The sequence below is a fragment of the Nycticebus coucang genome, chromosome 18 (genome assembly GCF_027406575.1).
Source record: "Nycticebus coucang isolate mNycCou1 chromosome 18, mNycCou1.pri, whole genome shotgun sequence".
In the NCBI taxonomy this organism is placed as follows: domain Eukaryota; kingdom Metazoa; phylum Chordata; class Mammalia; order Primates; family Lorisidae; genus Nycticebus; species Nycticebus coucang.
Window position 1 is genome coordinate 72,957,653 of NC_069797.1, and position 137,656 is coordinate 73,095,308.

Here is a 137,656-nt window from a genome sequence, read left to right on the forward strand (position 1 = left end):
ATCCCTCACTCCCTCCATTGTCCCATCATACAGCGAGTGATCTCAGATGTCACATTCAGCGTGAGAATGCCGTGATGGCAGCATTGAACACTTACCGTATACATGAGTATTGCATTCCAAAAGTTATCAACGGAATGCTCAACCCCGTGCTTGCCTTCAAAGAAAAACGGTACAAATGTATGAGAAATTTAACACACAGCCTAAGGAAAGGTGATTTTGAGTAACCACTGAATGATTGACAAGTGAGTCAGGGGTGACAGGTCCCACTGAGCTTCCAGGGACCAGTCTGACAGTATCAGAGTAACAAGGTGCCTGCAGCTCAGAAAGACGTGACTGAAAGGGCAGCTACTTGCCCAGGAGCACTAGGCTAGAAAAGACCAGAAAGGCATCTACCTGCCTTAGAAAGAGGGGGGCCAGCAAAGTCAAGCTGAGAAATGTGGGACGGTCCTTCACAGGTCAGGGCAGACGCACCCCTGATTTTCAGATTAGACCTCCAGCTTCAGACATCTAAAACTGAGCTTCAAACCCATTAACTTTTTCCCCTGCGGAGACCCAGACAATTTTTTATTTTTTTCATTTTATCGCCCTGGGTAGAGTGCCATGACGTCACGTCACAGCTCACGTCAAACTCCAGCTCTTGGGCTTAAGCGATTCTCTTGCCTCAGCCTCCCCAGTATCTGGGACTACAGGCGCCCGCCACAACGCCCGGCTATTTTTTTGTTGTTGCAGTTTGGCCGGCGCACTACCCACTGAGCCACAGGTGCCGCCCAAATTTATAGTTGCAGAAACACAGTTTGACTTCTTCAAAAGACTCTCCAGCACTATTAAGAGTATTTTGTTGGTTTATCCTTCCCAGCATCACCAGCACCCCTGGGAAGGGGTCAACCTGGGCTTGTCCTTGTGGGCGGAAGGAAGGCGGAAGAAAGGGAGGGGGGAGGGAGGGAGGGAAGAGAGTGAACTGGAAGGCTCGCGGCTAAGTGCTCGCTCTCTTGGGGAGGGCACTGCAGTTATCAGCATTTGGCAATTACATTCTGCTGTGTGGGTTATTAAATATGGGGGCAACAAATATAATAAAATGTAGACGCTTGTAGAGAGGTTGAAAATAAAATAAAAGTGGAGGATAAAAATAAAATCAATAACCACAGATTTCCCGGCACCTGTGGCTCAAGGAGTAGGGTGTCGGTCCCATATGCCAGAGGTGGTGGGTTCAAACCCAGCCCCGGCCAAAATAAATAAATAAATAAATAAATAAATAAATAAATAAATAAATAGAAGTTTATAAAAAAAAAAAAAAAAAGACCGTAAGGAAAAGCTTACATGTGCGCCCGGGCGGGATGGGGCCTGGGGGCGTCCGGGGCGCAGACAGCGCCGCCTTCCCAAAGCCGCCCGAACCTCCAAAGGGCTGGGGGTTTGCACGGGTTCCTGTCCCGACTCTGCCGCCCCCGGCTAGGCGGTAAGAGGAGCCAGAGCAGGAGCCGCCTGCTGCCACCTCTAGAGCACCAGCGGCCACGGGGAGTCGCGCGCGCTGCGCAAACGGCAGCGGCTGGAAGGAGCAGGTCTTGGTGAGCAGCAATTGAGAAATGAATTCGAAGCAGTTCGTGGGTAAGCCCCCTTAGATGGGGAGAGGAGGGCCGTGGCCCCTACAGATTCGGTGTCCCTCAAAAAGGTTGCAGGAGAGAAAGATGAGGGGGCCTCAGGGGGTAGTTCGACCAGGTACACACAGACCTTTGCGTTAAATGAAGAATTCCTAGGGAGACGCCCAGTGCACGGGTCTGATGGGAGGAGTACATAGTGTTAGAACCGAATCTGAAATAAAACCTCGCGCAGCCAAACCGGGATTGGGGGATTGCGGGATTGCGGGGCAAGAAAGGATGTAGGGTGGGCGAAGCGCGCGGAGGGAGGCGCAGGTGTAGCCTGAGGGCTGGTCTCGGTTGTGAAAGCTGCACTGTTAACTCAGACCAGAAGGGGACAGAGCTGCTCAAATTGGAAGGACGAACGCCTATATGATTTTTGATCCTTTGCAGACACCGTATCCAGTTTCCTCCATTGGGAGGGTTTAACTTCCCGGAAACGGAAGTCTTGCTTCTTTCCTTCTCTTGCTGCTTGTTGTGAGTGTTTCTTGGGGCGCGGGGGAGAGGGGTAATCCGGAGCAATCCACGGCCGGGCGAAATTTTGAGTACCCGGGTGGGCATCGAGGGTGTGAGGGAGGAGGAGGGAGTGCCAGCGGGCCGGTATTTCGGAGAGGGAGGGGAAGCGAGGTTTCTTGCCGGCCTCTGCGCCCTGCTTACGCTCAGGACTCTTTTCTCGCAGGTGAAGGTCCGTGCCTTCCCCGCACGCCTCGTCGCCATGGTGAGTACGACCCCTGCCTGACACCTTCCCCGGGGAGGCACCTGGGGGAGAGCGGGAGTGCTTTGCAAGGGGTCTCTGGAGGCAGAGGGGCTGGTGGACTTGACCATCGCCATAGTCTGCAGCTTATTTCCGTTTTTCTTTGCAGCCTCGGAAAATTGAGGAAATCAAGGACTTTCTGCTCACAGCCAGGCGAAAAGATGCCAAGTGTAAGTGATCCCTGTGAAGGTTTGGTAAAAAAGGATCATAGTTTGCGTGGGGCACTGGCTGCTACGCTGGTGCCGCTCCGGGACCCTCTGCCAACATGTCTGGAGGGAGACGGGCTAGGCGGGCAGGGAGCTCTGTCGTAGTCCCCCCCGTTAAGAAAGACCTGTTTGGGCAATATGAGGCGATGGAAAGACAGGGCTTCTTACTTAACTCATTGTGAGTGTCTCACAAACCATTCTGAGTTCACTTTTTCTTCTCTTGTACATATAGTAGGTTCACGCGTCTTTACCGCACCAAAGTCTGGAAACACAAGTCCCATCAACACTTAGGTTTAGAGCTGCATGTTCAGTTCTGGGCATACGGTGGGCTCAGTATGATCCCAGCTCGCAGTGAATTTCACTACTAAGTCTTTACCCCACCAAAGTCTAGTGGGAATAATGTCTGTACCTGTGTTTTGTGTACTGTCAGGAAGGAAATTATTGGGTCATTTTTAGTTGGGAACAAATCAGCACTTTTAACTTTCTTTTTACTTTCAGACGTGAAATAGGCATAGCATAAACTTTACTACCTTAACCATTTCTAGGGTTATACTTTATAATTACATTCATAATATGCACCAGCCACTACCACCCATCTCCTGAACTTTTCTTTTTTGAGACAGTCTCATTTAGTCACCCTATGTAGAGTGCTGTAGCATTATACCTCACTGCAACCTCAAACTCTTGGGCTCAAGCCATTCTCTTGCCTCAGCCTCCTGCGTAGCTGGGACTACAGGTGCCTGCCACAATGCCTGGCTAGTTTTTCTCTTTTTAGTAGAGATGGGATCTCACTCTTGCTCAGTCTAGTCTTGAACTCCTGAGCTCAGGCATTCTACCCACCTCTGCCTTCCCAAAGTGCTAGGATTACATAAGCCACCACTCCCAGCCACCTGAATCTTTACATCCTCCAAACTAAAATTGTTGCCATTAAACATCTCTCCGGCCCTGGCAACTCTTGTGCTGCTTTGTTTCTCTGTGAATTTGACTCTTGTAGGTACCTCTTATAAGTGAAATAATACAGCGTTTGATCTTTTGCACTGGCTTCTTTTACTTCAAATAATATCAGCAAGGTTCTTCCATGTAACGCGTCAGAATTTCCTTAAGGCTGAATAAACCATTGTATGGATAGATCACATTTTGTTAATCCATGTTCTACTGATGGACACTGGATTGCTTGCATGTTTCGTGAATTTTGGCTATTGTGGTTAGTGTCTCTGTGAGCATGAGTATGCATGTGTTTTGTCATTGCTTTCACTTTGAGGTATACACCTGGAAATGGAATTGTCACATGTATGGTAATGTTGAATAACATTTTTAAAAGTCCTTACAAATAGGGTTAAGCATGGTTTCTGGGAGTGGGACAGATGCGAGGGGCAGTGTCAGGATACCAAAATAAGTTGTTTTAGATGAATTTCCAGGTATCTGGATTTACTAAGAATGTGAGCCAAGGCAGCCAGTGCCTTGGCCCAGCTTTAAGCTGCAGCGTTTCTGCTTCCAGTGATATGCCCCTATCCTTTAGTGGTTATTGGAAGAAATGAAGTTGTGAGATTGTAAGTACAAGTTAATCTTGTGCTGCTGCTTTGAGATTAAGTGCTGTCCTTGTGTATCTGGTTAGGTACTTGGGTTCAAGCACTAGAGGCCATGTTCAGTCCTCAGCCTGATTCTCAGCTGGCACTTTAATGCTTTTAAAGCAGTGAGAGAGCTTGGGAGTGTCTGTGAGCAGTTTTTAAAGAAGTTGGAACAAGGGGTTTGGCAGGTAACGTGAAGTGGCTAACCTGGAAAGCGGAATGTCTTCAGCAGCCAGGTGGAAAAATGCATTGACATTTACATAAAACCACTGTTTTCAAAATTTCAAACCCTGTGCAGATAGCCCATCTCCTTACTTGATGAACTTCCATCCCTTGGAAAAAGTAAAGTTGTTATAGTTGTTGAGGTCATAGAAGGACAGGGACAGTCTTGTTTTCTTCTTCATCAGAGGGACAGTACAGGGAGGTGGGGTGCGCTCTGGCCATGGGTGCTGGATGACCCAACGACAGGTGTTTCTGTGCCCCTGCTGCTGAGTGTAAAGCACCTGAACTATGCAGCATCTATTTTCTGTGACAGAATTTAATTACTAACTCTGGTTTTTGATAGCTGTCAAGATCAAGAAAAATAAGGATAATGTGAAGTTTAAAGTTCGATGCAGCAGATACCTGTATACCTTGGTCATCACAGACAAAGAGAAGGCAGAGAAACTGAAGCAGTCTCTGCCCCCTGGTGAGTGAGCCTGAAACTCTTTGGGGGCAGGGATGATAGGCTAACCAAAAGTAGGGACGGTTATGTCACCATCTTGTTTCACTCATCCCCCAGATTTAGGAAAGCGCATTTCGTGGGGTTTCTAAGTGTCTCCTGTGCTGTTGTTGGTGCAAGAAGTGGTTGTAATTCCCAGGTTATATTCAAAAAGTTCTTGGCCGGAGGAAAGTTTATAGTTCATTTATTCCTCACTCTCACCCTGTGAGATAGTTACTGTACTGAGAGTGCCCATGTTTACAGGTAGGGGAGCCAAACACTCTTCATGTTTTAACCAGAACCTCCTTCATAAGCTCAATTTCTGAGCCTTGTGAGCTCTCTTTAGCTTAAGTACAGAAGTCAAGACAACCGTCAACAACTCAGTGTATCTTCTGGATGACTCATTTCTCTATCTCTTTCCCTCTAGGTTTGGCAGTGAAGGAGCTGAAATGAAGCAGACGTGCTGATTTGAATTGTATTAAACTTTAAAAATTCTTAAATGTCCTTTGTCTCTGAGCATGGGAAGGGAAATGCTGCTTGACGATGGCTTCTGGCAGGATTGGGACACAGGTCCTGGTTGCTGATCCCTGAGTTTGGATGTGATCTCAGGGGACAAATGAAACCATCTGTTTTTAACCTGAGTTTGAAAATAGACATAGTGAGGCTGTAGAGATAGGTGTGGGATGGGGATTGAGTCCACCTACACTCAAACAGGTCCACAAAGGCCCAAGTCCCAACATGGACATAGCAAGGGCCAGCTAGGCCTGGCTCAGGGGTAATTAGATACTGGTTCTGCCACTTGTTAACTTGTATGATTCTGAAGAATGATTTCATCTCTGCCCCTATTTCCTTTGTTGGAAACTAGCCATATTGATAGCTTTTCATAAGGGTTAAATAAGCAGGAGCTGTTCCTGTCACACTACCAGCAAGTTTCCTTGAGATGTGAGTATGGGGACAGACCACAAGGTGGCACCATGCTACAACAATCTTCACTAAATGTCTACAAATGGTTTGCATCATTAACTACACAGGTGTCTTTAAGTGCTAGACAGGGGCAGCTCCTGTGGCTCAAAGGAGTAGGGTGCCACCCCCATATACAGGAGGTGGCGAGTTCAAATCCAGACCCGGCCAAAAAGTGCTAGACAGTATCCTTGGTATTGCGTTAAGTGTTTAAACGTAAGCAGGTTGCAATGGGCAAGCACCAGTTTGAATATAAGAATTATAAAGATGAGAGGGATTTTTTTAATCTGCCTGTGAGTTCACTGGGAGAGGTGGGGGGCCGGTGATTTGTTGACAAACTCAGATGCACTGCCGCCTTTCAGTCTTCTCACTTAAACATTAAAGATTCCCAAGGAAGAGCAAGAATTTGCCTTGCCACTTTGGCTTTTTTGTCCCCAGCACATTGTCCAGAGACTCTTCCCAGCTCCTAGGAGACAGATCCTGCAGGGATTTGTCTGGCCGCCTTACCCAGAGAAGGCATCTTTCATGCAGTGCTCTCCAGCGCTGGCTTGTGCCATTGAGTCATTTGGGGCACTTGAAAACAATTTACTCTGGTGGTCTGGGTGGAGTGCAGAGATTCCGATGATTTTGGAGTATAGATTTGTCTTAACCCTCAGGTTGCAGGTGGTGTCGCAGGGCTGAGGCCTTAGTGAGCTAAGGGTGGCTGGTGAGGTGTTAGCCACAGTAGTTGGTTTGAAATGACTGGGTAGGGAACTCTCAGGAATGCTGTTCTGGAGGAGGGCTGCTATGGCTGCTACTGGTCTCCTTCATTGGCTTTAGCTCAGCCTCAGGGAAGTTGCTAGAATGGTCACTGATTACAAACTGGCTTTGCAAGTTTTGGTATTTCAGGTGGCCCTGAGGGAGAGCTTTTACAGTTAGTGTTTTCAAGTGTCACATGCAGGCTTTTACCCCTCCCTCCCTGGTAGCCAGTCCCAACTGCTGGGGCGCCCTGAGCCAGGTTACAATCAATTCTATAACTTGTGTCCATTGGACATCTGGTGATGTTTGGGGAACTTGGTAGCAAGGTAGCACCTTTCACCTTGTGTGCCATTGACCTACAGCAGGGGACCTGTGCAGGGCACCAGGCAGTGCCTATCTGGAGGAGTCCAGGGGTGCCGCAGGGTTATGTTGCGTTATCAGGCCTGTTATCAGTGACCTCTCAGGGCGTGGACTGTAAAGGGGCCCCTGTGAGATCCATTTCAGGGCTGTGGTCCTCAACAGCCCACAGTGGCTGGGTTGGTAATCAAAACACTTGGGGCTGCCAGGATCTGACTCCTAGTTTTTTCTCTCTCTCTCTCTCTCTTAAATAAAGGCAGTTATAGTAAAGTGAGGTTTGTGGGACTTTTTTTTTAGACACGAGAATTTCTGTTGTTCAGGCATATCTGGAACTCCTAGGCTTAAGCGATTCTCCCACCTCAGCGATTTACTGGTTTGGAGTTAGATTTTTTGAGGTATAATTTACATACCATGAAATTCACTGATGTTTTTTGACGGTTGTGTAACCACCACGGCAATGGAGAGAATATTTCCATCACCCCGAAAAGCTCCCTCTCCCGCGTCTGCTCAAGTGATCAGCAGCCGCTGGGCTGATCCCCACTGACCGCTGCGGGTCTCCAGGCTCCTGGGCCTCCTCAAAGTTCTGAACAGGGGCTTGTAATTAATAACTGTATATGTAGGGTAGAGCTTCACCTGGCCTGCAAGAGTACAGGTTATACCACGCAGACAGGAATAGGAACGTGCGCTTTATTCAACACAGAAGATGCTCAATGAAACGTGTTGAATTAGGGACAGAAAACACCTGTGAGAGAAGGCTGTCCTCCCGCGCTCTGTGAGGGCCTCAGCATGCGCACAGGAGATGACAGCCTTTGGGCTCTGGGAACCGTACGGATTGCTACCGCCTGAAGAGGCTCCGACAACTGAGCAGGGCTCGCCCTTCTAGCAGCCGTGCGCGTTTGCTGGAGTTTGCAAAGGCAGCATCCGCCCCCTCCCCCAAGCCGGAACGCTAGTAGCCCTCCCTCGCTCGCCCGCCCAACCCCAAACTTGTCGCGAACCCTTCACTCCACGGACCTGCGACGTTAGCTGCCCTCCACCTGTCTCCAGCTTCAGCCCCTTCGTCCTGGGCCCAGGTTACACCCAGCTGTTTGCGGTTGAGTGGGGGCCTCCGCACCTATGGCCGGTACCGGGGGTGCGAGGATGCCAGGCCCCCTAGGTGGGCGTCTGCCCTGCCCCCGCTCGGACTAGCGCGCACGGAGGGCTGTAGTCATCGCACTTGGACGTGCGGTGCGCGAGGGGCAAGGGCTGTCACCTGCAGTGCCGGGCAGACGTCTCTACTGGGCGCTCCCGCTGCTCTCCTACCCTCCCTACGCAGATCAAAGTTCCCTTCTACCAAGAAACCCGCCCTGTCCCTCCTGCTAGGAAGAAAGATTTTACTTTTTCAGTGTCCGCACTCTAGAAGCCTGGCAGGCCGCATCAGTTAGTTATGGGGTAAATGGGCTGGGTGCTCCTGAGGGCAGAGACCACTTATTTCTCTTCGAGTCCACGTGGTTTACACAATAGACGCTCAATAAGTGATGGACAGTGGACTTAGAATGAGTTGACTGAGCGGCTGAACATTGCTTCCTTCCTTCCCCAAGCAGTCGGTTTGCTCACCCTGTAACAAGCCCTTAAACTGCCAGCTCTGCTGCTCGGGCCATGACTGCTCGCTGTACTCATTGACACTTCATAGCTTTGATTTTTTTTTTTTTTTTTTGTAGAGACAGAGTTTCACTTTATGGCCCTCGGGTAGAGTGCCATGGCCTCACACAGCTCACAGCAACCTCCAACTCCTGGGCTTAAGCGATTCTTTTGCCTCAGCCTCCCGAGTAGCTGGGACTACAGGCGCCCGCCACAATGCCCGGCTATTTTTTGGTTGCAGTTTGGCCGGGGCTGGGTTTGAACCCGCCACCCTCGGTATATGGGGCCGGCGCCTTACCGACTGAGCCACAGGCGCCGCTTTGATTTTTTAAGTAATTAATAAGTCATTTAGAGCCTTAGAGACTAAAACACTTTGGGGAAGTCCTGGAAGCTTTTTCAATTTTCCTTTCTCCTCTTCCGCCGGTCAGGCCAGGACAAATTCCAACCCTGAAAGGGACAGCTGGCTCTTGGAGCTGGGTGCCCGGGACCCGGACCTGGCCAGAAGAGGGACGGCGTGGGCGCGCGCCCAGCGAGAGGCGGGGCGGGCGCGCGCCCAGGGAGAGGTGGACCGGGAGGGGCCTGCAGGGGCGGGGACAGGGCGGGAGGGGCGGGGCAGGCGCGCGGCCCGACCGAGTGGCGGCTGCAGCTGCAGAGGTATCCGGAGGGTCGCACTCGGACGAGCCATGCCGGCCGCGCGCGTGGAGTACATTGCGCCCTGGTGGGTCGTGTGGCTGCACAGCGTCCCGCATCTCGGCCTGCGCCTGCAGCTCGTGGACAGCAGTTTCAGCCCCAGAGACGAGAATTACCAAGAGGTGAGTCTGAGCCGCCCTGGACCCGGACCACGCGCGCCGGGAGTCCCTGCACAATCCCTTCTTTCCTCGGCAGTACGCACTCTCCCACGCGCCTCTCAGACCCCTTCTCTCTTCCGGGCCGCCCTTCCCCTTCTTTTCATCCCTTCCCGCCTCCACCCCCCAGGCTCTTGGCCAGAGGCCCCTCCTGTCTTGGAACCTCAGGGGCCCAGAAGACCGGAAAGATCGGAGTTAAGCCGGTGCTGGGCAGGGGAGGAATGGCTCAGAGACCGCCTTGCTGGAGGAGCGAGCCGAGTCGCTGAAAGGAGTGGGGGGCAGGGCATCGTGGGGTGCGCGGATGCCCAGGGGTGCCCTGACGTTTTAGGTTCCAAGGCCCGGCGCTATCTTTCCGAGGCTGCGTGGCCTGGGAGAAGTTTTGGCAGAAACTGACTTGAGTCTCCCCGTCTGGCTCCGAAGCACCCCCTCCTTGCAGGCTGGGAGCCGCTGCCATGACCTCTGCCTGGGCCCCTTCTGGAAGGCTGAGGGCTGGGGGAGGCGGTGAGGGTGACTGGGATCCCGCACGCAGAGTACCGCAGCCGCCGAGTTTGTTTCAGGCAGGGAGGCGGCCTTCAGTCAGCCCGTCTCACACTGGCGGCCTGAGAACTCTCTTGGGTTGTCAATCTCTTCTCTTTGTCCTCCGCCTGGCCCTGAGCTGCCCCATTCCTGTTCCCCCACTCTGCCCCTTCTAGGCCCTGAATTTCTGGGGTCTGGGCTTCTTGGCCAGCCACTCCCCTCATCCTGGCACTGCTGGCCCTCCCCTCTGCGGTTTCTGCACCCTACAACCAGGGCCAGGGCTCCCCAGACCTTCCTGCCCAGAGCTACAGAGCCTCCCAGCCTGTCTCAGGTCTGGTCAAGCCTGCCCTGGCTCCTGTCATCCCACTGAGTCAATTCTCATGTTGAGTGCAAGAGTCAGGGGCTGGGTGGCCCAGGATAGGGCACATTTTATTCAGAGCTATGCACCCATCTCAGGACTTTGACCCCAGGCCGCCTCTGCCTGCAGCGTCAAGTTTTCCTGGTATGGGGCTGGTCAGGTTGGGGCAAAGCAGTGCCTCTTTGAAGGCCTTTCTTCTGCAGGGCCCGGGAGATCCTGCTCTGGTAGGGTATGCACTGCCCAAGTGACAGTGACAGTGACAGGGAGCCTAATAACTTCTGGTACCCTTGCTGCCATCAGGCCCAGGCAAATGGTGCCTGCCCTTCCAGAAGGACCTAACCTGCTGTTAGGTGACTACACCAGGACAGGGCACACAGGGGCAGGCAGCGGTCAGCACCTGCACCCAGCTCCCTCCTGATCCGTCTCTCCTCTGCCCCTCCCTCTCCCAGATCCTTGCCTGTGGAAGTCTGAGTTCCCTGAGAATGTGGCTGCCTGGGGATAGCTCCAGGGAATCTTCCGTTCCCAAAGAATGCATGAAAAGAGGCGGATATGATTTCAGAGACAGCTGTGTTGTTAGGGGTGGGGGCAGGGTGTCCATATGTTTTTGTGTCCATCCCCACAACCCAATGCCCAGATCCTACATCCAGAGTGTCTAACCATATTTTCCTCCCCCACTGGAGGAGATCAAGAAGACCCCTAAATGAGGGTAGGGATATAAGGGCACTTCCCCACCCCCATGGCCCTAGAAACAGCTCCTGTCTGTCTAGCAGCTGTGGCTGGCACAGTCTGAGCCTACTCCCCCCAGTCCCATGGACAGGTGTCAGCTGAGCCAGAGGGACCCACTCACATCCTCTGCCTGTCTCCTCCCTAAGTTCTGACCCTGGCACACTCTGTGCTGGGCATCATATGGCCCCAGAGGGCATCCCCTTCCCTTTGGCCACTGCTCCTGGGTAGCCAGCACCTGGCCTGCCCACCCACCCCTGGTTCTGCTTACCCCACCCCACCCCCGCATCACTAAGTGGGAGATGAGTGTGGTGGGCTGGGAGGGGAAGTCTGACTCTGGGTGTTATTTAAAGGGCTCCTATTTTGGAGTTCCCCTGTCATGTGACCGTGGTCTCTCCTGGACGTCCCCTTTCCTACTGAGCACCACTCACTGCCAGAATCAAACAGTGGATCAGTCATTTCAGCCCTCAACAAACTTGATTGGGACCAAACAACATGCCAGGCATGTGGTCACTGTGATAACGTTGGCAGTGAGGACTCTGGGAGCAGCTGCTGGGGACAGCTCCTGGGTTTAGTGCTGTGGCAGTTTGGGGCAGGGGCTTTGCCATCCACCTGGAGGTTGGATTCCTAGTTCTTTCACTGTGTGACCAGGGGCAGGTGTCATCCCCTCTGAACAGGTATTAAATGAGACCAGTTCCACATAACATGCTCAGTAGACAGTTCCATGGCACATAAATAGGACCCAGTAATATAGGTCATTACACGGATTGGTCTTGAGGTTCAACAGCGTGTCTCAGTCAACACTCTGTAGTGATGGAAAAGAAGGAGACCTCGTCCACAGACACCAAAGGAGATGGAACAGAACACATACATTCAGCCCATGCCCCAAATGTCCAAAGAAGCAGTGCGGGCTGCGGGCTTCTAGTATAGAGTGTGTGTGTGTGTGTGTGTGTGCACCTAAGACCAAGTGAAGATGGAAACAGGCAGGTGTGGGCCTGAGGGAGCAGCTTAGAGGGGCATGGGATCCCAGAAACAAGGGCAGGTCTTGGAAGTACAGAGATGGTTGAAAAGCAAGCAGGTCACTTGAAGTGAGAGAGCCCAAGCACATTCAGTGTCACAGAGTCTGAGGAAGTAGGGGCTCCCGCTCACTTTCTGGGGCCTTTAGGAGCAGTAGAAGCCCCCAGCCCCCTGATGGGGCTCCTCCCCCTCCCAGCGGGCTTGAGCTTTTATTCCCCAACCTCTGGGGAGGCTGCCCTCAGCGCAGAAGAGGCCTTCCAGGTGCACAGTACAGCAGGGCTTGAAGGAGTGAGCCCGGCGTGGTGAGCATCCCAGAAGCCTGTGTGTCTGGAGGGGAGCGGCCTCCACCTGAAGCCTGAGTCTTCTCACTTTTGAGGAGGATTGGATATGGAGATGATTCCCTCTTCAAAAAGACAGTAAAAGTACTCATGCCAGTACAAAGCATGTGGCCAGGGCCTGGCAGTCATAAATTACCACAATCAATCATTGCTTGGGAAGGAGGAGGCCCCCACTGGCCATGTGTCCATGAATAGTATTGGGGACAACAGAAAGAGCACCTGGCAGGAAATCCAGCTGGGTCTCTGAAAAAGTGAAAAAGCCACTTGAGTTTCCTCCTTGCCTGGTGCCACCACCCCGGTCCACTCACCCGTCAAGGGAGCCCAGACAGGCTGAGCTGAGGCCCGGGCAGGTCTCAGCGAGCTGGGCGCAGCGCACGCCTCAGTAGTTGCTGCGGTCAGTGTACAGGAGCTGTGGGTGTGCTGCCCGCTCCAGCGCTGGATCTGCAGCCCACACCCTTGTGGGACACGTGTTGGGGTAGAGGAGATGTTTTTAGTATTTTATATTCGGGCGTGTGTTCCCTTTGGGGAGTTCAGGCCAGTTTCCCCAGAGAGTCCCAAGTGAGTGTCCTCAGGCCACAGGAGGGGACAGAGTAGGAGCTGGAGCAAGAGCTGCAGGACTCCCTGCAGGTCTGAGGAGGGAAGACCAGGCACCCACCCGAGGTCGAGGTCGGGATGAGGAAGCCCCATTCATCCAGCCTGACTGTTGAGTCACAGTCATCAGACAGTCACACTGAGCCTGGGGGGCGGGGGGGACTTGAGCCTTTCCAGCTGTCCTGGGGGGCCCTCCCCAACCTCCTCTGAGGCCTGCTCTCTTCTGTAGACTTCCCAGAGCTGAGGATGTTGCCCTCCCTGCCCAGTGCAGGAGCCCTGTGGGTCCAGGGTCAGCCATCACTGCTGCTCCCAGCTTGGGTCCTGGGCTGGTGCTCCCTGCTATGGATTTCCCATTACACAGTGACAAACCAGAGGCAATGGTAAGTCACTTTGATGAGGGCAGCGGCAAAGTCTGAGCACTGATGGTGGGACCCGTGGGCATGGTATTGGGGTGGACTGAGCAGTGGGGGTGACTACAGGGCACAGCAGGTGATGTGCAAAGTTGTCCTTGCAGAGCTCTGTGCATCAGAGCCCAAGTCCTGTGAATGGGACTCAGCTCCCTCTTCCTTACAGCCCTCCCCATGCACATGGGGATTTGCAGTGTTAATTAGGACCAGGAAAATAATTGCCCATTAGCAAGCAGCAGGTGATACCAAGCTGGCTGTGGGAGAAGATGCTGCTGGTTAGGCCTCCACTTGCTGCCTCCTTTCTTCTCCCCACCTGTACCCTTCTCCCTTCCTCTTCCCATCCCCCTTCCTTCTCCCCCCACCCCACCCCACCCCACCCACCACCGCCAGTGTCCTCCCAGCAACCAGAGAGGGTTCCAGGGAGGCTTCAGGAAGTGACCTGCTAACAAAAGCCCTCCAAGGGAGTTTGAGTTTGGGTTTCCCAGGCGTCGCTTTCACTGGGGCTGGACTGCATTGTCAGTGACCTAATTGAGGCCAGCTGCCCAGCTTGGAGAGGCCCCAGGCCACAGAGTCCCAGGCCTGCCTAGAGAGGCCCAGGCTTGCAGGAGATGGGAGGGGAGGAGGCTTGAGAAAGTGTGAAACAGGGGAGCCTGCCATACCACCCCCAGACTGACCAGTTCCTGGAGGAGCCTTTCTTGCTGGGTGGGGATGCCTGATCTATTCAGGAGTTTTTCCCATTTGGGGATAGAAGGAGAGTGGGACTGTTCAGGAGGCAAACTGGAAGTAGAGGGAGGCTGGACGTCGGCCATCTCATTCTGCACAGGAGGTTCATCTGGGGTTCAGCTATAGTCCTTTTCATTAGGAGGGACTACAGGAAAGTGCACAGTCATGAGTGTGCAGCTCAGTGAACTTAATGTGTGTGTGCGTGTGTTTGAGAGACATTGTCCCAATAAGTAGTCCTCTGGAGCCCCCAGGACCCGCCTCAAGCTCCCTTGCAAATGTATCTACTATTTACTCCTCCATCCCTATAGATGAGTTTCTCTGACTTTGAACTTCATGTAAATTAAAACCTGTGGTCTCTACTGTTTGGGGTCTGATTTGTTACGTCTGTGAGAGTCATCCCTACTGTGTGGAGCTGCAGTTTCCTTTTCCTGGCTGTGTTGTGTTCCACGTATGACTGTGACACGTTTTCTATATCTGTTCTCTTGTTGGTAGACACTCACTTTGAGTGTTACTGCTGTAAGTTGCTGGGAACATTTGTGTGTATGTGTTGCGGGGACACGAACCTTCCTTTCTGTAAAGTGGAACTGCCAGGTCATGGTAGGCATGTTGTGCAGTGATTTGCAAATTGTTATGGGGATCCCTGGGTTTTAGCAGAGGGGCCTCAGGGGTGGCCAAGACAAAGTGTGGCATTTCCACGCACTCCCTCAATCAGATACGGCTCTGTACTTCGGGGCTCTGCGAATTGAGTCAGTTTGAAGAAAAGCTAAGCTATTAGAAAAAAAATAGAGGAATTCTATTGACACTAATTCAGACATCCCAGACTTCGAGGATGTACCTGGCCGGGGATCACCTCTAGATTCAGGTCTGATTCACTAGATCTGGGGTAGGGCTTAAGATTCCACATCTCTGAGAAGTTCCCAGAACGTGTCAGTGCCATGGGTTGCGGGATGGTGATTTCACTTTGTAGAGTGACCCTTTACAGCCCCATCTATCTTGGCCTCCTTTACCTTGGCTTGGGACTGTAGAGCCCTACTGTGAGGGGGCATATGGACTGGGGGCTAGAAACGGGCCAGGAGTCACCTGGGGCCAGCCTAGGGGACAGGCTACTAATGAGTGGTCCAGGCAGGGGAAGCCACAGCCACAGCTCCCTGCCATGCCTTGAGGACTTTGGGGTAGTGGAGTGCCCAGATCACCAGGCCCGGCCTTCCCAACTGCCTGGAGCAGGGTTTACAGTGCATGAAGCTGAGGCGATCAGAGAGGCTGTAACTGTGACATGTTTATCCCAGGTGGAGGTAAAAATCCCTGCCCCCTCTCACATGAGGCATCACCTCTGCCCTTTTCTGGGCTGTCCCCACCACTGCAGCTGAGAAGCCTATCGGTCCTGGGTAACCAGTAGAGCAGCCCAAGCCAGGGGTCCAGAGGCCTGTCTGCATCTCACAGGGCAGTGTGGGCCGCAGCAGGTGTCCATACCATGTGCTCTGTCCCTCTGGAAGGCGACTGGAAGACCTCTGGCTATAGACCCCTGGCCTCCACTTGTCAAGACTGTCTCCATGTGTGCCCGTCTCTACGCAAGTCTATTACCATAGGGTCCTGGAGTGTCCCCCAGCCCGATGCCACCACTGGCATGCAGGCTCCCTGAGGCAGGCTTACCTGACATCCCATCCTGGGGCACTAGGGATTCTGGATCTGGAGGTTTTGGGGGCTTGTAGGAGGCAGGGGGTGGCTATCAGCTCAGAAGCCTGACTTCTATCCAGGTCCAGCCCTGGCTCATGGCCACCAATCTCGGTGCCATCTGGTGTCCATCTGGCAGAATCAAGAGATTGGAGGACAGAGGGGGTACCCCGGCCTCCTGACAGAAGCTCCCTTCTTGGGACCCCGAGACGCCAGGCCAGCCTAAGAAGGCACCTCCTGCCCCCTCAGAATTCTGGCTTGGCTACTACCCATGGCAGCTGGGGTTAGCTGTCCCTGTCAGGATATAGGGGAAGGGACTCTGGGTTGCAGAGCCTGACTCTCCCCAGCCCTGCCACCAGCACAGAGCCAGCCTCTTGTTTCTCTGGATGGACCCAATGCCAAGAGCAGACACTTTTCATTCCGAGCAGAGAATGATGACCGTGCGAGTGCGACCCTCTGCACAGAGGACGCAGCAGATGTTCTGCACTGTCCCTTCCTGGCTGGGTCTCAGGTCCCACTCGGTGTCCTGCCCAAGGCCTCCGGATGCTCTGGTCCTTGTGAGTGTCCCTCTCCTCTGTCTCCCTTTGACAGTTGGCAATTCCTGCCTTGTCTCTTGAGCAGCTCAGAGCTCTTCATCAGCAGAACCTGGTTCGTATCATCATCCTGGTGTTTGAGCTGCAAAGCAGGTACCTACCTTGGCAGCTCCTCCCCTCTGCTGGCCACCAAGCCCATCACTGGTCCTTCTGCCCTCTAAGCACCATCTCTTCCACCTTGGTGCCTCAGTGCCAGAGTAGGAGGAGAGGAGGAAGGGAGACAGAAAGGGTGGATGACAGACACCCAGCTCAGCCTTGTTCACACACTCACAGCTTCCAGAACCACCCACTGTCAGGCCAAAGAGCTGACAACAGGCCTGTCCTCTCTTGCAGTCACTGCTGTTCCTGGGGCTGGTGGCTGCCGTTTGCCTGGGCCTGAACCTTCTCTTCCTCGTGGCCTACCTGGTCTGCATGTGCTGCTGCAAGCGGGATGACGTTGTGCAGACCAAGCAGCGTCACTCCTGCTGTGTCACTTGGACAGCGGTGGTGGCCGGGCTCGTCTTCTGGTGAGTGTCCCTCTGCCAGGGAGCAGGGGTGGGGTCGCCTCTGCAGCACGACAGGATGAAGGGCCCACTGGCTTGGGCCTGAGCCACATGTGTCTTACTGATGGTTAGCCCTCGGCTTGATATCACCTCTGCTCCCCACCAATAAGCCCTAAGCAGCTCATCGGCTGTCTAGCCAAGTTCTCCTGATTGAGTTTTCACAATCTTGATGGAAAAGATGTCCCCAAAATGAATGCCATTTCACATCAGGAATCAGAGGCCTAGAGTGGTGATGGGGAGTCTCCAGAAGAGCCCCATGGTCCCCAGTCCCTGCCATCCATGTGGGTGTGTCCAGCCTAGCAGGGCTGGTGGCATGTGGGCTATTCCCTGACCAAACAGTGGGTAGCTCTACTCCCCACATCCCTGTCCCCTCCCAGCTGCTGCCCCAGATCTGTAAGGTCAGAAGAAAGTCTTACTCCAGCCCAGATCAATGCCATCTTTTTATGAGATCAACAGCTTTTAATGCCACCAGGTGTTTCTTCTCTGTTTTGGATGAGAAAGTGAAGATTCTCCTAGCTCCCGTGTGGGAGTCACCACTGCCCAGCCTATTCCACCAAGGGCAATGTCCACACGCATGCTGTTTTCAGGAGTTACGGTTTTCTTTTTCTGTTAGTTTTAATTCTTTTTTTTGCAGATCCAGGGTCTATGTTGCCCAGGCTGGTCTTGAACTCCTGGCCTCAAGCAATCCTCCTGCTTCAGCCTCCCAAGGTGCCGGGAGTGCAGGTGTAAACCACCTTGCCTGGCCTTTCTCTTGCTTTTGTATCTGTAGAGGCTTTTCTAAGAACCTAGTGTGCACCCTGAGGTGCCCCTGGGGTGTGGTCACCCCCTGGAACAGAATCCCCCACTACTTGGCAGCAGGACAGGAGCCAGACAGAGCCTGGTGAGCCTGGGTGCTCAGCCCTAGCAGCTCACTTTACTACCACCAACATGTTCTCCATTCTGTCCTGCCTGTAGCGTGAGGCTCACCTAGGCCATAAGGTAGGCAAGATCCTGAAGAGGACTTGCAGAGGTGACAAAGCTCTGGACCCTGGGAAGGGACCCAGCACTGCTGAGACATGCAGCTGGGCTGAAATAAGAGACGCCAAGGACAGAGTTCTGGCCCAGGTCTCCTGAGAAGTAAACATGGCATTGACTGAGAGCGTGCGGCAGTGCGGGGTTCGCGGGGAGAGGCGAGACCCTGGGGACCACTGAAGAAGCCAGCAGTGCTTGCTAGCCAGGGACCCCTGGCTCACGTGAACTCACACCCCAAACTTGTTTTTGAAGAATACTTTGAGGCTCGGCGCCTGTGGCTCAAGCGGCTAAGGCGCCAGCCACATACATCTGAGCTGGCAGGTTCGAATCCAGCCCAGGCCCGCCAAACAACGACGGCTGCAACCAAAAAATAGCTGGGCATTGTGGCGGGCGCCTGTGGTCCCAGCTACTTGAGAGGTGGAGACAGGAGAATCGCTTGAGCCCAGGAATTGGAGGTTGCTGTGAGCTGTGATGCCACAGCACTCTACCCAGGGCAACAGCTTGAGGCTCTGTCTCAAAAAAAAAGAATACTTTGAAACAGCAAAGAATGGCTTGGGGGGGGGGGTGCGGAATTCTAATAAGTAAGAATTACCTGCAATTTAGGGAAAACTCCAGGCAGGATTCGTTTCACAGCATTCTGCACGTTGCTTGTGCAGGTGAGAGGGAGCTGGCAGGGGGGTAAGAAAACAGGCACCAGCTCTGCCTTCCTGGTCTTGTAGCTCCGGGTCTAGAGCCAGAGAACCACACACGCTGGTGTGACTTGAATCATTGTAAACTAAGGGGAGTGCTCTGGAGGGAAGGAATAGGGAGAAAAGTGGGTGATCCAGTTGAGTTGGGCATCCCTGGGTACAAGGGAATCATGGGTGAGAAGCCTAACTAGGCAAAGGTGGGCGTGAGGAAGGAGGAATGACTTCTAGGCAGAGAAAGAGGACACGTACAAAGGCCCTGTGGCGGGAGGGGTGTGGAGCTAACAGTCTGTGCGCTACGGCAGGGAGAGCAGGTGCAGGGTCAGGGTGCTGCTGGGGGGAGGTGAGCAGCCATGGAAGGCACAGGGGAACAGAGGGGACCCAAACCATGCAGGAGCTTCTAGACTGTGCTAGGAATTTGGGTCTTTATCGAGACAGTGAGTGACCCCAAAATTACCAACAGCCACCTCTGCCTGCAGGCCGGGGGACAGAGGGAGAAGCCATGTCACCAGGGAAGTAGGATCTGCAGTGAGCCTGAAGCCACACAGCACACCAGGAGGGGCTGTAGAGAGAGGGTGGTGGGACCCCACCTTCCCTTCCTCCCACCCCCATGTCCTGCCAGCGGGCAGGGGAGCCCGAGAGGTTCAGTGTGAGGGGTCAGCCCCTGTGATGGAGAACAGAGGAGGGGACAGGGAGGGACAGATTGAAGGAGACTCAGGGCCAGGACTGGTCCAAGGATTATCAAAATGACTTCAGGGCAGGGGGTGTAGAAGGGGTGCGAGGGGACAGTGGTGGGCTCACTGCAGGGCAGGGACCCAGAGTTGGCTGGAGCAGTGCAGGAGGAGGAGCCGCTGCAGGTGGTCCCCAGGTTCCTGGCTTCCTGGCTGGGGGGATGTGATGCCATCCGCAGGGGCTCAGGATGCTGGCAGGGAGCCAGAAGAGAGGCAGACCATCATGGCTTGGCTTTACACAGGTTCCGTTTGTTTAAAACATCTGAGTGAGGACTCAGCGTCCAAGTTATAAACCTGGGAGTCTTGTGGCAGCCACATACACAGAGGACCTGCCTCAGGAAGAGAAAAGAGTGAAGAGGAGGCTGGGACAAAGCTGCCAGGGAGGGGGAGGAGAGTCACGAGGCCATAGGGCCATGGGGCAGCAGCATGCTCTGGGAGGGGGTATCCTGGGAAGGGTGGCCAATGCCCTAGGGCAGTGGTTCTCAACCTTCCTATTGCCTCAGCCCGGCCCTTTAATACAGTTCCTGTGGGTGAGAACTGCTGCCTCAGGGTGTAGTGGCAGGGAGGCCATTGTCACCTTGGCTAGGGCTGTGTCCCTCAGGATTGGTGTGAGCTGTGGGACAAAGAGGGTAAGGAGGAGAGGCAGAGGGGGGAAGGGGCCTCAGCAGGAGGAGGAGGGATGGCAGGCAGCGGTGGGGGGTCGAGGTGGGAGACAGGCTCTATGGGAAAGGGAAGATTGAATATGTGGAAGAAAAGACACAGGTGCCCGGAAAGGCAGGAGAGATAGAGGAGAGAGGTCCCGGGGAAGGCAGAGATTTTATATTCGGGGAAGGTAGTAGTGCTGACGGGCGGGGGAGAAGGCAGTACCACCAATTCATTTATTCTGTCTTTTCCCTCAAGCAAATGGTCCTCCACATAGTCCAGATAGGACCAATGACCCCAGGAGGGACTGAGCAACCTTCAATAAATAGCCAGGTCAATTTCTGGTCCCAGAAGACCGGGTGCAACTCTCAGCCCCTCTGGGCCGGCTCTGATAAGCCCTGGAGATGCTCCCATCTTCAAAAACAGAGAAGAGGGAATTAAAAGCATGGGGAGTGTTGGCTTGAGGCTGAATCCCTAGAAAATACCAGATGTAAAACACAGAGAGCAAACAAAAGGTGGTTTTCAGAGCATGATAAAATCATTTCACTTTCCTTTACATCAAGTTCTGAGCTGGTGGCTCAGGCCTGTAATCCTAGCACTCTGGGAGGCTGAGGCAGCTAGATTGCCTGAGCAAGAGCGAGACCCGGTCTCTCAAAAATAGCCAGGCATTGTGGTCGAGCACCTATAGTCCAAGCTACTCAGAGGCTGCGGCAGGAGGATTGCTTGAGCCCAAGAGTTTGAGGTTGCTGTGAGCCATGACACCACAGCACTCTACTGAAGGCAACAAAGTGAATCTCTGTCTCAAATAAATAAATAAATGAATAAAGTTCTCACTGGAGGATGTGGAAATAAGACCCATTTAATGCGTGAGTGGTCCACCTGTGCGTGGTGAAACCCCTCAGTCTCTCTGTGGTACTGCAGAGGGAGGTGGCCTGCATGGTGCGCGGTAGCACGGCCAGTAGATTCAAAGCTGGTGACACAACTCCAGTTGAATCCAAAGAATATGCATTGGCACGGCAGGTTGCCAAACTAGTGCGTATGTGTGACACCCACCAACCATGTAGGAACTGGGCTTTCCAATGCACATTCCCAGGCCACACTGATCCAGTGGGCCCAAGGTGGGAGCTTTTATCTGCACTTCAACAAGGGGTTCCTGCAAGCCACAGACCATATCCTGAAAAGTGCCGAATGAGGCCCAAGAGCACCCTGGAAGGCAGATTTCCAGGGGATTCCATCTTAGATCCTGTCTTGTTTGAAGAAAACAAGAGCGTGGCTGGGTGTGGTGGCTCCTGCCTGGAACCCCAGCACTTTGGGAGGCCAGGGTGGGAAGATGGCTTGAGCCCAGGAGTTTAAGATTGCAATGAACTACGATGACACCACTGGACTCCCGCCTGCGTAACAGAGTGAGACTCTGTCTCCAAAAAATAAAAAATAAAAATTTGAAAAGATTAGTTCAGGCTGGAATGTTGGGCTCAAACCAACTAGATGAGATTTCATAGATTTTCAAAGATTTAAATTTGGCTTTTGGTTAAAACAAAACAAAAATCAATATCACACTATAGGAAGGAGGAGCGACTGGGCTTATTAGCAATTCCAGGGGAGAAATTCAGGGGCTGCTTGTAGACACATCCTGGGGGGAGACAGGAAGAGGGGCGCCAGGACACAGGTCAGGTTGGTCGGGGACTGGGATCTAAAATAGGAGCCCCTGCACTCAGAGCTGTGAACAGCCTGGACTTGAGCAGCTCATTGTGAGGCCACATTTAAGAGGGACCAGTTAGAGTTGATTTTGGATGATGACAGGGACACGGGTCTGAAGACCTCAGTTCAGAGAAGGACACTTGTCCAATGTGGAGAGCAGGAAGTGGAAGGATGACCTGGAAGTCACATTCTGGTGTTTGACAGGGTGTCAGGGATAACCAAGGTTTGTACCAGGCTGCTCCAGAAGGCGAGCCAGGACCCAGCAAGTGTGAGGTTTAAAGAGGCAGGTTTTGCCTCCCTTTAAAAGGAACATTCTACAAGCTGGGACTTTACAGTAGAGGAATGGGCTGCCTCATGGGTGGCCTGGGGATGTGGTGAGGGGAAAGGTGGAGAATGGTGAGGGGTCCCCAGTTCAGGAGGCGTCAGGAGAGACCCAGGGTCAGCAATGGGTGTGTTTGCTCACAGACCTCAGCGGTTCCCAAGTCCATCTGTATGGGAATCACCTGGGAGCTGGAGAAGGTGCAGGTGCCCGGGCTCCACCCGGACCTTCTGAATCAGAATCACTAGGGCCAGCCCACAGTCTCCCCTCTTTCAGAGTCACAGGACCAGAGGACAGAATTTTCCTATTGCCTGAATGAAGTGTGCCATAGAGCCAGCCAGCCAGGGACAAGGGGCTCTGTGACTTTATATGACCTTCAACCTTTACCTCCCACCTCCACATGCCAGAACTTGAGGTATCATAGCCCTCTACCCACCTACCCCAACCCCCAGGAAAGAGTTTCTCAGATAAAGTAAAAGACCTGCCTCCACGGGTGTTTTATAGCAGCATTATTCATAATTACCGAAACTTGGAAGCAACCAAGATGCCCTTTAATAGGTAAGTGGGTAAATAAACTCTGGTCTATCCAGACAATGGGATGTTGTTCAGTGCTAAAAACAAGTGAGCTATGGAGCCATGGGGAGTAATGGAAGAAGCTTAAATGCATATTGCTAACTGAAAGAAGCCCGTTGGAAATGGCTTCGTGCTATATGGTTTCAACTGTATGTCATTCCAGAAAAGGCAAAATTATGGAGACAGTAAAAAGTCAGAAGTTGGGGCGGTGCCTGTGACTCAAAGGAGTAGGGCGCTGGCCCCATATGCTGGAGGTGGCGGGTTCAAACCCAGCCCCGGCCAAAAACTGCAAAAAAAAAAAAAAAGTCAGAGGTTGGAGGGGAAGGAAGGGTGAAGGGGTGGAGCAGAGATCTTTAGGGAGTGGGGCTACTCTATATGATCCCGTAATGGTGGACACGTGTCCTGTGCATTTGTCCAACCCATAGAATGCGCAGCTCCCAGAGTGAACCTTCGTGGTGTTGCTGGGTGATAATGTGGTATCCATCTAGACTCAGCTGTAACAATGTCCCACTGTGGGGCTGGGTTTTGATAGTAGGAGAGGCTGCACGTGTGAAGTTTACTTTTAAATAACAAGATGAACATTTTCCCCTGGATGTTACCTCTAACCTGTCTGGGGTCTTGCATGCAGTGCTGCTGTGGGTGTTGGTTTCTATGGAAACAGTGAGACCAACGACGGGGTATACCAGCTCATCTACTCCCTGGATGATGCAAACCACACCTTCTCTGGGATCGACACTCTGGTAAGGTCCCCGGGGAAGCAGGCTGGACACAGACCCAGCCATCAGGTCAGGGTGGTCATTTCCTGGGCAGATCTCAGCCAGCTCAGCTGCACACCAAGGGGCTGTGTGATGCTGGAGGGCTGGACCCCCGTTCTGGGCTGTAGTAGCCCCTGCCTGAGGCAAAGGGGCAACTTGTACTTCCCAAGCCAGGAGGGGCAGCAGGGATGGGGGTGAGGACCAAAGGAGGGGTGTGGGGTGGCTGTGAGATCAAACACCATTCGTTTTCCGGAAAATGAAACACTTCCCTGATTGTCAAAAGAGACCTTAAACATGGAAAAGCAGCTCCACCACATTTTTAATGTTCATTTTAAATGCTGCATACAGAGTATTGTGGAGTACAGGAAAAGTCAAGAGGAAAAAACTCCTCCCAAACAAGTGAAGAGCCCCATGGGGTGGTTAAGACTTTGCCGGAAACACAGCAGTGTGTCCCTGGGGCTCTGGATTGTGGGCCAGGACTCCAGCTGGGGCTCACAGTGAAGGATTGTGCTGGGCTGGCCAGAGGAGAAGTCTGACTTGTAGGGGAAGGAAAAAGCTGTTCTGCTGAGCCTCTGGCTGAGTGACAGAGACAAACGGCAAGGAACCAGAGTTTTCTCAAGTTTTGACCTTGGTTCCCGTGCCTCCCTCACCTTCTCTCGAAGCCCCAATCTCTTGGGCTGGTTTTCCAGGCAGCCCCACAGCCCTGGGAGCAGGGCTGCAGCAGAGAAGGGAAAGGGCAGCGCTCAGGGAAACCAGTCTTGGACATGCACTCTGTCCCCTGCAGAGGGTGAGTGACAGCCCCAGCAAAAGGCCCATTTTTGTCAAGCAGCCTCTGCCCCAAAATTCAGCCCCGCCAGAGAATTTGTACATTGCTCTGGCATCCTCTGGGAGAGGAGCCGACCTGGTTCGCCCACTCCTGCTCCCTAAGCTCTTCTAAGGCTTTAATCCCTCAGTATGCCCCTGGGGGGGTCACCTTAAAGGGACAGCTGTGCTGTTCCTCTGTGCCTAAGACAACTGGGGGAGGATTCTCCGGCCTCCAGACCCGGGGCCCAGCTCCCCTGCCAACCTCATCTGGCCATTGGTATCCGCCAGGACCCATCCCTGAGAACCTGAAAGCCAATGTCCCAGGTGTCTAGATGCTGGGACAGCCCTTTGTGGAGGAGGGTGGCTGGGATGGAGAAGCTGAGAAACAGCCTCGTGTAGTGGGGCCTGGCCTGGCTGGGGGAACTCACCTCTGGGCACCCTACCCTCACCCCAGGCCCTGGTGGGGCAGACCTGCAGTCACTGTCACAAGCAGTCCTGGTGCTGGTGGCGAAACTTGGCCTGGCCCTGCCCAGCCCAGGAAACCCCAGTGATCTGGCTTCACTGGCTGGGGGAAACTCCCAGAGCCACCCTGATGGGAAAACTTCTTCAAGTCCTTATCCCCAGGTGAGCGCTGTACAGCAGGGGTGTGGTAGGAACAAGCCTGCCAGGCCAGGGCCATCCACTCCCAGGCCCAACCAAGAGTACTCCAGAGCCAGGTTTGGACGTTTAGCGGCAGCTCCTGCTCTCCACAATCCCCTGTGTTCCCAAAGGGAAGGGGTTCTATGTCCCTGGAGATCAGCCCTCAGCCTCTCCACCATTACTTAATTGTAAGTACAGGAGTCTCAGAGCTTTCTGCTTCTGGGCTCTGGGGTAAGCCAGGCTGCCCTCCAGGGGAGGCCGCAGACCTCAGTAGGTTTCCCAGATCTGTGGGATGAAGGGCATCGGACAGATAATGGTGAAAGCACCTGGCAGATTACAAAGTGACTCCAGCTGGGGTGACACTGATCAGGAGTGCTACTGTAGTAATTACAGAGATCACCCTGCAGTGGAGGGGAGGCTAAGATGAGGAGGCCGTGGTCCTAGAGGCAGGATGGGGGAACTTGCAGACAGGTCAGGAGGCTTGGACCTGGGCCTTTTGGAGCCAAGATCAGACAGCTGGTAGCCATCAAGAGGCCACCTGGGGCAGCACCCAACAAAGAGCTGAGTGGGTCCTGCTTAAAGCCCCCCTTTCCTGGACCAGATGCCCCTATACCTGCGCCCTTTCCCCCAGAGGGAAGCCAGTGCCTGGGTAGGTAGGGGCCTGGCAGGGTTCTGGGTCAGTGCGGGGAAGATGAGCTAAATCAGGGTTTTGCGCCTGAAAGCCAGGAGGTGCACGATTATTTTGAATAACTGATTAAGCTGGCAGGTGCCATGTGTTCATAAGTCATCACCATTAGCGTTAATTTGTTCTGGCTACCATATGAGGCCCCAAGGCTTTCCACCGGGGGTGAGGCGAAGATGCTGCCCATGTTAGAATGAAGGCGGGTGTCCCCATGCCTGCTTGCTGGCTGCTACAAGTTGAATAAAGGGCATGTTGCAGCCACCTTTGGCTCCTTGGTTCTTTTCTGGTTTGTCCAAATCAAGTAGTTAGCACTACAGTCACCTGCATGCCCTGATTTAGGGGGTCAGAAAGGAGTCATTTGGGAGTGACAAGTAGAGGCCTTTCTGTGGATCAAGTAGCCTCATCTGGCCACCTCGTGAAAGGGCCTCATTCACCAGCGGCTTGTATTTGTGCCGTGTGTCCTGCCGGGCAGTGTGGCTACTCTGGGCCCTCTCGCTTCAGCCTGCAGCAGACCTGTGAGCCACCCTTATGTGAAGAAACTGGGGACAGGGAAGTTACACCACTGCCCCCAGGCTGAAAATGAGCAGAACCGGAACCTAGGCCTCCTGGTCTCAGCCCTTCACCTCCCCCACCCCCGTTCATCGGGCCTGACTATCCTTAAGAGTAAGTCGAGAAGCTTCCTGCCTCCCAGAAGTTTTCAAACCAGAGCCTCCATCAGAACTTTTGGAAGGACTTGTTAGACACAGAGGGCAGGGCCCCGCCCCTGGAGTTCACGATTAGGTAGGTTGGGGGCGGGGGCCCTGAGTGTGGGCGTTTGTGATGATTCCCACGTGATACTGAAGCTACTGGCCCAGAGACCACACTTTGAAAACCATTGCTATACCCTTCAGTAAAGTTCCCACCACCTCTAGCTCGTCCCTAAGACGAGCCTGGGGAGCTGCCCAGCCTGGGGAGCTGACCTATCCCTCCTGTTCTCCAGAGAGGGTGTCCACCCTGGGCAGAGCACTGTGCTAGACTTCTAAGGAATCAGGATAACTGGAGAAATGGGCTCTGAGAAGATCGGTGTTGTAATTCTTTTGTTTCCTATGGAAAAACATCAGGAAGAGAGAAATGTTTATTGTCTTTTTTCCCTTCAAAGAGAGATTAAAGAAATAAAAAATGCAAAAATAGGCCAGGTGTGGTGAGAGGCCAAGGAGGGAGTATCCCTTGAGCTTAGGAGTTTGAGACCAGTCTGAGCAAGAGTAAGACCCCATCTCTACTAAAAATAGAAAAAACTAGCTGGGCATTGGGCCAGGTGCCTATAGTCCCAGCTACTGGGGAGGATGAGGCAAGTGGATTCCTTGAACACAGGAGTTTGAGGTTGCTATGAGATAGGCTAATGCCCTGGCACTTTTGCCTGGGCAACAGAGTGAGACTCAAAGAAAAGATAAAAATGTGGAGTTATAGAAGAATAAAGTGGTCTTAGAAAAAGTTTACAGATAATTTTTTTCTTAGCCCATTCTTTTGCAGAATACAAGTAATTTTAACAGCCTTTGCTCTAAAGTTTGATGTAATATGGAAATATAAGTCTACCACATTTCTGGGTTTGCTCATAGTGTTATCTTTTGATACATAGCCGTAGGGTCATTTGTATCAGTGGTTCCAAAGCTCTTGTAGATTTTTCGTGTTAAATTGCACAGGGAAGTTTATTAGGGTGACATTTAGTGACTGAATGTACTTTTGCATGGTTTGGGGTTTTTCCCCTGTGCTGTTGACCCTGCACAGTGCAGAGTCTATACTCTGGTTCTTTTAGTCCTTAGCCCGTTCAAAAGAACCAAACATAAGCCAGAAAACGGAACAAGCCACTGACATTGAAAAAACAAAGCAAAATGAAACAAAGACAGCCATTCTCTTTTTCTGGAACCAGGAACTCCCAGTGTAGTGCAGATATAAAGGCCACGAAGTTGACATCCCCATAATGTATCTCGTTTGCCCCGAGGAGTGGTATCTATCTAATCGGCCTGGTTGCTGAGTCTCACAGGGAAGTTGCTGCCCCTTGCCCTGTGCTGTTTTTATCTCCCAGACCTGTGGGAGCTAAAGGCTGTGGGTGAGGATTAGCACACGCTGCCCTCTCCCAGCCAGCTGTGCTCTGTGGTTTAGCGCGATGGTTTCAGAACAACAAAGCCCTTCTTCCCCTGGCTGCTCAGCGTGCTTGGGGCTGCCAGGCTGCGCCCCTGGGTCCTGCGGGCATCCCAGGCCTGGGCCCCTTTCCAGATCAGGCGCCACCTGTGCCCTTTGAACGCCAGCAAGAGCAGCCACAGCTGTCATCCTTCCACCTCTCCCTTTGCACAGATAGATGCTTCCTTTGAGTCTGCTCAGCCTCAGATCCTTAAAGCCCAGCCAAGGGACAGGAGCCTGTCCACCCACCCAGCAGGACAAATGTCCAGGGAAGACACATGAATACACAGAAGACATTGGTTTCCTCCTCCTGCCTGTGTCAGGGCTCTTTGGAGACAGGACTGGGACTTTTGTTTTTGGGAAGTCTTATTGTTCTGACCTCTCACAGGTGCGGAGAGCAGTGCACTGTTGCCAGCTCCAGCAAAAATCCTTTCTCTTGTACAGAATTTAGAAATCCTATTAAAGGAATAAAAGGTCAAAGCCTAGGTAGCACCATAGGAACATTAAACATTTTCTTTCTCTAGAAGAGACTTTATAATCCAAACTATCTGAAGTTTTAAGAGAATCTTCAAGGAAAATGGATTATTTTGTTGGTTTTTCCCATCCGGGTCTGTCTTTATTATAAAGCACTGACCTTGAAGCCCAGCTCCTAGGTAAGGCCAGGTTAGGGCCTGCCCCGTAGTTTGAGGGACGCGAGGGCTGGATGAGTATCAGGGCTTTGCCTTTGGTCCTTCCTCTGGGGCTGCAGGCTTCACGGCTGGGACTGGTCTTCATGGTGTGTTTGTGCAAGCCCACAAGGACCGCCTTCTGCTGCCCCTGGGCAAATGAGCAGAGACCTTCTCCTACAGAATGAAAATCAGAAACTTTACCTCCCCAGCTTTCTCCCACTCTACGGCCAGGCTCACAAACCCCCCTCCTTAGGTTTTTGGAACCACCCAGAAGATGAAGGTGGACCTAGAACAGCACCTGGCCCGGCTCAGCGAGATCTTTGCTGCCCGAGGAGATTACATGCAGACCCTGAAGTTCATGCAGCAGATGGCAGGCAACATCATCGCGCAGCTCTCAGGACTGCCGGTGTGGAGGGACGCCACCACAGAGCTGGCCGAGCTGTCCAGCCAGACTGGCTACGTGGAGTACTACAGGTGAGGGGCCAGTGGGGGCAGAGGGAGGGCAGCGGGGCTGCCTGGCTTCCCTCATCTGAACCTGCATGCTGGAGCCAGGGCAGAGATGTGCCATCAGAAAGTCTTAATAAGCCATCAGCTGACATCAGGAAGACATAGGAACTTGCAGGACTGGAGTGGTGGGTGTGTAGAACAGCCACCTTGACAGGCAGGCATCCAGTGTGGACTTAGCCTCCAGCACATGCAGGATGGTCCTCCTGGACTTCCTCCATTCACATCCCTTCTGTGCCCATCCCAGGTGAAGGCACTGGGCACAGGGGCAGCTGCCCTCCCTCCAGGTACAAGATCTAGTGAAGGTTGCTGGGGAGAGTGAAGAAGGGATTTCAGCCTTTGGGCAACTCCCAGTTGAGAGAGGTCACTAGTGAAGTGTACTTACCGTGCTCCCGGGGCACAGTGCCCAGCATAGAGCAGGAGGGAGGGTAGTAGCGTGGATACTGGAGTCATGAGGAACAAGTGTCAGCTCTCTGGACACCTCCCCACCCCGATTTGTTGGCTTCTCTCCAAGCCATTGATGAAAGTCAGAGCCTTTAGCCCAACAGTGCACAACCTACTCTGATTTGCTGCATTTCTCCCCTCTGACTCTTAAAGCTCTAGCCCAAGAGGTCACTGCTGGACAGGGTCCAGGGGCCTCTCCCCTTCCTGAGAGTAGGAGATGGCAGGGCTTCAGGGAGAGGGTGCTCATGAAGTCCCCAAAGTTCTGGATAGCACTCCCCACCCCTGCATTTCCACAATGTCAAGGACACTCTGGATTGAAGGAGACCTTGGACTAACTCCCCAGCCACTGGATACTCATGAGCAAAAGAACCTTCCTCCAAGGGACAGAAAGAACCTGCCTGTGCCCTCCTCTAGCCCCAAATAGCAGACGCTGATGAGTCCCGTGACATGTGGGCCATTCCCTTCAAAAACTTTGTGTCAAGTTGAGACTAACAGGGCTCTCAATGCAGCCAGCCAAGGGCCTCCCATGGGCTTTTTGGTAAGGACACTGATGAAATAAGTCAGCATTTGCCTAGCAAAAGGGGCTTATTAATGATTTCATTAAAAAGTGGGAGAGGGTGGTGGCACCTGGGCAGCTGCTATTTCAGTGTGGGTTCTCAAGAAGTCCCCTGACCCCAGGCCCCACCCCTTATTTAGGTCAGGGCAGCAAAGGTTTAATCCAGGGTCAGCACCTGTCTACCCAGAACTGATGGTTCCTCCCACCGCTGGTCCCACTTCCCTTTGCCACAGCCTCCCCTCATCAGGGCTGCTCTGTCTTGGCACTAACCAGCCTTCGGGCCAGGGCTTCCCTGGGGAGTCCCCTGTCTGCGCTTTTGGAATGGTTCTTGAGCAGAGCCATCAGATGAGCAAATATTTCTGAGCACTTTTATACAAGATAAAAGCCAAGAGAGAGGCCTTGAATGGGGGAGGAGGGAATGGGGGAGGGGCGGGATGGTGGGGAGGCATGGGAATGGGAGGGCTCAGGGTTAGAAACAGCCATTAGCCCTCACCCAGCTCATTTGGGAAGAGGCCTCTGCCCCTATGAGCTGTTTCCAGGAACCCCCTACAACCCGAGGCATGGATGCTGAGAAAACATATTGGATCACACAGTGGATAGCGGGCTAGAAAAAAACCCTAAGTGGATTTCCTGCTGATGGGTGGAGCAGAGGTGGGTGGTGACCACAAATCTTTAGGTTTGAGGCACACAGCCAGTGTCTGGAGAGTTTCACCATGGCTGGCTCTGTCCCTTGCGGGAAAGGTTGATGTGGACAATCTGGAATTCTTGCACCAGGCTCTCCCCATGGTGGGCCTCAGTTTTCCAGTCTGTAGAATGGAATCCTAACACTGAATGGTTCCTGAGCTTCCTTCTAGCTCTGAGTCTAAGAAAACTGGCTCTGTAGTGGCTTCCAGAGAGAGTGCAGGGCAGGCTCTGCCCATTCCCCAAAGTGTCCCACCCCATTCCTGGGAACCCAGAGACATACTGTGAGCCGTCCCCTGCTCTGTGCAGGGGTCGAGGACTTTGACTAGGCCTCTTCTTTTTGGCCTTAAGCCTTGATTGATTCACAAAGTCAGAAAGAACCTCACTTAGCAAGGGGCCTCCAGCTCTCTCCCTTCGCCGCCCTTCCCCCCTCTCCCCTGGAGCCTCTTTGTCTCTCTCTGGCAGCCCCACCTCAGCTCCCTGCCGAACTCCAACCTCCTGCTTGCCCTCTGGTGTTAGTGAAGGAGAAAACCACTGCTGAGAAAGGGGGTCAGTGAATTCACTTGGCTCTTGCCTCAAGACAAAGCCACTAGCCACATGTGGCTATTTAAATTCAATTAAAATTAAAGTTGAAAACTCATTTCCTGAGTTGCACAAGCCACATTTCCAGTTCTCAGTAACCTCCTGTGCGTGGTGGCAGATAGAGTGGCCAGCACAGATTTAGAATGGTTCCACCACTGGTTCAAGACCAGCCTGAGCCAGAGCAAGACCCCATCTCTAAAAATAGCAGGGTATTGCAGTGGGTGCCTGTAATACCAGCTACTCAGGAGGCCGAGGCCAGAGAATTGCTTGAGCCCAAGAGTCTGAGGTTGCTGTGAACTATGATGCCACAGCACTCTACCAAGGGTGACAAAGCGAGACTGTCTCAAAAGCTCACAGCAACCTCCACTCCTGGGCTTAGGTGATTCTCTTGCCTCAGCCTCACAAGTAGCTGGGACTACAGGCACCCGCCACAACGCCTGGCTATTTTTTTGTTGCAGTTTGGCCGGGGCCGGGTTTGAACCCAACACCCTTGGTATATGGGGCCAGCGCCCTACCCATTGAGCCACAGGCATTAAGTTCTTTTCTATTGCTGCCGTTGAGGTTTTGTTTCTTTCTACCTTTTTTTTTTTTTAAAGAAAAAAGAGTGTTCTAGCACACAGTGCTGGTTCAGACACAGCCAGGAGGTTCAGGCAAGGGGTAGAAGGGGATAACTTTGTCCAAACAGAAATGGAGGTGCAGCCTAGGAGCCCCTGCAGAGCCCTTCTGGGTGCCTGCTGGCTCTGGGCAGCTGTGGCCATGAAGGGTGAGGCCAAGGCGGGCCTCAGGAAGGAGATAGGCAAGGAGCTCTGCCTGCAGCCCTGACCACCCCTGCTCCTGCCCAGGTGGTTCTCCTACCTCCTGCTCTTCATCCTGGACCTGGTCATCTGCCTCATTGCCTGCCTGGGACTGGCCAAGCGCTCCAAGTGTCTCCTGGCCTCGTGAGTAGCCCTGCCTATGGGCCTGGTACAGAGAGCTGGGCAAGGTGCCACCATCAGAGAGAAACGAGGGCCTGGCCAGGCACAGAGTTGGGGGTAACAGCCAAGCTGCCTGAAGCAGCTGCCGACTTACCATCTGGTCACCAGACAGGCACTGGGCTCTTGTGCTTCCCTGTTGAGCAGCTGAAGAAACCTAGGCCCCAGCATCAGAGCCTCTGGCTGTCCAGTGTGCCCTCAGCTCTAGGCAGCAGGGAGATATCAAGGCAGGGACTGAGCCCAGTGAGATGGGAGCCGAGGGCCCCGGGGGTAGGTGGGGTGGCAGCCATCATGGGGGGCCACTGCTGACCTCTGCCTGGGACTCCACTGTTGTCTGCCTCCCCCAGGATGCTGTGCTGCGGGGTGCTAAGCCTGTTCCTCAGCTGGGCCTCCCTGGCCATGGACGCTGCTGCAGCAGTGGTAAGTTGGGGGTGCTGTGGGTGGTGGGTGGTTTGGCCAGGACAGTCTGTCTGGTGATCTTGTGTCCTATCCAGGCCCCCAGGCAGGGCCAGCTTCCAGTCACAGCTCCTTACCTAGAAACCTGGAATCACAGAACCAAAGGGGATTTATGTCATCTGGACCAGCCATCTCGCCTCACAGATGAGAAAACAGGACCAGAGAAGGGAGGGCTCAGAGCCAGAGCAAGACACCATGGCTTACCAGGCATGCATAGGTGACCAGATGGCTTCTCTCTGGTTATGAAGAGCTAACTGGTCTGGTAGGGAGCTCAGAAGCACAACCCTTTGCCAGGGCCCCAGGTACCAGGAGGGTGGGCGTGGCCTGTGGATTCGCACACAGTGTATGTTTTTGGACCTGGTGCCTCAAAGGTTTAAAATCACGGGGGGCTTCCTCTGCAGGTTACTTCATCTTTAATAGACCTATTGCTGGTGTTAAGCCATGTAGATATGAGGATTTTTGACTCAGCTGACACTTTTGCTGTCTGGCACTCACTGGTGCCAGAGGCCATGGGGTACAAAAATCCAAACTTGATGTTTGCTGTTGGCTGAGTCCCCACCTTAGGAACAAAACTTATAGACAGGTCACTGAAACCCCATGGGACTCAATACAGTGGAAGTGTGTGCGTGTGTGTTCACATGCACTGTGATGGAGGTGGGTACGATTAATCAGAGGATTTCAAGGAAGCTCCCACTGATTCAAGGGCCGCACACTAACCCCCCATTGCATCTGTTCTGCCCTGGCAACCTGAGTGAGTATTAGGGGCTTCTGGTTGGAGTGCCCAGCCCCTAACTAAACTCATGCCATGCCCAGTGACTTGGGGGCTGGCCTGTAGCTGAGGACTGGGCAGATTGCCTCCAGATGCCCTCAGAATGAATGAATGGACCCTGGTGCTGCTTAGCACAGCAGCTTCTGGCAGAGGCTGTGCAGAGGGAGAGGAGGTGTGCTCTCCTGTCTCCCCCCATTCCCCACCCCCCACCTCCATGCACTGGTCACAGACCCAGGGCTGGTAGAGATAAGGGCAGGAGGGCTCAGATCACACTCAAGCATCCCAGTGGATCAGGAGCAGGGAGGGCTGTAAGCAGTGCCAGAGCTTCTGGCCAGAGCGACGTGCACAGCTGCCTGGCTAGTGGCCTCTCCTCCATGGCCAAGTGCAAGCACAGGGAAGCTCGGCCCTACTCCCTGGGCAGCCTGTGCCTTCTGGAGGCAGTGGTATCCTCAGCTTGCACCAGGAGCTGCCCTGTGGGAGTAGGCTTCCTCCCAGCCGGGCCTTCAGTATTTACAGAAACCAGAGTGATTGAATCTCCCAGCTGGGTACCCTGGAATGCAGGGAGCTGGGCAGAAAGACCATTTCCCCAATTCCCTTAGTCAGGCGCTTGTGGGAGAGGGCTGAATGGGCCTTTGACAGGGCTGGGAACGCTGCTGCATTTCAATAGGAAGCTGAGGAGGAGCTGGGAAGGGAGGGCAGGGGCAGGCTGTGGAGAGCTTTTGTGTGGCCTCCCAAGGCCACCCCTCCCTGCCCTTCACTGTCTCCAGAAAGGGCCTTCAAATGGACCAAGCCCTGACCCCTGAGATCCCCACAGGATGAAGAAAGAGGAAGTTAGGTGGGAATCTGGGGCTAAGCCCTGAGCCTCCAGGCCTTGTGGCCACCCCTTGTGGTTAGGTGTCTGAGTCACAGGGTGCCTGAGAGCCACAGAATCTTCTAGCACCCTTCATAGAAACTCTGACATGTATACAGACAGGGAAGGGGCAGGAAGGGAATCCTAGCTGGATGTCAGCATCTGGGGTGCAGGGACTCAGCCAGGCTCCCCCATGGTAATGGCACATAGCGGGGCCCACCCAGTGGTTAGCCAGGGGGACAGCAGAGGGGCACTGTCCTCCAGTGATTGGATCCAGGGCTTCCTCCAGGCCCTGACAGCTGGGGCCCTGCCCAGATGAGTAGGCTAGTGGGGGGTGTCAGGATCCAACTGTGGCCACAGGGAGGGGTTGAATCAACCACTCCCAGCAGTACAGCCCAGGCAGAAGGAGAAGACAAGCCCAGGAGGACGGGGGAAGAAATGGATTGATTGAACAGTTGCTTTGGCCACGAAGCACCTTGGACAGAGTATTCCAGGGGAATTCAGCCATCGTGGGACAACCAGGCCGGCCCCAGGTGGGTGGGTAGGAATGTGGCCTATGGAGCCCTCTGCCTGGACCCACATCTCCCCAAACCCCTTCTTAGAGGTGAAACCTCAGAAGAATTACTGAAGTCCTCCCTGCTTCAGTCTCCTCCTGTGTAAACAGGGAAAATAAAAGGACTTGCCTCAAAGGGCCATGATCAGAAGCGGTGAGTCGGTCGGTCTAATAAACAGTGGCCACCATTGGGCTCCTGCACATTTATTATCGTCATGTGGGGGTCATGGGGGCCCTGCAGACTTGCACCCCTGTTCTTGGAAACTGTCTGCAGGCTCTGCCATCACCTGGGCTGGGCACTGGGCAGCTTCTCCTACCTGCCCCATCTGGGCTTGGCGCCCCCTTCCCTTCCTCTCCCCTCATCATCGCATCAGTGCACACACACGTGCATATGTACACACACACGTGCACACACATCCAGGCACTTGGCTAATGGGAGATGACGCCTCACTACATCCTCTACCCCAGCCCATGCTCATGTACCTGTCCCAGGAGACGTAGGCTCAGAGGTAGCCAAGGGCCCTGAGGACTAGGTCTGGCAGGGAGGGGAGGAAGGAAGGCCACATCACTGGTGGAGCCTTAGACAGAGACTCCTGTCCCTCTCCCTCCTCAAGTCCAAACATTGTGGGGGGTGACCCAGACTAATAACAGGGGCCTCACGCTATGTTTCCCAAGGCTTCCCCAGCCCCCACTCAGGCCTGGCTGCCTATTCAGCTAATGGGTGGGAACACACCACCCAGCCTGCCGGTGCTGTGGCTCTGATGGATAATAAGCCTGGCTGATTTATTATGAATGTTAGTGGTTGGTGTATAAAGCAATTCTCCCAGGGTTCTCAGTGTGTTTGGGTCAGGGGGGTGGTATACACGCAGGGCTCTGGGAAATTCTGTATCTAGAGGGGCATGTTATTCCCTGGTACCCCCCCATGCACACATTTTCTAGACTGTAAGTGGCTGGGGTGAAGCTTGCCACTGTGTCAGTGCCTGGTGCCAGTAAGGACTGAATGAACACTGATTCAGGGAGTGAATGAGTGGTACTGAGTGTGGACCCCTGAGGCAGTGACTTCTGCAGGGGGACAGGGTCACTGGCAGAGCAGGGCTACCAGAGGGGTCCCCTGCCTAGGAACATGCACCAGAAGAGGGGCAGCCCAGGCATGGGGGAAAGATTGGCACTTACCCTGGCTACTCAGAAAGGCAGACGTCCTTTTACCCAGACCCAAAGGCACCCCAGCCAGATCTGGGGTGGGCCTAACTCAGAGGACACATCTTATTGCCAGCCCCTCCCAGGGCCTGTGTCTGCTCTTACTCAGGGGCATGGGCCTCAGTGGTCAGTTAGTCAGGCCCCCAAACTCATTGTCTGTGTCCTCTGACTCGCCAGCCCTGTGCCCTGCCCATGTCCTGTCTCAGCAGGTGAGGGCTTGTGGATGGATTCAGCTCTGACCTCAGTCTTTAGAAAGAGAGTCTGGGGCAGGCTTCATAGATTGGCCCATCAGGCGAGTAGGCTTTGGTACTAGCAAGTCAAAAGGGAAAACAGATGAGCAGATGAAGCCATACGCACAGCCCCGCACACACCCCACAGCTGGCGCAGGGTCCAGGCTCCCCACCCAAGGTCTGTCCCATAAGAGGCATTTAGGAATAAGAGTAATGGTAGACATGCTCTCTGTCCGTGTCACTTTTCTGAACACTCTGTACGTTAATTTATAAGGTAAATACTGTTATCTGCACGTGATGAAGAAACAAACACAGAAAGAGTAAGGATCACAGGTTCATGGTAAGAAGCCAAGATGGGGCAGGGTCAGGATTCGAGGCAGTCTCCTCCCAGGGGCCCGTGTCAGACTTGCCTCTGTCCTCTCCCATCTCTCCCTGCCACAGGGCACCAGTGATTTCTGTGCAGCTCCCGACACCTTCATCCTGAACATCACACAGGGCCGGGTCAGCACAGGTAACGCTCGGGGCCTTGGCTATCAGAGCCACTCTGCATGGTCAGCTGGACCCGTGTGGCCCGCCAGACTGTGCCTCTACTTACCTCTTTCAGTCCTGTAGTCACCCAACCCCTCCCCACCCTCAGATTTCAGATCCAGCTGATCCTCTGGGCTGTTTCCTGGAAACCAGCTCCTTTGGAAACTGGGAATGGGGAAGAAGGCTGGGCTTGTCTGTAAGAATGGTACAGGGGCTGGTCATTTGTGAGCTGTCTGACACCAATGCCCTTGCCTTGCAGAGGTGACCAGCTACTACCTGTACTGCAGTCAGAGTGGAAGCAGCCCCTTCCAGCAGGTATGGCCTACCCAGCCCCACCCTCCCTCAGCACTAGGTCAGCCCACTCCCTCCTGACCGAGCCCCACTGCTGGCCCGGAAGGTGAAGCAGCTGGGCCTTCCCTGTGCACTGAGGTCCTCCCCTCAGCCGCTTCCCTGCAGGGGCCACACCCTCAGTCAGTGTGTTGATCAGTGGGTTTCATGTGGCTCACACTCAGACACTGCTCGAGGTCCAGGGTAGGACCAAGAGTCTGGGTTTCTCACAAGCTCCCCGCAAGGCTGATGCTACTGGCCTGAGGGCCACACCTGAGTGGCAAGAAACAAGAGGACTATGTGGTGCTCAAGAGTCCCAGGGGACAGGGTGGAGGGTGGGGGTTCGTGCCTTGTCAGACTGCAGGCCCAGCCTTCCTGTCCCATGGTCAGAGATACACCTGTGCAGCTGCAGCCAGCTGGAGTCAGGGGGCAGTGTGGACAGGAGCACTGGCCCCTTGGTGGCAGTAGGGCTCCTGGGAGGTGGAGCCTCACAGCAGGACTGTGTCTCTCTGGCCCAGACGCTGACCGTCTTCCAGCGCGCACTGACCACTATGCAGATCCAGACCTCGGGGCTGCTGCAGTTCGCCGTGCCCCTCTTCCCCACCGCAGAGGTAAGGCGGCATCTGTGCAGAAAGGGGGTGGCCCACATGAGCCCTGGCAGCCCTCTCCCTGCTGTGGCCCCCTCCCCCAGGGCCAGACTGTGGAAAGCTGGCTGCTGGCCGAGGCTCTTTGTACCCCTGCCCCCACCCAGCACTGGACTCCCTCCTGGGTGTTAAAGGCCTCTTTGCACAGCTGTGGCTGTGGTTTTAGCTGTCTGCCCTCCCCCCATAGCTCAGGCACTGCCTGTTCCTCTCTCCCTGCTTCAGAAAGATCTGCTTGGAATCCAGCTTCTGTTGAACTCATCAGAGTCCAGCTTGCACCAGCTGACGGCCATGTTGGACTGCCGGGGGCTGCACAAGGTGTGGCCCTTGGAGTGTGGGTGGATGGGGAGGAGGATACAGACACAGGAGCAGGGCTAAAGCTGCACCGTGGGAGAGGGATAAGGTGCCTGGCTTCTGGGTTCTCTCCAATGGCTGCTGGAAGGACACTCAATAAAGGTGACCACTGGTCAGGGACAAGTGTTGGGGGACCCTGACCAGTGTGAGAGGCGGCTGTTCCCCACTGTCTGGACTGCCAGCCATCTGGCCAACCCATCTCACTACCAGGTTGCAAGTGGATGTCCCTAACCCTTGCCAGGGTCATCTTTTCGGGAGTGTCATATAGACATGATGATGTATTGGGAACATGTGAGCACCCCTGTCCCCAAGCAGATAGCCAGTGTACATCCTTAGCTTTCACATCCCTACGGCTTTGTAGCAAATAGTCATAGTAGCGATCAGGGCTATCCAGTATGTCATGTAGTCCTTGCGGTTACACTGTGTTATTTCATGGGAAGTTTTACACACGAGGTAAACTACACATAACCTATTTATGGATGGATGAACATACATGGGCATCTCTACAGAGGAGCCTACTGGAGAGTTCAGAGCTGCAAGTCAAAGGCTTGGGTTTGGACCTTGGTAGTGTGACTTCAGAGCTACGAACAGGGGGTCACCTGTGTCCTCTCCCTCTCGCTCTCCACTAATCCCTTAGCAGGTCCCAGCAACTGTCCTCTGAGACATCTCCTGAATCTATGCGTTTCTCTGCATCTTCCCAGCTGCCACCATGGGCCAGTCCTGCCCCTCCTCCCACCTTCCGCCCCCTTGCCACCTATGACCTTCCACACATCCTTTCCATCCCCAGCCTCTCTGATGTCTTCCGGACCCCTCATGGTAAAATCCAAACTCCTCGCCTGCCCTGCAAGGCCCAGCCTGACCAGCCCCTCTGCCCCATCTCCTGCTGGCCTGTCTTGCCTTTTCCGGACATGCTGAGCTTGTCCCCTTTACCTCATCTTCTCAGGGTGTGCTCTTTCTTGCCATCTTGGTCTCAGCTTATCTGCCACCTGGCCCTGGCTCCCCATACCCTGCTACCTTCTCTGTCCTGCTCAAAGCCAGCCTTTCAGTGCCTGGCACACAGTCGGTGTTCAGCAAATGTTTGCGGGGAACTCAAGAAGCCCCTTGTGCAAGCCCCAGAATGTGGACCCAACCGGTGGCACCTGTGGCTCAAAGTAGTAGGGTGCCAGCCCCATATGCCGGAGGTGGTGGTTTCAAACCCAGCCCCGGCCAAAAACTGCAGAGTGTGGACCCTGAGTGTGGCAGTGTGGAGTGTTAGGGATAAGGAATAGGTGCCAGGCATCCCCAGTCCTGGCTGGGGGGAGAGGGCTTCTGGGGAAGATCTCAGACCCAGGCTTTGCCCCCCCAACTGCACATTCCTCCTCTTCCTCCAGGACTACCTGGACGCACTCACTGGCATCTGCTATGATGGCCTTGAGGGCTTGCTCTACCTCGGCCTCTTCTCTCTCCTGGCTGCCTTGGCCTTCTCTACCATGATCTGCGTCGGGCTGCGGGCCTGGAAGCACTTTACCACCAGGTAGGCAGGGAGCCTCCTGCAGGCTAGAAGCTTCCCCAGGGAGCAGACTGCAGCTCTAGTCTGTGACTGCCTAGAGCCAGTACTCTGGGGCTAAGAAGGGCAGCAGAGGTCCAGGCATTCAGCCCCAGCAGGCTGGCTGGCCATCTATAGAAGTTTTCTTAAGAGTCTAGACCCTCAAAGACCCTCAAAGAGAGGCCCAGGGCAGGAGTGGGGGCTGAGGTGGTGACAGTTCTCAAGCCACAGCCCGGCATCCCTTGGGTCTCCTCTCTCCTCAGCAGGACTTTGCAATATGGGATAATGAGAGATTTGGGTGCTGGGAGGGGCGCTCCTGGGAATATAAAAAGGATGAATTGCATCACTGCCATCAGGAAACCACAACTCCATTGGGGAGATAAGAGGGACAAGGTGGTGTTTGGGCAGGTCATGGGCAGATGAGGCAGGAGGAAGCAGGCTAGGGAGGCCGCACGTGTGTGCAGTCAACATGGTGAGCTTCCTGGAAGAGGTGGCCATGAAGATGGGAATGGGGCCAAGTGATCTGTGGGAGGCAGGACTGAGGACCATGTTTAGAGGAATCTCAAAAAGGCACATGTGGCCAGAGACAGCGTGTGGGAGGAAAGATTGGGAAGCAGAACAGGATCCAGGTGCCTAGAGCCTTCCCTGGCCCTCACGGCTGGCGGAATTTCACCTGTCGTTCTAGAAACAGAGACTATGATGACATCGATGATGATGACCCCTTTAACCCGCAAGCCCGGCGCATCGCAGCCCACAACCCCCCACGGGGGCAGCTCCGCAGCTTCTGTAGCTACAGCAGTGGCCTGGGCAGCCAAACCAGCTTGCAGCCCCCAACCCAGACCATCTCAAATGCCCCCGTCTCTGAGTACATGTACGCCATAGCTCTCTGGGCACCCATATCCAGGCTGGGCTGATGGCTCGGCCCAGCCCTAGAGGGGGGCTAGGTCTCCAGACAGCACATTTGAGTCCCCAGAGCCAGGTGGGGGAGAGAATGCATCAAAATCCACTTGTGGTTCCCACTATAACCAGGGGGTACCTGGAGGGAAAGCCCCCAGGGAGCATCTCAGCACCCCTGAAAGAACCCACTGCAGAGGTTGGGCTGCACCTTTGGCCGTAGCCCCCAGGGCGGGTCCTCAGCCTAAAAAGTGCATTTCTACGGGCGACACTGCTTGTGGTACCTATTGCCCATCTGCTGCTTATCCCCATCCTCCTAGCCCCCTGCCCGTCTTCCAGCCACCCACCCACCCACCCTCCACCCCCAAGTGCACACCCCAGGCCCCTCCTGTAGAAATCACACACGCACGCCCCCAGCCCATCCCCTCCTGAGCTCTCCTCTCGGGCCCACAGGAACCAAGCTGCGCTCTTTGGTGGGAACCCGCGCTACGAGAACGTGCCGCTGATCGGGAGAGGCTCCCCTCCACCTACGGTAATCTGGGCTTCCCCAGCAAGGTCACTGCTTGGGCCCTTCTTGGGGAAATAAAACCTCTAGCCAACCCAGTGAATCCTCTCCATGAAGGTAGAAAAGAATGAAACAGTTTTATTATTGAATAAGCATTAAACCAGACTGTCCTGGGTGTCACAGGCAATCCACTAAGGAGGTGGCAAAGATGGAAAAAAATCTTACCCTTTTCTCTGGCCAGGCAGACACAAGACACATCGCACTGCGCCCTGTCCTTGAGCAGGAGGACTTTACAGCACCATTTGTCACACTCGTCCACCCTAAGTTCACCTGGTAATTAGGGTGGCCATCTTTGCTAGCTAATGCCTTTATCCAAGAAAAAAATAAAATGTCTCTTATTTCCATGACTATCAGGGGTTACAGGTCAGAGCCTCGCCCCCAGAGTACTGTCACTGAACAGGCGATGAGGTGCTGTCTGCCTTAGTATCGGTATTTCCAAGAGGTGGTTCCCAGACCCTTTCTGGATTGTAAGGCTGGCAAGGGTCTTCTTTAGCCTTTAAAGAGGTTTACATGCATCTCAAAAGGACAAATTATTTACATCAGTAAGTTTTCTAACGGAGATACTCCAAGAAAAGAGAAAGGCCCCTTTCCCCTTTTTGTACCAGGGAAAATTAAAAGAAATGTTTTCTCTTTTTAGATTTGTGTTTACCTTTAACTCTTGGCCTCTGCACGGCCCTGGGCTGGAGGGTGGGTCACTGTGGTGTTCTGTCTAGGAGGTCTGATCCAAGACACAGCCTTCCTTAATCCTGCTCAGCTCCCAATATCCCTAGGACTGCACCCCTTGCCCACCTGCCACCTCCAGCCAGGGTACCTCAGATGAAGCCTCAGGGCAGGGGCCTGAGGTGGGAGGGGTGGGTAAATTGAAAAGAAAAGACCATGCTCTCTTATGCCAGAGAACTATCTGAAGGTCACAGACTGAAATACTGGCTGAGACAGAGCAGCAAATAGAGACAGTAGATCATCCAGGTTCAGGGATACAGACTCCAATGTCAAATCCCAGCTCGTCGCTTATGGCCTCTGTGACCTTAGACAAGTATTTTGCCATCGTGTGCCTCAGTTTCTCCATCTGTAGAATGGGGGTGCTGGTAACAGAGAAGCCAGGCTGCCCCCTCTCGCTGGGCTCGGTGGCTCACGCCTGTAATCCTAGCACTCTGGGAGGCTGAGGCGGATGGATCACCTAAGTGCAGGAGTTTGAGACCAGCCTGAGCAAGGGTAAGAGGGCTTCTCTCTCTAACCAGAAGGTTCCTGGGATCCTCTTTCCACTCACCAGCTGCTGTGGCCCCAGGAATGCAGATTGACTTTAGCATTAATCCAGCAGAACATAATTAGGGAAAATCTGCTACTGTGAAAAGAGAATTACTCAGTGCATCCAGATAAAAATGATTTGAGGATTAACTTCTGCTTTGAAAGACCCAGGCCACTCCTCCTACCATTTGCAGAGATAATCAAGAATTGACCTTATTTGTAAGGCTCAAGGACAGAATAAACCTCTAAATGTAAGACTGGTTGCCTTGGCGGACTTGACTGCCAGGCACCACCCAGCTCAACCACCCGAGAAGACTCTGCTACCCCCCCACCTCAGCCCGGCCTAAAGAGCCATCTAATGATGCTGCTGACCAGGGGCGGGGTGGAACACAGTGCTGCCCCTCACGTTTTCTGGGGGTGCCTAATCTGAACACTCACCAGCGCTCAGCAATTCTGAGGTGTGGATGAGTTCCTCTCTCTCTAGGACAGGCAGGGGTTCACTAGGTGACCTGGACATGTAGCCTGTTCCCTTGCTAGAAATGTGTCTTCCCCTACCTCTGCCTATAAGGAATCCCTCCTTCCTATCCTTCCAGACCTGTTTTCTAGATGGGATGAGGAAATATGACCCAGAGCAATTTGTTTTTTCCTTTTTTGATAAAGAGTCTCACCTAGGTAGAGTACCATGGTGTCATGGCTCACAGCAACCTGAAACTCTTGGACTCAAGCATTCCTCTGGCCTAAGCCGCCCGAGTAGCTGGGACTACAGGAACCTGCCACGTTGCCCAGCTAATTTTTTTCTATTTTTAGTAGAGATGGGGTCTTGCTTTTGCTTGGGCTGGTCTCAAACTTGTGAGCTCAAGGGGTCCACCTGCCTCGGCCTCCCAAAGTACTAGAATTATAGGCGTGAGCCACCATGCCCGGCTGAGCCAAGCCAGTTGTTATAAATACCAACACTGGGAATTCTCTCTAGACTCACAGAAACTGCATCTCCTAGGGAAGGAGCCGGGGAGGTCATTTGCCAAACTTACCATCAGGCAGGCTAGGAAATACTGCTTTAAGGAGGAAGGTCTTATCCTCACCTGTGTGTTAGAATCAGGAGTGATTTGTTAACACACAAGCTGCTGGGCCCACCTTGCTTCTGATTCAGAAAATCTGGGGTGGGGCCTAGGGATTTGTGTTTCTAACCTGTTCCCCGGTGTAGCTGATGTTGCTTCTCTGCAAACCACCCTTGAAAAACCACTGCTCTGAGGTTGCCGCACTGTTGGTACTATTGAGGGACAGGGTCACCCTCTGTGGGACTGTCCTGTGCATTGTAGGACATTTAGCAGCATCCCTGGCCTCTCCCACTAGAAGCCAATAGCATCCCACTGCCACCACCAGTTGTGGCCACCAGAATGCCTCCAGACATTGTCAAATGTCCCTGGGAGACAAAACCACCCCAGTTGAAACCCAATGGTGGAAGAGCCTGGCACCCCTGTCTCCCCCACCCAGCCCAGGTGGGAGAATTTGTCCTGTGTGACCTCAACCCCTGAAACTTGCCAGGGCCTGGATCCCTGAAACGTCCTGGGGCCACGAAGCAAGCAGCATCTAGAAGCTTATAGAAATGCAGAATCTGAGTTGCCTCAGACTAGATCCCCAGGTGGTTTGTACACAGGGGGCAGTGTGAGGAGCCCTGTCCCTGCTGCCCGGTGGGGAGGGTGGGGGTTAACAGGTCAGTTGAGTGCTCTGTGCTAGGTCACTGTTTTTCTGACTTGGCTGCACATTGGAATTGACTAAAGAACTCTAAAGCACTGGTAGCACATTACATTGCTTAGTTTTGTGTTGTGTGCACTTTACCTTAATGTGCACACAACACTGGTGGGTGTTGGCCACACATACACTGGTGGATGTGGCCCGGACATGGGGGTTTTAAAACTCTCTGGGTGTTTCTAATGCACAGCCAAGTTTGAGAACCTCTGTGTTAGGGTCTAACCTATCTCATGTCATTTTACCCTTTCAGTGTAAGAGCTGAGTGCTCTTAGGCCCATTTTGCAGATGGAGATACTGAGGTTAGGAGAGGTTGGTTAACCTCAGCCAAGGTCACAGGGTATGTAATTTGCACAGCCAGGGTGTGGACCTGCCTGGCGGCATCTCTGGACCTCTCCCCTTGCTGCTGGCAGCTCCTTGGTGCACAATACACTCTGCTGCTGTCCCCAGTGTGAAGTGACAGGCTGGGTGCTGGGGGTGTGTGATGGAGGGAGGAAGGCTGGTCTGTGTGCATTTTGTGTTTGAGGTTGGACCCAGAGGTCCGGGCGGGTGCAGGGCTGGAGGCATCACCAGGTTCCCCCAATCCTGGTGACACCGTGGTTATAACTTGGTACCTAAACACTGTGGCTGGTCCTGCTCTGACTGTCCCCTCTCCTTTCTGCCCGCAGTACTCTCCCAGCATGAGGGCCACCTACCTGTCTGTGGCAGATGAGCACCTGAGGCCCTACGGCAATGAGTTTCCAGCCTAACAGACTGTCAGGGGATCCTGCCTCCGTTTTCCAATTTGGTTTTTAATTAATGCAAATACAAGCTGCGTTTCTTTACTAGAAACCAAAGGCATCTGGAGATGGGCAAGTCCCCGCAGAGGGTGGCTGAGATTCCCTACCAAAGCCCTAGAGGAGCAGAAGACCCAGGACTTGGGGCTGACTCTCTTCTGCCTGCCCTGCCATCTGCTCCAGAAATGCCCCTGTGTTTGGCTGCCTTGGAGGTGCTGTCCCTAACCCAGCTGCCTGGCTCTGCTCAACCCTGCACCCCTCCCTTACCAGGAAGAGCATGGCAAGAAGGAGGAGGCTGCGTCAGATGCCACTTTGGGGAGCCGTATGTTTTCTCAGGTCCCACTACCAGGACTGTGCCTCTTGTTACCATGGCCAAAAGCCCAGGCGACCTCTTGCAGTCACCTCTCTGCTCCATTTCCCTACAGGTATCAGTGGGAAGGGCTGATCAGGAGATGCTTTTTAAGGGAGGTGGCATCCCTGATGAGACCAGAGCAGTCCAAAGCAGAGTTCTGGAGCCACAGAGGGGAGGTGTTAGGGGAGGTCTTCCAGGGAGGCCGGTGGCTCCGGTGGGGAGGGGGCCGCAGCCCAGTGGACCTGGGTAGGCACAGGGCAAAAGCCCCACCTCCACTCCAGAATGGTGCTGCAAGTTCGTTAGCTGCGGACAGGGCCAGTCTCAGGTATGAACAGACACTTTGAAAGCAACATTAACTTTTTTCTTTCCAGTGTTCTAAATATTTTGAATATCCAAAGAATTGGAACTTGTAGCACATCTAGTTTTTACAGCAGACTTGGGGCTCGTTCCTTACACCTGGTTTTTATACCACAACTTTTGCAGATTTTGCTGGCACCTGCCAGCTCTTTACAGACCTAGAGGCAGTGGGGAAAAGTGGATTTTTAAGTAAAATAAGCATCAGTGATACTCCCTGTCCTGAGCTGCTGTTTAATAAGAATCTGGGTTCATCCCACCAGAGAAGGGAGGATCTTTCAAAGAAGACAGAAGCTGAGAGGGACAGAGTCCTCTACCCTGGGGACCGTGTGATGTTCATGTCAACTGTGCCCTCCCTGTTGTTTTCCAGCAAGGTTGTCTGAAAATGTTTTAGCAAAGTGATATGATGGTGTGTTGATGTGAGGACAGGCCTCTCCCTGCCGCCGCCATCCCCTATCCTCACCCGGCGTCCCCAGCTGCTGACCTGTGAGGCAATGCAGCCTGTCCACCAGGAGGAAATGACAACCCTCCATACTGCCTCCTGAAGGGCCAGGGTTGGGGTCTTTGGTGCTTCCAACCTCTTGCCAAGCCAGAGTGCACAACATGAAGCCCCCACGGCCTTGCCCAGCAAGGGGAGCAGGGGCTTGGGGCGGCTGGGCTTGGGATGAGACTCTGTTTCCATTTTGGAAGAGCCACTTTGTGAAAGGCAGCATGATTCTCAGCTGAGCCAAGACAGAGACAGAATGGGTCCACAGGGTAGCCAGGACTCACTGTGTCTCACCTGCATTAACCTGTACATACAGTGTACCATAAACACACCTTGGGACGACCACGTCACGGGCAGATTGGGACACTGCGACGTCAACGTGTTGCTTCTTAAGGTTTCATTATTGGCAGCTAAAGAGTTGTTTTTAATGCATGGAAACTAAACTAAAATTTCTCGGGGCTTCCTGAAGGAGCCAGGTGGGAAGACCTCAGCTTGACACATGTGCATCCCACCTGGAAGAGAAATAAACCAGTTGTACTAAAATGTGCAGTCTCTGGTGTCCATGGGGCAGGGAATAATAGGGGTATTGAACGGTCCTCTCCGGCGGGGTCATGGGGTGGGAGGACTTAAAAGCAGATTCCGGGAGTCATTTCAGTGCCAGGATTGAAGGATGGAGCTTGAGTGAATGTCACGCGGCTCTTGCGTGGCCTCTGGCTGCTCTTACAGCACGGGCAGCAGGTCTTATGTCTGCCCTAGTCTTTCTTTAAAGTTCCCCCAAAAGGTCATTGATAATAAGTAGCATTTATTGCGTACTTGAAATCAAGGACTGCCCCAGGTATTTGCATTGATTTGCAATCAAACCTCACAGCCTGGAGAGGTAATTCATTTTGCAGTTAAGTCAGCAGAGGCCCGTGAGCATAAAGACCTGGGTAGAGCAAGGGGCAGAGCCAGGAACATATATTCAGAACCCCAGTTCGGGTCTCCAGCTCTAGGGGCCCCAGTGCTCTGGGGCTAGGGCAGTGGTCACTGGTCACACCACAGGCCACCTCCACCAAAGGGGGCGTGCAATGCTGCGCACGCCCACCAGCTTTCCAGGAGGTGCTTGCTGCACTCTCTTCCCGAACGCCTCACCTCTGTGGCCACCTCTCCGGGCCCTGAAACGCAGGATGCTTTCTCTGTGGTGTCTCAGAGCAGTGGACCTCCTGGCCAGCCTGGCTCTCTCCCCGTGGCTTTAAATGCCTGTTTGTTCTTATTCCCAGAATTGACTGCATTTTGAGGAGCTTCCCCAAACAAGCCGCTGATGCATCCTTTGGGGGCACTCGAGGTGAGAAGAAGCCAGCCCTGAGTGGCCGAGCATGTCAGGGTCCAAGCTGAGCATCTGAACTGAGGCCTCTCCTGAATGGAAATGTTTTTCCCACCCCTCCTAGCAAGACAGCCGCCTCTCTCCCTGGTCTCAGGATACCACAGGCAGTGGAGAGAGAATAGCTCAGAGGGATGAGGAAAGGTTTCTATTTTTTGAAAGTCCCTGCAGCTCTGTACCCAAACAAGATTGGCTTGGGGGGCTTTAACTGTCTTGGATCTCAGGAGTGAGACCTGAGTTATAAGCAGGCCCCGTGTGAAGTAGGAAAGCGGTCGCAGGGATGCACCAGCCACAGGGTGGTTTGGTCACGACCACATGCATCACCTCCCTTTCCTATCTGCTACACCAAACTCACACCTAAGGGAAAGGCATGAGATGGGCTGGGGGGTGCAGTTGCTGTGCTCCTCTGTTCACCTGCCCAGCTCACTCTCTCTGACTGCACAGCCGGGAAGCTCAGCTACAGGAAGAGGGGACTAATCCGCTCTTGGAGAAAAAGAGCAGTGAGCTCCACCAGGCCTTGCTTGTAAGCCAAGCCTTTGCCTGGAACCTGGGTTCACACCATCATTGAGAGCCAGCCTCCCCCAACAGAGCAGTCCTTTCTCCAAAGCAAATTCGTCTCCAGATGTGCTCTTACCCTCCTGCAAAGCCGCTCAATCTTATATTCAGGAGCAGTGGGAGTGCTATTACTGCCTCTTAACTTAAAAATTTACTGATCTCATACTCGAGAGGCCTGGAATTGACAGATATTCCCAGATAAAGAGACATGATCTTCCTCTCTTCCTGCCTTCATTCATTTAAGTAAATATATATCGATTATTCAGAGTAGGGGCCAGTAGGCTACAGCTGGCAAGCCCAGCCTGACCAGCTGCCTCAAATGGCCTGTGTAAAATAGCTTTTACATTTTTTTTTTTAAGAGACAGAGTCTCGGGCAGCGTCTGTGGCTCAAGGAGTAGGGCGCCGGTCCCATATGCTGGAGGTGGCGGGTTCAAACCTAGCCCCGGCCAAAAACCACAAAAAAAAAAAAAAAAGGGACAGAGTCTCACTTTGTCACCGTTGGTAGAGTGCTGTGACATCACAGCTCCCAGCAACCTCCAGCTCTTGGGCTTAGGCGATTCTCTTGCCTCAGTCTCCCAAGTAGCTGGGACTACAGGCGCCCGCCACAACGCCCAGCTATTTTTTTTGTTGCAGTTTGGCCAGGGCCATGTTTGAACCCGCCACCCTCGGTATATGGGGCCGGCGCCCTACTCACTGAGCCACAGGCGCCGCCCAGCTTTTACATTTTTAAGTGATTAAAAAGAAGTTAAACGTTTGCAGCTGATTCTGATGATGTAGAGCACTAACTTTGAACCTCAGTTAAAGTAAAATGTTATCCCCTCCACCCAAAGAATTTTATTCTTGTCATTAATGGACAATTAAGTTGTACTCAATTATAATAACTTTTATTTCCTCAATCAAAAGTGTGTGGAGATTAGTTTTCTCTCTTGTCATTACAAGTACTTATATAATATATTTGATGTTGCTGCTTGGCCCTCAAAGCATAAAACATTTATAATACCATCTTTTACAGTAGTTTATACAGTTTGCTGACCCCTGGCCTACCACACCACTTTTTTTTTTTTTTGTAGAGACGAAGTCTCACTTTATGGCCCTCAGTAGAGTGCCGTGGCCTCACACAGCTCACAGCAACCTCCAACTCCTGGGCTTAAGCGATTCTCTTGCCTCAGCCTCCCGAGTAGCTGGGACTACAGGCGCCTGCCACAACGCCCAGCTATTTTTTTTTGTTGTTGTTGCAGTTTGGCCGGGGCCGAGTTTGAACCCGTCACCCTCAGTATATGGGGCCGGTGCCTTACCGACTGAGCCACAGGTGGTGCCGCCCCACACCACTTTTTCTAAAGTCTGAGACTACAGAAGTATTTAAGGGAATCATGGCCCTTGACTTCATGGAGTTTACAAATTAGCAAGGAAGGCAAGTAACATCATCAACGCCGATTTGCTTAGATGCAAGTTCAGGGTTTCATACGGACATTTGGTGAAATTCCTCGAATCTTGTGTCTCCTGTTTTGGCTTGTCTGTTTTAACATCCTTGGTTTTTTGATTACAAAAGAATGTACACAATGCAAACATTTCAAATCTAACAAAAATGTGTGAGAAAGCGAAAATCCCCCATAATCCAATAACCCGGAACAAAGTGCCGTGACCAGCTGGGTGTATATTCTTTCAGGTTTTATCCCAAAGTATTTGGAGAAATATATTCACACGGCATATGTTGCTCTGCAATTGCTTTCTCTGCCTTACACTATGTCTTGGCCATCTTCTCATTGTTCTTGGAAAATTCGTCCCATTTTCCACCACCAGCCTGTGAGTATAAAGAGTGGTGACTATGTTATAACTTAACACCAAAGCCCCACTGAAGACAATCGCTCTTCCTTCCTGCCAGCGACTTGATTGACGACTCTGATGAGTATCTTCTACAAGCACACGGCAACAACCTTCCTGAGATTCATACCCAGGAAGAACAGCACTCAATGGTGGTCTTCTGAACAGATGGAGGAAAAGTCAGTGCCCAGGGTCATGGTCGTTGTTGAAGTGTCTGCCCCCCTGTTTCAGGGGAATTGGTCGAGAGCCATCCATTACGTCCTAGACAATCAGGTAGACAGACAGCTGCGAGTGACCCATGGAATACTAGAGAGGAGCAAATAAAGGGATGAGGACCTCATTTCTGGTGGGCTGGGTTTCCGAAGGTGTCTGGAACTTCTGGATGGCAGCATCAGGCAGGCAACTTGAACTCTGGACAAGTGTTGATACAGAGGCCTGGATCTGGACGCCGAGGAAGAACAGAGAGAAGCAGGAGAGGTCTCGGGGTGTGTGTGGAGGGCGTGCACATGTGTGTAGTCCACATCAACCCACGTCCCCCAGGTATAGAAAGGACAGAGTGGCCACTAATGACTGTGGTTGGGGGGGGTCTTGGCCTTTGCCCTTTTCTCAAGGGAAATGTTTGCCTTCCTGCCTATGGAGGAGGGAAAGAAGAGCTGACCAGAGAGAAATCTTTGAAGTTTGTGGTTGACAGCCTGGCATAGCCTCTCTCAGGACGCCCTCAAACTCAGATGCCCTGCCGTGACCCAGAGCCCCACACGCTGATTCTGTAGTCTCCCAGGCCCCAGCTGGCATGGGAGGAGGGTAATCTGATACCACATCCTCTGTGGTTCCCTGGGGGCTGCCTCATCTCTCTCCAGCCTTCCCACCATTACTATTCCCAGAACATGTGGCATCTACTGGTGACACAATATGTTGTGCCTTGTCAGAGAAGACGGTATTACCACCCAGGGCTTCTTAGGGCCTGGGGTGTTCCAAAATGCTTTCAAGGAGTTTGTACCTCTCCAAAGTCTGCTTTTCCAGCTGACCCCAGAAATACACTCAAATGTAGCTCCTGCTTGCTTCCGTTCTCTTATTTGTTTTTTCGGGACACAGACCATCAATGACTTTTATTCTGGAATCCCAAGTTCCCCAAGACAACCCAGGTGTGCATCAGCCCCTGTCTGAGTGGAGTAAGTCCCTTGGACAAGTACAGCTGCTTTTTAGTTATTCAAACACATTGCTCAGAACTTTAGGAAAAGAGGGGAGTCTGGAGGCGGGCTTGGCAGGACAGACACCATACTACCGTTCCAGAAACTGCAAAATGGATGACAGATAGAGGTCTGGTCTGCATTAGTGAAAGAACAATTAGTGCTACTTAACTGTTAATTACCAAGAATACAGTTAGGTAGTCTCACCATTGGTGTGACAGATGCCTTCTCAGGAAGCAAGAGCTGTGGCTACAATCAGGAACAGGGAAAGGTCTCCCCTTTCCTGGCGCTGACAGTTCCTGGAAGGAAGCTGGTTGTGCAAATGGATCTGTAGGGTCCACACTGCAGGTCTGAAGGATGTGCTGCACAACCTTATTCCTGCAAAGAAAGGTGCAGCTTGTTTTAAAATTAGGGTGAGGGGGGACAGCAGGTCATTTCCGCCAAATGTTGTAAATGCTGTCACTGCCTTTAAGAAGGAAGAACATAACTCCCTCCCCCTTAAGTACAGATTGAGCATTATAACTTCCTTCCAAAAAGAATACATGGTAGGGCGAGACGAGTAACTCCTTATTGGAGAAATTCGATGCCCTCTACCCCGCCAAGGGATCAAGATGAACACAACAGTAACCAGTTGTGTCGACAGCACACCTATGATGTGGAGGGCATTTCACCTCTGTGATCTTCCTTCCAAAAACCTGTAACACAGTTTAATTATGAAAAAATATCTATCAAGCATATTCCAGTTGAGGGACAGTCTACAAATACCTGACTAATACCCCTCAAAACTGCCAAGGTCATCAAAAACCAAGAAAGACTGGAAAACAGTCACAGCTGAGAGGAGCCCAAGGAGATATGATGACTACAAGTGATGTGGGCTCCTAGAATAGAAAAAAAAAAGACATTTGGGGAAAACTAAGGAAATCTGAATAAAGTAGGGACTTTAGTTAATAATAATATATTAATATTGGCTCACTCATTTAAAAAATTTACCATACTAACATAAGACGGTAATAATAAGGGTAACAAGGTATAGGGTATATGGAAACTCTCTGTACTATCTTTGCAACTTTTCTATACATCTGAAACTGTTCTAAATTAAAAATTTTATTTTAAAAGCAAGGGAGGGACAGCAAGGATGCCCATTTGACCATTTCTATTTAACATAGTACTAGACATTCTAGCCAAAGCAATTGGACAAGAAAAAGAAATAAAATGCATTTAAATTAGAAGGGAAAAAGTAAAAGTGTCTCTGTTCTCTGTGAACTATGTGATCTAATATATAGCAAACATTAAAGATTCCATAAAAATTGTTAGAACTAATAATCCAGCAAAGTAACTACATACAAAGTCAACACACAAAAATCATTTGCATTCCTTTATAGAAACAATAAGCAATCCAAGAATGAAATTAAGAAAGCAATTTTATTTATAATAGCACCAAAGAGAATATTTAGGGAACTGACTTAACCAAGCAGGTAAAAGAGTTATATAATGAAAATTACAAAATTTGCTGAAAGAACTTAAAGAAGACAAATAAATAAAAAGACATCTCGTATTCATGGATTGGAAGACGTAATATTATTAAGATGTCAATACTAGCCAAACCAATCTACAGATCCAATCCAATCTATATCAAAATTCCAAGACTATCCAGAGATAGAATAAGTCATGCTAGAATAAATATGGGATCTCAAGAGACACACAAAAAGCCAAATAATAAGAAAGCTGGAAGACTATTCAAGATGTTAAAACTTACTACAAAGCTACAACAATCAAAACAGTATGGTACTGGCATAAAGACAGACATAGAAACTAATGGAATAGAATAGAGAGTCCAGAAGTAAAGCCTTCCATATATGATCAAATGATATTAGACAAGGAGACCAAGACCATTCAATGGGAAAAGGACAGCCTTTTTAACAAAGGGTTCTGGGGAAACTGGATATCCACATGCAAAAGAATAAAGTTACATACAATCTTACCCAACACCCTTTATAAAAAGTAACTCAAAATGGATCTATCATCTACATATAAGATTGAATACTGTAAAACTAAAAAAAAGAAAAGAAAAAACAGGGCAAAAGCTTTGCAACATTGGATTTGGCAGTGATTTCTTGGCTATAACACTAAAGACACACAGGCAACAAAAGAAAATATAGACAAATTGGACTTCGTGAACATTTTAAAATTCTTTGCATCCAAACTATCAACTATCAACAAAGAAAAAAGGCAACCCACAGAAATGGAGAAAATGTTTGCAATCTGATAAAGGATTACTATCCAGAATATAGAGAGAACTCCTAAAACTCAACAACCACCAAACCAAACAACTTGATTCAAAATGGGCCAAAAATCTTGCATGGACATTTTGCAAAGAAGAAAATACGAATGGCAAATAAGCACATGAAAAGATACTCAACACCACTAATATTAGGGAAATGAAAATCAAAATTGCAATGAGATACCACTTCACATCCATTAGAATATCTACTATAAAAAATACCCCAGGAAATAACAAGCGTTGGGAAAGATGTGGAGAAATTGGAACCCTTGTGCCGCATTGTTGGCAATGTAGGGTGGTACAACCAATGTGGAAATGGGGGGAGGGATTCCCCTCAAAATGAAAAATAGAACTGTCATATGATCCAACAATTCCACTCTGCGTATAGACCCAAATAATAGACCCAAAATAATTAAGAGCAGAGTCCCAAAGAGATATTTATACACCCATATTCATAGCAGTATTATTTACAATAGCTAAAATGTAGCCGAGCAATCCAGGGGTCCATCCAAGAATGAATGGATAAGCAAAATGTGGAGTATTATTCAGCATTAAAAAGGAAGAAAATTCGGACATATACTACAATTTGGATGAACCTCAAGGACCTGGAGGTAAGTGACACAAGCCAGTCACAGAAATACAAATACAGTGCAATTCCACTTACATTAGGTAGTTAGAGTAATCAAATTCAGAGACGGAAAGCAGAGGTGGCCGCCAGGAGCAGAGGGAGGGAAGAGAGGATGGAGAGGTAGTGTTTAGGGGAATCGTGCCTGTTAGGGAAGATGAAAAGAGCTCTGGAGATGGCTGGTGGTGTCGGTTAAGTGACAGTGTGACTGAACTCGATACTGCTGAACTGCTCACTAAGCATGGTTAAGATAGAACATTAAGTGCATTTTTGCCACAATTTTAAAGTTTGCAAAAAAAGTGGAGGCAGTGGTGCAAGGATGGGGGACAGGCCTGGGGATGTCCAGGGCCGGGAGCTGTTTTCAGAAAAGCATTTCTGTTGCCAGTTATGCTGTGATTGGATGGAGATCTGAGAAACATCACGATTGTTTTCTAAACTAGGGCCTTGTGAATACTTCTAATTATATGATCTCATGCTGGCTTCCCGGGGTGCCTGCCAAGGGGTGACAACTGTTTTGCCAGTGAACAGAGCTGCTCAGCGGTGGTTGGCAGCCTGCAGGCCTCCTGAGTGAGGGTGGGGGTGGGAGCCTGCAGTAAATCATGGCAATGATGTGAGAAAGGTGGCTGCACTTGCCCTTATCTGCCCACCCCTACCCAGCCCCCACCACTTTCTCACCCACAGAATAATATGTCTGAGCTGGGGCCAGGGTGCAGAGTGGTTGCAGCCCCAAGCAGCCAACACTCCACGTGGAGCGGGTCCTTTTCCTGTCCGGCAGTTTCGTCTGGGTCTAATCCGCCACTGACTGCACCAAGCCATTGTCAGGAGGCTTTCAGTCCTCCTCCACCCAGCCCTGTCACCCCTCCTCAGCGCCCACTCTAAGGAAGTCCTTTGCCCAAAGAAGCTGGTGGGAGCCAAGACTGAGCGGGAAGAGGTTGGTGGCAGTGGTCATTTAAGGGCTTGTCCTTGGTTAGTGTGGCCCGACAAGGTGCCATTTCAGGATTTTGTTGTACTTGCCCCTTAAAGGCAGATGGGTAGTGAGGAAGACACATTCATTGGAGAAGTTGGGAAAGGGAAGGGAACTTTGCCTTCTTTCCAACAGCCAGCTCAGGGCTTCCCGCCAGATGTCTGGGTACCTTAGGCTGCCTCTTGGGACCCCCCACAGACTGGCCCCTGCTGACCTTTCCAAATTCCTCTCATTTTCTCCCTGCAAGGACTGTCAACTCCAGTGACCTACCAATCATCCCCCCCACCCTTTATCCTTTTAGCCACCCACCCCTTCTTTGCTCACACCACGCCCTCCCCCAGTCTGCACTCCCTGCCTCTTCCGCCTGCAACTCATAACTGTAATATCTTTCAAGACCCGGTACCAACCCCAAATCCCACTTGTTGGATGACTCATTCCTTGTCTGCCCCAGTCCAAATCTCTGACGTCAGCCCCTGAACTCAGGTTAACCCCTCTCCTTGAGCTGCTGTTCATCCCAGCAGCACCCACTCTGCCTTCAGCACTGGGCTGGACACCCTCTGTGTCATCCTCTCACTTCATCCTCCCAGTTATCCCATGAGAACTGCCACCATTCCCCCACCTTGCAAATGAGGAAAGTTGAGCCTTAGAAAAGAAAGGAACTTGTCCAAGTTTATGTAACTAGTAAGTGGCTAAACTGGGGTTCAAACTCATCTTTCCATCCCAGATTCCCTTCTTTGAGTTTAAATTATCTCGCTTAATTGCCTTAAGCCCCTTAGAAACACTTGCGTCATCTGGTTCATTCATTCAGCGAGCTCAACGCATTTGACAATATGCCATCCACAGAGCTAAGCTGTGGATATTCCCAGCCCCTATCTCAAGGGGCTTCCATTCCAGCGTGGCAGGAGGCCTGTTTATTATACAACGTGCAGGGGGTAGGGTAGCAGAGCCATGGGGACACTGAAGGCAGGCGAGGCAGAATAACCTGCCAAGATCCTAAGCAGACAGCAGAGCCAGCCCCCACCAGCCAGGGCTCAGGGCTTCCAGAAGCACAGGCTGCTCTTGTCTGCGTTCTCTCGGTTCCTGGCCTGATGCATGTTTGTAGACTTGGATAAGTGCCTTGGCCAAGCCCCTATAAACGTTTATCATTTCTGGCATTTAGTAACTTGTTGGTTAATTTTTCTCCTAATACTGGAGACTTCCAAAAGGGAGAAGAGGGACAGGCGCTTCCGAGGTGGCGGGACCGGAGTCACGTGCTTTGCGACCTTCCGCCGGGCTCTGGGTCCCCGGCTGGGGTTGCTAGGCAACGGATAAACTCCGCGGCTGCTCTGAGCGGTTTGGGGAGAGGCGACCCAGACCTCGGCTCTGGCTCTGGTGCTGGCTTGCGTCCTCAGAGGCCCGGTGGTAGGCAGAGCCGACCCAAGGTAAGGGGCCGGCGTGGGAAGACGCCTGAGAGTGGAGAATGAAAGGGGAACCCCCTCCACAGTGTAGTAATGACCAAACAACTTCTGGGGAGCTTCCTCTGGGGCTAGCTCTGCCCCATGGTGGGTGCCAGCACCACAGCTCCTCGTGCCCTCTGCCTCAGATACCCCCTAGTCATGCGCCCCTGTAGCCTCTGCACACCTTGCCTCCTGCACCCCCACTCCCATCAGGTCCTGATGCAGGCTGTGCCCTGGGGTGGGCTGGGGACCGCTACAGGGTTTACAGCTTAGGGCTAAGTGGTGGCAAGCCAGAGGGTTAGGAGGAAAGCTTTCTCTTAAGACTAGAAAGAAGGAAATTAATAGTATTGTGCACATGCGAGGTGGCAGGCTCTTTAAGTGCTTCCTTTCATTTATTGGCCAGCCTGGGAGCTGACATTGTCATGCCTAGCAGGCATCATGACCAAGGTCACACAGCTGATGAGTCCCTCCAGAATCCATGCGTTCCTTCTTCCTGGACCACTTGAGCACAGACCTGCATGACCTGCATCTTCTCCCAGCTTTCAGAGCCCTCACCCCCACCCCAGTCTGTGTTTTCCCTCTCAAATCCTTTGCTTTGTGTTTCAAGGTTGTTAGAGGAAGAAGAGGAATAGGGGAGAGAGCTCTAGAGACCCCTGGTTGAGAGCTGGTGTCCCAGTCACACATGCAACAGGTGACAGTGTGAGTCTTGAGCCCCTTTCTCTGCACCAGGCCTTGGGCATTGGACTAAGGAAGGAGACCACCATCTCCAGGAGACAGCAGTGGAGTGTGGAGAGCAGGTAAATGCATCGCTCTTCAATTCTGGGGACCTCCTCCCATCTCTCCCTCACCTCCATCTCCACTTTCCTGGTGAGGGCTCAGCCATGCCTAGCTAGCATTACAGATGGCTAGGGAGGTCTGGCTCTTTTGAAGGTAGAATGACTCCCCCGTAGGGCCCCAGAATTCCAGAAGGTGCATAAGGAAGAGGGAAGGACACCCTCCCTGTCATTCTTCTGCCCTGTCAGGAGCCACGCAAGGCCCACCAGCCTGGGGCTGCCCCAGGGATTAAGAAGAAGAAAGTGGTTTCATCTCCTTTTCCCACCCGGAATCCAGTGTGGACCCCACCAGCCTCCCTCCCTCTAAGCTCCCACACTGACACTCCTCCTTCCCAATATTTTCTTGGCCTTCCTCCCAGCTTGGAAAACACACTTTCTCTTAAGCCATGGGAAGTTCTCTCCAGGAATTACTTTGCTCATTCTCACTGCACAAGATGAGTTTTGTTTTTATAGTCAGTGATGGTTCCAATTTGACTCCCTCCCCAGGGATGGGGAGATGCTTGCATTTTTGATGTTTGGACAAGAGCATCCCTCCCAGTTCTGTGTGTTCCTGTGTTTTATTCTGTACACCTCTGGGGCGCTAGGTTCCCACGGGTGGGGAGCAATCTCCCCTTGAAACTACCAGAGGTCAGTGACACTTCTCCCCCCTCCCCAGTGAACTCCCTTGCAGGCACCCCTGCTCAGGGCCTGCTTGGGGAAGCCCACCCATGAGTGATGGTCTCACAGGGGGTGGAGGGGCCACCCTGAGACCTCGCTATTCATCTTCCTGCCCTGCCAGCTTCTCAGAAAGAGCCTGCTCTGGGTCCTTGAATGAGCTGTCTTCCCATCACCCGCCAGCCTTTAAATGTCCCTCTGTCTGCCTCCAGACACAAGACAATGCCTCTGTTCTCCCTTGGGGCTTGGCCTTGGGAAGCTCGGAGAAGGAAAGCAAAGCTGTTAAAAATCTGATCTGGGATAAAGAGGCTATTTCTGTCTTCCTGGAGTTTCCTCATTCTCTTAAGCCTCCTTGTATCCCCTGGGAGCCCGCATAGCAATTGTCTTTTAGAAGAGGGACAGACAGGCAGCCCCTAATTGCCTGAGCCCAGCAGCCCTGAGTGGGAGGCACAGGTGCTTCACAATGTGTTGGCCGAGGGGAGAATTTCACTGAATTAGCATATTTTTCACAAGGTTCTGTCTTTGTTCGTGTAGAATTAACACATTAGGGCACCCTGCTGCAGTTTGGGCCTCTCTCTCCACCCTGTGCCCTCTAAGCCATTGTTTCCACCTAGGAAAGAGTTTCCAAACCACGGAAAAGAGGCATGTGCATGGCGTGAGGTAGGGGTCTATGGTCATTGTTTTGCATGGGAATCTCCGGTTGTCTTAGCACCATTTGCTGAAAAGACCATCCTTCCATCCCTCCTCCCACTGCTCAGCCTCAAGACCTTTGTCAGAAATCAGTCAACCATAGCATAAAGGTTTATTTCTGAACTCCCAATTCCATTCCATTGATCTGAGTGTCTATGCTTATGCTAGTACACTGCAGTCTTGATTATGTACAGTGGGTTTTTTCTTTTTCTTTTTTAAAAATTATGGAAAGCTTCGTAAATTTGCGTGATATCCTTGTGCAGGGGCCCCGCTAATCTTCTGTGTATCATTCTAATTTTAGTATATGTGCTGCTGAAGTGAGTGTGCTTGGTGGGTTTAATAAATGTTTGCCTATTGCATAAGTAGAATCATGGGAACTATGATGAGAATAAAGTCAAAGTATATTGTTTGGCATTCGTAAAATCTGTACATACCTAGAAAATTCTATGTAATTTATTTCTTTAAAAAGTAGAGTCATGGGCGGCGCCTGTGGCTCAGTCGGTAAGGCCCCGGCCCCATATACCGAGGATGGCGGGTTCAAATCCAGCCCCGGCTGAACTGCAACCAAAAAATAGCTGGGCGTTGTGGTGGGCGCCTGTAGTCCCAGCTACTCGGGAGGCTGAGGCAAGAGAATCGCTTAAGCCCAGGAGTTGGAGGTTGCTGTGAGCTGTGTGATGCCATGGCACTCTACCGAGGGCAATAAAGTGAGACTCTGTCTCTACCAAAAAAAAAAAAAAAAAAATTAAAAAGTAGAGTCATTTAGGGTGCCTTAGAGGGCATTCCCGGGCAAAAACTCAAGGACAAAGTTGCTTAGTACAGTGAATTGCTGCTCTAGCAATTCTTTTGAATAGTGTTTTCTTTTTTAAATCCGTTTCCTGTTTAGATGTTTCTGTATGGATTTTACTGAAAGCAGGGGATACTCCCTGCAGTTATTTTCCCACCAGACCCTCAGCTCGTTCAAAGATAGCAGCACTCGGTCACGGGCAAGAGCCTCATCTCTTAGGTGTTGAAAGGGCCTTGGTCGCAAATCCCAGCTCATCTGTAATTTGTTGTCTCCGTGCCCAGCAGCAGCACCACTCACCGGGCAGCTTTTGTGGGAGGGTCCTGTGCAGCCCCAGGAGCCCCGTATAGCCCTAACCTCTCGACCTTTGGGAACTTGCCATCAAAGGCACGATTTGGGGGAGTTAGGGTGGCCAGCAGACAGTCTGCTCTGCTCGTTCCATAGCGTAATGTCACAGACAGAGCCTGGCAAGTGGCCAGCCATCTATGTCACTGAACAAGCCCTCAGACCCAGTAGAGTCTAGTGATATGAAGGGAGGTCAGAGGGGCAGGGTCTCTTTTGGAGTGAAGGGCAATTTGTGGGAACTGCCTATTGTGTTTTTAAGACTTCCAGTCAGCATCAGTGAGATAGCCCTCTCCTGCCCTGTGTTTGAACACAGGCTGTGTGGCCAAGGGAGCACTTTCTTTTTTTTTTTTTTTTTGTGGAGACCGAGTCTCACTGTACCGCCCGGTAGAGTGCCGTGGCGTCACACGGCTCACAGCAACCTCTAACTCTTGGGCTTACGCGATTCTCTTGCCTCAGTCTCCCAAGCAGCTGGGACTACAGGCACCCGCCACAATGCCCGGCTATTTTTTGGTTGCAGTTTGGCCGGGGCTGGGTTTGAACCCGCCACCCTCGGCATATGGGGCCGGCGCCTTACTCACTGAGCCACAGGAGCACTTTCATTTCCCTTCTCAGCAAATCACGAGTGTGTCAGGTCTTGGGAAGACTGAGTGGCCCGGCCAAGGTCACACGGCTGGAGAGGGCAGGGCCAGAACTGCGAAGAGAGCAAGTGACGTCAGGGCCCAGCCCAGCCCTCTTCTCAGTTCCCCGGTGTGCCTTCTGTGACCAGCAGGGCACGTCAGATGCTGTGGCTCGCTCCTTCTCTCAACTGTGTCATAGCTGTCCTGGCTGCAGTGATGTGGAGGGAAGAGATGCCCAGTGGGGCCCCCAGAAGGTGGTGGCAGGCAGAGGCCCGTGACCTAGAGCTCTGCCAGAGGATAAGCCTCTTGGACAGTTGGGTGGGAGTTTCCAGAAAAGGATCCCAAATCTGTGTGCTGTGTGATTCAGGCCCAACATCATCACCGTCGGTGCCTCTTCCTGCCTCCCAAAAAGAATACTGATTCAGTACAAACAGCGTCATGGTAGGTAGGAGCTTTGGAGTCGGGCAGACCAGCCGTAGCACCTATTAGCTGTGTGAGCCCCGGTAGGCCCCTCAGGCTACCTGTTGCCTACTTCGGAGAGCAACTGCAGGAACCAAACAAGATTAAGACTTAAAACACAGTCTGCACTTGGAGGATTTTTTAAAATGCAGAAGCAGTTTCTCGATAAATTCCCTAGATTCACCTCGTCCCACCCCAATCAGATTGAGAACATGGAGCACCCAGTGAGATGGGGGAGACAGGGAAGTGTGGGGCCCTCACCCCACACCCTCCCTCGCCCCCGCAGCCACCATTGCCATGGAGATCGTGTACGTGTACCTCAAGAAGCGCAGCGAGTTTGGGAAGCAGTGCAACTTCTCCGACCGCCAGGCCGAGTTGAACATCGACATCCCGCCCAACCCAGAGCTGGCCGAGCAGTTCGTGGAGCGGAGCCCAGTGGACACGGGCATCCAGTGTTCAGCCAGCATGTCAGAACATGAGGTGGGTCTGGGCCACTGAGGGCGTGGGTGGGCAGGGGGCCCAGGGGGCACCTGAAAACTAGTTAGAGGGGACTCCTGCAGATGCTGGAAGGGTGAGCACAGAGGCCCCCCAAGACCCACCACAGTGCACAGGGTCAGGAGAAGGCCCAGCGCCAGTTGTTAGCTAGGCCAGGTGAATGTGACCCGAGATGGTCTCTCTCCCGGGGCTCTTGCTTTATCTCTAATTGCTTGTCAGCGTCATTTGGACCATTTGGCACAGCTGGGAGAGGGATTAGGGGGTGTGGGGTTTCTTTCTACAGACGGCTTCCCTTCTGGAGAGAAGGGTAGTGATCTACAGAAAAGTTTCTGCCGTTTGGACCTGGAGAGCTCCCTGTGTGTGTGGACTATGTGATCTGCTCCTGACCAGGTCAAGCACTGCTGAGGAAATTAGGTGGAATAAGATAACCAACCTGATTTATCCTGTCCAGATTGATTGAGGGAAAAATCACTTGATTTGGTCAAAGCACATTCAACAGCCAGGTAGGTATGGGTGTGGGTGATTCCAGTGACTCGCAGTTCAGCAGGTCTAACTGCTGCCTTGGGGACGAGGACTACTGTGCCTGGGGTGTAGCCAACAGACAGAATGGCCACCCCGGGGGCCACATCACACCCTGTGAGGCCCTCCTGTCACAGCTCTGCCCTGTCCAGACTTTTACCTTTCAAGAGCACCATCTTAAAAATGAAAGGGAGGTGGGGGCCACTGCTCAGTAGGTACAAGGCTCCCAGTGACATGATGTAAAAGTTTGGAACTAGACAGCAGTGATGGTCGCACAACATTGTGTGTGATCATCCCAGTGAATCTAATACTTATAAGTGGTTATACAGTAAGCCAGGCATGGTGCTCTGGTCCTGTAGTCCCAGCTGCTCGGAGGCTAAGGCAGGAGAAACACTTGAACCCAATCTAGGCCTTGAACCCAGTGAGACTTTTTCACTTAAAAAAAAAAAAAAAGTTAAGTAGTAAATTTTATATGACATGCGTTTTACCACAATAAAAAAAAAAAAAAGAGAGAGAGAGAGAGAAAATGGCAAGAAGGCAAAATGACAAGACCAACAGATAGGACCAGCAAAGCCAAGCCCCACTCTGAGTGGCCTGTAATGTTTTGGTCTCTGGATGTTGTTAATGACAGAGTGAAGGGGATGATTCGCTCCTTTTTTCCTCTGGACTCTCACAGAACAGGTGGGCGGGCTCCTCTGGCCCATTAGGGTTCAGAGCAAGTTAGAGAACTGGACTTTCTGGAATCAGTTGCAAAACTGCTGGCTCCACAAGGTGGCACTGTTACGTGACGACCTGAGGACCGGGAAGTTCCTTGCTGGTACCTGAGAATACTGTGCCCTGGCCCTCGCCATCCCAGCCCTGGGAGCCACTCTGCTTATGAGTGTCCCAGACACAGACACCTTCTCACCTGTGGCTCTCTGTTCAGGCCAACACAGAGCGGTTTGAGATGGAGACCCGGGGAGTTAACCACGTGGAGGGCGGCTGGCCCAAGGATGTGAACCCGATGGAGCTGGAACAGACCATCCGCTTCCGGAAGAAAGTGGAGAAGGACGAGAACTACATCAATGCCATCATGCAGCTGGGCTCGGTGAGGCTTCTCCACCCAGCTGCGGAGGCCTCGCCCAGCACTCCAGGGCCCCCGGGGTGCCACGCCCAGCCAGCCCTGTGTGGGCTTCTGTGGCTACTGGGGGAAGGAGACTAGCTGACCCCTTATGCAGCCGTCTGTCTGGGAGCAGATGGAGGTCCCCCAATAGCAGGCCAAAGGGTAAGGCAGGGAGGTGCAGGGCTGAATGGGCTTTAGGAGGAGCCTGAAGAGCAGCAAGTCCCTTGACCATGGAGGACCCCAAAAGAGCCTCACCCGGCAGCCACTAGGGGTTATTCATTCCTTCAGCAAATTCAGATTGAGCTCAAGTCTCTTCCAGGCTCAGTGGAGGTGGCAAAATGAATCTCACATTCTGCATTTACAAAGAGTTTACAATCTGCTGGAGGTCAAAGCCAAATGCAGAGACATCACCACATAACCTAGAAAGAAAGAAATGCTAGGCCGGGGACAGTGGCTGACACCAGTAATACACCCAGCACTTTCGGGGGTGGAGGCAGGAGAATCACTTGAGCCCAGGAGTTTGCGGCTGCAGTGAGCTATGATTGTGCCACTGCGGTCCAGCCTGGATGACACTGTCTCAAAAAATAAATAAATAGATAAAAAGAGAGAGAGAGAAGAAAGAAAGAGCTTTAAGAGAAGGGTGACTTGCCATTTTGCCTCCTGAGGAAGGAGAGTCAGTCTCCTGCTGAAGTGATTGGAAGGCTTCCTGGGAGAGAGGTAGCAGGATTTCCCATGCCGAACATTTGGAATGATAAAGAGGGCACTCTGGGTGGAGGCCCTGGGAGATGGGCGCCTATATACGGAGGCATTAATAATTCCGTTTGGCCAGAGCAGTGTTCTTCAACCTTTTCTGCATTACCATCTTCCTAATCACCTCCTCCTCCCCCCATGAAATTTTCCCACTGCAGGTAGACCATATGTCTGTTTAAGTGCTGCATGTGTACTGATGCTTTGCATGTAGAAAGTAGTAGTATTTTACTCCTAAGAACTAATCGAAAGTGCCTGCATTGAAAATGCATGGGCTGGAAGGAGAGGCAGGTATGTCTTGCCCCTGCCCTCCCTGTCTCAGCCCTGGGCAGTCTGAAAGGACGCCTACCCCCTTTACCACTAAGACCTGACATGTTCCCGCAGATCATGGAGCACTGCATCAAGCAGAACAACGCCATCGACATCTACCAGGAGTACTTCACCGACGAGGAGGCAGTGGAGGTGACAGATGAGGCCCCTTCTGCTAAAACCATCAATGTTTTCAGGTAGCTTTGCAGCTGGGCATGTGTCTGGCCTACCTCTCTACCCCTGTGGTTTCCCTCAAAGGCAATTTTTTTCCCAGCCATCATGTGCCATGGGGGCAGTGCTCTCTGAGCTCAGAGCTTCATAAAGAGGCAGAGAAATAAGGCTCCCAGCTGACAAATGGTCTCCACCCACCTTGGGGGCAGGTGTGGTGCTGGAAAGGGGGTGACAGACCCTGGGGAGAGACTCACAGAGAATTTGCCAAGCTGCGTACTGGGGGCATAAGTACAAAGCAGCACACATAAATGACCACCACTTCATCCTGCACTCGTGGGCGTGTATCTGGGAATAACCTTGAGGGATGGCAGGTGGACAGCAGGGATTCATCCCACTGGCATGTGTGTGGACGGTCACTGTGGCAGGTGGGTGCCGGCCAAAGGCTGGAACAATTTAGCTCCATTTGCAGGGGCTGGTCCTCGTGATGCTGTTGTGCCCAGACCGGGGAGTGCCAGGCAGCTGATAAAATGAATAGGGTAACTCCTTTTGGGTCGATAGGGAGTAATTTCCAAGATTTATTATGTGAAAACCAAATCAAAGTGTAGAACAGTTCTTGGAGTGTGCTAGTTTTTGTTTAAAACGTACATACAGTTCCTGACTTTGGGTGAATGATTTTTCAGCTTTACTGAAGATCGTGTGAAAGCGACATGACTCGGTAGAAGCCGGATGTTGAGTACCTCGACAGCCATTCTGGTTGTCATTGTCAGCTCAATGTTCCGTCAATGATGTGAAATACTCAACACTTTACTATAAAATAGGCTTTGTCTTAGATGATTTTGCCCAACCGTAGGCGAATGTAAGTGTTTAGAGCACATTTAAGGTAGAATTTAAGGTAGGCTAGGTTATGAGGTTTGGCAGGTGTATTAAATGCATTTTTGACTTCTGATATTTTCAACTTACCGTGGGTTTATCAGGACCTAACCCTGCCGTGAGTCAGAGCAACTGTATAGCGCATATGTATGTATGTGTGTGTACATGTATGTGTATATGCTGACATGGGGAGAATGCCCATGATTTTGGACTTCTGGCCTCCAGAACTGTGAAAGAATAAACTTCTGGTATTTGAAGACACTGGGTCTTTGGTGCCACATTGCAGCAGCCTCAGGAAATGAAGGCACTGACCTCAAACAGCCTTTGAGCACATTTATTGGGTGTTAGAAAGACGCCCCACGGGAAGGAAAGCTTGGGGATAGGGAAGGGTGAGGACACAGGTAGAAGGACCTCATCTGTGGAGATTTGGTGGACGGGGCTGCCTTCATGGCTAGGATGGGGGCAGAAGTGAGGGGCACGGTGCCTGGTGGCCTCAGTCTGTCCATGTGTTAAAGGTAAGGTGATGCGGATGAGTGAAGAAGAGCAGAAGGCTGGAGGGTCACCCAGGGGGATGGGGAGGCTGTGCACCTCTGGGACCAGGCACAGGGGCAGGTCTTAGGGCTGGGTGCTGCAAGATTTCAGAGACGAAAGGCATTTTGGAAGTGACTCATCTCAAGTGCCAACCCTGGGGGATTTATTTAGCTACCACCGTCCACTGGGGGCCCTGGAAATATCTGACCCCCATCCCAGCACAGCCGGAAAGGGCCTTTTTCTGATCCAGGGCTGAACTGTAGTGTACAGAGTGGCGGTGCAGGGAAGGGCACAGGTGGACAGGAGCTGCCTCTGCTGACCTCACAAGTGGAGCTCCCCAGAAGGATGGTGCAGCAGAGATCGTGCTGGCCAACCTCTGTGGTTTGCTGAGAAGAAAACTGACCCCCAGGAGGCGGTATGCCCTAGGGCACTCGGTGGGTGGGTGACCCAACAGAGGGTGAGTCTCTGGTCCTCTGCCTCCCAGCCAGCTCTTTCCTCTGTCCTGGTGCCCGGGTGAGGAAGCAGGGCTGAATCCCACCGAGAGGAAGTTACTTCCTTGCCCATCATCCTTCCTCTGTCTGAGTACTGTGAGGAGAAGCTCTCAGTTTGGGGCCGTTAAGTCTTTTGTCCTTTTTTCTGGACTGTGAAAGACAGCATTTTTTTTTTTTTAAAGGAAGAATCGCCCATCTCTCCCTGTAGTTTTTTCTTAAATTTAATTTCATTAATTAATGTTTAGAGACAGGATCTCACTATGTCACCCAGGCTAGACTTGAACTCCTGAGCTCAAGCGATCCTCTCAAGTAGTTTGGATCACATGTGCCCACTGCCAAGCCCAGCTGATTTTTTAATTTTTAGTAGAGACGGGGTCTCACTCTTGCTCAGGCTGGTCTCAAACTCCTGAGCTCAGGCAATGCACCTGCACTGGCCTCCCAGAGTGCTGGGATTACAGGCGTGAGCCTCTGGGCCAGACCCTCATTTCTTTTTAGTACTGAATAATATCCCATTGTCAGGATTCAGCACAGTTTATTATCCATTCACCTACCAAAAGACAGGTTGGTTGCTTCCAAGTTTTGGCAGTTACGTGGGCCACTGCAAAAGTTTTGAGACAAATTTTGTGATGGTCATTATTTTACTTCCAAGAAACACAGTCAACAGTGTCCTTCTTTTTTTTTGAGACAGAGTCTCACTTTGTCGTGCCCCCCCAACCCCACCCCACCCCGCCAAGAGTGCCATGGCGTCACAGCTCACAGCAACCTCTAACTCTTGGGCTCAAGTGATTCTCTTGTCTCAGCTTCCAGAATAGCTAGGACTACAGGCGCCCGCCAAAATGCCCAGCTATTTTTAGAGACGGGGGCCTCACTCTAGCTCAGGCTGGTCCTGAACTGGTGAGCTCAGGCGATCTGCCCACCTGGGCCTCCCAAAGTGCTGGGATTACAGGCCTGAGCCACCGCTCCCGGCCTGACAGCATCCTTTCCGATTCACCTGTGCGTGTTTCATCTTGCTTGGCTTACCAAGCAAGGATAAGAGTTGCTGGGAGGGCTTCATTTGTTTCTGTCCATGTGAATTTTACATTTCTGGAATTTTGTGTATCTCAAAATTGTCATAACAAAGCTACTATAAATGCTCACATGCAGGCTTTTGTGTGGTCAGAAGTTTTCAACTCATTTGGGCAAATACCAAGGAGCAGACTTCTGGATTTGCTGTCCCCTTTGTATTTTTATGGTAATGGAGGATCAGATCTCAGGACCAAAATCCTTCAGCAGGCACTTAATGTTTTGTTTCCATCATTTGAATTTTCATTATTGTCTTCTATTTATGACAGGTGAGCTTGGAGCTTGGTTTTTCCATTGATGGGAGTCTTGTAAACTTTGTTTTTAAAGTACATTGCCCTGAGGGAATGTGGTTGCTTAAATATAATTGAATTTTTTAGAAGAAACACTTGAGTTACTAAGAAATTGGGGAGCCTCACTCTTCTGTCTTCTTTCCTCTCTCCTGAAGGGACCCCCAGGAAATCAAGCGGTCAGCCACACACCTTTCCTGGCACCCTGATGGCAACAGAAAGTTGGCCATAGCGTATTCCTGCCTGAATTTTCAGCGGGCACCCATGGGCATGAGCAGTGATTCGTACATCTGGGACCTGGGTGAGAGGCAGCAGGGTCCTGGTGAACAAGACAGGCAGAGGGGCACAGCTAGGGCCAGAACAAGCCAAGGGGTGGAAAGCAAGAGCCAAAGGTTAGGATACTCACAGGGCTGCTTCCCACAGGGAGGGGCCAGGCAGCCACTGTTTGATCCCTTCCGTGTCTGGGCTCAGGCACAGCCGAGCAGAGCCAGAGCAGAAGCAGGAAAGTCCCTCCAACTCCAGATCCTTAATCTGGGGCATGGGATCCCAATTCTCAGCCCTTAAAAAGCATGTAAGAAAGAGCGCCCAGTGGATTGAGAAGGAACCCAAGGGGGAGAGGGGACTTGTTCTTTCTTCTCACCTCTTCTGACACTTGCCCTTAATTCACGGTCCTCCATTTGGGAACACAGATCATTGTCCACAGAAGAGCTGTCTCTGAAGGGCAAGGGGCTGGTGGGAGCCAGGTGGTGGTGGGAGTCAGGTTTTCAGGCTTCCCATCGTTACTATTAACACGAATGTGTAGGTGCCAATCACGGAGCCAATGCCCACCGCACTTGAGCAGCTCAGTGAGTTCTCACAGCAACCCTGGGGGTAGACCCCATCACCATGTCCAGTCCCCAGACCAGGTTCAGAAAAGTTGGGGGAGGCTGGACTCAGTGGCTCACACATACAATCCTAGTACTCTGGGAGGCAGAGATGTGAGGATTGCCTGAGCTCACAAGCTCAAGACTACCCTGATCAAGAGTGAGACCCTGCCTCTACTAAAAACAGAAAAACTAGCCAGGTGTTGTGGGCGCCTATACTCCTGGAGGCTGAGGCAGGTGGATCGCTTGAGCCCAAGAGTTTGAGGTTGCTGTGAGCTATGACACCAGGGCACTCTACCGAGGGGAGTGAGACTCTGTCTCACAAAAAAGAAAAAATTGGCAGGGGTGGGGAACTGACTTTGTATAAAAACCTTAGGGCCAAAATCTTGGTCCACACTAAACCCAGAGTGGACTAGAAATATAATTGAACACACACATACCGCACCCCAATCGCCAAAAATAAAACCGTCAGCAGAACCCCTGGGCCCAAGAATGCCAGAGGGTACAGCCTGGAAGAGAGTCCAGAGAAGCTTCCAGGCTCCCTCTCTGCCCCTCCCCACCCCACAACCTGCAGAAGGGTTAGTGGCAGATGGTGTTCTTTTCCTTCCAGTCCTGGTCAGATAATTTTTTTTTTTTTTTTTTGCTTTATAGAAAACCCCAACAAACCTGAACTTACTCTGAAGCCACCTTCTCCGCTTGTCACCTTGGAGTACAACCCCAAAGATTCCCATGTGCTCCTGGGAGGCTGCTACAATGGGCAGATAGGTAAGGAGGAACCCAGGCACTTACGGGAGTCCATCCCGCTGCCGCCTGGCCAGAGCCCACAGCTGCCAGGGCTTGGGCCTCCTATAGGGGACCAATCTTGACACGTGATAAAGGAGGTTTCCTGGCGCCTCAGCAGTGTCTGCTATTGTCATAGTTCAGTCTAAAATTAGTTCAAAACAAACAAAATGAAACAACTATAACTTTAATAAAGTCAAAGACTAGGGCCCCGCCACTGGGGAACTCATCTTGGGAGAGGCAGTCAGGGAGACCCACATGGTAATGGGTGTGGGCAGCCCTGGCCTTAGACAACTAACTGGGAACTGTTCCCTCGAGTTTGTGAAGAATTTGTATTAGTTCTTCCTAGGCTTTTTTGTTGTTGTTGTTGTTGGAAGTTTGAAAATCACTAATCCAATCCCTTAAGTTGCTGTAGGTCTCTTCGCATTTTGTATTTCTTCTTGAATTAGTTTTGGTAGTTTCTGTTTCTCTAGGAACTTTTCCGTTTCCTCTAGAAAGATAATCGAATTTGTTGACATATAATTGTTCATTGTATTCCCTTATAATCGTTTTCCCTTTTACAGTGTTAGTAGTGACTTCCTGTTTCACCTCATTGTCACCTTGGAGCACAACCCCAAAGGTTCCCATGTGCTTGATTTTAGTAATTTAAATCTTCCCCCTTTTTAACTTGGTAAATGTACCTAGAGGTTTGTTTATTTTTATTTTTTTCAAAGAAACAACTTTTGGTTTTATTGATTTTCCCAGTTTTTTTTAAATTCTCTGTTTCATTTATTTCTACTTTAATCTTTATAATTTCCTTCTGTTTGAGTTTAATTTGCTCTTCAATTTCTAATTTCTTTTTCTTTTTTTTGGAGGGAGTGGGACAGGGTCTTGCTCTGTCATCCAGGCTGGAATCCAGTGGCCCAATCATAGCTCACTGTGCAACCTCAAACTTCTGAGTTCAAGCAGTCCTTCCAACTCAGTGTCCTAAGTAGCTGAGACTACAGGGGTGTGCTACCACACCTAGCTAATCTTTTATAATTTTTACAGAAGCAGGGTCTCACTACGTTGCCCAGGCCAGTCTCAAATTCTTGGCTTCAAGCAATCCTCTGGCTTGGGCTCCCAAAGTCCTAGAATTACAGGCATGAACCATTACGCCCAGCCCTTTTAGTTCTTTAGATGTGATTTCCTTCAGTTCTTTGAATATATTAAAAGTAACTGATTTAAAGGGTGGCACCTGTGGCTCAGTGGGTAGGGTGCCAGCCCCATATACCAAGGGTGACAGGTTCAAACCCGGCCCCAGCCAAACTGCAATAAAAAAAATAGCCAGGGGTTGTGGTGGACGCTTGTAGTCCCAGCTACTTGGGAGGCTGAGGCAAGAGAATCACCTATGCCCAAGAGCTGGAGGTTGCTGTGAGCAATGATGCCACAGCAGTCTATTCAGGGCGACAAAGTGAGACTCTGTCTCTAAAAAAAAAAAAAAGTAACTGATTTAAGGTCTTTGTTAGTAAGTTCAACATCTGGGCTTCCTTGTAGACTGTCTCTATTTATTGCTCCCCTCCCCTGTATGTAGGCTATACTTTCTTGTTTCTTTGCATGCCTTGTAGTTTTTTGGTTGATAACTGGACTTTTTGCAGTATATAATGTGACAACCATGGAAAGCAGAATCTTGCACCTCCCAGGGTTTGTTTTTGTTGCTGTTTCTTGTAGTCATTGTTTATGTCATTAGTGAATTTCCTTAACTAATTCTGGAAAGTATGTATTCCTTGTCATGTGTGACCACTACAGTCTCTACTTGGTTAGCAGAGCCATCAGTTAACGACTAGACAAATATTTCCTCAAACCCCTGAAGCCAGTAAGTCTCCCATGACTTTACCAGGCAGGCAGCTGTCAACTCCACCTTAACATCTGCATGGACCCTCAGGGTTGGTCAGAGATGAGCGTTTAGGGCAGCAGTTCTCAACCTGTGGGTTGCACCCCCTTTTTAACAACGAAAATACATTGCACCATTAGGAAGATTGAGAACCACTGGTTTAGGGCCTTCTCACACTCTTCCTGAGTATGACGTAATTCTGAGCATGCACACACCCCTACCCATGCACGTGGCCCTCTAGATTCTCAGAAGTATCTCAGAGGGTCTCAAGGTACCTGTAGACATCTCATGCTGCAGCTTTACCTTGGAAGCTTTTCGGTTAGCCTGCCGTTTGCCTCATCTGCTATCCACCACCTTGGAAGGCTGCAAAGTTAATCGAAGGGCTGCAATGATGCCCTAATGAAACAACTTTTTGCACAGAGCAAACTCTGAACCAAGTCAAATATAGCCAACCTTGCAAGAGCGGTCTTCCAGGGAACCATCGCACAGGTTAGATGACAGTTGACAGAGCTGCAGCCCCATCTGTCCCCTCCTGTGGCTATCAGGCTGCTGGCTTTCAAGAGAAAAGCTGGAAGTTATTTTTCAAAAGTATCTCAGAGCTGGGGAGTGTGACATCTTAATTAGAGCTGGCTCAAGCGGCTAAGGCGCCATCCATATACAGTGAACAGACGGGTTCAAATCCAGCCCAGGCCCACCAAACAACAATGATGGCTGCAACCAAAAAATAGCCAGGCGTTGTGGCGGATGCCTGTAGTCCCAGCTACTCGGGAGGCTGAAACAGGAGAATCACTTGAGCCCAGCAGTTGGAGGTTGCTGTTAGCTGTGATGCCACAGCACTCTACCCAGGGTGACAGCTTGAGGCTCTGTCTCAAAAAAAAAAAAAATGTCACAAAACTCACTGTTCTTACCAAGATTCAGCTGTTGCATTTTTTTTGGGGGGGGGGGCTGATTGCTGGAATCATTTGGCTAATTTTCAGAGTTCTGAAAAAGTTGATTCTGATGATTTTTGCTAGTTTTTTTTTATTGCTTTTATGGAGGAGAGAGTTTTCAGAAGTCCTTACTCTGCTACTTTGCTGATGGCACATCTAAAAATCTGATTTTTTTTAATTTTTAGAGCGATCAGATGTAACCTCCCCACATCAGCTCTGAACGTCTGCATGTGCCCACTACCTTTGGCCAATCCCACATCAATACCCCAAGCTAGCCTTGATCCTAGGTATTCAAAGAGCTCCCCACCCCTCCACCTCCACTCAATCTTATACTTCCCTCTTCCTTTCCAAGGGAAAGCCAGGATGTCTGAGAAACTTCTCCTTGGAAACTCTCTGTCGCCAGCTCCCTCCTGGCCTTCAGAGACCCTCAGTCCCACCCCCAGACTTGCTGCCTCCTCCCCAAGGAGCTTTCAGATTATGGAATAGACACGGACTCCCGTAATTCTCCCTGCCAGATTATCTGGGTTCCAGAGATCTAAAAGACTAAGGCAGAGCCACTCTGCCATGATTTATTCAGGAGCCTCATTCATTATTCATAATGTCTTTCAATGGTTTTTCATGCCAGCTGGGCCCAACCCAGCCTCTGGGGCTCTGCTGCTGTGAGAAGGGCCCCCATGGGGGCCCACGGGACCCACCCTCCAGCACTGCTCTGCCCAAGCAGAAAAAGCTTAGCTAAGAAAACTCATTTCTGGGCCTGCTCAGTTCAGGGGCAAATGCCTTGGACTTGGGGAAAGCTCGTTGAGCACCTGCCACATACACCCAGGTGGTGGGTTCGAACCCAGTCTGGGCCAGCTAAACAAAGACAACTGCAACAACAACAGAAAAATAGCCAGGCGTTGTAGCAAGCACCTGTAGTCCCAGCTACTTGGAAGGCTGAGGCAAGAGAATCATTTAAGCCCAAGAGTTGGAGGTTGCTGTGAGCTGTGACACCACAGCACTCTGCCGAGGATGACAAAGTAAGACTCTGTCTCAAAAAAAAAAAAAAAAACCAACTTATGGGCTTGAATACCTTTGTTGCTATATAAAACCAGCATTCCTAGAGACAGCTATCCCCGGGCTGGGGAATCCCAAATCCCAAATGTATGCACATAGGAAAGTGGAAACAAAATTTATCAGGACAAAAGCATGATTATACATGTAGATAAGTGTCCTGTCTTTCTTGGCAAAGCACTAATAACAGACCACGCAAAGCTCTGCTATGAGTTTCTTTCCAACAGAGGCAGGAAACGTGCAGAGGATGGGAGGGAAGGAGTTTATTTAGCGGGAGAGATTTGCCTAAATGTTCTCACCTTCCCACCCTTTCTGTGTGCTCTTCCCTGGGACAAGTCTCCCCCATTCCTGACTCACTCCATCCTGAGGCTCAGCCTCTCTCAGCTGCCTGTCACCTCATCCAGGAGGACCTCTCTGACCACCCTCATGTGTTTGCCCGCCACCATAGCAACCACAGCAAGGGCCATGCTTGTTGGGCCCCCTTCCTGCCCCAACTCTGGGGACCATACCTGTCCTATGCCCGGGGTCTTTCCCAGGGCCTAGTGAGGCGCTCAGCACAAGGTAAGGGCTTGCACTCTGTGAGTCCCCTGGAGATTTTGTAGGGGCTGGTAGGAGACTCGGGCTGGCTTGAACCTGGCCCTGATTCTGAAAACCATTATACCTGCCAAGCCAAGAGAAGCAGCCTCTCTGTCCCCTGCCCCCTGTCCCTGGGAAGGAAGCCTGTGTTCCCTTTCACCCCTTCCTGGTCTCCCTCTGCACCAGCCTGGTGGGACATTCGGAAGGGCAGCCTGGTGGCGGAGCTGTCCACCATCGAGTTCAGCCACCGGGACCCCGTGTACGGCACCATCTGGCTGCAGTCGAAGACAGGCACCGAGTGCTTCTCGGCGTCCACAGATGGGCAGGTACCAGCTGGCTGGACCTGGGCAGGGGAAGAGGAGAGTAAAAGTCCCCGTTCCCCATCCGAATCACTCTGGAATATTTCCTTCCACGTTTTGTTTTGAAATTTAATAGTAGGTAATACATGCACACGGAACAGCATCCAAAAAGGACAGGGAGTGACATACCCTCGTCCTCCCTGTGTCTGCAGCCTTCTGCCCCCGCCGCTACACCAGCTTCCTGTGTCTGCCTTCAGAAATAGTCTCTAACATTCAAGCAAACACTTATCTCTCTTTTTGCTCTTTTTTTTGACAAAGAATCACTCTGTCACCCTGGACAAAATGTGGTGTCATCAGAGCTCACAGCAACCTCCAACTCCTGAGCTCAAATGATCCTCCTGCCTCAGGCTCCCAGAGTGCTGAGATTACAGGCATGAGCCTCGGAGCCCAACTCTTCTTTGCTTGTGTTTCTTTTGAACACCTTAGATGCTAGTCTGCATTTGATATTTTTCATTTTGCATATTTTACAGTTTCTGATTTCATGAAGCTCTGCCCCATGCCTGTTAAGGACTGCAGCACGTGGGTGCTCCGTAATTTGTCTAAGTGGAGCTTCATATTTTATTGTTACTTTAAAGATTGTACCAAGAAGTGTCTTTGTACCTAGATCTCTGCACACACAAGCCGATACATCTGCAGGACATGTTCTGGGCAGTAGGATATCTGGGTAGAAGAGTACGTGCATTTTTAGTGTTGTTAGATATCACCCTAGTGTGGAAAGCCTTGAAGAATACAGATTCTTGTGCTTGCCCCTGCAATGTAATTCAGTAGGTCTTGGGTGAGGCCCCAGCATCTGGATGTTATGCAGATTTTATGAACAGCCAGGTTTGAGAACTGTGCATTGAGCAGTGACCCTCAAAATGGGGCTGCTCCCGGGGTTGTCAGGAGAGAAGCCAAAACAAAGGGGTGTTGCGGGACCTCAGGGTCTCAGCGTCATCCCCTCCTCGCGCCAGGTCATGTGGTGGGACATCCGGAAGATCAGCGAGCCTACTGAGGTAGTGGTCTTGGACATCACCAAAAAGGAGCATCTGGAGAGCGCCTTGGGGGCTATCTCCCTGGAGTTCGAGTCCACCTTGGTGAGTGACCCTTGCTATCCCTTCTCCGACTTTCATTGTGAGGGCAGCTAGGGCTTAGGACAGGCTGTGGCTGATGTGTTAGAGAACCCAGGGCACGGGCCCCAGCGAGGCCAACTGCCTGCGGCCACCCCAGACCTGTGTGGTCTTTACAGCAGAGTTCCAGCAGGGGGCAGAAGAGCTTCTCATTGTCATGCCAAGTCCCTGTCTGGCTGGTGGCTGGACTGAACAGAGGGCAATTATTCCCAACAGGACAGGATTCCAGAAAACCTTCATGGGCAGAAGGCCAGCCTCAGGAAGTCTGGTGTCCAGCCCAGGCTCTGTCCCTGCCCCGAGTGGGACCCTGGACTGCTCACTTCCCTTCCTCTGGGGAAAGAGGTGTTGGGGAGAGAATGAGACCCAGAACACAGGCACAGAGTCAGTGTTTGGTAACTGGGAAGGAACAGTAAAGAAATATCAAAGTGGGGCAGTCATGCAGACTTGTGAGAGAAGGAAGCCTCTAGTAGCAGCAAATGAAGACTCACTCTCCAAAGCAAGACAGTAGCGTTCCCAGATGCTCCTGGCCTGGCTCCTGGTTTATATCTTACTAGAGGTCAGGTCTGGTTTCCCCTTGTGGGTGTCACTTGCTTGCACCAGGATCCTGTGACATCATTCCTAGGACCGTGGGATGCTCTGGCCTCACACCTACCCTGGGAGCTCTCTCCAAGGCTGGGGATGAATGTGGGTAGGATAAGGTGGGGGAGGAGATAGTTTGACTGACCCCCCTCACCTGGCTTAAGAAAAGAAGGCACTGGCCATGGACCTTGGGCTGAGGAGGGCTCAGGAAAGCATTGTTTCCCAGATACCGGGACTTCCAGGTCATGCTCTGGATGTAGTGACCATGCCACACGAGTCCCATCAACCTCCCCCATGACTGTTCCTTACTGAGTGCACACTGTGTGCTGGTCACTGTCAATGGCTTTATGTGATAAGCTTCTGTAATCTGTCATAACTGTCCTGTGAGCTAATGTTATGTCCTTGCATGCCAGAAAAACCTGAAGAGTCTTAGTGAGGTTAAGTCATGCCCTAGTATGTGATGGTACTGAGACTCAAACCAGGGTTCTGACTTTGAAGGCCCAGGCTATCCCCACCCCCAGCCCTCCAGGAAGCCTGGGGCTACAGCCTGGATGGCCCTGGGTCTGGATGGCTTCTCTCCCTGACTAGCTCAGGGGAGCCCTTCTGCTCCATTATGAGTACTTACTCCCTGGGCCTCCCAAGCTTTGTCTTTTTTTCCCCTGATGCTAGATTGCCATGGACTCAGCCTAGCCCAGTGCATCCTCCAACTCCTGGGGTCAAGCAATCCTCCTGTCTCAGCCTCCCTTGTAACTGGAACTACAGGCACCTGCCACCATATTCTAATTTTTATAGAGATGGGGTCTTGCCCTTGCTGGTCTTGAGCTCCTGGCCTCAAGCAATTTCTCCTGCCTTGGCCTCCCAGAGTGCCAGGACTCCAGGTGTGAGACAGTGCACCTGACCAAGCTTGGTCTTTTAGCTTTCCTTTGACATACAGCCCATTTTTTTAAACTTTGGTAGAAAAAAACCTACCATCCTAATTTTTAAAATGTACAATTCAGTAGTGTCAAGTTGTAAAACTGACCTCCAGAACTTTTTCATCTTGTAAAACTGAAACTCTGGACCCATGGAACACCAAGTCCCCATTTCCCCCTCCTCCAGCCCCCTGTGTTCTGTTTCTAGGAATTCCACTCCTCTAGAGAAATCACGAAGTATTTGTCTTTTTGTGACTGGCTTATTTCACTCATCATAAAGTCCTCAAGGTTCATCCACGTTGTAGCATGTGTCAGAATTTCCTTCCTTTTTAAAGCTGGAGGACATCCCCCTGCATGGACAGACCACATTTTTTGTTTATCCATGCATGTGGCTGCTTCCCCCTCTTGGCTGTTGTGATTGATTCTGCTATGAATGCGTGTGCACAGTGTAGCCCGGTTGTGCAAGGACTTCTGGAAGAGCCACACACCTCCTAGGCTGGTGGTATCAGGGTCCAGCCAGGGCAATGGGTGGTAAGGGCACTATGGTGAGGCTTTTCCAGACTCATCCGATCAGTCAACATGCATTTTTCAAGCTCCTATTCCATAGCAGGTTCTAGACATGTAGGATAAGTGCTAGCTGTGGGACAGACAGTAAAAACTTAAATAAAATACATCTGCCAGAAGGTGGCAGGCACTATGGGGACAGAAATGCAGAACAAGGGGTAAGGGGAATTAGGGGTGGTGGGTTGAATTGAGGGGTCAGGTTGAATATTAAACAAAGCAATTTGGGAAGTCCTCATTGCAGAAATGAGATTTGACCAAAGTCTTGAAGGAAGTAAGAATTAACCAAGCAGTTATCTGAGGGGGACAATGTTCAAAGCAGTGGGAATAGCTACTGCAGGGCCCCTGAGGCAGCAGCAGGCCTGTGTACTTGAAGACCAGCCAAGGAGCCTTGTGCAGCAGGAGCAGGGTGAGTGAGGTTGGCCGGTGGCCAGGAGGAGGTTAGGGAGAGCATGTGGTGGACATGGAGGGCCTGTGGACCCTGAAGAAGGCTTTACTTTCACTCAGAGTGAGGTGGAGCCTGTTCAGGATTTAGAGCACAGGAGACGATGATTGATGTCATAGAAAGATCCGCATATTTGTTTACTGTTGCTGCTTACCAAACTATTACGAATTTAGGGTTTAAAGCAATACATGCTTTTTATCTCCACAGTTTCTGTGGATCAGGAGTCTGAACATATTTCAGTGGGGTCCTCTGCTCAAGGTCTCACAAGGCCATGTCCTCATCTGGGATCTTTTTTTTTTTCTTTTTGTAGTTTTTGGTTGGGGCTGGGTTTGAACCTGCCACCTCCGGCCTATGGGGCCAGGTGCCTTGCTCTTTTGAGCCACAGGCGCCACCCCTCATCTGGAATCTTGACTGCGGAAGAATCCGCCTCCAAACTCCCTCCAGTTCTTGTCAGAATTAAGCTCCTGGCAGTTGTAGGACTGTGGTCCCCTGTTGCCTCACAAATTGTCAGCCCTAGAGATCACTCACCCTATGTCCTGGCCCTCTCTCAGGCCCCCTCACAACATGGCCAGCAAGGGAGAGTCTAACTTAGGTTTGCTGAGGCAGAGCCGTGTATGACATAATCTCATCAGGAGTGACACCTGTCCCTGTAAGGCATTCTGTAGCATAGAAGCAAAGGCTATGCCTACCCCCAAGGGAAAGGACTGTACCAGGGCACAGTTCACTGGGGTCACCTTAGGTTGTGGCCATTGGAGAGGAGACTGTCATGGGAACAAGGGTGGAACAAGAAGACCAGTTAGGAGGCAACCACCTGGGTGTGTGATGACTGAGGCTCAGGCCACAGTGGTGGCAGGGGATAAGGGGAAAATGGCTGGACCCTGGGTACATACAGAAAGGCACCTGCCCTGTTTGGTCCAGAGGGATTTCTGAGTGGCACCTGACACACCCCTGGTTGAAGACCAATTCCAGTTTCTCCATCCACTTCCCATGTTGAGTATGGGTCTCAGGGCCATCCAGGTCCCCCTGGTGGGGGCAAAGGTGTCTGTCAAGGCTTCCTAGTCTCTTGAACCAGCCAGGGCTTAGTGAGGTGAGCATCTTTTCCTCTTCCTGGAGGAAACCAGCAACCTTTGCCTTGATCATGAGGACAGCAGGGAGGCTGTGGGGCAAGGGATCCTGGAAAGGCTGTTTATTCTACTTTGAGGCTCAGCCAGAGGGACAATGGTGAGCCAGCAGGTGGCCCAATTCCAGTCCCTAGAGCCTGGGTGACACCCAGTAAGCTTGAGCCCCCACTGTGCTCTCTCTGCAGCTGCCTCTCTGTGGCTGCTGTAACACCTCACCCAGGTTCCATGCTGTGTCAGGAGGACCTGGGGGACTGAAGTCTGTTCCTTGATGCCGCCCCATGCCAGGGACTGTGTCCCAAAACCCACTGGGACAACTACTTCTAATTTTTCCTGCTAAGAGCTTCAACTCAGACCAGGCCCCCTGCCTGGCTTTCTGTGTCCATCTCCATGGTCTGGCCTTCCCGTGACTGCTGTCTGGCAGCCACACACACTCACAAAGTTCTGTCAGGGGCCTTTAGTGGGCCTTGTCTGCACAAGGGCAATGGGGTGCTGGGGAGAAGTTAGCACCTATATTCCACCTCCTGAGGAATTTGGGGCCTCAGCCCCACTCCAGTCATGGGTGCAGCTTTACCGTGGTCCATCCCAGGTGAGCACCCAGGGCCTGGCCCAGAGAGATGCACCTCTGAGTATGTCATGTACATGGATGTCACAAAGACACATCATCTATTGGTCTCCTCAAAGCAAGGACGTTAGCCCCCATTTGGGGAGGAAGAAGATGACAGATCTGTTCTGAACATTTTCTAGAGATTTTATACTTATATTTTTAGTGATTTACTAGTAGAAGGAAATTTCACAGAAAAATAAAAATTTTTTTAAATTATAAACCTGTGGGCTCTTCAAGGGCAAGTCCATCAAACAGAGTGTGACATCTGAATCTGTTTGCAAAGGCCTTCCCCTCCTCTCCCTGGCTTACCCATTCTTTCCATTCAGGGCACTGAGGCTCAGGTCCTTTCCATGGAGGTGTTCTGGTCTGGCCTGGAGGTTAAGATGTGGGATAGGAAACAAGGCTAGGTGCTGTGTGATTAAGGCCTCTGCTGTGCTCAGAAAGATGGAGGGAGTGCAGCATGAGGAATCAGGAGCCCAGCCTTGTGTATACTGTATTCCACAGTGAAATAAGCTGGTTAGTGGGCACAGAACCAAGTAAAACAAGCTTGCTCCCCTCTGAGAACTCAGAGATCAGGGGGAGGAGGCAGATTACATGATAGACTGCCAGGTGGTTTCCTGAGGGCTACTTGACCACCTGCTCTAAGTCCTCAGGGACATCTGAGCTAGACGACGCAATGGCTAATGTTACTATCATTCCAGAGAAGGCTCTGCCCATTTTGTGAGTGATCTGAGCTACCCTCTGTCTGCTCACCTTTAGTCTCTCTGTAAACAGTCAGGATCGATCCTGAATGATCCTGTGAACACAATGATGCCTTTTAAAGGGGTCCGTGATGACCCTTTGGGGACTAGAAGAGCTAAGGTGGGCTTCATTGAGCAGCTTCCAAAAAAGGTAGGATCTAATGAGGCTGGGAAGAGTGGGGACCACTCCCCAAGAGGGTCGGGAATAAGCCTGAGCAGGGAGTTAAACTGAGGGAATTTGTAGCACCTGCAGACCCCACTTAGCAGCCTGCTGATCATGCTTGCAAAGCCCAGAGCTAATGGTTCATGGAGCCTTCCACTCCTGTGTTACTCCTTCCACAGCCAACTAAGTTCATGGTGGGAACTGAGCAGGGCATTGTTATATCCTGCAATCGCAAGGCCAAGACAGCAGCTGAGAAGATTGTGTGCACTTTCTCAGGCCACCATGGCCCCATCTATGCCCTCCAGAGAAACCCCTTCTACCCAAAGAATTTCCTGACTGTTGGTGACTGGACAGCCCGCATCTGGTCTGAAGACAGCCGGGAGTCTTCCATCATGTGGACCAAGTAAAGGAGGACACTGGGGATGGGAGAGGATGCAGAGGAGGGAAGGGGACAGAGGAGGCTCAGCTGGACCCAGGAGTGCTCTGAGTCTCCGTATGTCCATCTGTAAAATGGAGAAAACGTTCCTCCACAAACACACAAGCTTGCGTTAATAAGTCACTTAATTTAGGCACTTCACAAAGGAATAGGCTTCGACTGGTTTGAGTTACTAATAATAGCAGCATGGCTTAGTTTTCATAATCCTCAAAGTATCCCTAGGAGTGGGAAGCATTTCTGTCCTCATCATCTCAATTTCGTGCTAGGGACCTGTGTTAGAAGGACATGAAGCCCACCTTCTCCTGCTCTCCCAGCTGGACCCAGGAAGTTTGGCTGAGGAACCGGTGCCTCGGCACCATCTGGCAATGCCCGCATAGCCTGTCTAGCTCGGGTACCCTCTCCTCTGAGGGGAGGAGCAGGCAGAGAGCTTGAGACAGAGCAGTGAGCACAGTGTTTAAACCAGAGCAGAGACCAGGTCAGACTATTGTAACAGTGGCAGTGCAGGCCTGGCTGAGGTGTGGCAGTCGTCAATACCAGCCAACAGTAGCAGCATTTCAGGAATAGGGTCCAAGATGACACTGTGGCTCTGGGGGCAGGGATGAGGCACACCAGCACAGAGCCATAACAGCCTGTCACTTTGCAGGGGATAGTATGGGGCTTGCCACCCTCGGTGTGTGTTTCTTTTTATAAAATGTTCCATGTTCACTGAGGAAACTTTTGAAACTCTAGATTAAACCAACTAGGAAGTCTAACAATCCGAATCTCAGTTTTCTGAACTTTTCTGCATTTGTCCTTCTTCTGATCCTTTGGGTGAGCCCCAGGGTCAGCCCTTTGGGTCAGCCCAGATCCAGCAGCATGTACTTGTTGCCTGGAATTAGCAGGAGAGAAATGCCAGTGCCCAGCCCTTCAACAAGCAGTCTGTGAGCCATGGCTGGGTGAGGTTGGCACAGGTAAAAGTCAGACACGAGGAAGAACTTCCTGCCCAGCAAGACTCAGACTTGCAGTCCAGGAGGGACTGAGTGAACAGAACTGGGGCCCAGCAGTCTCTCTGACCCTCCCAACCATAATGTCCCCTTTCCTGTGGTGCCGGCCTCCACAGGTACCACATGGCTTACCTCACTGATGGTGCCTGGAGCCCAGTGAGGCCAGCAGTCTTCTTCACCACCAAGATGGATGGGACCCTAGACATCTGGGACTTCGTGTTCAAGCAGTGTGATCCTGCTCTCAGTCTGAAGGTCATGTACACCCCATGCATTCAGGTTCCCAGTGAGACAGGCCTGAAGGTGGCTGACAGTATGGTGTGCTGTGTATGGTTGGGCGTGTCTTTGTGTTTTTAGGGCCTCTCTGAGTAAGCCACGTACTGGCTGACTGCCTCTCTGGCTTTGGGAGCATGTGGCTCTGCAAAGGTTCAGGGATCTGGGGGACATGGAACACTGGTGACACAACAGAATCACCTGGGGGGGAATTTATAAGGCAATAAGAGCAGGTACCTGGCCTGTCCTCCCCCAGGCCTATTCCTTCAGAAGCCCCAGATGCAGGCTTCCAGCAGCTGCCCCTGTGGGCCTGAGCTCATGTCACCATGTCATCATAGCTGAGCTGACCTTATTGGCTGGGGCCATGGAAGGGAGTGGGGTTTGGGACCCACAGGATGACTGTAGGGCAGGATGCAGTGGGAGATGAGGCAAGGAGGCCCAGGGATCTTGACAGCCAGTCTTTCAGTTGGAACTTCATCCTGTGGGCAAAGGGTGTTGCTGAGGGAATTTGAAAGGGCCCAAGTAGCTAAGCCTCCCAGTGGCCAGTTAGTCAGACAAACATAACTTTGTTCCCTACTTCCCCTCCTGACCCTGACAACAGGTGTGTGATGAGGCCCTCTTCTGCCTCCGGGTGCAAGACAATGGGTGCTTCATTGCCTGTGGCTCCCAGCTGGGGACAGCCACCCTGCTGGAGGTCTCGCAGGGGCTCTCCAGCCTCCAGAGGAATGAGAAGAACATAGCTTCTTCCGTAAGTGCCTTGTGCCAGGGCCAAGCTCACCTAGCACAGGTCCTGACCTGGCCATGGGGCAAAGCAGCCTGGTCAGAAAAATGTGTATGTACCCTCTCCCCCACCTTCTGGAAAGCAGGTACACATTTAAGGACAGGCAGAGTGATGTCCTGGAGTGGGCCCTGCTCAACTGCTATGCAGTTTAAGTGGCCTCAGGCAGGTCTCTTTACCTTCTTTTAGCTGAAAATCAAAGTGGTTTATCTTGGTCAGGCTGTGTAGTATCACACATATTTTTATTTTTGGTAGTGGAACTTTCCGATGATGGCTTAGCAGATGCCAATGGACCAGACAGATGCAAGGGGCCTGCGTCTGGGGGAGGGGGACTGAGATGGCATTCCTAAGCCTCTCCCCACCTGGCAGCCCTGGAGGCTACCTCCCAGAACCAAGGGACATGCTGGGGAGGCAAACCCCTCTCTGCCTGAGACTGAGGTCTCACCATGGAGCTGGTCCTTCACTGGGACTGTGGCCACCACAGTGCATAACTTCCAAGAGCATTCTGACCCTGTGGTCCATGTACTTGGCGCTCCTTGGAATTAAGTAACTTGGTGTCCATGCTGCAGCCTTCTGACCCCAGTATTCAGCCTTCTGTTCCTGACACCAGCCCTGTGTGCAGACCCTGTGGGGACCGTTTGGAGCAGAGCCAGGAGAGCACAGTAGAGGCCCCACCTGGCCCCTGTGCTGCCCCCCACTCTCTTCTCCCTGGTCTCTCTGTCCCCGTGTGCCCAGATGTTTGAGCGTGAGACCCACCGGGAGAAGATCCTGGAGGCCAGGCACCGAGAGATGAGGCTGAAGGAGAGAGGCAAGGCGGAGGGTAAGGACGAGGAGGAGGAGCTGCCCACAGACCTGGAGGCCTTGGTCAGCACAGCCGAGGAGGAGTTCTTAGACGTCATCTTCACTGAAATGAAGAGGAGGGAGGCAGAAGCCATGAAGAAGCAGCCCAAGCACGTAAGGACCTTGGCCAGGGACTTGTGCAGGCTGGAGGGCAGGAGGGAGCCATGGAGCCTGGGTTCTGCCGTCCTGGTGACCTTGAGCCAGTGGCCTACCCACCAGGCCTCTAATTTGGTCATCTGGCAAGCATTACTCTCTTCCTCCTGAGGAATCCTGTCTCCAGATGGATTTCAGGCTCCTGGCAGGCAGGAGCCCTGAAATGCTCCATGCTTCTTGGCACCCTCTCTCCCCTGTGGTGGGTACATTCTGAAAATGCATGTTGATTGACTGAAGGAGGGTCTGGGGCGGCGGGGGGGGGGGGGGCGGTGAGGACGTGAGCTGCCAGAGAGGAATAAGCTTTGAGGCCGGCGGAGAGAAGGGCTGTGACAGCTGTGGTGTGTACATTATGCAGACTTACTCAAGTTTGGTGTCAGGAGTATGACCTGTGGTCGGCTCGTCCACCATGGCCCCAGCTCTTAAAGCATTTTCTAGCTATATCACTTCTTGGTTCCTTAATTTCCATCTAGAAAATGCAGAGATTAAGCTACAAAGATGGTGCCTGGTCACTTGCCAGGCTCTTTTCTCTATCAGGGGACAGAAAAAGAAAAAGACATTGCTCATCTGGGTCATTGCCCTTCGGGCTCCACAGGTCAGATGCCAATACGTGAAAGACCCCAAGAATAGTGAAGGGGGGAAAGAACAATGGAGCATCTGCCAGTTTTACCCGTTTATGAAAAACTAGCTACAGATTGGGGAAGGTTGCAAAATGTAGGGCCTCTTGTTTAAAAAGTATTAAGAATTTCACAACAGTGACAGCAGAACACCAGCCCCATGTCACTACAAAGAATGCCTGCCTGGGACACTGGCTTTGCTCACAGGAGAGCTTGCGACAAGTCCTTGGTCACTAATGGAGTGGATTGGACATGGTGGGTGGGGGTGGCCACACAGGGAGATGGCTGGTTCCTCCTCAAGACTCTTTCACTTCTGTCTCCCCTCCCGCTGGGTCTGAGGAAAGGGTGGAACCAGCATTTTTGTGCATTTTGCATTTGGAAGGGTTTGGTATGAGCCATGTTACTCTCACACCTGCTGTGTGACTCTGGTGGGGCAGAGGTCTCCCTCCGTGTGTGGCAGAGGCGAGCCTAGAGCCCTGCCTTTCTGTCCCAGAGCCCAGGCTCCTCCCACCCATCACCCATGGCTCATGCAGCCCTCTAGAAGGCAAAGGCGACAATGGCCACCTTTGGCGGAACAATGTGGCTGGCAGACACCATGCTTTGTACCATACCTCCCAAAACGCACTCTTTGCAACAGCTCGAGCATTCTAGATGAAGAAGCTGAGCCTCAGAAGGGGCTGGTCTTTGCAGAACTCGGCCCCTTCCTCCTCCTGTCCACACACTCCCTGCTTCTCTCACTGTCTCTGCAGTAGACTTGACACCCTGGTGGTCAGAAATCACCGCCTGGTTCTAACACCATCCTACCCATGCTGAGTCCTCATGCCCTTTATTTCTAACCCTAGCCACTGCCCTGCAGAGTATCATGTCCTCGTTATGGGTGAGTCTCCGAAGGAGACCCGGGAAGCACTAGCCAAGATCACTGGGCTTGCAAGTGGATTTCTTCCTGAGTCTGTTGAATTCCCAAAGCTCTGCCCACCTTTTGCACCCACAGGCTCCGAACACCCACAGGGCCCTCGCCAGCCACGGAGCTGGTGTCACTGTCCTCAGGATGCTCGGCCTACCAGGCGTCAGCCAGTTCGCTGCTCTTAGCCTCGTGGGGTTAACATCCAGGTGAGAGAGCGAAAAGACTGTTCCCACTCACACCGATAGTTTTGTGCCATTTTTCTCCAGCGAAAGCAAGAGCAAATTCTGGAGGAAGACCAGGAGGTGGATGAAGAGGAGGACGAGGATGAGGATGAGGACGACGACGACGAGGACGCGCCCGAGGGAGAGGAGGATAAGGAAGAGGATGCGGCAGCCTAGCAGGTCGGCCTCCAATAGCAGTGCTGGCCCATGTGCACCATCCTCCCCCCACCTTAGCATCCCCTTTGTTTTACAAAGGGGAAGCTGCGCTTTCCCTTAAAGCATCACGAAGGGGGAGCACCAGGTCCCTGACATTCCCCTCATTCCCACAAATCTCTGGGCCACACTGTTTTGCAGAAGCTAGGTCCTGAGCCTCTCGGAGGGAGGGAAGGGCAGGGCTCATCCCCAAGCTGAGCACGCCCTGAGGCTGACTCTCCCTCCCCTCCTGACCCAGGGTTTCCTTGCACTCAGCTTCTCATGGGGCTCCCCAATAATTGTTTTCCTTTAATATCTTGCAAAGCCTCCACTGGGCTTACACAGCCAGGCAGGCCTTGGGGACACCTGCAGGAGGATGTCCTGGGGAAGGGTTTCTCCTTTTTCTATACTGAACTCTTCATCCTCCTACAAGTTGGGAATGGAAAGCTTGTCCACTTCTAACATGCCTTTCCGAGCAGGCCTGTGGGTGTGTGGGAGGATGGACGCTACGAGCTCAGCTCAGCGCTGGCCTGCTCTCTGTATCTGAACCCCTGTAAAAGTAAATGAGTAATAACGATGACAACAGTTAGTGTGTGTGACTCGTCCCACGCTAAGAGCTTCCTGTGTTATCTCCCATGATTTTTTCACAGCATCCCTGGAAGGTCAGCATTCTGACTACCTTCATACTACAGGGGAGGAACGGGAGGTTCCAAGAGAGGTGCAGGGACCTCATCTGAGTCACAGAGCTCATGAGGGGACAGAGCCAAGATGGGAGCCCAGACATCTCACTCCTGACCCCACATGGCTGTCTACTGGGGGCCACATGCTGGGCAGCGACCTCGGGGACCCTGAGGTGGGCAAGGGGCTGCTCCAGGGGTACCCTGAAGCCACAGCTCAGCAGAGCAGGAAGCGGTCATTATGGAGAGAGGGCAGCTCAGAGTGGACTGTGCACTGGGGAAGCCCCCCGGCTATCATCATCCTGTGATGTCAGCTGATTATGGCAGGGATCCAGAGTGCCCTCTAAAAATGCCTGTGTTAAGAATCTTGTTAAGGAAGGACCCCAAACCAGCCACCCCTCGTCCCCCCCCACCCCAGTGAAACACTGAGTTATTGAAGGCAGCAAGATGTTGATGAGTTGTTGAAGGCAGCAAGAGGCTGATAACAATAGCAACCTCGGATTGTGTTCATTGAGTGCTTGATCTTCACAGGCAGCCAGGGGGCCACACCATCTTCATTCCTCACCCGGCAGACATGACAGGTGAGACATAGGGAGTCACTTGCTGAGACTTCAGCCCTAGAGCTTATGCCCACACACAGCACCCTCAGGCCCCCAGGAGGAGTGGGCTGGGCCAGGTAGCAGGCAGAGGGGTCAGGAGGGAGCAAATCCTCTTCCAAAGGAAAGCAAAACAGAAGCACACACATCATCAGAGAGCCAGGGCTGCTGGAAATCCCTCCCTGGGGAGTGCAGATGGGACGGGGGACACACCAGGATGGGGCTGGGCAGTGCAGAGGCAGAGGCTGGACTCTAGTGTCACACCACAGTGCTGTCCCCCAGACCTTGCCGCCTGGGGGAGGGTGTGTGGCCTTTCCTATCAGCCGACTTGAAAATAAATGTGCTCTAAACCTATGATGCCTGATCCGCAACCACAACAGCCCAGTGTGCTCCTGGGAGGATCACTGTCTCTTTTCCCTTTCCCATGGCCATTAGAGACTATGGCCCAGGAAAGGACTGTGAGGAAGGACTCTCATGCCCTTGGCCAGTGGCCCTGAGATGTGACTGATGCCTGAGCAGGAGGTGAGAGTGACTGCTCATAACTTTAAGGTCAGCTTGACACCCAAATACCATGGGGCAAGCACCAGTGTGTGCTGGGACCTGTGGCCAGCCTGGGGACTGGGACAGAAATGATCCCTAGAAGCTGTGTTTTATGGGGCTTGTAGCCAGGGTAAGTCTGAACCCAGCTGGGGTGCTTGCCATCTGGGTAATGCCCATATCCAGCACCGAGCTGGTGTGGGCCACGAGCAGCAGTGAGTAAACCAGACACAGGCCCTGCCCTCCTGCAGCCTGTATGCCAGTGGGAAACACAGACAGCTGACGCTCACACAGGTACCTAGAGAACGACACTGTGTAAAGTGACGTTTTAATGAAGAGCACAGAGCACTACGAGAGGGTTAATAGGAGGAACCAGCCTGGTATCTAGAGGGCAAGGAGCTATCAGGGAGGGCTCCGTGAGGAAGCGGCAATGAAGCTGAGACCCTAAGAGTGAGCACGAGGCAGCTGCAGACCATGTGGGTGTCTGTATGGGAGGGCACCTCGGGCAGGGGAGCAGCATGCACACAATACCCCAAAGACAGGAGAAGCCATCACCGCTCTGTCTGAGTAACAATGAGGTGTCAGGGTGGCTGAACTGCAGTGAGTTCGGGCAAGAGCAGGGGCCCCAGCCTGGAAAACACACACGTGCCAGGTGGGGCTGGCCAGAGTCTTGTCTGACGCTCACTGAGAAGCAGGGGAGGGGCCTGACAGAGCATCTGCTGTGGAAGGAGGAGGCAGCGGGGACCAGCTGGGAGGATGCCAAGAAGACGGGCAGCTTGGCATGGCCAAGGGCTCCAGAATCCCTGCCTCTCTGCCCTCTACTCCCTAATGCCAGGGATGATCTGAGCAAGTCAATGAAATAAGATGTCAGCCATCGGGTTCAGAGTAAATGCTCGATACGCGCCTCTCACCTCCATCATTTAGAAGCAGCTGATGGCCACCTAGACAGCATTTATTACTGGGGTCAAGTTATAGGCATGAGGAGCCACAAGAATGCCTTGTGAATAGCTCTCTCTGGGTCCCTTCAGCATCAGAGCCCCCAACCTGGGAGGGTGCTCAGGAGAAAAACCCTGAGTCAGGGCTTCCCTCCCACAGTGACACCCCCACCCCCACCACCACCAAGCTCTCAGGGAGTCCGGCCTGTGAGTAGCCACGCTCGGGCTTCCCTCCTACAGTGACACCCCCGCCCCCACCCCCACCAAGCTCTCAGGGAGTCCGGCCTGTGAGTAGCCACGCTCGGCTCCCAAGCAGGTGGGACTCCAATCTCTTGGGCACTGGGTGTGTCAAAGGGCTTTAGAAAGTGCTCAGGGCTCATCAAAACTAGTAGTTTCCAACTGCAGGTGGGCTTGGGCGAGGTGGAGAACATTACAAATCTCTGATTGAAAGTATCTTTGCCGCATGGATGTGGGCCCTGATGCCATCAGCACTGGGTGTGGGAGCAGCCGCCTTTTTATTAAGTAGGGGAGGTTTTGCCTACCAGAGGACCCACTTCAGGTAGATGAATGAAGATTTCAAGGAGCTCAGACAAGTCTGAGGCCAGGTCATGGTTTGGTCACCAACAGCAGTTCCTCAACTTCCCTGAGCCTGAGGACCCTCAGGAAGATTAAATATGACAATGCAGATTCAGCACCTAGTTGGCCTCCGGAGCTCACAGGTTCTCACTACACCATGGTTTCCAGGGCTGAGGAGGAATAGTGGTGATGAAACCAGGGCCCATAAATCCCTTGACTGACAAGTGCCAGCCATTTGCGGGGATCTGCAATGTTCACCTGTGGATATCAATTAAATGCTGCTGCTGTGTGTGACCAGCTTTATAAGAGCAGGTTCCTCACCCGTTCACTGACCAGCCCCTCACTGGGCACTCTACCTTGAATACCTTGTCAAGACCCAGTCCCTCAACTGAGACAACGGTAAGGTGACGATGCTGATCTGTCTTTCAGAAGGGTGGGGGTGTGGACAGCAACTGGATGAGAGCAAAACCAGAGACAGACCAGGGAGGGTGCTGTCATCATCCAGATGAGGAACTGACGTCCCAGGCTGTGGGTGGCAGCGGTGCGAGTAGAGATGAGGGACAGAAGCTATGGGACAGGATCCAGTTCCAGGGCAGTACCAGGAATGGAGCTTACTCTGATTCAGCCTCTATAAAGACACAGTGAGAGATTTGTGGGCCAGGAGAGAAGGGCTCTGATCCAGAAGACAAAGAGAAATTTGACAGAAGGAAGCTGGAAGGGTGGACTACCATGCGCAAAGGTCCAGCAGAGGGCCCATGTTTGGGGACAAACAGTCAAGACGAATGGAAGCCTAAGTCCACAGGGCAGAATGGTGTTGGCCCAGGCTGGGCAGGGGACTGAGGGAGGTCATGGGAAGCGAGGGAGCTGCCTGCACTTCTGTGTTAGAGCTGCAGCTTTCCATAGGGGGGAATAGATCTTGCAGCCAGACACCTGGCCAGGGAGCATACAACATCAAACAGGTGAAAAGGGTTAAAAACTGGAGCCAGAGATGATGAAGCAGAGAAACATTTTCAGCAGTAGAACTACAGGATTTGAATATAGAAGATGAGAAGAAAAGGAAAATGAGGCTTGGCACCCAAAGCACAGTGGTTACAGCACCAGCCACATGCACCAAGGGTGACGAGTTCGAACCTGACCTGGGCCTGCTAAAAAACAACAATGACAACTGCAACAAAAATAGGTGGGTGTTGTGGTGGGCGCCTGTAATCCCAGCTACTTGGGAGGCTGAGGCAAGAGAATCTCTTAAGCCCAAGAGTTTGAGGTTGCTGTGAACTGTGATGCCATGGCACTCTACCGAGGATGACATAGTGAGACTCTGTCTCAATAATAATAAGGAAAATGACTTAAACAGGCCAGGAGTGGTGGCTCACACCTATAGCTATAGCCCTTTGGGAGGCTGAGACAGGAGGATTGCAGGAGCCTAGGAGCTCAAGACAGCCTGAGCAGCATAGCAAAACCCCTTCTCTTAAAAAAAAGGGAAAAATTAGCCAGGTGTTGTGGTGGGCTCCTATAGTCTTAGCTACTGGGAGGCTGAGGCAGGAGGATCACTTGAGTCTAGGAGTTTGAGGTTTCGGCCAGCTGTGATGACACCATTGCATTCCAGCCCTGGCTACAGAGAAAGGAAGGAAGAGAGGACGGGATGGAAATGACATAAAGGTATGGCTACACAGGGGATGGAGGTTCCACTGATAAAAATACAAAAGTCAAGCAGAAAACTCTGCTTAAGAATACAGATGACTCTAAGACAAGTCTCCATGTAAGATGGGTGGGACCTCCCTCTTAGGAGCTTCTTATTTTTACCCATCACCACTCTGGGTCATCCTGGGTGGGACAGATGCACGAGAGGAACAGAAAAGCAAAAGGCAAATATTATAATAGCTACAGCCCAGTTGACCAGAGATCTCCTTGGTTGATCTAAACAGATTCTATTTAAGGGTCTGAAATACAAGCCCAACATGTCCTAAAAACCTCATGATTCTTGCTGCAGTGAGGCCGTGCCCATCTGCAAACCAACCAGGCTAAGGGTGCAGCCTTGGGGGTAGCCTGGGCCAGAGAACAGGACAAACCCCCTGCAGAGGTTCCCACCACCAAGCTTTACTTGGTTTATTTATTTATCACACACAAGGCAGAGGCTGCTTCTTGTTGTGTTTATTAATAACTATTCCTAACACAAGCTCCCTGGGGCAGGTGGGGAAGCCAGTCCCAGGGCACAGGCTGGCAAGGTGCCTGCCTCTGGAGTCACACCTGGTGTCTGAGACAGCCCAGGGGACATGAGCTCTTCCTTTCCCAGTTTCTTCCGTGGGAGGTAAACCCCACTGTGGCATCCCCTCCAGGTCTCTGAAGGAGCTTTGGGTTTAGTGTCTGCAGAGGCAGAGGCCACAAAAGATGCACCATCAGAGTCAGAAGACCTCCAACATCACCAGGAAGCCAGGCCCAGAGGGAGGGAGGAAAAGCTGATGCCAGGTAGTTGGGACTAGTCGGAGGCAGAGCCCAGCCCAGAATCCTTTTTTCCTGGGGCCTCCTGAGGATGGGGATATTTCCCCTGTGCTCCGGGAGTGTGTCATTGTTATTGTCACCAAGAATGGCAACTGCAGTGTCTAAGACCTTTTACACAGTATGGTGGCTCTTCCAGCAGGCAGGGAGCCAGAGTGTGCAGGGACTCAGCCCTCTGCACCCAGACTCTGGGTTTAGGGACAGAGCCTTGTTTGCTAGTTGGGTACAAGGAGGCACGCTCCTCTGTAGCACACCCCTGGTAACACACGTGGTGCCCAGCGGCCTGGGCAAAGGGAGGACTCTTGACCCACCCTGCAGCTGAACGGTAGTTGCAGACACCCAAACCAAAGGCCCAGGTACGATGCACGCAGCGGCCCTGGAAACACGAGGCTGCCGCCGCTCTGGAAACACCAGGAGACAGAACGGGCGGCCCACGCGCGTGGCCGGAGAGGCACGAGCGTCCGCCCAGCGAGCCGCGTGGCCGGCCAGGCGCGTCCTGTCAGGGAGTTGAGCGAGGTTTGAGCCGCGAGCCAGGGGGCGCGGGCTGATATCCAGGAGCCACCAAACGGACGCCGCGTCGCTGGGCGGACGCACTGACGCGCCGAGGGCCCAGGGACACAGGCCGGGACACGCCGGGCAGCGGCGCAGGCTCGGGCGCCTCCCCGGCCCAGGCAGCCAATTCTCGCGGGGCGGGGCGCGGGGGCGGGGAGAAGGGGGCGGGGCGGCCCTCCGTGCCCTCCTCGGGCCCCGCCTCCCGGTCAGCGCCCTTAGCCGCTGGCGCGTTGTTGGTTTCGGGTTGTCAGGCAGCAGCAGCGCAGGCTGTGACCAGTGACCAGAGATCCAGCGGCCGAGGAGGTGCGGCTCGACCATGTCCAGTTTCATGGCCTGAACCCCTCCACCTGCCACAACATGAAGGACAGCGGGGACTCCAAGGACCAGCAACTCATGGTGAGACCCCTTTAACCTCTTCCTGGCTTCCTCAGTGGGCCCAGAGGCCAGGCTACCTCAGTCACTCTTCAACAGACAGAGCAGTCCTGTCCTCTGGCTCCCACTCCACTAAGATGATGTGCAAGGGTCAGGCTAGGATTGCCCAGGTCAGCTTTCCACAGTCCTGGAGTGTCCAGAGGGATCATGGCCATCCTTCCAAGGAGTGTCCAGCTTCAACCCCACACCCCTTTTTAAAGCCTCCCACTGGGGGATTCCACCCCAAAGCTGGTGCAGGTGGGTCTCAGAGCAGGTCTCCTTCTGACCCAGAAAAGCCAGGGTCAGGGCAAGTATGACCTACCTGCCCCCAGAAGGAAGATGGGAGTTGCAGCCCTGGTGAGGTCAGGAGCTTAAAGGGAGTCAGGGGACCCGGGCGTGATTGGTAGGAAAGCAAGAGCCCCTCTTCCCGGACAGCGAAGCCAGCATGAGGTGGGAATGGCTGGTTATTGGACTGCAACACAGATGCTGTCCAAGTGTCCAAGTCAGGACTCTGAATATTTCAGAGACACGCTGGAAGTGACTGTGATGGCTCGGCAGAGCCCTGGTGTCTGGGATGGATGAGAAGGTGGGAGCGGGGGCTGCAGGGCTAACTAAAGGTAGAGATTCCTGATCATCAGTGGTGGCCAAGCAGAGCCATGAGGGAAGCCTCAGTGATCCAAAGGCCACCACAAGGCTCTGGGGGTGGGATGGGGGATGTGTCTATCTCCAAGCCTCTTCCACACCCCTTAACTTCTGAGATATGGGCATGGGCCTTTATCACCAGCAAGTGGATGGTAACATAACTGGAGGATAATGTTACCCCAGATACCTGCACCTCTGAGGGGCAAGCTCAAGTCTCCCAAGAGGAACTCTGATTCCACCCCCCAGGCAAGCCCTGGGCTCTAGAAATCCTCCTTGGCAGTTTAGAATGTGTCTTTTCAAAAGTGGTTTTTCTTGACATGGGCCTGGGGTGTGCTCCCAGGCCAGGGACAGAAGGGTCCTCCCCTCCTGCCAGTGGAATTTGTCTGAGGAACCAGACAAAGAAGACCTGACAGGCAGCGAGGTTCCTATGAACGTGAAATGTCCTTACTCGGCCTGAGGGCCTGTTCATTCTATTGACACACCCAGCAGGTGTTTCCCAGGAGCAGAAGACATGCTCCTCTCCTCCACCCATTCTTTGGGGAGACCCAAGTATGGGATGAAGACCTACCATTGCTCACTGGCTGGGGAACAAACAGAGAAAAGGCCCATGGTGACACTTTCCTTGGGGTAGGAATGTGGCCACCGGTTGTTAGGATGACGAGGGCAGTTGCCTGTGCTGTCCCACCTGGCAGGCCCCATCCACAGCCTGCCCTGCCTACACCTTCTGTTGCAACATCATTCACAGATGCACAGACAGGCTGCTCCAGTGACGAAGGCTCCAAGCTCAAGCCCAGGGGAGCTGTAAGTGCTTCATTTGGGCTCAAGTCTCATGCAGCCTAGAGGAGCAGACAGCTCTATCCCTGGGGCTCTCCCTGAGGCTCCAGGCTCCCGAGAAAATTCACAGACTCAGACACAGATTGACACCCTGTGGACCTGCTGTCCTCTGACCTAGGTCAAGTTTTCCTTTGGACAAAGGAAGCCTGGGATGGCTGGACACCAGAGACCCGAGGGGCTTTCCTAGGGGAGGAACCCTGAGGTCCCCTCATTCTTCTCTCTGAGGCCTGGCTCAGCCCTCTTCTGAGGTATAGTCTTCATTTTCAGGTGGCACTCCGGGTCCGGCCCATCAGTGTGGCAGAGCTGGAGGAAGGAGCCACCCTCATTGCCCACAGAGTGGATGAGCAGGTATGCAGGACTGTGGCTGAAGCTGCAGGGCAGAGGTCTGCTCAGAGCGCTTAGCTTAACCTGGCTAGGACAGGAAGGGACGACCTGGCTTACAGCACCATCCTTCTCTACTTGCTGACCTCTTTGGCTATGCCATTGACAACATCATTAAGGAAGCTAAAGGCTCTTCTTCCAGGAAGCCTTCCTATATTGATCTAAGTAGAGCAAAGGGCTTTTGTAGACAACTTTTTGTATGCCCTTTCTGTCTTCCCATAGAGCATGTGTTTATGTGGTCTAGCGCTAATACCCACTCCAGAGTGTTTATACTTGGCAAAGTCCTTGGGCTGTCTGTTACAGGGGTCCTCAAACTTTTTAAACAGGGGGCCAGCTCACTGTCCCTCAGACCATTGGAGGGCTGGACTATAGTTAAAAAAAAAACTATGAACAAATTCCTATGCACACTGCACATATCTTATTTTGAAGTAAAAAAAAAACAAAATGGGAACAAATACAATCATATTGCCGCATGTGGCCCGTGGGCCATAGTTTGAGGACCTCTGGTTTACAATCTTGGTCTTCTTCTCACCATGATGAGGGATGCAGGGCACATGAGGCAAGAAATATTTATCAAGTACTCACTACACACTGGGGACCATGTTAGAAGCTGGGAAACAATGGTGAACAGAGAAGACCCTGTCCTTCCTCCATTACTGTATAGTCTTTTATTTATTTGTTTGTTTATTTTTGAGCCAAAGTCTTACTCTGTGCTCCAGTTAGAGTGGCATGGCATCATAGCTCACAGCAACCTCAAACTCTTGGACTTGAGCAATCCTCTTGCCTCAGCCTCTCAAGTAGCTGGGACTACAGGCGCCCACCACCATGCCTGGCTGGTTCAGGTTGGTCTTGAACTCCTAAGCTCAAGGAATCCACCTGCCTTGGCCTCCCAGAGTGCTAGGAGTATAGGCGTGAGCCACCGTGCATGGCCTTAAAGACTAGTGCAATCATCAAAGAAGGCCTGGCATGATGGCTCACACCTGTAATCTCAGCACTTTGGGAGGCCAAGGTGGGAGGATTGTTTGAGACCAGGACTTTGAGACCAGCCTGGGTCACATAGTGAGACCCAATCTTTAAAAAAAATTTTTAAAAATTAGCTAAGCATGGTAGCAGACACTTATAATACCGTCTACTCAGAAGACTGAGGCTGGAAGATCCTTTGAGCCCAGGAGTTTAAGGCTACCGTAAGGTAAGATCATGCCAATGTACTCTAGCCTGGGTGACAGAGCAAGACCTTATCTATCAATCTATCAATCAATATCATTGAATCACAAACATTTGTGAGTTTGCAGCTAAAAGAGCTGCAAAGAAATGAGTAATGCTCTGAGAGTAAGAGGGGAACTTGAGCTAAGCCCAGTGGTCAGGGGGCTCCCTTAAAAAACGGAGTTGTGCTGAAACATCAGGGGTGATGAAGAGGTCATCAGGAGTGTGCAAGAGGGACTTGAGTGTGCAAAAGCCCTGTGGGGAGAGAGACTGTGATGCAATTGGGTAACTGAAAAGAGGCCAGAAGCGAGGGAGTGAGAGGTCCAAGTGATGCTGCAGGCATGGGTGAGGCCAGGCCACACCCTCTATGTCCTGGCTAGGACATTCATTTGGGGCAGCAGTTGAGGACTCAGGTGTGGTGCGAGGATCAGCATGGGCACTGTGGCAGGGTGTGCTAGTGGGTCCAAGAAGGTGGGTGATGTCATCCAGTGTGGAAAAAGGCACTGGTGAGCACTGGATGCCCCTGGGCCCAGGTCTGTCAGGCTGGATTCACGAGGTCGAGGCCATGACAAAGGAGACCAGAGGTGGCCAGGACAGCCCCCAATGCCTGCCAATCTCTGGCTCCCTAGGGTCAGGTGCCCACTCAGACCTCTTCCTGCCGCAGCTGTGGGCCCAGTCTCCCAATTCCTCTTCCCCCACTTCCTCTTAGAAGTAGGGTGGGCTTCCTCAGAGACCCTCGGGAAAGCAGGCATTGATTGGGAAGACCTCAGCCTGAATCAGTCAGGCCCAGCTGGAGCAGAATGCAGGTAACGGTAGCACAGGATAGGTTCTGCCATTTGCCAGCCCTGTGGCCTTAGGAGCCTCGCTTCCAGGACCTTCGGTTGCTTCATCTGTAAGTGGGGACTATTGTCATAATACCTTCTTTGGAAGTCTTTGTGGGCTGTGTGCACGAGCTCATAGGAAGGGTGGCATAGAGTGAGCTGTCGTCATCTGTTGGAGACTGAAGTTCCCCAGGGCTGCTGGTCCAGGAGAGGGGCCATCCCTGAAGAGCAGTAGAGCTTAGGAGTAAAAAGCTACTTCCCGGCACAGCCACTCCCTGTTTGTCCAACTTATCCCAGAAGATATCAGGTCCTCAGGTTGGGACAATGATATCTCTCTCTCTCTCTTTCTCTCTGCTACTCCTGGCTCTGGTCCACATGGGGGCTGACAAATATTAACTGATGCTGATGGAAACACTCCCTGTCAAGGGGACAGCTTATTGTGTGCCTGCCTACACATGGAAAACACTGGCTCTTTCTGTCCCTGCCAGCAGAGAGGGAGAGGCTGGGTGCAGCCTAATCCAGCCAGCATACGTCTCTGCCTCCGAGAAGGCCCCCAGAGCTGGAACTGGCATTGCTACCAGGGCTGCTCCTTTGTCAGCTGAGTCCCAGAGAAGGCTATGAGACCAGAAGCAGTGAGACTCAGGGCTCTCCACACAAACTCCCTGAGGGCTCTGGCCCTGACCTCCCACTGTCCCAGTGGGTTCAAAGATGGGTTTGCACCTAGGGCCAGGCCCAGCCCTGTTAACTGAGGCCTGCAGTCTGTTAATAGCCATAGCAGCTACCAGGCAGGGGACCTCCTAAAAATAAGCCATCCCTCCAATAAATTTATTGCCTTATAAATAAGGCAATAAATACCTTATTTATTGCCTCTGGCAACCAAGAGGTAAAGACACATGAATCCAAGAAGCAAAACAAATGTACAATTCCACTTGTCCCCACTCTAACCAGTCCCCCACCCTGATCTCCACCCTCTGTAATGACCCTATGGTTCATCTGCAGCCCTGGCCCTGAGGGAGGCTCAGGGTCTAGTTTTTCAGTGGAAGCTCTGCTCCTTCCTCCTAGGCCTGGAGGCCCAGTAGGCAGGGGGTGTTTGGGAACTGACTCACGACAACATGGTGGGTGCTGAGTGGGGTGCGACGTGGACTGGGGACCCTGAGGGTTCTTAGACAGCCTTCCTCAGAGCTAAGCATTGTTCTCCTGGGAACATCTCCAATAAGGGCAATTGTAGCAACAAGGCTTGGCAGAGGTAGACAGTCACAGGCAGAGTGTCCTCTGGGACAAGAGGCTGGTGTGCTTAGATTCTGGGGAAGCTGGAGTCGTGATTCGTAAAGGGGACAGTTCAAGTGCCTTGGCAGGCCTGTGGCCCCGGGCCCCAGTTTACCTTTCATCATAATGTCGTCTTTAATGGGCCCTTGTGGGGTAATAACATGCACAGTGTTTAACCCTGTACCTAGTACATGTTATTTAGGGGTTAATAAAGGTGAGTTTATCTCAAGAGCTGAAATATGGGATGGCTTCAGGTCCTAGAGTTGAGTCAAACCTCCTGGCCTACCTGGCACCTTCCCACTTCCTGTGTCAGAGCTCTCAGGACGGAAGAATGTTGGCAGGGGCTGTGTCTCCTGGTGGCATATGGGGTGAGACCAGACCCTAAAGCCAGAACCCCCAGGACAGCCTGAGAAGCTAGTAGGGCCCAGAGTTCCAGGTGGGGGAGGAACCTCCAGACCACAGACCACACAGCTGCCCCACCTGCCTTCAGACCTCCTCCTCCAGCTTTCAGGCTGTGTTTGTCTACAGGATTTAAGTCAACGGACAATGTGTGTAATCCTATAATGAGTGTTCACCTGCTCAGACAATGTGTGTAATACCATAATTAGCATTTATCTACTTGAAGCCAAACTGCCGGCCCCCTCTGCTCCTGGGGTCCTGCAGAGCCAGCTAAGGGCCCCCCATGAAGCCCTGTAGTGAGGCCAAAGTCAGGGGTGGGAGGGGAATAGGAGTGAAGGCAGGAGGCTGGGCAGCATGACGTGGCAACCAGGACCTGCCACGTCCTGGCCAGGTGCTGATGGGCCAGCTGTAGACCCTCCCTGGGTCTGTTTTCCTCATTAGAAGGCAGAGAATAAGCAACCTGCTCCACCCAGCCCAGAGCTGCCGAGAAGATTAAAGGAGATAATGTCAGGGAGGGCTGCAGCCACAGAGAGGCAAAGCTGTTGTAAAAGACAAATAAAGTATAAGGTGACAGATGCCAAGTGCTAGAGACCATGAGTGCCGTGGGGACAGCTGTCTTTAGCCACTTGCCTGCCTGGGGGCAGCAGGATGGGCAGCTTCCTGCATACCTACCGTCAGGATGCTTCTTGGTCTTGTTGCCGTAACAGCTGAGCAGGGTGGGGAGCTGCCTGGGGAGGTGCGGGGATTCCTCACTTTTCCGCGGAGCCACCGCTGCCTCCCTAGCCCGCCAAGCCCCAGCAACCCGAAACTGCCTTCTGTCTCTACGTTGCTCATTCTGGACATTCAATGTAAATGGGTCATGCAATACTAACCTTGCCTTTTTGAGGTTCATCCACATGACAGCTTCTATCAGAACTTCGCTCCTTTCCATGGTTGAATAATACTCCAAGGTGTGGAGACACCACATCTGTTTATCCCATTCAGTGGTTGATGGGCATTTGGGTTATTCCACTTTTGGGGTATAATGAATGATGCTGCTAGGCTGCAAGGATCCTTATACTTAGCATCTGGGAAGGTTTAAAGAGAGGGTGCTTCTTAAAATACGGATTCCAGGATTCACTCCCCCAGAGACTCGGACTCTGTGGATCTGAGAGGTCTCGAGAATCTGCATGTTACAGTCTTCCTGCCTAACTTTGGTGAAGGCATCAGCAGACTCTTTGGGAGTCACACCTTAGACTGTATTCTAGGTCACATCCCTACCCAGCCTGAGCCTGGGATCCTTAGAGTCCTACAGTCAAGTAGGGATCATACCAGGACACCAGCCAGGTGTAGCTCTGCCCTAAGGAGCCAGCTGGGTCTTGGTGGCTGTTTGAGCTCAGTGGGCGACATTCTGGCCTTCTCCATCCAGCCGAAGGCTGGCAGAGCCCAAGGACACCCTTTCTGGCATTTCTGAGTGTCAAAGTCTCCTTATTGACAACTTATAATCAGTTTGTAACTAGAAACATGACCAGCAACAAATTCTCCTCCTTAAAGAACAAAACAAATGAAAACCGGAAATAGCCTTGGAGAGGTGATATCTAACTGGACTCAGGTCTCTGTTCTGTGGTGCTTTATGGTCATCTGTGGGAACGAGGGGCTGTGGGCCTGACCCCCCGGGCTGGGGAGGAAGCCAGAGCTGGCTTCTCTGCTGAGGCTTCCTGTGTAGGACAGGGGTGTTGGTGTGATTTTCTTCTCTCAAGGCTGCAGTCCTTCTGGTCCTCCCCTAACTACCAATCAGGACATCTTGAGGCCCAGGGAAGTGATTCCACTTCCTCAAGTTCACACTGCAGTGTCAAACCTGGGCCTTGTCTGTGGCACCCCCTCCCTTGGGATCTTTGCCACTATCCCAACCACTAGTTGGCAACCAATAGTTGCCACTATTCCAACTCCCCAGGGAACATTTGGCAGTTACACAACTGGGGGGAGGGTGCTACTGGCCTCTAGTGGGTAGAAGCCAGGGACACTACTAAACATTCCACAAAGCACAGGACAGTCCCCATGACCAAGAATGATCCCACCCACAGTATCAGTAGATGGAGAAACTGTGGGCTAAGGTCAGCCATTGGAGGCCAGAAAGAATCCCACTAAGACGTGGACGGTGCACCTGCAGCTCAGTGGTGCTCAGCAGGAAGAACTGCCCACGTGCTTTATGCAAAGTTGTCTCAACTAGGAGATGCTGGGAGAGAGCCTGCTCCCTGATGGGGACACAGCTTATGCATGAGACACTCTCTCCCTGAACCAAGACCCCCACTTCCCTACGGGATCTTGGGTTTCCAGGTTCAAAGACTCCAACTCCATCTGGAACTCTGGAAAGGTCAAAATCTGCATTGAACTAAGAGCAGAGCTGTAGGAAGAGGCCATGGAGGGGGCGCTAGAGCTGGGGCCTCTGCTGAGTTAGGAGCCTGGAGCTGCAGAGGCAGCTGGGTCTGGGGGAGGAGTTCTGTACTGGGTGAGCAGTGTCCCCATGAGCACCTCCCAGAAGCAGGTGCACGGTATGGTGTGCATGAACTTGGGAATGTCCTCTCAGGGGCTGTGAGAGAGCACACCCCTTGGGGCAGGGGCAAAGCTATTAGTGCCCTCCTCCCTGTGGCAGGGGAGCCTGCCTTGGGTGCCACACTAGGTTGCAAGGCTGTTGTCACGGAATGTCACACGCTGAGTGGCTTAAAGGACAGCCATTTACTATTGCACAGCTCTGGGGGCCACAGGCCAGAGATGAAGGTGGTAGCCGGAAGGATCTGGGTCAGGCCTCTCTCCTTGGCTTGCAGATGGCTGCCTTCTTCCTGTGTCTCTCTGCTTTGCTGTCCTTCTATGAATAGCTCTGCCCCAATTTCCCCTTTTGATAGGAACACTAGCCATACTGGATTAGGGGCCCACCCTACACCGGTGTGCCTGCATCCTCACTTAGCTGATTAACCTGCAATGACCCCGTGTCCAAATAGGTCTCATTCTAAGGTGCCAGGGGGTAGGGCTTCAACATATGAATTGGGGTGGTGGGGGACACAATTCATCCCCTAATAAGTGTGCATTCACCAACCAGGCAGCTGTTTGTCCACTTGTTCTCTTAGAAAGGCGGGGGTGGGTGGGCTGGCGGTGAAGAGCTGGGCTCTGGATGTGACCAGCTCTGCACTTTTCAGGCAGCTGTGGGTAACTCACTGAACACGTGTGGGTGATGACCAGAGGGCGGCGATGACCAGAGTGGCCGCCCACAGGCGGTCAGAGAAAATGCTCGGCAAGCCCTGGGCTCTGTGCCTGCTGCACTCACGGTCCCCATAAATGGCAGCTTTATTCAGCAGATGCCCCTTGGCCATCTGCTGATCTGCTGTGTGCCAGCCAGGGCACCATTTAGAAGGAGTCTTGGGGGACGCTTAGGAACCTCTCAGAGCAGGGGACAGCATCTGCTCACAGAGGGGGCCGTGAGTGGGTGGGGCACAGGCGTGCTTGCCCCGGGGGATGCTCATGCGAGTTCCTGGATCTGTGCAGCGGGGAGCCCTGGTGGGGCAGATGGCAAAACCCCAGAGCTCTCTTCCCAAGTCAGTCCTGCTGCTGCTGCCTGCCCCTCACTTCTTGCCTTGCTCACCAAATATTTGTCTATAATTCTCTTTCTACCTCACCTCTTGGCCACTTCCTCCTGCTCATCTTTTGGACCTCAATGCTGGTGCCACCTCTTCCAGGAGCCCTGCAGGGCTGGGCTAGGTGCCTCTCCTCAGCGTTCTGGCACTCTCCTGGTTAGGATGATCCGCGGGTCTCCCAAGGCAGGAAAGCTGGCCTCATTTTGCTCTTTCTCCCTGGGGCATTGTTTTGTGCCTAGCACCTGGAGGGTGCTCGGCAAACGTGCTGGTCTCTGTGTCAGCCCAGAGTACTCCTGCCCACCCCTCCCCAGCTCAGCTCCAGCTCACCGGGCAAAGGGGCACAAGGGCTCCATTGTGAGCCAGAGTGGGCAGAAGTGGGGCTGATGCTCTGAAGGGTGGGCGGGAGCTGGAGCCCAGACAGACGGAACCCAGACAAAGCCCTCTTTAAGCAGGGATCATGACAGCTGTGCTGATGATGTATTGATACAGGAGCCCAGATAGCAAAGGAAATAAATGCCCAGAGTGTCTTGAACTTGGCAGTGTCTGGAGGTTGAGTGAAGGTCTCAGGTGAGGAATAGGGATTGGTGCCCCTCTGGCCACTGGCCCTGCCCATGCCCTGGGAACACTGGCATCGAGGCGAGAGCAGTGCGGACGGTCAGGTTCCTGTAGTTTCCCATGGGGACCCTTGCAGGGGAATTCAGAGCCAGGTTTTATCTTCAGCTGGGCCTGAAACTAGAGCAGGGCTCATGCTGCTGGGGCCTGAGACAGGGACCAGATCCTGGAAGAGGCTTAGAGGGCATCAGGCCCAGGTCCTAAGGAGGTGGCCAGTGGCTGAGACAGGTGATCCATATAACTGTGCAAGTCCAGACTCCCCACACTTGACTCTCTGTGGCCACCTAGCCTTTGGCCAGCTGGGAGAGGTCCTGAGCCAGGCCACTTTACCTCCTTGGGCAGTGTCTCAGCACTTAGGGGCAAATCAGGTCAGGCCAGTGTGCACAGTGGGTACTGGGGCCTCACTGGGACATGGTAACTGCTGAGAGACAGGGCAAGAACCCCTATTCCACCCTTCAAGGCCCCTGTGGGAGCAGGGGAGGGGGAGTGGTTTAGGAGGGTGGGCAAGGCATCAGCCTGGGATCCTGGCTCTGCCATGTCCTAGCAATGTGACTTTGTACTTTGATTTCCCCATCTGAGAATAATAACCAGGATCATTGCAGTTCAAGGGCTCAGGTGGTAAGCTACTATTGTTATGCTTGGAGAGGAGGGGCTAGAAGTGAAGGGTGCCCACGGCCTCCTTCCCTGCCTGCTTCCCTCCCATTAGAAGAGGAAGGGGCTGGTGATGTGCCCATGCTGGCTGAAGCCACCATCTGACACCCCACCCCACACCCACAGCCTGGGGAGCAGCCTCCCCTTATTAGGAGGGAGCCCTACAGTGGCTGATTTTCCCCTGGCTGTCTGGAGCGAGCCAGGACCCCCAGGGAGTCCAGGCACTCCTGGACGCAGAGCAGTGCTTAGAGGTGCCAGCCACCTCTCAGGGGACTCCTGCATGGTGCAGCAAGAGGGATGCGCCCCTCCCCCCTGCCCCCGCGATGGCTCTGGTCCAAAGGGCCTCAGGCAGGTGCAGGGCCCATGGCATCCTGGTGACCCTCTCCACGGGAGGGTGTGGTTGCTTCCCTCGACTTGATGGCAGTGTCATGAGTGCCAGGACAGGTGGCTTCCCATCCTCTGCCTCTACTTAACCTCCTGAACCAAGTTATACACTCAGTATGCGCCCAGCCTCATGACTGAGCTCAGTAGACTTCTGAGTAGACTGAGCTGCTGCCCCACTGCACAGAGAAGAGAATGAGGTTCAGGCAGGTTAGGGCACTTGCGCCAGACACCCCCACCAATAAGAGGCAGTGTGGGGGTTCAACGCCTGCCCGAGTCCCCTCTGCTGCCCTGTCCCCTCATTCTAAGTCCTTCAAATGCAAGCCTTCCCATGTGTCTCTGGTTGTCTTCCATCATTTCTACGGGTCTGTTCTGACTCCATCCCCACCCCTACCCTAGACCAGGACCCCCAGCAAGGACCTGGAGCCTTCCTCTGCATCTCTACATGGAGCCGAGGTGAAGCTCAGAGCACTGAGGATACCAGGGTGGAGGGAGGATAGAGTGGAGTGGGCCCAGAGACTATGGAGCAAAAGAAGAAGCTGGTCAGACCCCTTCTGTGTCTCAACATGCACATGTGTGTGCACACGCACACACATACATGCACACACACTGAGCACAGCTGTGCCACCTGTGGAGAGGAGAGTCCCAGCCAGGACTGGCCCATCCATGCCCCATCCCAGCTGCCAGCCCAGGGCCCCTCAGCTCCCCTTGCCACCTCCAGCTCGGACTCGAGGCTGCAGAGGGCTGCCAGTGGTCTGCCCATGGGCCGAGGGCAGGGCAGGAGGCCCCTGGACCCCCATGGTGGTTTGCAGTAGATGGGGCTACTGCCCCATCTGCAAAAGGAAAGTAACACTTGGCCTTGCTGTGTGGCACTGTGGAAGGATTAAAAGGGACTGTGTATGTGGAGTTCTTGAAACAGGTGCTGACATGAAACGAACCCTCCCTTAATGCCGCTGCTTCCCCTCTGGTAGAGGTGCCTGGGTCATGGTGCTACAGTTGGGGGCAGAGCCCAGATCTGGGGCTTTTGGCCTGCCTAGGTATCTACTTGCCCTGCAGGGACAGTTGTGTGTTGTCACGGGGGCTTCCCCTTTGGACATCCAGGCCAGGCGTCCATACCTGGTGCCTGGAGCACTGAGGAGGGACAGGTGTGGGCCCAGGGCTCTGGCATCTGGCCCTTCCCATCCCTTGCCCACATCCTGAGGTGGGGCGGGGTGAGGTCAGAGTCCAGATGGGCTTTGTTAACCCCTGAGGGTTGACCACGCATAGCCCTAGGGATCCCAGGTGACTGCCGGCCTTCCCTCGGGGATCTTTGCAGATGGTGGTTCTCATGGACCCCATGGAGGACCCAGATGACATCCTGAGGGCACATCGCTCCCGGGAGAAGTCCTACCTGTTTGATGTGGCCTTTGACTTCACTGCCACCCAGGTGAGGGAGGGCCGGGGTGTACAGCTGGCCTCCTGCATGGACACACTTGGGTTGGCACTGAGGCACCACCCTGCATGGGTGCACCATTGTTGGCCCCTATTGGATGGAGCTGGATCAAGGAGCCTGAGGCCCATCTGGCACAGGGAGGGCAGGCGGAGGATAGCTGCAGGGAAGCTGACACCCCCCAGGGACCCCGTCTTGCCCACCTGTGTACGCTTCTAGGAACAGACGTGATGCGTCCTCAGGGCAGGGAGCCAGGAGCCAGCCATGGGGGAAGGCATCTCAGGTGTCCTGGGCTCTCTTCCAGGGTGCCATCCCCCCCACTGTGGGGTGTAAGTGGAGACATCCCCTCCCCCACTCCCTACCCCCACTTCTCTTAGGCTCCAGGGACAAAAACTTCTCTTAGGGGGAACAGGACCTGCCAGTGAGTATCTGTGCTCTGCTCCACCCATGTCCTGGGCTCCCGACAGCTCTCCCCTTCCTTCTCTGCAGGAGATGGTGTATCAGGCCACCACAAAAAGCCTTATCGAAGGTGTCATCTCAGGCTACAATGCCACTGTCTTTGCCTATGGCCCCACAGGTGAGGGGAAACCTAGACCATGGGCGAGGACCCCTCTTCCGTCAAGGGTCAAGCCCCAGCCCTTCCATCAGAGAATTGGTCTGGCTCCATCCAGGGCCCTCCAGTCCCAAAGACCCTACACACAGCCAACGCTGCCCTGCTCCCCACCCCCATCACTGCCTGGCCATCTGGGAGGACCAGCCTTGGGGACAGACCCAGGTCTGCCAGGAGTGCCTGCCCAGTGAGCCCTCACTTCTGGCTCCCACACTGCTCACCCTTGACCTTGTTCTACCCCAGGCTGTGGGAAAACCTACACCATGCTGGGCACAGATCACGAGCCCGGCATCTACGTTCGCACCCTCAATGACCTCTTCTGTGCCATTGAGGAGACCAGCAACGACATGGAGTATGAGGTGTCCATGTCCTATCTGGAGGTAAGCCCCCACCCAGGCTCAGCCAAGAGGCCCACTGGGCAGGGCTGGGGTGCTCAGCACTGCTGCTGTCTCACACACATATCATAACCCCACTTTACAAAAATCTCAGGCTCATCAGAGAGGCTAGGCAACTAGTTCTATGTCATACGGTATGTGAGACAGCAAGTACTCAAACTCAGAGCCATACCCTGCCCAGTGTGCCATGACCCAGAGCAGCCTTGCCAGGATGCACAGGACTCAGCCACTGTGAGTCTGACCTCAGATTGCTAAGGCAACTCCCAGATGGCTCACCACCTCGCCATGCTCAGGGGCCTGTTTCTTGAAGCAGACCCAGTCTGCCCTGCCAGGCTCCCTTCAGGAACTCTGCAATGTGGGCACAGATGAAAACTGTACACACATATACAGGCTGGACACTTTGGCTTCCCCACCCAGCTATAGCCTCCCGGTGCCCACCGGGCTGGGTGTGGGGAGCACAGAGGCCAGAAGAGGTGGGAGAGCTACAGGCTGGACCCCATCCCCTGAAGGAACTGATAATCTCCTGGGCCACAGAGCAGGAAGGCAGCCAGGTGGAGCTGCCAGCAGCAGCCCTGCTGGCACGGTGTTGACTCAGCCAGCAAGACTCACTTTGTATGGGGGGGCACCCCTGAAAGTAGCATGAGGGTTGCCTAGCAATAAACAGGGACCTCTCCAGGCAGGGGAAGGGGATCTTGCCATCAGTCTGGTCCCCAGCTCTGGCCAGTGCCCAGCCTGTCCACACAGGGAGTCCCACTTGGTTCAGAAGCCTCCTGTAACCCTGGCTCTGGCAGCTCGATGTTCCCCATAGATGCTGGAGCCCATCCCTGGCCCCACAGGCAGGCAGGTGCCTTTACTCAAGAGGAACCTGGGGCTCAGAAGGTGCAAACTGTGGTCCTCTTCATGCGTGGGAGGGAGGGGACCTGGCCCTGGCCTGGACCTGCCCTCACTGGTCCCATCAGATCTACAACGAGATGATCCGGGACCTGCTGAACCCTGCCCTGGGGTATCTGGAGCTGAGGGAGGACGCCAAAGGGGTGATCCAGGTGGCCGGAATCACTGAGGTCTCCACCATCAATGCTAAAGAGGCAAGTTCTGTGCCTCCGGCCAGGCCATGGAAGGGCTAAGACTGGAGCCAGAGAGCTGCTGCCTACGAGGCTGAGGCTGGGGCTGGGGCTGGGGCAGAGAATCCTGAGTAGTGGCAAGAGGAGGACCCATGCCTACCACCATGTCCACCATGCTGACCCTGAGAGAGTGACCAGGCAGCACGCCCCCTCTGTTTACACAGACACTTCACCTCAGACTGCTGAGGCCACTCCCCAGACCCCTCAGCCTGTAGAGCCCACCCCAGCCTGCCCTTTCAGGCAGGGCCCTCCCTGCCTATCCCCAAGAGTTCCTTCCTTCTGTTGGAGCATCTCTGTGGGTTCTCAGGAGCTGCCTCTCCTCCCTGCTGCCCAGATCATGCAGCTGCTGATGAAGGGAAACCGGCAGAGGACCCAGGAGCCCACGGCCGCCAACCAGACATCCTCACGCTCTCACGCAGTGCTGCAGGTGGCTGTTCGCCAGCGCAGCCGGGTCAAAGACGTCCTGCAGGAGGTGCGGCAGGGCCGCCTGTTCATGATAGACTTGGCCGGCTCCGAGCGCGCCTCCCAGGTGAGGCTGGGTCCTGTGGGGGTGGAGGACAGAGGGCAGGAATGATGCCCTCCCTTGACAATTACATTAGTCAAGGAGCAGAGAATGTCCCTGTCACCCTTTTCTGGCAACTCTTTGTCCACCATCCCTATCACCCCCTACCCCCCCCCCCACTTGCCCAGCTCTGAGGCCTAATGCAGCAGCAGCACCCAGCAGGTGTGGGCTCAGGCTCCCTCCTGCCGGCAGACCTGGCAGTTTTATGGTCATGTCAGCAAGGAGATTGGGTGATGTCACTGTGGTTAGCACAAATGCAAGGCAAAGGACAGCACCTTTCATGTTCAACCTTTCAGGTTCAAACTTGTGAAGCTGGGTTGGAACAGGGCAGAGTTCATGAAACTTATCCCTCTCTTCCAGGAAAGCCCCAAGGGCTTCCTGAAAGGGGCCCTGGGGGAGCGGCCTGGGAGGGGAGAGGGCGTGCCCTCCAGCTACTGGAGCCAGCTGGTCTCGGCATTTGCCAGCCTGGGCAGAGTGGACAACAGCCTCCCTCCAGTGTCATTCTGGTGCTGCGAAACAGGCCATGCTGTGGTCCCTGCTCTGGGGGACAGACACCAGCCGCCTCAGCCCTCTGTGATGCTGGAGGGGGCAGGACGAGGCCCTCTTGCAAGTCCTTGCTACACTTCAGGGCCCCGAGGGAGAGAAAGGAGTTTCTAGCCCAGGATCAGCAGGGCGTTGGGGGGGGGAGGCGCGGCTGGGGCAAAACCCAGACTCCTGCACCATAGAGCCGTAGTGATGCCCTGTGCTCGCCTCCCAGACACAGAACCGCGGACAGCGCATGAAGGAGGGGGCCCACATCAACCGTTCCCTGCTAGCCCTGGGCAACTGCATCAATGCGCTCAGTGACAAGGCCAGCAACAAGTATGTCAACTACCGCGACAGCAAGCTCACTCGGCTCCTGAAGGTACCAGCCGCAGCCAGGGCGGGGGTGGGTGCTGAGGGTGAACTGCCAGACTCAACAGACACCCAGCTAAGTCTGAATGCCAAATACACAACAAAATTCATTTCAGTATAAGTACGTCCCATGTAATATTTAGGAGATACATACGCTACAAAAGTTATTCCTTGTTTATCTGAAATTCAAATTCAGCTGGGTGTCCTGTATTTCATCTGGCCACCCTAACCAAAGGGCAGGCAGCAAGGAGGGAAAGAGGCTGAACCTGAGACCCCCCACCCCACCCCGCCCACGACAAAAAGGTAACTTTCCCAAGGGCTCGGCTAGTAACTGCTAGATGTAGGATCCAAACCGGTCTCCCTGGTCTAATATCACAGCCACCATTTACTGCCATCAGCCACCGTCATTATTGCACCCACAAGCAGGGCAGGTGGGGCAATCGCTAAATCTCTGCCATTTACAAGGTGAGGAAGCTGAGGATTAAAGGTGAAGGTGCTGCTAAGGTCACACAGGTGGCCATTGCTGGGGCCGGGGGCTTTCTCCACATCACTCGGTGTGAGTTTGTGTGTATGAGAGAGGAAGGAGAGAGAAAACCACACATGCCGCAGAGGGCATCTCAGACAGCCCGACAGGAGGAAGGCCTGGGGAGTCCCGGCTGACCTCAGCCCCCTTTCTCCACATCCAGGACTCCCTGGGGGGGAACAGCCGCACTGTGATGATTGCTCATATCAGTCCAGCGAGCAGCGCCTTCGAGGAGTCCCGGAACACCCTGACCTATGCTGGCCGGGCCAAGAACATTAAGACCAGGGTGAGGGCCCCTGGCCTGTCCCCCAGAGCACACCTTCCTGGACCAGTATTCAGGCTATTGGGCCAATCTCTGCCCCACCCCACCCCATACTCTCTGCAACCAGCCACTGCTGCACTGGCCTCACTCCTCAGCCCAATGTGACCTGTGTCCTTCCCTGCACCTGCTTGTCTGCCTAGAAGCCCATAGCTCCCAAGGGTCCTGTCTTCTGTTGCAGGTCTGTGTCCCCCCTTCACCTCCATCCTCTCCTTCTTCCCTTCTTCAGATGCTCCTTCAGACTTAGGGTTTTCAAAGCTTCTCCCTCTGATAATCTTCGTAAGAGGCAACCTTGATTGAGCACTTACTCGGAGCCCTTCAATTATCTCATTTATTATCTCATTTGATCCTCAAAATCAGGCAGGTGTTATCACTGCCCCCATGGTACAGTTTAAGACAATGAGGCTTAAGGAGGTTAAGTGACTCCCCATCTGGTCAGCAGTGGCACCGAGATGGGCCTGGGTCTGCCCGATTTCCAGGTCCGAGTCCTTACCTCTCTATAAACATGCTGGAGCCCTGCCATCTAGTCAGAATCTGTCTCAACCTGTTTGCATGCAGAGGGCTGGAAGTGGGTAAGTGTAAGGTAGCATACATTGAACACTCTTCCAGCATTTAAAATTTTCATCTTGTGTCCTGATACTTTAAGTTTTATTCCTACCCTCGAGGAACTTAACGGGAAAGAGGAGACATACTCTTGACATAGTTCATTGATAGTTCAGAATATTGTCAATAGCCAGTAAATGATGCCAACAGCAGGTGCTGATACAGGTCAGGGAATGGGGAGGTCGGGTAGGCTGGTGGGATCGGTGGAGTTCTTTGGGGACAGTAAGTAGGACCCTGAAGGATAGGAGGACATTCCAGAAGGGTGGGAGCAGGAAAAGAGAAGCTCTAAAGCAGCGGTTCTCAACCTGTGGGTTGCAACCCCTATGTAACAATGAAAATACATCCTGTATATCAGATATTTACATTAGGATTCATAACAGTACCTAAATCACAGTTATGAAGTAGCAACAAAAATAATTTTGTTGTTGGGGGTCACCACAACATGAGGAACTGTATTAAAGGGTTGCAGCATTAGGAGGCATTAGGAAAGTTGAGAACCACTGCTGTAAAGGCAGAGAGGGCATGATGTCTGTCGTGGGCATGAGGAGAGCAGGATGGTCCCCAGCAGAGCAGATATGTGGGAACAACAAGTCAAAAGAAAATCGAAGCGGTAATGGAGGGCCTTCTCCTCCAAGTGAAGCAATTGGGCATTCCCCTTAGGCAGTAGGGAGCCACCGACGGTTGCTGAGCAGGACAAGTAGCACTTTAAGAGTGTGGATCTAGGGCGGCGCTTGTGGCTCAGTAGGTAGGGCACCGGCCCCATACAGGGGTTCAAACCCAGCCCCGGCCAAACTGCAATAAAAAAAATAGCCGGGCGTTGTGACAGGTACCTGTAGTCCCAGCTACTTGGGAGGCTGAGGCAAGAGAATCACATAAGCCCAGAAATTGGAGGTTGCTGTGAGCTGTGTGAGGCCACGGCACTCTACTAAAGGCAATAAAGTGAGACTCTGTCTCTACAAAAAAAAAAAAAAAAAAGAATGTGGATCTAGCAGCAGCATGGAGGTGTGATAGAAGGCTGTGGAGTTAGAGGCCAGGAGGCCATTACTGTTGACCAGAAAGGCTGGGAGAGGTGGGGGAAGAATGAAAGGAAGGCTCCCCACCGAGGCCAGCCTCTGTGGGTGCAGGGAGGAGGACCGGGTGCCTGGGGTGTCCCTCCCCCCATGGCCCATCCTGCGTTCCCACAGGTGAAGCAGAACTTGCTTAACGTCTCCTATCACATCGCCCAGTACACCAGCATCATCGCTGACCTGCGGGGCGAGATCCAGCGGCTCAAGTGCAAGGTTGAGGAACAGGCTGGGCGGGGCCCAGCCCGGGGCCGGCTGGCACGGGGAGACATACGCCATATCCAAGGTGTGCATGGAGCCCATCTCCGACAGCCCTCTGCCTCTCATGTTGCTCTGGGCTCAGACAGTGCTGGATTCAGATCCAGACTTAGGCTTTTTCTGGCTAGGTGGTCTTGGGCTAGGCATGCACCTGCTCTGAGCCTTCAACTGTGAAAAGGGATGGTGATCTCTAGTTGGGAAACCTGCCATGAAGATTAGTGGGCTCAGACTGTGAGAGGCGGGTGGATCACTCTGGGTGCTGCAGAGAGGGCCATGAGGCCCTGCTATAATCACCAAGAGCTTCTGTTCCCTTGGAGACTTTTGTGTGAAGGGATCATGGCGAAACCTGCCCTTTTCCCTTGGTTCACTGAAAGATCAGCTCACAATTGCAGTAGATTAATAAAAGAAAGGTTTATTTCCAAATACCATGCACATGGGGGAATCACAAGAATGATTACCTGAAGTCTCAGTGATGGTCAGAGACTTTTATAGATGTCTTTTGGAAGGGAGAGGGGAGAGTGTGCGCAAGTGGTTGCTAGGAGGATGTGTGTAGATGGGTGGAAGCAGATGGATCTGTAGATTAACCTGAGACAGATAGTGCTTTAAGTGACCCTGAGGCATGTAATAAGAAAGTCAGCAGCCCCTATTTGATTCTCAATCAGGTTACTCAGGTTTTATGTAGCTAGAGGAAAGGCCCCTTTCAATGTTCCCTGATCATGAATGGCCTTTAATCCAAAATATTCTATATATCAAGGAGTCATATTTTGGGGCAAATTTCCTTAGCTCCTTCATGTGTTTGCTGTGATGGTTTCCCAATAGATGGCAGGAAAGTTTCCAAGTTGGCACAAAGGTGCTAGAAGGGCTAGCAGAGGCCCAGTTCACACCCAGGAGCTGGGAGTCACCTTTGGGCAGTGGCCTAAAGACTCGATGTGGGCGTGGGTTATGGGAGGAGGCAGTCAGCTAGGAGGTCTTCTTGGAGGAAGTGGTTGGACAGGAAGTGGAAGCAGAAAGTGGCAAGAAAGAGAGGGGAGTGAACCTGCGCCCTCTGCTGACTCTCCCATCTTCACGCCCTGGGTAGCCGAGGTCCAGCTGCACAGTGGGCAAGGTGAGCAGGCCGAAATGGGACAGCTTCGGGAGCAGCTCATCAATGCGTTCCAAGAGCAGATGGACGTGCGGAGGCGCCTGCTGGAGCTGGGGAACCACGCCATGGAGGTCCAGATCGACACCTCCCGCCATCTGCTCACCATTGCCGGGTAAGCATCCCCTGCTTGAGGACCCTCTAGTTCCCACCCTGGTCCCAGGAGAGAGAAGCAGAGGTTGTGAACCCTGTCCCCTGCCCTCCTGGCCTGAATCACGTTTTTCTGGGTTGGGCTGCGGCAGCTGGGAGCATGAAAAGTCACGCCGGGCCCTCAAATGGCGGGAGGAGCAGCGGAAGGAATCCTACACCAAGGATGACAGCGAAAAGGACTCTGACACAGGCGAGGACCAACCAGATATCCCGGAGCCCCCAGAGGTGGCCACAGCCCAGGAGAGCATCGCAGCCCTGGTGGGCGAGCAGAAGAGCCTTCGTAAGCAGAAGGTGTGTAGGATTTGGGGGGCAGGGACAGTGGGTTTGAGAGGTGTGGCAGAGGGACTGGGGGTTGGAGGAGCTGTGGGATCTGGGTGCTCAAGCCACAAATCCTGTGTGACCTCTCTGTGCCTCATATTTCCCATCTGTAAAATGGGAGCAGTCAAGGTGCAGCCTTCCTGGATTTGCTGGGAAGATTAAATACATGCCTGGCGCATACCAAGGAGACTCGGGGAATGGCAGTATTGTAATTTGGGTTTTTTCAGATGACAAATCTCTGCCTTCTGTTCTTGGGCATATCCAAAACTTCAGAGTATGGTGAGCCCTGAGGGCTTAGATAGGCTGGGGTTGAGCAGTTGTCCAGAGGGCTGGTCCCAGGATCAGGTTGTGGTCAGGCCTGCAAGACAGTGGGCACAGATGGGCCACCTTGGAGCAGCCTGTGGTTGCACAGCCCAAGATGGATCTTAGAGGTTTGGCCTGGCTTAGAGCTCCAGCTGGATTGATGCCCAGTCCAGGGGCCAGAGAGGCGAGGACTGGGGCCCTTCACCGGGGCCTGGTGGTCACCCCGCGCCCCCTGCAGCTGGCGCTGGAGCAGCGCTGCCGGGAGCTGCGCGTGCGGGGCCGGCGCTTGGAGGAGACGCTGCCTCGGTGCATCGGCTCCGAGGAGCAGCGCGAGGTGCTCAGCCTGCTGTGCCGCGTGCACGAGCTCGAGGTGGAGAACACGGAGATGCAGTCACACGCGCTGCTCCGCAATGGCGCGCTCCGCCACCGCCACGAGGCCGTGCGCCGCCTGGAGCAGCACCGCAGCCTCTGCGACGAGATCATCCAGGGCCAGCGACAGGTCATCGACGGTAGGGCCCGCGCCCCACGCATCCGAGCCACCTGCGGAGGCCCCTGGGCACGCGCTGAGCCCTGCCCCTCCCCCGGCAGACTACAACCTGGCCGTCCCGCAACATCTGGAGGAACTTTACGAAGCCTACCTGCGGGAGCTGGAGGAGGGCAGCCTGGAGCGGGCCACCATCATGGACCATGTAGCCTCCAGGGCCCTGCAGGTGGGCACCTGAGCCTGGGCACGTGTCCCAAGGGAGAGACTGGTGCCCAAGACAATGGCAGCACCCCAGGGAGGGGATTTCCTTACCTTCTTACTTCACCCAAAAGCCTTGCCAAGCCTGAGTAAGATCACCATCCTGGGCATTCCTCTCTGGCACTTGTCCCCACACAGGGTCTCAGGGTTGGCCAAATGGCCTCAGATACACTCCCAGGAGACCAGGCCATCAGGCAGTGCCACTAGGGGATGCCCAACAGCCCGCAGTGTACCCTTGGGGACACAAGCCCACTGTCCTTCTGGGATCTCCAGCCCGTTACGAGTCTGTCCCTCTGTCTCCATGCTATTACCTGGTCCAGGACTAGTTCTAACTGTCTTCCCCTTCCTCCCACCCCCAGGACAGCTCTTTGCCCAAAATTACAGTGGGAGGAGACACAATGACCCCAGATTCTGACCCAGAGAGTGTGAAGATGCTGAACTCTGACACTCAGCATGTGCAGAACAGCACCCTCCGCACCCTCAGCACAGAGAGGTGAGACCAGGGACCACCTGCTCCAGCCCCCAAGCTGTGCTCTGTCCCAGGGAGGCCAACCCAGATCAGGCCTAAATGGGGAAGACAGGGCCAGAATGAAAGGGAGCAGATGACATTGTCTGGAGCCAGGACTCCTGGGCCCTCTCTTCCTTCACACCACCAGCTTCTCCCTTGGGGTTGGGGGTTGGGACTTCGGTGGGGCCAGCCTGGCCAACAGCCACCCATCCTCCTCTGCCAACCTCAGTGAAGTCCACCGTGTGTTCGAGGCCAGTCCCAGGGTCTGGCAAATGAAGAGCTCCTCTGTGCCCATCCCACCTCCCATCCAGATTGGCAGCCTGGTGAGCCAGGAGGTGAGCTCGACTGGCCCTGAGAGTTCCCCTGCTGCTGGGGGTGGGGGAACAGGGGTGGACACATAGCCATCAGGATGGAGCCTTTCTTAAACGGCGGCCACCCGAGGCCCCACTGACTCTGCTGAGTGTGGAATGGGGTCTCCACTGAGTTCAAGGACAGGGGCTCCCTCCTCCCAACCTCTTCACCCCACAGGTCCCCACTCAGGACAGCCTAGGCAGCCGGATCAACTCTTCCCCCGACAGTAGCGAGAATCTGTCAGAGATCCCCTTATCTCATAAAGGTGTGTGCAACCCTGCCCACCCACCCCACCCCACACCCCGGCCTGTCCTCATCTAAACTGCTCATATCTCTCAGCCCCAAGCCCCTCGTGCCCTCTTCACTGCCAAGTGCACCCATACATTAGTGCTGCCTATTCTACAGAGGCCCTAGTGTCTCCAGAGGATTAGTCACTTGCTCAAGGACACACAGAGCTATAAACACAATCAAAAATTGGGGGAACACAAGGCACTTAAAATCATGCCCTCAAATTGTAATAGTAGATGCCAACTGAATTCCTACCTCCTGGATGCTGCAGGTTAAGTCCATTATCTCAATTAATTCTTGAAATAACCCTATGGGGTTAGTTTTACCATCTCTTGTTTACAGATGGAAGTGAGGCTCAGAAAGGTGTCCCAAGCTTCTTACATGGCAAGACTGGAGGTGCTGGCATTGAAACCCAAGCAGTCTGGCTCCATCTCATTTCTGCTATGGCAGAGGAGGTTGCTGGGAGGAGGCCTTGATCCAGGGTTGGGTGCCCCCTGTGTTCCCCTGCAGAGAGGAAGGAGATCCTGACGGACACCAAGTGCATCTCAGTGAAGGCTGCCCGGAGGCGCTCCCGGGCCCTGGGCAGTGAAGGTCGCCACCTGCTGGCAGCCGCGACAGAGCACAGCAGCCTGTCCCTGCAGTCTCTGAGTGAGGCTGACGACGTGCAGCCACCTGGCCAGTTGGCCTCCAAGCGGCTGCCCAGCCCCACGCTGCAGCACGCTGCCAGCGAGGACAACCTCTCCAGCAGCACTGGCGAAGCCCTGCCCTTGGCAGTTGGGCATCGAGGTGACGGCCCTGGGTCCTGGCTGCATGGCCAGAAGAAAAATCCAGGCAAGAAAAGGGAGGAGTCCCTGGAAGCCAAGAAGAGGAAACGGAGGTCCCGGTCCTTCGAGGTCACAGGGCAAGGGGTGAGGCGAGGAGCAGGAGGTGGGGCATCTGGGCTTCTTTGGATGGGGGGTAAGGCTGGATTCCTCCTGGGGCCCCAGGACACCTCCACCCTGCACCACAAAGCCTCTGTCCTCAGGCTGGCATTGTTGCTAGGACAGATCCTGGTAGCAGATCTCTGCCTTACCTCACTGTTCAACCAACACAGCTCTCCTGCCCCAAGACACACCTCCTGGGGACCACAGGACACTCACGTCCTGTGGAACACAGGATGCGACCATCGCCTGGAACCCGGCATCCAGGAAAGGTCACGCTGCCTTTGGCCAAAGTCAAATTCCCTCCAAGTCAGAACACAGGTCAGTACCAACAAAGGAGGGGAGAGGGAGGCCTTCCCCTTGCTATGGGACTGGCATCTTGGGGTTGTGCCTCCAGGAAGTTCAAGGCCACTGGGTGATTAGAGGTGATGGAGAGGCATTCCTAAACCAGTAATCCTGGCCCTGCCCCTGTTGCAGGCCCTGGGGACACCTCACCCCTTGCTGTTCACCCTAACCCAGCTGGAATTTCCCGACGGGCTACTCATGGGCCCCGCTTGCCCCACGGCACAAGCACCCATGGCAAAGATGGACGCTTCTGGCATAACTGAGGGGCTCTGCCTGGGACTGGCTCTCTTGCTGCCCAAGACAAAATGGGGTGCAGTAGGGAATGGGAGGTGGAAGCTGGGCAGATGGGGATGACCTGGAAGCAGGAGCTCAGGGTCTCAAAAGGCCAGGGCTCCTGCAATACAGGAATTGCAGGGGTGTCTTCCCAACCCGTCCACAATTTCAGTGCCACCTGGGAAGGGTGGTGAGGCCAGGGAGATGCCTCCAGAATGGCTGGGCTCTTTGGCCTCCCAGCTCTGGACAGAATGTTGTTGCCAAAACTCTGCACAGATCTGTGGCCAGTCTTGGCTTTGGAATTGTGGGAGAGGAGCTGTTCTTGAGATGAGGCTGCTGGCCCACCTCTACAGCAAGGGCACCCTGGATGGTTGGAGAGGGGCCAATAGGCATTTCTAATATTATGGTTGGGGTGGGGGAGGGAATCTGAATCTGGTTTTGTTACTTGGTAGTGGCTTTTCCCCTCTTCTTTTTTAACAGTAAAATCCCATTTGGGTCTTGATGGTTGTGTTGGAAACTAGACCTTGTCTGGAATGTGGAGTGGTCATGACTGATTAAGATTCAACCAACTCCTTTCCCTTCCATGCCTGCTCCCCCCCACAGACCATCTCCCCCTGGCTAGCTGTATAGCACCAGCCTTCAACCCCCTGGGGAAAGGGTTTTTTCTAGACCCTGAGTCCATGCCCCCATCCTATCAGCCTTCACACCTCCCCAGGGCCCCTCCTAGGGAGTAATTGGGGAGTTGGGGTGGCCCAGAGTGCAGAGAACCTTACAGTCCAGATGAGGTGGTTACCCACTGGAGGTCAGGGCTCAGAAATTGCCTAATCAGCCCCCTCAGCTTCCAAGTGAGGAATTTCCTGCATGGGATACTGGGATGCCCCAGGCTTCTTAGACTGGCCAGGTCTCTGGCCATTCTGGTGTTCTTACCTGCCCTGCGCTGCGACTAGGTGAGGGCTCTCAAGGAAAAGCTCAATGAAGGGCACCAGGACCGCAGGCCTGTGGGACTCTCTCTGGGCTATTTATACCCAGGGACTGGTAGTTCAAGCATCCTCTCAGCTCTGTGAGCATGGGTTTATTCTAGACCAAGAACATAGCGTTCCATGTAAGAGCAGCTGCAGAAACCAGGCATCTGGTCAACTGCCCATCTCTGGATTCCACCCAGCCCCAAGGTTGCCAGTGCCTGGCCACCCGCTGAGGGCTGAGCTTGTAGCCACCTCTGCCTTGCCCTTCCTGGACCCCTTGGGACCTTCCGGGCCTCTATTTCCCAATCCAGGGCTACTTGGGGGTCCGGATCAGAGTGTGGTAGACGGGCTTGATGATGAGGTGTAGGTGCAGGGCGTTCTCCACCAAGTACTCCGAGTTGCGCCGCTGCAGGTCGGCGTGCACCAGGAAGTCGCCAGCCTCCTCGCTGCTCTGGTGGAAGCTGTAGGCATGGCGGACGAGCAGGCGGCCCTGCTGGCGCGCCCCCACCAGCACAGTCTTCTGGAAGCTCACGCCCGCCGCGTCGCCGCCGCTGCTGGCTGGCGTGACCACGAGCCGCGGCCGTCCGTCCTCTGGGCGCGCGGCGGGCAGCGCGGTGCCCGCGGCGTCTGCATAGACGGGTCGCAGGCTGACAGGCAGCCAGCGCGGTGAGAAGAGCACGTTCCACGTGACCCGGCGGCCCGCATCATGGCCGCTCGGGCCCAGCTGCGTCTGGAAACTGGTGCTGCGGTCGTCGCGGGCTGGGTTGTTGATGACCCACGGGGCGCCCCAGGCAGGGGCGAGGTAGTTGCGGGGCAGGAACGCGCTGCCGTTGACGTCGAAGAACTTGGCGTAGTGCAGCGGCGAGGCGGCGTGGAACTGGTAGGCCTGCAGCAGCAGGTCGGCCACCGCGGGGCCGTGGCGCGCCAGGGCGTCGGAGCGCGCCTGCAGCTGGAACAACTGGGCCGGCGGGATCATCGGGTAGCGAATGGCGCGCAGCGCGCGCTCGGCCACGGCGTGGGGCGGCCGCGCGCGGCCCAGCCAGGCCTCCAGTGCGTGGAACAGCTCCAGCTCGTCCTGCAGCACCAGGTCCGAGCGTTGCAGCAGCTGCGCCAGCAGCTCAGGGCTCACGGCGCCCCACTCGGCGCTGGCCGCCACCGCCGACAGGTTCCAGGCCAAGAACTGCAGGCAGCTCTCCCGCAGGGCTTCGTCCCCGGTGCTCACAGCGTAGTGATACCAGCCCACGGCCGGGCCCGCGCCGCCCGCTAGGTGCGCGCGCATGTAGTCGGCCACTCCGCGCTGCAGGGAGGCCACGCCATACTTGGTGGCCAGCCTGTGCAAGGGGATAGCCTGAGCCAGCAGCACGGTCAGCTCGCCGCAGTACAGGTACCTGAGGGAAAGAGGAGAGGTGATGCTGAGTCATAGTCGGGTGCTGCGGTCCCCACACAGAGCTGCTCTTTCTCTGGGTCCAGAGAGGACCTGGCCTCCCAGCTTTGGGGTCAGAATGGCCTCTGAGACTTCCTGTCTTTTTCTTGCAAGAGCTCACTCAGGCCATTCCTGCTTCACAGCCCCTTCCTTCCTTTGCTGGTGGGAATGGCGAGGCTCTGGAAAGCGCACAATGCTAGGCTGGAGCAAAACAGAGGTGGCTTCTACCATTGTGAGGTTTCCTGTCTGGTTCAGTTCCGGGTCCTAACACCTGTTTGCCACAATTCTGGACAAGTATTTTATCTTTCATGAACCGTGGGCTAACCATCTAGGAAATGGGGAGTAGTACCCAGCCCTCAGGGTTACTGTGACAGTCAGGGACAGCGAAGAATCCTGTTGTGAAGTGGATGGTCAGCACAGTTACTTTCCTCACACCCCTCCCCTTTCTTTCTGCAGCTCACCTTTCTCCCTGTGTCTTTTTCCTCTGCTTCCGTTGATCATCCCTTGCAGTCTCTTGCTGTCATCTCATCTGCCTCTGTGCCCCTGCTCACCCCACCAACACACAGCAACCCACTGGGCTCTGTGGGAGTGCCCAGCCTGTGCAGGGGAATAGCCACATCTCCCCTCTCTATTTCATGTTTGCCTCTGGGAATAAAAGATTGAATTTCCTAGGCTCCCTGGGTGTGGCCACATGTCTAACCTGTGGTCAATGAGATGTCACTGGGGCTCGGTATAGGATTTAGAGGAAGGCTGGTTAAATGCAACTGACTCACGGTAACAGGAAGACCCTTTTTGCCCATCTGTTTTATTTTCCTTGTTGCCTGGAACTTGGAAGTGATGTCTAGAATTCTACAACTGTCTTATCTAAGCCATTAGAACAGGGTTAATTTCTTAGACTATAGTGTGAATGGTGCCCTGTGCAGTACTGGCAGGAAGCGGGGAGGTGGAGGAGAGAGCTGGCTAACTTTATCAGCTCCCTAGCCTGTGCTTCCAAACCTGGCTGGACAGCAAAGCCACATCGAGGCTTTACAATAGAAAATGATTGCTGGTCCCAGTCCTACACTTGAAACTGATGATCAAGGGTGGGGCCCAGGAATCTGTAGCTCTCCTGACCAGGTTTGGAAACAGCTCTGAGAGGGTTAACAGGGTGGGAAGTGACATCAAAGTACACAGAGCACACAGGGAAAGGCAAGGAGCTGCACCACACTGCACGAGAGGGAAGTGGGGAAAGATGCAGGAGGCAGTGCCACCCCAGTGACATCTGGGGATGGTCGTAATGACCTCTAAGGGCCCTGCTTCCACAACCCTATAGGTGAAGGAGCCAGGGGATGAGGAAGGGATTAAAGCCTCCCCCAGTCCTCCCATTCCCCACCTGATGAACTTGTCGAAGACGGCGGCACAGTCCCGGGGCTCCTGCAGGACCACTTCGCTCTGGTTACTCAGCAGGTCCCTGAACAGCTCGCTGTGCAGCCCCAGCAGCAGGCGGTGGGCGTGGAACACCCGCACCTCATCAGTGCCTGCAGCCTGCACCCGCAGCACCACGTCACTGGCATTGCCCCGACGCAGCAGCTCCTGCAGGCGTTGGAGCTGCACCTGGGAGTGGTTGATGGAGGTGCCTGCGGCCTCGCCACCGACATCGGCTCTTTGGGCTGCAGTGGGAAGGAACATAGCACAGCCTCAGTCTAGGGGTGCAGAGGGACCAGCTGGAGACACATGTGCATGGGTGTGAGCAGAGAGTGCCCATGAGCACAGGCTGGGCGGCAAAGGCATGCCACTGCAGACCCTGTGAGGATGCTCTTAGAAGGGGTCTTAGATTTCACACAGGGAGAGGTCAGGTGAAACAGGTTTGGGACAACATTCCCACAGCTGGTCTCCATGATGCCAGAACCTCAGGCAAGGCATGTGGAGATTCTTGGTGCCAGAGTGGTGCCTTCACTAGTAGATACTCACCTCCCACGTGCCAGATGTTCTTGAACTTGGAATACGGCAGTGGGCAAAATAATCCAAGTTCTTAATGCCCTTGAAAGCACAAATTGGCTACTAGATAAGTAGTAAGTACACAATACACATATTAGCTTTAAAAGAGCCAGTCAGGGAATGAGTAAGTGTCAAGGCAGAGGAATCAGCCTTGCAAAGGCCCCTAAAGGCGGAGCAGAGAGGGTGGGAGGCCAGAGCAGCCACCATAGAGAGAGGCAGGAGGTGAAGCTACAGGCCCAGAGGCGGACCTGATCTGTGAGACAAGCAGCCTGTCGGGTACGAGAGAAAATACAGAAGCCAGGGGTGCTGGCACGGGGCTCTCGGGTGACTGCATGTCCAGGCAGGGCCCTTCTCTCCTGCTCCAGGGATGCTGGGACATCAGATGGGGATGTGCCTTCAGTTACAAAGACACTGTCAGCAGCCTTCCCAAGCTCAGACAGAGAGAGGAGCCTTGCGGAGGGAAGAAGGGAGGGCGCCTGACAACAGATGGGCCCCAGACACTTGCCTGCACACACGCACGTGAGCATGCACACACACACAAGCACATGGGGGGAGGGGGGCATGGCGAGTGTAGAAGTGGAGAGCAGAGCATCTGTGTGAGTGGGGGACACTGAGGGAGCAAGGGAGTGTGAGAGAGAAGCAGTCTCGCCTCCCCAAGCTGTCACTTTGAAGGACCTCAGTGCTCATAGTGTCCCCGTTCAACCTCTGCCTGGGACAATGGGCAATGGACAAGGTCTTCTTGTCCTTAAGACCCCTGCCTGCCTATCCAGCCCCTCCTCCCCTCTAAGGCAGGCTGCCCTCCTCCCTCCAGGGAGATGTGTCCATGGAGCAGTGGAGAATCTCCGCTATACTTTCCCTGCTGGCTGGACACTGCCCCCACCAGGCCTGCTGTATGCAGCCAGGGCTGGAAGGTCCTGCCCTTCCATGTAGTCCTGCACCCCACTAGTCCCACTGCCCACTCACCTGCATGTGTGATCAGCCCCACCAAGGTCAAGATGGCCCAGAAGTTGCCCCAGGACCCAGGCTTGGAGTAGCCTATTCTAAGCATCTTGGTATTCTGCTCCCAAGTCCACTGGAGGGACAGTGAAGCCCAGGCCACTCCGTTCACATCCCTCTTCCTTATATAGAATCCCACACAAGGGGACAGCACCCCCTTCCTGCTGGGCCTCCCTCCCCCCACCCGGCCTCTGCCATGGATTGGTGGAAACTGGCCCCAGCTGTTGCCCAGGCAACCACTTAAGCCAGGGAGCAGCAGGCCCAGGGGCTATTGTGCTGCCACTGGGCCCCCAAGGGGAACAGATCCGGAGCTTGCCCCCCCATCTCTTAACCTCCAGCAGGAGTAGCATTCCTCTCTGAGAGGTTTTGGGCTCTCTGAAGAGCAGGGAAGGGGCTCCAGGACCACTGGCAGCCACCAGCCTGAGGGTCCCGAGCTCCCTTCCTCAGCCCCCCAGGCACAGCCTCTGCCCTGGCATAGAATACGCTACTTGGCAGCACTTGGCTGGAGCACCATGGTGAGCCTGCTGCAAAGGCAGGGCCTGGAAGCGGGGGGAAGAGGCAGCTCAGGCTCTCACCCCTCCCCCAATCCCATTTTGGGGTGGGCCAGCTCTCCAGCAAGGAGTTCTTAAATAGGGGCCCATAGGGGTAACTGATATTGATTCCATGTTCTTTGTTGAAGAAAGTTCCTGGTATATTCTGGGGAGGATGATGGGCCTGTAAGAAAGCTCTGTTGGGATTGTGACTGTCATCCCTCCCAGAGTCAAGGTGAGTCTAGATGGCAGGGCTAGACTGAGCAGATGCACCCTACCCCACGCACCACTATGTTGGGAGGACCCCTACCCAGAGCACATGGGCCACCTTCCTGCCCTGCGCTCCAGCCAGCCTGAAGCTGGCCACCTACCTGCCTGGTCACTTCCTTCCTTTAATTTGCCAACCCCAGGCGGCCTTGGGTCTCTAGGTTCACCTTTTGGAAAGGCTTCTCTTCCCAGCTTCTGCCTAATTTGTATCTGTAATTTTTCCCATTCCCTGCGTTCCAAGGAAGCACACGGCACATTAGCACCTCACTGTATGGCGAAACAGAGGCAAAGAGCTAGATTGGAGGAGTGCTCTCCCCAAAACAAAGGCAAGAGAGAAGAGGGTGAGGTCTTGAGTTGGGTGGGAACCTGTGCATTTGTGTGTGCACACACGCACTTGCAGGGTGGGATGCTCTTGAGTTTTTACCTCTTCAGGGAGTGAGCTGGGCCTGCCCAGCTCTGCATGGGAGGGATTCCTTTGAGGTTGGTGAGCTGAACCGAGTGGCTCTCAAGGGATGCAGCTTACAAAGCAAGGTCCTGAACTGGGGCTGGACTGGCTCTCTCCCTCCCTTGCTTTCTGGATCCCAGAAACCAGTTTGATACATTGATTTCTGCCTCTGGCTGGCACAGGGAGACCCAGCGGCTCTGTCCCCTCTCTGGAGCCACAGAGAGAGCGAGAATTGGGTCTGGCACCTGCCTCGTCCGGGTTGGCAGCGCTGGAGCTCTCTGGCCCAGCAGAAACCCTTCTGGCTGCCATGCCTTTCATGCCTGGCTCTCCTTGCCGAGATCCGTTATCCTTTCCCTTGCTCACTGGCTGCCCGCCTGCCCTTCCCAGGAGCTGCCCCACATCCTGGCTCAGCCCAGCAAGTCAGAGTCTCCATGCAACAGACAGCCCCAGCCTCTGGGGGCAGCCAGGCTTCCATGCACAGTGTTTTTCTACAGGAATGTTCTGATGATAATAAGGAGCCTGCTACTCAGAAACTGTCCTCCAGCAGACACCCTTTCCAATGCCAGCCTGCATCTCTTTCTTAGAGGGCAGCTCACCTGCACTGGCACCTCCCATGGGCCTAGGCATCTGTATTTTCTAAGCACTCCCAGGTGATTGTCATGTGCTCCCCAAGACAAGATCCACCTACTAGAGTTAGATAAGAGGTGTTTCAAGTGTGAAAGGAGCTGGGAGGCCCAGGGTTACCAAGAAGACCCAGGAGGGTCATCTCTGGTTCCCCAACTCTGAAAGGCCCCACCTCCCACTATGTTTTTCCTTTCCTTTCCTTTCTTTTTCTTTCATTCATTTCTTCTAGTCAACCAAAACAGTGGAAATGGAGAAGGGAAGGAACAAAGAAATCTCTGGTTTGATCAATTAGGTGTCAACACCCCTGCACTAGGACCAGCCCTCCCACTATGTGTAACCTCCCTTAAACCTGACCCTCCTCTAATGATTAGAAACTGGCCTTCCACACAGAGGCATTCTCTGTTCTCATTTTCTTGGTCTGAGAGTTGCTGGAGAGAGTATGTGTGTGTGTGTGTGTGTGTGTGCATGCATAAGCGTGCAGTGTTTGTACTTGTGTGTGAGTATGCATGTGTATGAGTGTGCATGTATATTTGTGTGTGTGCATGCATGTGTGTGCACATGTGATATGTGCACATGTGTAGTTGGTGTGCATACATATGTGTGTATGGGGGGGTCTTGAGGTGGGAGAGAGGAAGCAGACCATTCATCCCACACAATCTTTGTGATGGGACATCTGCAGTGCTACATTTTTTTTTTTTGCCCCAGGGATCTGGAAACTCCATAATTTCTTTAAAGCAGATCCGCTGAGCTCATAGGCAAGAACAATTCCCAGAGAGACGCGTCACCTCCTGCTGGAGACAGGAGTGTTTATAGTCTAGGGGATCTGTCTGCAGCTTCATGGCCTGGAACTGGACTCCAGGATTTAACTGCTGAGTTCACTTGACATTTCTTTCCACAACCCCGTGCTATTTTTTTCTGGAAAGCTATTTCAGTTGGAATAAATGATAGTTGTTGGACAAGGAATTTCCCAGGCTATAAAAGTAACTGAAAACTCCTGCAATCTTGGGCCAGGAGGAGAGTTTCTGAATCTATAAAGGGAGTGATCAGACACCAGACAGAGATAATACCATGGAAAGCCTCGGACCCTGCTCAGCCTACCTGGCAGCCTCCCTCACATCTGTAATGTCCATTGTCCTGAGTTAGGGTTCCACGAGGGACTCAGACACTTAGATTAGGGAACAAGGAATTGTGAGTTTAGGTTCCAGGCCCCATGTCCTCAGGGGAGCACATTAAAGGTAAACAGGAAGGAATCTTTCCCTGAAGTGACTCACACCCCATTGGAAGCTAGGCTGTCCCATCACAAGGGCACATCTGCTTTCCCCCTCAGCACTGCAATCATGCTGTTGCCTGACGGAATGCTCTGCCCTATCTGAGTCGCCCATCTGGTCCACGGCTGTCACCTCCATGAAACCCAGGTTCACAGGGGCCCCTGCCTTCCCCGGAATGTTGTGTGAGGGCATGCAAAGTGAACAGCTCCGGGGGAGGAACAAACCTGAGTTCAAATTTCAGCTGCCACACACCAGCTCTGTAACCTTGGCCAAGTCACTTAACTTCTCTGAACCTCAGTCTCCTCTTATATAAAATGGGGGGATCCAGAGTCAGCTTTCGGGGGGTGGGGGGGCTGTGAATAGGAAAAGTGTAGGGAGAAGCAAATGAATCACCTACCTGGTGCACAGAGCTCAGGCTGGACTGGCTGTAGCAGAAGACTTCAGAGACCAAGAAGAATAAGGTGAGCAGCTTGTCGGGAACATCTCTGCTTCCGGCTGGCTCAGAGGTGTCTCCTCAGTGAGCAGAATCCCTTCCACCACGGGCTGGCACTGGCCACTAACACAGCAGCCTGCGGGGGAGAACTGACTCCACCCCTGTCCTGTCCACTGCTGTCACTGAGCCAGGCATCTCCCCAGCAGTGGGGCCTCCAGACTCCATATCTCCAATTGTGAATCCTCATCTTGCGGGCAGTGTGTATTACGACGTTGCTTATGGGATGCAAAAGACCTACGGCCACACATCCGTGATGGAGCATCATTGCTGTCCTGAGTATGGAGGCCTTGCCAGGGAAGACAAGTTGACAGGGTCCTGTGCATGGAAAATACAGCATTTCTTGTCTCAGCCATTCCAGGTTGCTGAGCTGTTCATGGGTCCCAAGGGGAAGACTACCAAAGGACCCCTGCTGCCGTTGGCAGGTAAATCCAACCATCTCCCAGAACAGGCCTTCTGCAGGGCAAGACCGTGGAGTACATGGTGACAGCAGCTGCTAAGCTGGCCGGGGGCATGCAGGAAGGTCCTTTAGGCACACTTAGCCTGTGGTCCACCTGAAAGCTTGCCCCAAATCCAGAGAGCCTTGGTTGAAGCCATTGTATTCTGTCTGGAGAGTATTAAGATTCTAACAGATAAAAACCAAGAGGTAGGGATGAGGTAGGTGCTCAGTAAATGCAGGCAGGCCCCTCCTTCCCTTATGCATGAGTGATCTCTCCAGCTTGACTGTAAGCAGCTCTCACTCCTGGCCTCATGCTCAGGGAAGTGGCAGCCTGGGGAATTATCTGCCGCTTGTGCTTCCTGGGGCTGGAGTCCCAACACTCTACCTAGGGTCTGTCCTGAGTGAGCAGTGCCTATGCTAGTCCCCCAGTGCCACCCAGAGGGCTGCCAAAAGCATGGGACTCTCAGACTTTCAGGCTCAGGATGTGACCACCAGGGTGCAGTGAGGCCTCATATCTGGGTGCCCAGAGTGGGGGGACCTAGGGGTGCCAGTGAGGTGGCTCCAGGCCCAGACATGGGCTCTAACTTGGGGTGCCGGGAAGCTCTCTGAATTCCCTGCTACATCCCAAGAAGACAGGCATGGGAAGCTATTCCAGGCTGAACCTCAATTCTCCTCCGGTACCTGTGTCCTGGGCGCCTGCCATGGGCTGCTGTGGTCACTGTGCCTCAGGGCAGGGGAGCGGCAGGACCTAGACCAGGCCCCTTCAGCACACTCATGGCACCTGCTGCTGTTTATTTGCCAGGGACTGATTTTCTTGAGGGACAATCCATTTCACAAGGGCCAAGAAAACAACAGCTTGGGGCGCCACCAGATCTTGGTTTCCCCACGCTGGCTCTGGAGGCCTGGCCAGGCTGCTCCCGGTGTAGCTGCCCACTGTGTGGCTTCCTGCCATCCTTCCAGGCCAGCAGCCCCCTCGGGGTAGCCTCGACCCCCAACCCCCACCCTGGCCTCTGCAGGACTGGCCCCTTCCACCCTGGACCCCTGGGCTCTCTCCTGTGGCAGCCTCACCCCTCCCTCCTGGTTCTGTAGCCCTACTCCCCGGCAGAAGTGCTCTTTCTTCCCCTCCAGCAAACGCTTTTCAGAGTGTGGATGACTGCGATCCTTCTGCCGGTCCCCGAAGTCCTCACCACCCCACCCCAGCTGAGCCAAGGTCAGTTGCAGCGTACCCTGGAGCATGAGGCAGCCTATCCAGAGCTGAGACTCTGCCATCCTGTCCCTTCCCCTTCTCTCTTCCCTCTCCCCAAGAAGATAGACCCCACCCCACCCCCAGTGCTTCTCTCCTGAAACCCCCACATCTCAGCCCAACCTGTACCCTGCCCGTGTACCCTGGAGGACCCTGATTTGCTCCAGAGGCTCCACAGCAGCGGCGGTGCCTACTAGAAGCTCCGTCCCCGACCTGTGCCTGCCTCCGCCCTATCCTTTCCTCTCTTCTCCTCCCTCCTCCCCTCTCCACCCGCCTGTGCTAACAGGCTCTGTGCCTCTTGGAGCAAACAACTGCTTAGGGAGCCAGGGGTAAGGTACAGCTGGTGATGCTGGGAGGGAACTGTGGGGACCCCCAGGAGAGGCCACAGGTGACCCAGGACCTGGCCCAGGAGCATGGGGCTTGAGGGACAACACACAGGTAAAGTACCCTGAAACGGGGCTGGGGGATAAGGTGGAAGGCTAAGGACAGGAGGCAAGTGGGGGATCCACCTGGGGGTTGGGAGCTGAGAATGAACGGATGGTGGGCACCCTCCTCCCCAGCTTTGGCAGGCAATCACAAGCTGGAAGTCAAAACCAAAAGAGACAGTGCGGTCTGGGGGAAGCAGGGGCCCAGCGCATGGATGGTGATCCTTCCAGACCTGCCATCTTCCCTCCATAGACTGTTTCCCCAACTGAAGACCCGGGAATTCCAGCTTCAGTGGTCTAGCCTGTAAAGAGGGTGCTCTTTAGCTTCGAAAAGAGGGAATCGTAATAATCTGTCCTTAGAGGGGATGCTGTTGAGTGCAGTGGTGCAGCCACTGGGGACCCCAGGGCTCAGAATATCCATGAATGCTGATTAAAAGCACAGCTGCTCCTGCCCCACTTGGCCATGTGGAGGAGGCCCAGCACCCCTCAGGTCCTCTCTCAGAGCCTCTGCTATCAAGGGTGACTATTCACAGAGAGTGATGTCTCTGTGGCAGCAGGCCAGGCTGCCAGGGACTTCTTCCCACCCACAGAGTAGCCAGGCCACTAAGGGGTTGGGGCTGGGTGGGGTCAGAATCCTCATGGCAACAGATACCGCTGTTCGGCTGGCTATGAACTAGGGTCTGCACTGAGCAGGGGTGAGTAGAAAGACCTAGGGTCAGCACGGGGCTGCTGCCAAGCCAGGTTGGAAGTAGACCAAAGGCTATGACCTTGCCAATCTGCCCTTCCTAGCTGGGCAGCCACAAGCAGCCCTGCTGTCCACACCCAATAGCAGTGGACCGAGCCAAGAGTTTGGAGGCCACTGGCCAGAGATCCCAGAGAGGTCCCCGTGTGTGGTTGGCGTCATCCCTGTCATCTACTACAGTGTCCTGCTGGGCCTGGGATTGCCTGGTGAGTGGGGACCTGGGGGCTGGGGGCTTGGGCTTGGCCAAGGATGAGGGTCCTCCCTGCTGAGCCCTGAGACCCAGGATTTGAGACTCCAGGTATCCTCCTGCCTTTGGGGGTTTTCTGGGTCCCTGGGCGGGGGGGAAGTTTAGAAGAGAATGAAAGTGAAGGCTAGGATTGAGGGTGTTCACAGCTAAACCCAGGGTCTCATCAGAGCACACAGCCATATCCTACCCCAGCAGCAGGCACGGTCCCGGGGGACTAAGCTCTCCAGGCCTAAGCTCAGCTGGTGCAAGTTCCCCGGGCTGCCCGCAGTCCTTTGAGAGCAGGGCTTGGGATTGGGGGGAATGTATGTGGATGAAGGAAAGGACAGGATAAGTGAACCCATCCCCACTGCAGAGGACATAGAATATCTAAAAAGGCCCTGCAGAGGAATGCCACAGGCCAGGTGGCTTCTGTGAGTCTCTTGCACATAACCAGGGTGAAGCCAGTGGCCTTCAGGGTGTGGATGGGCAGGGCAGAGCTGGCCAGCATGGCCTTTTTGATAAAGTGGGTTTTAAGAGAGATCTGGAAAGAAGTAAAAAGGGAAGCCAGCACAGCCTCTGGCACAAGCAGGCGGGGAGGGACGATGACTCCACATTGGAAGGCAAAGACTGAGCATCTCGTCTAATGCCTCTGACCTCTCCCCTCTGACCTCGGTGGCCATCAGTCAACCTCCTGACCGCAGTGGCCCTGGCCCGCCTGGCTGCCAGGACCAGGAAGCCCTCCTACTACTACCTTCTGGCACTCACGGCTTCAGATATCGTCACCCAGGTGGTCATCGTATTCGTGGGCTTCCTCCTGCAAGGAGCTGTGCTGGCCCGCCAAGTGCCCCAGGCCGTGGTGCGCTCAGCCAACATCCTGGAGTTTGCTGCCAACCATGCCTCAGTCTGGATAGCCATCCTGCTCACGGTAGACCGCTACAGTGCCCTGTGCCGCCCCTTGCACCACCGGGCTGCCTCATCCCCAGGCCGTACCCGCCGGGCCATTGCCACTGTCCTCGGTGCTGCCCTGCTGACAGGCATCCCCTTCTACTGGTGGCTGGACGTGTGGAGGGATGCTGACCCTCCTAGCACGCTGGACAAAGTCCTCAAGTGGGCTCACTGCCTCACTGTCTATTTCATCCCCTGTGGTGTGTTCCTGATCACCAACTCAGCCATCATCTACCAGCTACGGAAAAGTGGCCAGACTCGGCGGCGCCCCCAGGTAGGTAAAAGCACAGCCATCCTCCTGGGCGTTACCACACTCTTCACCCTCCTGTGGGCACCTCGGATCTTTGTCATGCTCTACCACATGTACGTGGCCCCCGTCCACCGGGACTGGAGGGTCCACCTGGCCTTGGACGTTGCCAACATGGCAGCCATGCTCAACACTGTGGTCAATTTTGGCCTCTATTGCTTTGTCAGTAAGACTTTCCGGGCCACTGTTCGAATGGTCATCCACGACGCCCACCTGCCCTGCATGCCAGGGTCACGGCCAGAGGGCACCATGGTGGGGCCTGTGCTGAAGCCTCTAGGACTCCCCAAAGGAGCAGAATTATAGAGGGAGTGCCCAGCCAGGGTGTTTGGGAACTCAGGGCCACATGTACTGGGGCCTTTGTGGTTGTGCCCAACAAAACTTTTTCAACACCCTGCTTTGCTGGGGGTGGGGGGTGGTGGCTCCTCCTTTGGGGGTGGCTCCCCACTAGAAAGGAGGACAAGGTGGCCAACGCTTACATTTACTTCAATAATCCCCACTTCCTGGGAAAGGAAAGGGCCCCACCAGGCACAGCTGATAGTGTCAACCATGATGAGCATTCCTTCATGAGGGGCATTTTGCCTGACACGTTGTGTGTGCTAAATTAATGTTGGTTGAATGAATGGACGGAAGGATAGGTGGATGGATGGATGGATGGATGGATGGATGGGAATCTTCTCGAGCCCACCTGTTTCATGGAACCTGCTTCTCACCCATTGCATCTATCACTTCTCTGGCTCCCAGTGGTAATGCCATGGTTTAACATGGAAGATACCTGAGAGTTCAAGGCCTTTCCTGGGCTGGGGGAACTCAGTGCCAGAGGGGCCACTTGGGAGAAAGATGCTACCCCTAGAGCAAGCCAGAGGGGGTGATCTCAAAGCAGGTTAGATGCAGCCAGGCCTGCATCCATCCAGCCCCGGGAGACACAGGAGCCCCTTAGCTCTCAAACATCCTGGTTTGATTCTGCTTAACTTCCTGCCCTGGAGCCAGAGCAGATGCAGGGGAGTTCTGGGGCCACAGTTTTCATTGTTGCCAAAGAAAGGGGCTCTCAGACCAGGGTACCAGGAGAACAGGAAGGAAGGAAGGGCTTAGCTGGAGGTGACCCTCAACCCTCTGCTGAGCCCCTCAGAGAAAGGCCTTTTCCTCCACCATGAGGAGGAAGGAGTTGGCCAAGCTGTTTTAGCATGGGGGGCTCAGCTCAGCCCCTCCCCAGGCTCTCCAGGGAGGCTTCCCAGGGCCTGTCTCTCCTCTTAGCACCTCTGCTGGGCTGGAGAGGCAGCTGGGGGAGATTAGCAGATGGAAAACTTACCTGCTCCAGGCATTGGGTAAACACATTAGTAGCCGAGCTGGGGCCACTTTCTGCTTCCCGGTCAGGCTGAGCTGACCTTTGTCCTGAATGGGAGGTTCAGACAGGGGCTCCACTCCCTAGCGGGATGACATAGGCAAAAGAGCCAGATGCGCAGAATAAACGCTCAGCTTTCTCCTTTCCTCTCCACCTCTTCCCAGGGCAAGGGTGTCCAGACAGACAGGCTCAGTCACACCCAGAAAGAGCATGGCACGGGTGATCCTTTAGCTCCAACAATGGAAACAGTTTTCCTAGCTCACCCCTGGGTGGCTCACACCTGTAATCCCAGCACTCTGGGAGGCTGAGGTTGGTGGATTGCCTGAGCGCACAAGTTCCAGACCAGCCTGAGCAAGAGTGAGACCCACATCTCTACTAAAAATGAAAAACTGAGACAAGAGAATCTCTTGAGCCCAAGAGTTTGAGGTTGCTGTGAGCTATGATGCCATGGCACTCTACCAAGGGTGACAAAGTGAGACTCTGTCTCAAAAACAAACAAACAACAAAAAAAAGTTTTCTTAAGCTTGCCACAAACACATTTAGTGGCACAACCTGACCTGACCTTATATGAGACTGTTCTGGTCCTGACGTGGTCCTGTGATGTGGGTATCTGTGAGTTCACTGTACTACAGCCTCACACCCAACTAGAATCACTAGCTGGGCAGGGTTGAGGCAGCCAGGCTTTATTCTTTGCAGAGGAGGTGGGGGTGGCAGGAACACAGATGTGGAAGGAGGCACCAGAGGGGTGGACACTGCCTGCCCCAGCCCAGTCTGAGTCTGTCCTACAGGAAGGCAAGAAAGCAGGAGGTGCCTCTGATGCAGAACCAGTGGAACGCTGCGGGGAGGAGGGCTTCTTTTCACTCTGTGAGAACCCCCCGGTGGTGGTGGGGGGGGGACCCTGAAGGGGAGTTTCCAGTAACAGGGAGGGAGTGACGGGCTGCCTCTATCAACTGGCTAGTTAGTGGCTGTTCTCCAGGAGGCTGGGAGAGCAAAATTGGCTCACCTGGCCCTGAGCACCAGGGACAACAGAAACTCCCAGAAACAGCTGGGGGAGGTTCTTTTGAGGTAGGTAGAGTCTTATAAAAGTTGGGGCTTTGAGATTCCAGAACTCCGTTGTCAATATGATCTCACTTGTACCTACAGGCTGGGGCAATATTCGCGTTTTCAAATAATCCTGTGTAATAAGCATTATACCGACTGAAGAGACGGAGGCGTAGCAGGCTAAAGAGTATGCCCTTAGCCCAAAGCTGGCCGAGAGCACGCAGAGACTCAAACCCAAGCCTGCTGCTTCCTGGTCCATCACCAGCTCCACCCCTTGCCTGTCAGGTGCTCACAGGTGTAGGTAGGAGGAAGGGCATTCTCTGAGGCTTTGCATTGCCTGGAGCTTCTGATTCTATCCTATTTTCCTAATAAAGTGCATTGTAAAGTTCTTCCGTAAAACATTTTTGTAGCCTTTAATAAAATGAAGAGATCGTCAATTCGGTAAGCATGCCGCTGAAATGTAAAAGTTCTGTCACATCTGTCCTTGCTGTTTCCTTTGTTTTTATTATTAAACTCCTGACTTCTAGAGCAAAGACGAACCTGGCCTCTATTTATCCTTCTCCTTCCATTCTCCACCCACCCACCCACCCACTGAAATAGCTTCCCAATGAGAATTCCGGTTTGAAATTCTAAGTTTCTTTCTCACAATTCCCACTGCATAGTGTCATTTTGTCCGTCAACCTTACTGTCCTTAGCCATTTGTTAACATCTGAGGACAGTTATTTGTTGCATGTCCTTTGTTTCTTCCCAAGCCTTATGTGACTTTTGCCGGTTGGAAGCTCTTGATAAATTCTTTCCTAAGCTCTCTATATTTTGCATAACAAAATACCATAGAAACAACAGACATTTATTTCCTCACAGTTCTGGGGGCTAGACGTCCAAGACCAAGGTGCTGGCAGCTTGTGTTTCCTCAGAGGCCTCTCCCCTGGGCTTGTGGATGGCCGCCTTCTCACTGTGTCCTCTGCGTCCTTTCCTCTGGGCACACCCCTCTGATGTCTGTGTGTCCTCATTTCTTCTTCCCACAAAGATTGGGTGAGGGCCCCGCAGCCTCGTCTTGACTTAATCTCTCTTTAAAAGCCCTACCTCCAAATACAGTCACATGGGTCTTCAGCATATGAATTTTGAAGGTGGAACCCAGTTCAGCCTATATACTATGGGTATTTTAAAGAGAAATGTTAGCTGGGCTATGTATCCCATCTCCGATGGAAGTAACTTATCTCGTAACTGTATATGAAATGCCCCTACCTTTCTCTTTTTGCTGGCTGGTGCAACAACATTCAAAGCCAGTCTTTTATCTATTTTTTTTTTCCAAGACAGGGTCTCACTCTATCACCCAGGCTAGAGTACCATGGCCTCAACCTAGCTCACTGCAACCTTAAACTCCCGGGCTTAAGTGATTCTCCTGCATCAGTCTCTCGTAGCTGGGACTATAGATGCCTGAAACAATGCCTGGCTAGTTTTTCTATTTTTAGTAGAGATGGGGTCTCGCTCTTGCACAGGCTGATCTTAAACTTTGGGGCTCAAAGGATCCTCTGGCCTCTGCTTTTTTTGTTTGTTTGTTTGAGTCTCAAGCTGTCACCCTGAGACTCTGTCTCTCAAGCTGGGTAGAGTGCCATGGTGTTACAGCTCACAGCAACCTCAAACTGTTGGGCTTAAGTGATTCTCTTTCCTCAGCCTCCTAAGTAGCTGGGACAACAGGTGCCCACCACAATGCCCGGCTATTTTTCTGTCGCAGTTGTCATTGTTGCTTTAGCTGGCCCGGGCCAGATTCGAACTCTCCAGTCTTAGTGTATGTGGCTGGCGCCCTACCCACTGAGCTAAGGGTGCTGCCATCACCTCAGCTTTCCAGAGTGCTAGGGTTACAGGCATCAGCCACAGCGCCCATCCCACTCCTGTCTCTTTAAACATGATATTTCCTTTCTTCTTAGATGCTTGGACAACCTTGAAGTTTCTGAAGTAGTGAACACTGTTAAAGAACAAACTGGAGCGATTCTTTCTTTAAGACCCTTCCCTGACCATATATCTTCCACAGAGAGTGTCATCATTCAGGAAATGTCCCCGTATTAACCACAGTTGGGTCGCTGCTGTCCTGTTCCCTTGGCCACTCGGGGTTATTCTCTGGCAGGATGTTCTTCGGGTGGATGCCAGGCTGTCTGGGTTCCTATCACTTCTGCTCCGCCAGTGCTTTCTAAGTTCACAGAGGTTTCCAGCATTACTGCTGCAGACTCCTCCTTCCTCCTTCTAAGCACTTGTATTTTTTCTCTCTCAAATGGGTATAAACACACCCTGGTGGCTTCTGGGGGTGATCTCAGGCCCCACCCTGGGCGCTGCCTTTGACGTCCCCTCTCACCTTTGTTTTCCCTTGGAGGGGGCTTTACTGCGCTTCCCTTCCCCCGCCATGTTGGTTCATAAAAGAAAGATTGCTAGTTAGAGAAAAGGGACCTGTAGCTGTTGTCTACCTCCTAGGAGTGCAAGACCACCGACCCGTTGTCCCCTGATTCCGACAAGGTGACAAGGCTCCTCTCTCTCTCCATGCCCAGGCTAGGAATGGTCTCTCAATCCCAGGAGAGGAGCTCTGGGCAGATTCTGCAGTCTGTTCAACACTCCTGACCCAGGGGACGGGTCCCCCAGCCAGTAAGACCACATTTTCTAAATTAAACACTGAGCTCCTAGGGCAGTGCCTGTGGCTCAAAGGAGTAGGGCACTGGCCCCATACGCCTAAGGTGGAGGGTTCAAACCCAGCCTCGGCCAAAAACTGCAGGAAAAAAAAAAAACAAAACACTGAGCTCCTTGGTTGGCCGGTGCTGGCAGGGACCACAGACAGCCTTTGGCATGGGGGTGTCCTGGAAATCCTGCCTCCTTTCAACCTGGGGAGCTTGAGCTCCTGGGGGGGGGGCTCCTGCCTGTCTCCGCCAGATCAGACAGCAGGGGGCGCTACAGGATCGCTGCCTGACGGGCAGGACTGGCTCTGGAGGGTAGACCTTAATACTGGATTTATAGGAAAATCCAAGTCCTTACAAAAAAGCTGTGCCTGCCCCGGGGCCCACAGCAAGTGCAGAGTAGGTTGTTGGATGGCTCAGCTGTGCCCATTGTCACTCTCGTCCGCCCTGAAACCACGGGTGCCACCCTGGGGTTGGCCAGCCTGGGTGTTGCAGGTCCCTACAGTTTTCTCACATTGCTCTGGTGGCTTCCTGGGCATGGCCCAGCCTTTCATCACCTCCTCTCCCCACACCCCCTCCACTGGCAGGCATTGCCAGTGCTTCCCGCTGGCTCCCCCGCTCTGGGCACTTTGGCCTGCCTTGTCCAGGGCTCCCAGCTCTCAGTCAGTATAGGGGGTCCTGGGGGTCCTGCCGGCTCCACTGCCAGGTCAGTGGTTCCTCTCCATGGCAGCCACGTGGGCACCCTGCTCTTCAAGGGAGCTTGAACCTTGGCTGGGCAGCTCCACCCGGCAGGATGGGGAAACGGGCCAGGAAGGCATTGGGATGGGGGATTGCCACAGCCTGCAGGGAGGTGGGGGCAAGGGTGAGCGCCATCAGCCTGCCACCTGCCAGCACTGTTCCTGGAGACACCAGGCTACAGCTGCCTTCCTTCCTTTTGTCCCAAAGCAGGGGGGAGAGTCCTGTGCTCTTAGCTCTCCCTAGTTGGTGGCACCTGGTGAGCCTCTGGGCACCTTTGGGACTGTTGCCCAGGCAGGGCTAGGCTGGGGGGCCTCTCTGGGGGCCGCCACTCAGGAAGGGAAAGGCGAGGACGGCAGGTAATCGGGGCTCGCCGGGAATCCTCAGGCTCCCCTGTGCAAGAACTGCACACCTCTACTCAGGAGGCCTGAAAGGGGGCCCACCCTGGGGAGAAGGTGGGCTGCCTGCCTGGCCCTCCCTTCTCTTGGAAGGAGAGTAGAGCGCTGCCTTCAGTTCTTTCTGGAGAAAGTGGGCCGGGGCCTGACTCACCAGGTGCCTGCCATGCAATCCTCTGACTCAGTTCCTCCTTTGGGCAGTGGGGTGGGGTTGGTGGGAGGGGCAGTGAGACCAGCCCTTTCTCCAAACCCAAGGCCTCTGTCCTCCCTGCCTGGTGTGAGGGGCGGGGCCCTCCTGCCCCCAGCGGACCCTGGGCAGGGGTCCTTCCTCCCTGGCTGGCCAGGCTGCTGGAGGCAGAAGAGTTAATTACATCTGTGGCGTGGTGGCTCCTTCCCTGCTCCTCTAAGATGTATATTTAGCAGGCGGAATACCAAGATGCCCTGGCTCCATGGCCCCAGTTTTTTACCACAAGGCTCTTTGCGGGAGGGGCAGGAGGGCAGGAGTGTGGTGGAAGAGGGGCCGGATCAGGAAGGGGGCCACCCAGACAGAGGGAGTTGACTCTCAGTGGGAGGCTATGCTCTTTGAGAGGACTTGTGGCTGGGAGTGGTGGGGGTGAGGAACGGGGTTGTTTTCATTCATGGGAGAAGGGATCTCCCAGGGACACGGAAGCGTTCTGAAAACAACGGCTGGAACAGAGATCTTAATGGTGGCTAGAAAGCTCTACCACCTACTGAAAGGGTGGGAACCCCATCCAAGGACCAACATGGGGGCTGAGTCCCTGTCAGTCCAGGCACCCCACCACCCCAAATCTAGGAGCTGCACTTCCTGTGTGGGGAGGCTCTGGTCTGGCCAGTGAAGACAGGGGCAGACAGGCTTATCCGTGTCCTCCCTTGAGAGCACATCCAAGGGCCCTGCCCTCGGGATTCTGCACTAAGCAGGGCTGGGGGCTGATTTCTTGGGACTATGTTTTGAAATTAAGGGGTGGAACGTGTGAACCACCTTGTTCCAATTCCTCCTTGTATCTGGGACCTCTGGATGTTCAGTTCACAAGGAAGATGTTGGTTTGTTTTATTAACAGTATCTCAGCACCTTCCTGAGGATCCCAAGATAATTCTGCAAATCTTGGCTTCTCAACCCCAGGGATTGTCCCCAGGGCCAGGACGAAGGACTCAGCCTCGTTGGTGGATCTCTATAGCTGTCTTTCTTCTTCCCAGGTGACAGAGGAGCTCACTCAGACCCAAGAAAGCCTCCCACTTATCCTGGACCTCATTTCCCTGACTCGGTGGCATCTCAGTCACACCAGCTGAGACCTTGGGGTCCCTGTGCCTTCAGCTGAGGACTCCAGCCAGCACAGAGTCAACTTACAGGGTGAGCAGCAGACCCTTCCAGAAGCAACCCAGGGGTCACTTGCCACCAAAGCATACCAGCCCATCCTGGTTTTCGTCTATTTTGATTTCCTTAATCAGGGGGCATCACTGTTTTTGAACCTTCTGTCATAAACCCTCAGGGAAGCAGCTAACCCAAACCTCTTCCCCAGAGTGCCCTCTCCCTGTGCCTATAAACTATGAGGACAGCATTTGACCTGATATTACTATGATATTTGTGGAGAAAAATAAAAGTAAGGCAATAAATGGCTGAGCTGCTCTGATGCAAAGACTATACAAAGAGCATAGGGTTCTAGGCCCCGTCTTGCAATACCAGTGACCATGTGACCTTGAAGAAGCCATTTCTAATCTCAGGGTCTTCATTATCTTGTTTGTAAAATACGGAGGTTGGCCTAGATGGGATCTGTGGTCACGTCTCTGCATTTTACTAAACTCCGTTTCCAACACAGCACCTATGCCTTAGTCGAGAGTAGAAGAGGAAGAAACAGAGTCCTCTGGATGGGACGGGAAGCACCTAAAAGGTAGTAACCAGCGGCATCTCCTGAATGTTCCTTTCCCACTTGCCAGGCACTGGGCACAGTTTTTTATATGCACCAGTCTCTTGAATTCTCACAATAACCCTACAGGGCAGAAATTATTATTATGTTCATTTCATAGATGGCCAGATTTACCTAAAGAACATAACTGGTTATCAGTGGAGGCTGGATTTAAGCGCAGTCTGCCTCTCTCTGGATTCTGCATGCCTAACCGTGTGCAAGGCACGGGAGATGCTGGAAGTAGCAGAGCCTGGACCCAGGAGGCAGGTATGAGGCAGGGTCACACAAGCACATACCCTTTACTCTGACACTTAGAGTCAGATAAAAATGGGGAGTAGTTTGATGTGGCTGGGGCCCTGCGGGTGAGAGAGGGAGGGGGTGATGGAAGATAAAGTTGGCATGGTGGGTTTGTGCTGACACTGAAGGCCTGCCTATGGCACACTGAGCTCCTGGTGGTTTTTAGGGTTGTGTTCTGGAAAGATCCTGCTGGTGGTCTTATAGAGAATGGGTTGATAAGTCAGGAGGTGGAGACCCCTT

At 53.3% G+C, this 137,656-nt stretch overlaps 6 protein-coding genes and 1 non-coding gene across 16 annotated transcripts; 5 read left to right on the top strand and 2 right to left on the bottom strand.

The window, feature by feature from the left end:
• The first annotated feature begins 2,024 nt into the window (after positions 1-2,024).
• RPL38 (ribosomal protein L38) lies at positions 2,025-5,350 on the top strand. Of its 3 annotated transcripts, none has more exons than XM_053568422.1 (5): positions 2,025-2,108; positions 2,311-2,349; positions 2,495-2,555; positions 4,725-4,847; positions 5,287-5,350. In XM_053568422.1, the coding sequence occupies exons 2-5, from the start codon at positions 2,347-2,349 to the stop codon at positions 5,310-5,312; spliced, it is 213 nt and encodes a 70-aa protein (XP_053424397.1). In that variant the 5' UTR covers positions 2,025-2,108; positions 2,311-2,346; the 3' UTR covers positions 5,313-5,350. The 3 variants fall into 3 exon arrangements, with proteins under 3 accessions (XP_053424397.1, XP_053424398.1, XP_053424399.1); XM_053568423.1 differs by lacking the exon at positions 2,025-2,108 and adding an exon at positions 2,133-2,184; XM_053568424.1 differs by lacking the exon at positions 2,025-2,108 and adding an exon at positions 2,147-2,176.
• A 3,759-nt stretch (positions 5,351-9,109) lies between these two features.
• On the top strand, positions 9,110-44,662 carry TTYH2 (tweety family member 2). Of its 2 annotated transcripts, none has more exons than XM_053568426.1 (14): positions 9,110-9,343; positions 16,647-16,819; positions 23,144-23,255; positions 28,474-28,694; positions 31,830-31,925; positions 32,306-32,378; positions 36,455-36,524; positions 36,801-36,856; positions 37,387-37,479; positions 37,735-37,827; positions 39,234-39,376; positions 40,074-40,259; positions 40,736-40,814; positions 44,507-44,662. In XM_053568426.1, exons 1-14 carry the CDS (start codon positions 9,215-9,217, stop codon positions 44,585-44,587), a joined length of 1,605 nt encoding a protein of 534 aa, XP_053424401.1. In that variant the 5' UTR covers positions 9,110-9,214; the 3' UTR covers positions 44,588-44,662. The 2 variants fall into 2 exon arrangements, with proteins under 2 accessions (XP_053424401.1, XP_053424400.1); XM_053568425.1 differs by lacking the exon at positions 9,110-9,343 and adding an exon at positions 13,180-13,299.
• Positions 44,663-55,826: 11,164 nt separating this feature from the next.
• DNAI2 (dynein axonemal intermediate chain 2) lies at positions 55,827-86,125 on the top strand. Of its 2 annotated transcripts, XM_053569036.1 has the most exons (15): positions 55,827-56,021; positions 56,644-56,833; positions 60,702-60,895; positions 62,355-62,516; positions 63,663-63,784; positions 67,158-67,300; positions 68,514-68,627; positions 73,236-73,375; positions 74,359-74,481; positions 79,818-80,041; positions 81,174-81,309; positions 81,929-82,075; positions 82,841-83,059; positions 84,883-85,017; positions 85,680-86,125. In XM_053569036.1, the coding sequence occupies exons 3-14, from the start codon at positions 60,713-60,715 to the stop codon at positions 85,012-85,014; spliced, it is 1,845 nt and encodes a 614-aa protein (XP_053425011.1). In that variant the 5' UTR covers positions 55,827-56,021; positions 56,644-56,833; positions 60,702-60,712; the 3' UTR covers positions 85,015-85,017; positions 85,680-86,125. The 2 variants fall into 2 exon arrangements, with proteins under 2 accessions (XP_053425011.1, XP_053425010.1); XM_053569035.1 differs by lacking the exon at positions 85,680-86,125 and having other exon boundaries at positions 84,883-85,591.
• Positions 58,432-58,534, bottom strand: LOC128571374 (U6 spliceosomal RNA). Its single transcript, XR_008375802.1, has one exon. It is a non-coding gene; the product is annotated as a U6 spliceosomal RNA (small nuclear RNA).
• Positions 86,126-91,595: 5,470 nt separating the features above from the next.
• KIF19 (kinesin family member 19) lies at positions 91,596-118,960 on the top strand. Of its 6 annotated transcripts, none has more exons than XM_053570044.1 (20): positions 91,596-91,791; positions 93,550-93,630; positions 103,920-104,030; positions 104,523-104,610; positions 104,887-105,023; positions 105,998-106,123; positions 106,494-106,688; positions 107,479-107,625; positions 108,302-108,424; positions 110,245-110,410; positions 111,461-111,635; positions 111,763-111,961; positions 112,530-112,800; positions 112,880-113,001; positions 113,393-113,526; positions 113,771-113,876; positions 114,070-114,157; positions 114,691-115,088; positions 115,274-115,421; positions 118,560-118,721. In XM_053570044.1, the coding sequence occupies exons 1-20, from the start codon at positions 91,753-91,755 to the stop codon at positions 118,598-118,600; spliced, it is 2,895 nt and encodes a 964-aa protein (XP_053426019.1). In that variant the 5' UTR covers positions 91,596-91,752; the 3' UTR covers positions 118,601-118,721. The 6 variants fall into 6 exon arrangements, with proteins under 6 accessions (XP_053426019.1, XP_053426017.1, XP_053426015.1 ...); XM_053570042.1 differs by lacking the exon at positions 118,560-118,721 and adding an exon at positions 115,578-116,647; XM_053570040.1 differs by having other exon boundaries at positions 114,691-115,421; positions 118,560-118,960.
• BTBD17 (BTB domain containing 17) lies at positions 116,963-121,168 on the bottom strand. Its single transcript, XM_053570045.1, has 3 exons — positions 121,044-121,168; positions 119,476-119,752; positions 116,963-118,068 (listed from the first exon to the last, which is right to left on the bottom strand). The coding sequence occupies exons 1-3, from the start codon at positions 121,126-121,128 to the stop codon at positions 116,994-116,996; spliced, it is 1,437 nt and encodes a 478-aa protein (XP_053426020.1). The 5' UTR covers positions 121,129-121,168; the 3' UTR covers positions 116,963-116,993.
• Positions 121,169-126,728: 5,560 nt separating this feature from the next.
• Positions 126,729-129,330, top strand: GPR142 (G protein-coupled receptor 142). The gene is given in 4 exon segments (XM_053570046.1): positions 126,729-126,781; positions 126,783-126,820; positions 127,597-127,755; positions 128,459-129,330. Coding segments are annotated over 4 exon segments (1,122 nt in total).
• Positions 129,331-137,656: the final 8,326 nt, after the last annotated feature.

What these genes read in the sequence shown, in the direction of transcription:
- RPL38 (XM_053568422.1), top strand. An exon ending in CAGGCGAAAAGATGCCAAGT is followed by an intron (nt 2,556 to 4,724) that starts GTAAGTGATCCC and finishes GGTTTTTGATAG; the next exon opens with CTGTCAAGATCAAGAAAAAT. An exon ending in GAAGCAGTCTCTGCCCCCTG is followed by an intron (nt 4,848 to 5,286) that starts GTGAGTGAGCCT and finishes CTTTCCCTCTAG; the next exon opens with GTTTGGCAGTGAAGGAGCTG.
- DNAI2 (XM_053569036.1), top strand. Translation starts at nt 60,713, where the DNA reads ATGGAGATCGTGTACGTGTACCTCAAGAAGCGCAGCGAGTTTGGGAAG. An exon ending in CCAGCATGTCAGAACATGAG is followed by an intron (nt 60,896 to 62,354) that starts GTGGGTCTGGGC and finishes CTCTCTGTTCAG; the next exon opens with GCCAACACAGAGCGGTTTGA. An exon ending in AAAACCATCAATGTTTTCAG is followed by an intron (nt 63,785 to 67,157) that starts GTAGCTTTGCAG and finishes TCTCTCCTGAAG; the next exon opens with GGACCCCCAGGAAATCAAGC.
- TTYH2 (XM_053568426.1), top strand. Translation starts at nt 9,215, where the DNA reads ATGCCGGCCGCGCGCGTGGAGTACATTGCGCCCTGGTGGGTCGTGTGG. An exon ending in GAGACGAGAATTACCAAGAG is followed by an intron (nt 9,344 to 16,646) that starts GTGAGTCTGAGC and finishes CCTCTCTTGCAG; the next exon opens with TCACTGCTGTTCCTGGGGCT. An exon ending in GCCCCCGTCTCTGAGTACAT is followed by an intron (nt 40,260 to 40,735) that starts GTACGCCATAGC and finishes TCGGGCCCACAG; the next exon opens with GAACCAAGCTGCGCTCTTTG.
- KIF19 (XM_053570039.1), top strand. Translation starts at nt 91,753, where the DNA reads ATGAAGGACAGCGGGGACTCCAAGGACCAGCAACTCATG. An exon ending in CCACCATCAATGCTAAAGAG is followed by an intron (nt 106,124 to 106,493) that starts GCAAGTTCTGTG and finishes CCTGCTGCCCAG; the next exon opens with ATCATGCAGCTGCTGATGAA. An exon ending in CCAAGAACATTAAGACCAGG is followed by an intron (nt 108,425 to 110,244) that starts GTGAGGGCCCCT and finishes GCGTTCCCACAG; the next exon opens with GTGAAGCAGAACTTGCTTAA.
- BTBD17 (XM_053570045.1), bottom strand. Translation starts at nt 121,128, where the DNA reads ATGCTTAGAATAGGCTACTCCAAGCCTGGGTCCTGGGGCAACTTCTGG. An exon ending in GGGGCTGATCACACATGCAG is followed by an intron (nt 119,753 to 121,043) that starts GTGAGTGGGCAG and finishes TTCCCACTGCAG; the next exon opens with CCCAAAGAGCCGATGTCGGT. An exon ending in GTCTTCGACAAGTTCATCAG is followed by an intron (nt 118,069 to 119,475) that starts GTGGGGAATGGG and finishes TCTTTCCCTCAG; the next exon opens with GTACCTGTACTGCGGCGAGC.